General features: G+C 43.1%; 1 protein-coding gene across 6 annotated transcripts; it reads left to right on the top strand.

Annotated features, from left to right (window-relative positions):
- Positions 1-43,645: 43,645 nt before the first annotated feature.
- LRRC3B (leucine rich repeat containing 3B) lies at positions 43,646-109,913 on the top strand. 6 transcript variants are annotated; one of them, XM_083578275.1, is made up of 3 exons: positions 43,646-43,819; positions 104,020-104,191; positions 108,647-109,913. In XM_083578275.1, exon 3 carries the CDS (start codon positions 108,812-108,814, stop codon positions 109,586-109,588), a length of 777 nt encoding a protein of 258 aa, XP_083434401.1. In that variant the 5' UTR covers positions 43,646-43,819; positions 104,020-104,191; positions 108,647-108,811; the 3' UTR covers positions 109,589-109,913. The 6 variants fall into 6 exon arrangements, with proteins under 6 accessions (XP_083434401.1, XP_083434404.1, XP_083434405.1 ...); XM_083578279.1 differs by lacking the exon at positions 43,646-43,819 and adding an exon at positions 43,887-45,780; XM_083578276.1 differs by lacking the exon at positions 43,646-43,819 and adding an exon at positions 44,333-44,805.
- Positions 109,914-144,179: the final 34,266 nt, after the last annotated feature.

Genomic DNA, 144,179 nt, shown 5'->3' with positions numbered 1-144,179 from the left:
GCCATCTTTCCTTGATCATTTTGGTTGCCCTTTTTCTGAATCTTTTTCAACTCTACAATAAGATTTTTGAGGTGAGGTTTGGGGTTAGGATTACTATCTTAGCTGGCTGCACATCAGTTCTAATTTACCACATGAAAGTAACTCTTATAACCACAAAAATAGCAGACATAACATTTTAAAACTCCCTTATAAGATTCATAGTGACCTATAACAAAAACCTATACAGTGGTACCTCGGTTTACGAACTTAATCTGTTCCGGAAGTCCGTTCTTAAACCAAAACCATTCTTAAACTGAGGCACACTTTCCCTAATGAGAAAGCCCAGTGCCCTTCCACCGTTCGGATTCTATTCTTAGACCAAGGTAAAGTTTGCAAACCGGGACACTACTTCCAGTTTTGCGGAGTTCGTAAACCAAATCATTTGTAAACAGGACTGTTCTTAAACCGAGGTACCGCTGTATTCTCTAATGTCTCCGATGACCAGTCTTTCAAGAATATGGGCTTCGGTGCCAGAGTTATTGCATGCTAGCCCTATATTTCACAAACAGAGATGATGAAATCTTTAGCACAAAATGTTTTATTACCATTTTGGCTATGAGTTACAGATAAATCATGTATCGTAGGTGCAGGATGAACAGCAGGTAGAATTTATTAGTGGATACTTTGGAAGAAATACACAACCTCAGTGAGCTGAGCTATTCTGCTGCCCAGAGAATTCAGTCCCGCTAATTTTGCAAACTAAGCTAGTTGGTCTTCTGCTATTTTCATTTATATGGATACCATTGAAACAGATGGGGGATGACCATCCTTTGTTAAGCAGATGGCTTGTAGTAAAAAATAAAAAATAAAAAAGTAACAAAAGAGAGGCAAGGTTTCAGACTAGTGCCCAAAGCATGAAATTTTATTAAAATGCAAAATATGGCCAATGTATTTTGACATTGGTCTTCCTCAGAGCAAAACAACAAACAAGTAGAGGTGAAAAATACTCTCTGTTGGGCATAATTTTGTATCTGTTTTATGGGTTGTTGTATGGTTCTTATTGTAATGTGTTTTTTTATTTTGTAACTGTCGGAGACTCCTTATGCGGAAAACTACTCATAAATTTAATGAATGTGTGTTTGTGTGTATGCGTGCGTATACATACAGTGGTACCTTGGGTTAAGAACTTAATTCGTTCTGGAGGTCCGTTCTTAACCTGAAACTGTTCTTAACCTGAGGTACCACTTTAGTAATGGGGCCTCCTGCTGCCGCTGCTCGATTTCTGTCCTCATCCTGAGGTAAAGTTCTTAACCCGAGGTACTATTTCTGGGTTAGCAGCGTCTGTAACCTGAAGCGTCTGTAACCCAAGCTACCACTGTATAGACAAACACAACATTTTCCCATTTTGAGCACTGTTTTCAGGCCTGGCGGGGGCGGGGGCTGAAATTGCCACCTGTTGCAGGTATATCAGTTTATGCCTATTTTGTTCTTGCATTTTTGTGAATAAAGCAAATACCGTATTTTTTGCACCATAACACTCACTTTTTTCCTCCTAGAAAGTAAGGGGAAATGTCTGTGTGTGTTATGGAGGGAATGCCTACCGGTGGCATGCCTACGGATTTTCCTCCTCTAAAAACTACGTGCGTGTTATGGTCGGGTGTGTGTTATAGAGCGAAAAATACGGTATTACAAATGCACATACATTTCCAGTGTTTCCTTATCCAAAGGAAACTTAAATTATATTTTCATTCCCAGGAAGTGGCTTTGACTGGCCGACTAAACCAGATGAGGGAAGCTGATGGGTCTTAAACCCTCAGTGAGTTAGGACTCCCCCTTCAGGCGAAGACAGGCTCCAGGGGACTGAGCGGACGAGACCAATAGTTGGTCCAACAGTCAAGAAGGCGGTTTCTGCACATGTTGTAGAGAGGGAAATGAGGGGCAGATGGGGCTCATCAACCAAGGAAGATAGCCCATCTAGGAGAAGGAAGACTCTGATTCTAAAAAATGAGATATAAGAAAACAAATTACAAAATAAAAATAAATATATAATTTTGGGGCTTCTTGGCAAAAACAAAACACCGGCTTATCTTAACCACCACTGTTGTGATGCTTGTTTAAAAAGGGGTTGCTTCATTTAAAGAGTTTTGTAGTTAGGAAGACAGGTGACATTTCTTCTATTTGAGCAATAAGTCATAACTTTAATGGGAACTCAAGCCCAAAAAATGGCAAGAAAACACCACCCTCTGAAACCATCATAACCCCACTGGCATCTAAAACAGGAGCTAAGAAAGCTGTCTTAAAAGCTAACTACCCAGGCCATATGACCCCCTTGCAATTTAAGCAGTGGTAGAAGCTTTTAATCATCCATGTGAAATATGTTTGTATTTCCATAGATGATTTAGGAACACTGATTAGCATTTTCATGCAGGGATGATTATTATTATTTATTTGTACACCACCCATCTCCCTGGGTTGCCCCAGCTACTCTGGCTAGCTTCCAACATATATGAAAACATAATAAAACATTACACAATGAAGAGAGTTAACAGCAAAAAAAGAGAGCAGTCCTTGCTCTTAACCTTTACTGCTTGTTTCCTTACTTCTATCTTGCTCAGTGGTGCTTGGGCCATCTCAGAGCAGAAACCGCTGGAACACAGCTCTCCTGTAGTTCTCCATTTTGAAAAGTAAAATTGAGTCACAAATGATCAGGGCCTGTTTTATTATGAGAACACAGAGTTGCAGTAAAAGACATACTTCCAATATAGACTCTCTGCCTGTAGCGAGAAGCGGGGGAACAAATCAAATTCTAACAAGGCAGTCAGTAGATGAAATCTCAATTGACATTGTAGGTGATTTTCCTTGGGTTCCGCTTTGGTAAATAAAGTCATAAAATGTCACATCCTTTGCTGAGTTTCAGAAAATTGTGACAGAGACAAGTACAATGCATGACTCACGTACCGGTGTACATTTCAATTCTGAATGTTAAAACTTAACGTTAATTAAGCAGAGTAGCTTTGTTTAAGCATTTGGCACAAGCCCCCCCCCCCTTCTGAAACTAAATGGCAGTGCGTTGTGTGCATGTTCTTCCGGCATTACAGTGGTACCTCGGGTAACAGATGCTTCAGGTTGCAGACAGGGAATGCAACACCAGAACTGGAAAATGGCTGGCCACCCTGTTTTATGCAGAGTGCCTAGTACATTCATGGTTGGCCCTAAAGGCAGATTCAGGCATGAAGGAATGCAGTGTTACAGCCCGCGTGTGACTTCCCACCTATAGCCTGAAGTGATTGGGATATATGGCTTTGCTCAAATGTTTATACAGTGGTACCTTGGGTTACAGACGCTTCAGGTTACAGACGCTTCAGGTTACAGACTTCGCTAACCCTGAAATAGTACCTCGGGTTAAGAACTTTGCTTCAGGATGAGAACAGAAATCGTGTTCTGCGGTGCGGCGGCAGCAGGAGGCCCCATAAGCTAAAGTGGTGCTTCAGGTTAAGAACAGTTTCAGGTTAAGAACGGACCTCCGGAACGAATTAAGTTCTTAACCCGAGGTACCACTATATCTTGAAATGGGAGCCTTTGAGTTTGTGTGCAGCTGTGCCATGTAGTAAGTGACTTCAGGTCCATTAGCTGACCTTGATTGTAGCCTCTGCACAGGTCGTTTAGCATCCTATAAGGTCCTGAACACCCAGGCTGTTAAATATCATGGTTTAATTGACACTGAAATGAGAATGCCCAAATGTGTATTGGTGTGAAAAGGTTTAACATGGGGATTTCCCATGAGGCTGTATTGAAAGCAATAAGTGCTCTCTCTAAACTGTAACTAGTTGATAGTTTTCTACTCTGTGCTGAGAGTGAACCTTTGATCATGTGATAAAAGTATTGAGTTGCAAATTCGCCATCTTGAAAGGGTGGTGGCTGCTAGTCTATCTCTGAACGCCATAGGGAACAGGAGATGTAAATGAAGCTCTCAAGAAAAACAGTTCCAGGGAAATGGCTGCTGTTAAAGAGAGCGAGAGAGAGCTTTGCTTATAAATCTCTTTGGATTATTTAATATTTTCTAAGATGCTCAGCCTATTCTAGACAGCACAAGGCATTGTATGGATATTTTGGTTGTATCTTTGATGCTTATGTTTTGTTTTGAAGAGTAAAAGTTTGGATAATATTTTTATGGGCCTGACCAATGCTTCCTTTCCAAAAGGAGTCAGTTCTTATGCATCCAGTCGCTTCAAACTGTGCAATATTAATATCTGCAAAATAGGTTGGCTAAAGGACATGAAGGGGAATAATAGGGCTTTCTGTCCCACTTTCCCGCTGACGCCCTGCTTGAACAACAAAGCCATCCCGAGTTCTGGTGTGCTCTTGTATCAAGGAGCAAGCCAGAAGTCAGTACCGAAGGCCAACTATAGGTGATTGGTGGCTTCCGGTTTCCAGCTTGCACCTTTCTTCTGCCTCCTAGTTTGTGCTTTGGTCCTGGCATAATCTTCAGTCCAGACTACAGGCTGGTCCCACAGCTCTTCATTCCTGGCTAACCTCATGAAGGCTTCAGGGAATTCTATCCTTCCCACAGTGGGACGCCAAGAAACAGAAAAACAAAAAGAGTTCTTACCAAGTAGTTTATTCAATATTCACAGAAAGAGATGAAGGAATGCGGTCTCTCTTAGATAATGGCATTGCTCCAAGTAAAGTCCCACCCCCTCAGTCCCTCCTATTCTACGTCACCCCTGCGCTGGCTGATCTGTGCTTTCTGCCTCTGAGCTTTCTGTTCTACTACTCTCAAGGTACGTCTCTTAGCTGTCTCTCCCCTGGTGCTGCTTCTTCCTCCTGCCCCTCTCCCAATATTTCCTAGCTTCTCCCATCTGCAGCCTCTGAACTATGACCTTCTGCAAACCACTGTTCTAAATCTATACTGTCCTCTTCTTGGGAAGGTGCAGGAAGAGGGGTGGTGGTGGTTCCCACTATTCCTTCTCAGTCCAGCCCCTCACACCTCAACTGCTGCCTGGAGCCCAGTCTAACAGCTAGGGACTGAAACTTGGATCCTCTTTATGCAACGGATATATTGTGGGAGAACACTGCAAATATCATTTTGGCTCCCATTCAGGGAGAGCTCAACCCTAGGTTTTAAATGAGAGTGTGTTCAAACCAGGGAACTCAAAAACTTACGGAAAGTTCTAAGAGTTTCCCCAAACATGTGCAGAGTGCACTTTCCTAACCACTGAGGAAGCATAACCAGCCTCCCACATGCCAGGCTACTGAGGGCTTTTGTGCCAGAAGCCAGTCTTAGGGCAAGGATGGGGAACTTGTGGCCCTCCAGAGGTGGTTGTTGTTGTTGTTTAGTTGTTTAGTCGTGTCCGACTCTTCGTGACCCCATGGACCAGAGCACGCCAGGCACTTCGGTCTTCCACTGCCTCCCGCGGTTTGGTCAAACTCATGCTGGTAGCTTCGAGAACACTATCCAACCAACTCGTGCTCTGTCGTCCCCTTCTCCTTGTGCCCTCCATCTTTCCCAACATCAGGGTCTTTTCCAGGGAGTCTTCTCTTCTCATGAGGTGGCCAAAGTATTGGAGCCGCAACTTCACGATCTGTCCTTCCAGTGAGCACTCAGGGCTGATTTCCTTAAAGAATGGATAGGTTTGTTCTTCTTGCACTCCAGCCAACCTACCCAATGCTGAGTGTCAGATGCTGATGGTGGTTGCTCGTGAGTAACCAGGCAGGACTCCGACCTGTCTTTTACAGGTTTTATTGTGCAAACTATTTACACTGTAGATCTACAAAGTTCATGTCTGTCTTAGCCACTTGCAGAATCCGGGAGTGGCCCCTTCCGGCTTCTCCCTCAACATAAGAACTTCGGCACCCCAAGCCTCCTCCTCCCCTCCTTGCGTTTCACCCCTCTGCGCAAGCTGGGCGATGGAAGTGTCGTGCGTCCCTCCTGGCCAGCCTGGCGAGGTGAGGTGCTGGGGCTCTCAGCAGCATCCTCAAGCCCTTTCCTCACTTGGCTGGCCCCTTCCCTCCCTTCTCCACTGGAGGTGTGGCTTTTCCTACCTCTGGAAGAGGAACTGCTCCTCAGGAGTTTCGGAGGCTCTCTGTATCCCAGCAGCCCCACTGCCTCCCTCCCCTGTTCCGATGGCAGTCCCCTGACAGTGAGGTATGATGGGAGTTGTAGTCCTTCAATATCCAGAGGGCCACAGGTTCCTCCTCCCTGTTTTAGGGATACCTGAGTTCCATCAACTCTCTTTTTAGAAGCTTATTGCAGCTCACATGAATTTTTAAAAAATGGGACTTTGGACTTGTGCCAAAAAATAAAATGTGTCAAGAAGAGGCAGGTACTTAGGAAGTATTTATATTTCGTGTTTAAACTGATCTAGCAGCCGGTTCATTTCCCCAGGGAGCTCTGGCAACTGTAATTTAGCATCCTCATGAGACTCCAATTCCCATGACAGATAAAAATGACATAAAACCTATATAGTACAGATATTTCCTTTGTTTACTTCTGGAAGGCTACTAAAATTTTGCCTTTAGGCAGCTGCTAGAGATAGTGCTGTAAAGATGGGTGAATATATGGGGGCATTGTAGTCTGCAGTCAGGGCTGCTGTCCCTAGATAAATGACGCAAAACATAATATATATAAACACTTTGTCTCTTAAGCTGCATGGTAACAAGATTTACACTTAAGCAGTCGCAAGACACCAATCTAAAACATGTTCATGATCTGCATGGAGCCCACACTGGTTTTCTTGTAAATATTGCCCCCTATCTGGCTGCAGTTTGACCCAGGAGGTGTTTTAAACACATGACTAACTTGATGTGTAGCTTGGCTCTAAAACATGTCTGCCCTCACCCGATTTCTGACAAGTGGTTTGTGTTGGAAGTGTAACAGCACAGATCATTCCATGTGCAATTTAAGGGTTAATTCTCTTAGTATAAAGTCAGCTAGCCAAGACAGGGAGAGGAGGAGGTGTTGCTTAGCACTCAGAGTAGCATGATGTTTGCTGAGGTAACATTTGCCCTGATTGGTTCTGTAGTTCTGAGGGAGTTTTCCCTCTGTACATTTCATTGTATGTCACTCTGCTTTGATGAAGGCCTCCAAGAGAGAAAGGCAAAATCTCTTTGTTGCTTTCTCCTCATGTTATTGTTGAGTTTTCTCAGCAAAGGCTAATCAGGATTCTCTCTCTCTCTCTCTCTCTCTCTCTCTCTCTCTCTCTCTCTCTGTGGACTCTGTGTTATTTAAGTGACTCTGCTAATAATTTGTACCATTCAAACAGGATTGTAATGTGACTATCATATGCATGCTCACTTGGAAATAGGTCTCAGTGAGCTTAGTATGACTTATTTCTGAGTAAACCTGCATAGGATCACACACTGTCGAACAACTGTTCTTAAAATAGCAGCCTGGCTTTTGCATTTCAGACAACATGAGGATTCACTGCCTGTAAGAAAATAAATGGTTGCTGAACTGTAGAAGTGCTGGCTCTGGATGTAATCTATTCTTGTAACTTCTTATAAACAACAATGACAAACTACCCTAGATTAAAAAATACTAACACTATTCTGCATACAAAGTTTTACATTACTTAAATAAGCTAAGCTCACAAGCTCTTTAATCATATATACTGTCACTGTTTTCAGAAAGCACATTCTCCAACAAAGATTGAAGGGGAAATTTTCGGATTCCACCCCGCCCCCAAACACATTATAAATGCAGATTGTGGGTTAATTTTTCTCATAACTGGACTCTAGTTCTCTGTTGATTTTGACATGTGAAAAGGCTGGTGGTTCTAAAGTGGTCAGAAGCTGAGCACTTCAAAAACAAACAAACCACTACCTGATATTCTTGTGCTTTACGTAACCACCTGTCATTTTGACAAAGCCATTCATAGTTACAAGCCATTGCAGAAAAAGAAAAAACGAAAAAACAACAGTTCTCCAAACCACATAATGCTCTTTAGAACCCAGTACCCAACCACATCCTTCCATGTATAAGTTTCACTGGTATAATTATGGTTTTCTTATAATTATTATTTCTGTAATATTCACAGGAGATACACAAACACAACAGTGACTGTGATGTTCAAATGAATGGAGGCAAAATATTTGCATGCATCTCCTGAATTAATTTGGATAAGCAGGGATTTAGGGTAACTTAGCTTCAGGTATGTTGGCTGCAAATTACTGGCATGACATTATATGCTAAAATGCTTGTTTTTGCAGGATTCAGGGATGTTGTGCTGGTGAAAACAGTTGTTCTTTTAGAAAATGGGAATGCGCCCATACTTGAAATGTAAAAAAAAGTAGATTGTAAATCAAACAGGGTAATTGGGAAATGGAAGAGAAGCAATGGAACAAAAGGAATGTTCTTAGGTACTCTTCTTGTGTGATCAGTTTATACCTGAAGGTGGAATGGGATTGTGCAAACTGGCCACATACCCAATGGCTGTACATTTGCTGGCTGTGAGGAATCCAGCTCCAGTTCATAAGAAATGGTGCAGAACAACAAAGAACAAAAAAACTCAACTCCAAAAAATCTATTTCCCATCCTGCACAGCCATGACTTGACAATTTGACAAAAAAACTTTTGTAAGTAGGTGCTGTCATGAAGAAGCCATGGTCCCAAACTCCTTTATGTCCCTTAATACAGTGATACCTTGGGTTAAGAACTTAATACGTTTTGGAGGGGTGTTCTTAACCTGAAACTGTTCTTAACTTGAGGTAACACTTTAGCTAATGGGGCCTCCCGCTGCCGCGCGATTTCTGTTCTCATCCTGAAGCAAAGTTCTTAACCCGAGGTACTATTTCTGGGTTAGTGGAGTCTGTAACCTGAAGCGTCTGTAACCTGTGGTACCACTGTAATGGGTCACCTATCCCTTTGATCAAAGGATGAGAGGAGATACATAAAAGAAGTTATCCCTAATGTACTTGGATCATGTAGAGCATCAATGGGCTCCTCTATGGTCCTCTAGATCAGGATTTCCCAAACTTGGGTCTCCAGCTGTTTTGGGACTACAACTCCCATCATCCCTAGCTGGCAGGACCAGTGGTCAGGGATGATGGGAACTGTAGTCCAAAAAAATCTGGAGACCCAAGTTTGGGAAACTCTGCTCTAGATAGAGTCAATTTCCCATCAGCACCAGCCAGCATGGGCAATGATGAAGGATGATAGGAGTTTTGGTCCAAAAACAGCTGGAAAGCCAGAGGTTTCTCATCCCTAGTGTATGGCAGCACTTTGAAGCCTGAGCAATTGTGCCAGAATTGGAATGAACTACTTCATGCATCCTATCCTTATTAAAAGACGTGCAAGCACTTCACACCTGGTATGGTTGGCGAGAGTATAATGCCGAAGGATAAATCTTTGTAATTTCTTCCAAAGGAAGATATTTTGTAGATCTTAGTGGAGGGTTGTTCGCGTTATCAGCCATCTTAAAATAACCCTCGAATAAAAGCCCTTTCGCTCTTTTCAGTCTCTGATACAATCTGGTAGATGCTCTCCGAACTGAATGGCTCACAGTAGTTATTAATATAATCACTGGTGTGAGTGACCTGCAGGTTCCTGTTGCCCACTCTTTTTCCTGTCTTCCATATTTTGGTTTCTCTCCTGGCTTCACAAATCTCACATTGTAGTTAATTCCTTGGATGCCACATACAAACTCAGTTATTAGATGTCTGGTGAGGGCTGATGAGTATTCGTTTATTGTGGCTCCTCCAGATGACATATTTATGTGAGCATTCATTTTAATTTGTTTGCACAAAGCTTACAAGGAGGTTAGATTGTATTTGGACTTTATATTGTGCATTTGTTCCAATTTGTTTGTGGAGAGGTTAAACAACAATGAGCAACCGCAGGGTGTTTCTGTTAACCATTCATTCACCCCATACTTTTCAGTCCTTTCCCCATCAATTTCCTAACCACTACAAGTTTGGGCTTTTTTTTAAAAAAAGTGGATCTGTTGGGCACTTTAGCCCCCTTTAATTCTGCAAACCTACACTTCTAGTGCCTCTTGTATAATTCAAGTGAGCAATATATTTATCATAATATTTAAATCAGATTAAGGGACATTGAAAAACAAAACATTGAGTAATCTGTAAATAATATTTGCTCCCCTAAGTTTTATGGTTTAAATACAACAGATAACAGGGTCACTTATATTTCAAAATTAATAATTCCAGTCCAATGCAGTGCCTTTATGGTAGCCCGACTGAATGTTTCCTCCTCAGCTTTTGTCAAGGGCAGATATTTAAACATCCTCAGAAATGATAGACATTGTGGATGTTTTTTGAATGTGCTGGGCATAGTAGAACATATTCTTTTGTGCTGTCCATTGTACAACCAGCTATGCAAATGTGTGCTATCCCTTTTTCTTGGTAGTCCAACATTGCGGCACAATGAAAATATTAGATTCTATCTGTCTGACATTAACCCGGAAGTAACTGCAAGGATGGCTGAGTTTTAATCAACAGTATCTCTTTGGAGTGGTGAATGGCACTATTTAGCGGGAAGAAACTCCCATGAAAATCCTTGATATTACATATTTTTACATGGCTGTTTATTTGTATATATTTTAAAATGTTATATATGGATGTTTTATTTTTTATTTTTTATTGCATTTTTATTAAACATTACATCCAAATCTTAGAACCAGAAAAGAAAAGAAAAGAAAAAAGAAAAAAAACAAGCAAGAAATAAAAATAAACTAAAATAAAATTATAAAAAGAAAGTAAGAAGTAAAAAATTGGAAAAAGAGGAAAAGGAGAATTTTCAAAAATAAATAAATGATCAAGTACACTAAATTATTCAAAGGATGCAAACAGTGATTTGACTATTCTATACACCAAGTTACCAGAAAGAGATTACATTTGTACTCCTTATTTTATTTCTTTCTTTCCAGTCACTTCTGATTCGGAAAACTAGTTTGAATCCCTTCTGTGTTGGTTGACTTCCCTCTATCTCTTTGCGGTTTCAGTACTTTCCTTAAGCTGCGAGTATTCTGTATTCATTTGTTAACATCAATTTATCCTATATAACTGTGAAAATAATCTGAGCACAACCAAGTATTATTTTTGGAACCATATTTTATCAGGTAGTTTTTGAAGCAATCCCATTCCTTTTTTACCTTATCGCCTGAGTGGTTTCTCATTAGGTCTGTCATTTTGGCTAGTATGAGGTACTCGCACAACTTTAATTGCCACTCATCTTTTGTTGGTGTTAACTCACTTTTCCAGTATTTCACTATTAGCACGCTGGCCGCTGTTGTCACGTAGAGAAGCACTCTCTTATTTTCATTTGGAATGCTTATTGTTAGAATGCCTAATAGGAAAGCTTCAGGTTTCTTTAAAAATGTGTATTTAGTATTCTTTTTAGTTCCTCATAGATCATGTCCCAAAATTTTTTAATATATGGATGTTTTATGATGGCCTATATTTGTAACGCCTAATAAAGGATTGGCAAAGGAAGTACATTTCCGGTGCTTAAATCCCTCCCACAAAGACTGAAAGTTTGGAGGCAGCCTTGGAAGGCTTAAAACATGTCTGAGGCAGCCGCCCTGGGTGGCAGAATCCCAAAAGGAGTGGCCCCATGGGTGCACTGGCCACCCCACCATTGGCAGACAAGCAATGGCAACTTCCAGTGATATCTCACCGGAACCTTCCACCACCATTTTGTGGGCATCGCCACACAATCTAGGCAAGGGAGGGTCAGGTGGTGGGGCAGCATCTTCGCATTTTACCTCAGGTGGAGAAACAGGACGGGCCGCCCCACTGAAGATATCCCCACTCACTTGAAATCCACCCTTCAATTAGCCAAGCCTTGCTGACCCAGTATTTATGACAGATTTGAATTTTCTTTTTCTTTTTCCCGGAACACTAAGCTCTTTTCGATTTTAGTGGTAGTTTAATTAAAAATTAAAATAGCTCAAGGTGTATGGACAAGCTGCTTGTAAAGCAATTCTGACAGATCGAAGGGCTGCAAGATGAAAATCATTGGCCAGTTCACTTTCAGAAAGAAATAAAAAGTGGAATGCTGAAGTCAGGTTCTTAAATTTCAGTTTTAATATACCTCAACAAAATGATCTTATCCCAGAGTTTGCCATGTATATGAAGTTCCCAGTGAAATAATTACTCTTACCTGTAACATCACATTTTTTAAAGACTAGTGGCTGACGCTGCAGCTTGCATTGCTCACCAACCCCACCTATCCCCCCCACCCCACTTGCCAACCCCCCACCCTTTGCACACCACCCAACCCTCCCAGCCCTTTGGCTCCTTCGGCCACCAGACGTCCCCCAACAGGTCCTTCTACCCTCAGCCATCCCCATGGCTTCTTCAACCCCCAACCACCCCCCACTCTGTTGCCAACCCCCATCCCTCCACAGTTGACCCCAAACTCCCCCTTCCTCATCCCCTCACCAGTCGCTCCAGTCCCATGATCCTGCTCCCAGTGCTACTTGCAGAGCATGAGGTAATGGTGAGGTGAAAGTTTTTGTCCCTTCTCTCCACGCCGCTGGCAGAAGGAACAGGGCACCAACACTGGGTGATACACTTTCTCTTCTTGACTCCCCAGTACGTTTCCAAGCACAATTCAAAGTGTTGGTGCTGACCTTTAAAGCCCTAAATGGCCTCGGCCCAGTATACTTGAAGGAGCATCTCCACCCCCATCATTCAGGTGAGACACTGAGGTCCAGCTCCGAGGGCCTTCTGGGGGTTCCCTCACTGCGAGAAGTGAAGTTACAGGGACCAGGCAGAGCACCTTCTTGGTAGTGGCACCTGCCCTGTGGAACGTCCTCCCATCAGATGTCAAGGAAATAAACAACTATCTGACTTTTAGAAGACATCTGAAGGCAGCCCTGTTTAGGGAAGTTTTTAATGTTTGACCTTTTATTCTGTTTTTAATATCCTGTTGGAAGCCGCCCAGAGTGGCTGGGAAAAGCCAACCAGATGGGCGGGGTATAAATAATAAATTCTTATTCTTATTCTCTATAAGTGGCAGCATCAGCATCTTGGAACTGGGATGAGTTATGGGGTGATTGGGGCAAACTGTGGGTGGGGGTGGTGACAATGATGAGAGGCCCTCTCTTAGCTGAGCTGCCCATTCATAGACAAAGAGTTCCCCTAAAAATGTGGTCCATGGACCACCAATGGTTCGCAAGCTTCATTCAGATGGCCCATGGTGTGTTTGGGAAGAACACTCAATCTGAATTCTATGGAATTGAAATTTTCATATGATAAAACAAAACATACAAAATTTAAGCAATAAATATACAATTAAAAGTCATGCAGGATATATCACAATACATTAAAATTGCTATAACAGGCAGAAAAATCATGAAGTGGTCCACCAAAACCCTCATAAAGAACTAATGAAAATACGCAAGGATTCTCTTGACTTGAGATCCTGCAGTACAACCAACTACATGATGTTTTCAATTACATGCCACAGCAACTTAAAGACAGGTAACTTTATATGCACTTTGCTTTTCTATGTTGCGTGTTCATGTAGCCACCAATCTCATTTTTGAGCAATTGAGTAGTAAACGCCCAAACTGCAAATGGTACCTCAGAATCGACCATCCAAGGTGGACCAGCTATCCCTAAGAGCAAGGCCAGTTTGCAGCATCCTTTCTTTATGTCTGCAAGCCTTCTGAGAATGCATTCTTAAGACGGATGAACACAACTGACTTCAATGCATATAATGCCTTTCCATTTGCAAACAACCTCTAGGATTTAGAAACGCCATCAGTCACCAGCTTATACGGCGTATTCTTCTTGATTTGTGTGTGTGACAATCTGCCAAAGAGATTTCTCCGTGGAGAAAGAGTGAGGTGTTCCGTGAAGGCTGGCTTTCTGCTTTATCCAGTTACTGTGTGTATAAGTGCAGTTTTTATTTTTAAATGCCTGTCAAGAAAAGCTCCAGCCTGCCTTGTGCTACTACACGTGTCCTTTGATTTGCAGCTCGTTCTGCTGATATCTTTGCTCACTCCGCACTGAAGAAACAAACAGGCTGCTTTGTTAAACAGCATTAGAGAAAGGTCATTGTTTAATTGAAATAAAATATGGGCCCAGGGCGGTGGCCATCGGCACAGTCACACCGGGGGAGCAGGCAATTTCTTTCATGCTCGCTGTCACTATTTTAGTATTCTCCTCCTGAGCAGTTATCAATGAGTTCTTGCTGCTTGTTTCCAACTCGGCTAGTTTTTGGATGAACAAAATCCACTGTTAGGTCAGATAACCTCACGGTTCTATGACTCTGGTTGCAAAACATGCACTTTCCTTGTTGTTGTTGTTTAGTCGTTTAGTCGTGTCCAACTCTTCGTGACCCCATGGACCAGAGCACGCCAGGCACTTCGGTCTTCCACTGCCTCCCGCAGTTTGGTCAAACTCATGGTGGTAGCTTCGAGAACACTATCCAACCATCTCATCCTCTGTCGTCCCCTTCTCCTTGTGCCCTCCATATTTCCCAACATCAGGGTCTTTTCCAGGGAGTCTTCTCTTCTCATGAGGTGGCCAAAGTATTGGAGCCTCAGCTTCACGATCTGTCCTTGCCTTTGTTGGCAAGGTGATGTCTCTGCTTTTTAAGATGCTGCTGGTTTGTCATTGCTTTTCTCCCAAGAAGCAGGCGTCTTTTAATTTCATGGCTGCTGTCACCATTTGCAGTGATCATGGAGCCCAAGAAAGTAAAATCTCTCACTGCCTCCATTTCTTCCCCATCTATTTGCCAGGAGGTGATGGGACCAGTGGCCATGATCTTCGTTTTTTTGATGTTGAGCTTCAGACCATATTTTGCGCTCTCCTCTTTCACCCTCCATAAAAGGTTCTTTAATTCCTCCTCACTTTCTGCCATCAAGGTTGTGTCATCTGCATATCTGAGGTTGTTGATATTTCCTTAGTTCGCTAGAAACAAACGGCATACAAGTAAATATGTTGCTTGATGTCCTGCTGCATTAAGCTTCTTCTGAGCCTGAAAAAAATGGACTCTCTTGTGCTTTTCCCCTGCTGTTCGCTCTGGCAGCCATGAAGGAGCCTGGCCTGGGTTCAGGTTTCTGTTTATTAAATCATAATCATGATAATGATTCCCTTTTGAAAAACCTGTTACAAATTAAAATCAGAATAGATTTCCTTTGCTGCGCTGCTAAGCCTCAGCTATTGCAGTATTGACAGAGTGCAGTGAAAACAGCGCAGCAGTAAATTAGTCCCATTTGCTTTCAAGCTGCCTAACGTAGCTCGCTTCTGGGGTAAACAAAGCTTGGAAAGATACCTTCAGTGGAGTTTAGAATCCAGTGACTGCCAACATCACCAACCATGCAATGCAGAATAAGGTGCATTCTTGAGTATGCATAAAGAGACTACAGGCAAAAAGCTGTGTTCTCCTCTTCTGCTGGCCCCCTGCTACATACGTGGGGAGGGAATTGTGCAGACCTGCTTTCTCTTCCCAGAAAGGCCTTCCAGTGTACAGTGGTACCTCGGGTTAAGTACTTAATTCGTTCCGGAGGTCCCTACTTAACTTGAAACTGTTCTTAACCTGAAGCACCACTTTAGCTAATGGGGCCTCCTGCTGCTGCTGCGCCACCAGAGCACGATTTCTGTTCTCATCCTGAAGCAAAGTTCTTAACCTGAAGCACTATTTCTGGGTTAGCGGAGTCTGTAACCTGAAGCGTATGTAACCTGAAGCGTATGTAACCCGAGGTACCACTGTATATCTGGAGAAAGCAGACTGTGATCTATACACAGTCTGTAAGCCATCAAACTGGAGAACCAGGGTAATCACATTTTTAATGCTTCCTGCGGAAGAAGCATATGCAAATAGCAGGAAGGACAACAGAGAATAAACTGGGCTGGACCATCTCTCCCTAACACACATTTTTTTATTTGCAATGAACTTGTTTTCAGGTGGGTGTTGATTCAAAACTGCCTCCACCCCACCCTTGACACCTCCTGTAGGGTTAAATGGCACAATCCACTCTATGGCCTTAGGATTCTTGCAACCTCATTCTTTTCTTTTAAAAAAAACTTTTGTTTTCCATTTTATAATGAAGTGAGTCTATCCCATTTTCTCAGTTAAAATCACCCCAAGGTGTTATTTGTACAGCTGAGCAAAATCCCACGTACCTGTATGGATTCCTCCATGGGCAAACAACAGCTTCTGGGGAAATTTTAATCAGGAACATGGAATGTGGGGGAATGAATTAGCCCCCACAATTCAATATTGGAAGCCACTGCTACTTTGGAAGCCATTTATTTTAATAACCATGGGAAATCTGGCACCACACCTAGTTTGGCTTTTGGTAACATCCAAAATATCACCAAAAAGTCTCATCTAGACTGCCCGACTCATGTCTCCTCACTTCTTTCTGTTCAAACAAACTATACTTTTAAAGTAAATTCTCCACCTTCCAGTTCCATGATTTTTGATAGAACATCATGTCTTCTATACAATGTCTTTTTGAGACCTGGTATGCAAAATAGCTCCTTAGTCGTTCCAGAGATAAAGATCATAATTGTCTGCTCACCTTAGAGAAACAAAATTATATAGTATGACCAGTTGAGTGGAATGAGTAAGGTGAAGAATTTTGCTTGACTAAAATTAGAAAATCTATGGCCTCTGTTATCAACAGGATGAATATAAATAAAAGTATTCAAATTGTTCTAATCGGAGGTGTTTTTGAATTGGATTTCATACCTTTTCTCTTCTAACAGAAAATTTATGGACAGCAACATCTTCCATTATCGGCATTAGTTTTTACCAAGATGACAGCATAATAAAATGTTTCCCACCCATTTTTTCTTTCCCTTTTCTCTGCTGAGTTCATTCTTTAGTTCCTATTGCTATTGGATCAGTTTGTCTAGACCGCAGGAAGCAACAAAAACAAAATTACAATAAGAACAAAAGATAAAGACTTGCTTATCACAAAAAACCACTTTTCTTATTATTCTTTTCTCTCTGTTGGCTAAAAGAAATTCTGTCCCCAATTTGAGAAATAGTCAGGGTTCAGTGCAGAGACAGTACTGGATATATACAGCACTGAAGCAAGTAATACAGTAAATCTGCAACTATCTCTTACCACAAATACAGAATCGTCAACAATAAGTTTCTTTTTTCCTGCTAGGGTATCCAGAACAAATACATTCTCCAGTGATGTGGAGCCTGTGACCATTGAGATATTGTTGGATTCTAGCTTTCACCAGCCCCAGCCAGCATGGCCAATGGTCAGGGATGATGAGAGTTAACATAGGAAATTGCTTTATACCAAAGGCGCGTGCAGCAACAAGTGTTTTACACTTCCCGTGTAGATTTACTGGACCATGAGCTCCTCTTACTGCTACATAAATGTTCACCAATACTCCTGCGTTATTGACGCTGCCTCCTTTGGCTATCCCAAACCATGGTTTCCATCCCTGCCATCTTCCCACTATTCTTTCAAACAGCAGAAGTTAGTTTCGCAATGATGCTATGCCGCCACAATGGAGGCAGATTTAGGGCGGTGTGCCCTATATGGGGGGAGGCAGTCCTTGGGATATTGTGGTTCCTGAGCTTTTTGTTTTGGTCACAAAATTAAGCAGAACACTAGGGGGAGAAAAGCCGTTAGTGAGGCAGGGTCTCGTTTGTGGATTAAATTTCTCATTACTGCCAATTTCTCATTGCTGTTGGATAACTTCACTGAGCTAAGATTAACATTTGTCCAGAGAAAGACATATAGCCTTAGACATGTAGCATTAGGGAGATTAGCTTACGCATTTATATTTGATATATGCATATTTTTGTCGAAGGAGCTAAATACTGTAGTCATTCGATTAAAAATATAGGAGAGAATTTATAGAAGGACATAGTTTGAGCACTGTTCCCATGGCAACGACATCGCTGGAAACTAACTTGCGCATGGTAAGAAAAACAGTTTTCAAGTCAGATAGTCAAACACACCTAAACTGGGTTAGGTCAGGGAAGCCAGTGTGGTGATCTACCCCTGTATTAGATGATAGGTAAAGGGACCCCTGACCATTAGGTCCAGTCGTGACCGACTCTGGAGTTGTGGTGCTCATCTTGCTTTATTGGCTGAGGGAGCCGGCATACAGCTTCCGGGTCATGTGGCCAGCATGACAAAGCTGCTTCTGGCAAACCAGAGCAGCACACAGAAATGCCGTTTACCTTCCCGCTGGAGCGGTACCTATTTATCTACTTGCACTTTGACGTGTTTTCGAACTGTTAGGTTGGCAGGAGCAGGGACCAAGCAACGGGAGCTCACCCCGTCGCGGGGATTCAAACTGCCGACCTTCTGATCGGCAAGTCCTAGGCTCCGTGGTTTAACCCACAGCGCCACCCATGTCCCTCTTAGATTATAGGACAGGACAAATAATTTGTTAAAGGTATATCTCATCTTTCTTCCACCATGGAATCAAGGTAACATATGTTTCCTAATCAAGCACTAACTAGACCCAGACCTGTGTTCCTTCAGCGAGGGTGATAACGTCACATGTGCCCATCAGACTCTGTCATGTTAGCAGAATCATATAGCGATTACAATGACTTAACCCACCCCTCACCTGCTAAGGCCTGGAGTCTTCACTTCTAAGTTCTCCGGTGCCGTACTGAACACATTGCTCTGGGAAAGGTCACAGTACTCTCTTAGCTGTAAAGCCAGCGAGTGGAATGGCTTGGAACACAGCTGTAATTATTAGGAGGCAGATGATATATGGGAGACAGATGAAAAGTGGGAGGACGTGTGCTGCCTCATTCCTCTCGTAATTTTGGCAGCTTTGTAGTCGCTACAGATCCGTTCGGCTTCCTTGGGCTCACTTCTGCTGGTTGTTCATCTGCTTTGAAATGTCTTGAAACTGGTGGTACTGATGGTGGACCCCTCATGTCAGTTTCTATTGCATTAAAAAACAAAAACAAAACCCTTATGATTTCAAAATTATAGACCTTTCTTAGTTTGTATATGTTATTCAGAAGTCCCTTTCTGGGTATCTCTCTCTCTCTTGACAAGGTAATAATCATAAATAAATAAGAATAAAAATATGCACGCCACCGCCAAGACCATTCCATTGTAACTATCCAACCTCCCAAAATTTCAACACCTCTTGCGATGGTTTGGCCCCTTTCTGTTTTAACAGTACAAATTCTAAAAACACCCTCCATATTTCCTCAAAATCATTTCTCCTGCATATTCCCCATCTTACCTTAATGGCACATGTTAATTTATCATTAATAGCTATATCCCACACCTCTTTATGCCATTCTTCCAATTTATATTCTGCTTGCCCCTCCATTTCCTAGCTATAATAATTTGTGCAGCTGTCACTAAATTTGTGAGCAAGTCCTTCCTAGCCTGTGAACCTTCCACCCCATCATAAATTGATAATAGTGCTACCTCTGGACTTTAATCCATTAGTATCTCTTAGGTCAGGTGGATGGCAACAGAGAACAGAATTGTTTCGGTGATGGTACTCTGCCATTGGAATGTACTTTCCAGGAAGACTTATCAGTCCATCCTGAGAACACCAATGCTGAAGGGCAGGATTAAAAAATAAGCAAACTAAAACCAATGGATTAAGAAATAGTCAATGTAGACCCACTGAAACCAATGGACTTAAATGGCTCAGCACTGCAATACCTGAAGGACCGCCTCTCCCCATATAAACTGTCCCGGACATTCATCCTCTAAGGCCCTTCGTCATATTCCTCCTCCGCGTGAAGTCTGGAGGGAGGCAACATGAGAACGGGCCTTCTCTGTGGTGGCTCCCTGTTTGTAGAATGCTCTCCCCAGGGAGGTTCGCCTGGGGATAATAATACTGACCTACCATAACGGGGGGGGGGATGCGGGTGGTGCTGTGGGTTAAACCACAGAGCCTAGCACTTGCCAATCAGAAGGTTGGTGGTTCGAATCCCCGCGACGGGGGTGAGCTCCCATTGCTCAGTCCCTGACCTGCCAACCTAGCAGTTTGAAAGCACATCAAAGTGCAAGTAGATAAAAAGGTACCGCTCCAGTGGGAAGGTAAACGGCGTTTCCGTGTGCTGCTCTGGTTCGCCAGAAGCGGCTTAGTCTTGCTGGCCACATGATCCGGAAGCTGTACACTGGCTCCCTTGGCCAATAAAGCAAGATGAGCGCTGCAACCCCAGAGTCGGCCACGACTGGACCTAATGGTCAGGGGTCCCTTTACCTTTACCTTACCATACAGGGTGGTTGTAAAAACCACCCTGATGATGTATATTAAATGACCAGCTAATTCCTAGTAGTGAGAGACCTCAGTGGGACAAATTTGAGTGTGTATCTCCTTGCAGTCAGCCTTTGACAAGACCTCTAATAAAATAAGAATATTAAATACGTCAAGTATAATACAGTCATTATAGTGTAACAGATGCTGGTGGACTGCTTTTAGAGTTTCACATAATGCAGGGATTTATCCTGGGACACATACATTCAAAGAATGATCCTCAAGTATTTTATTTGCTTCTCTTGCAGAATAGAATAGCTGAGGAATACAACTTAATGATTCGACACATAGATTCTATTGACAGGGAGCTGCAGTAAATTCTCAGCCTTTGGGGAGACATGCATCATTGAGATAAACAATGATTCGTAATCTGTGTGGGTGAATGGAGGAGTGGAAAAAAAGAAAAGGGCCACCCGTCAGAGGGATGCACTATTAGTCTATAAAAACATACACATATAAATGTAACGTCTCTTTTATATTTCACTGTGTACATCATTTAGAATCATTTACACGAATAGCAAACCCAGGTGCCAAGTTATACCAGTTACATTGCCAACACTGAATTAGTAAAAAAAAACAACACACACACACACAAGAGGGAAGGGTTAGCATGCTCAGGGAAACCTCAAAATTTGCAGGGAAGAAGGAAAAAAAAAATATTCAGGAAAAAAACCCTTAATGGGGCAAAAAATCCCCTGTAAAACTACCCAAGTGAGGACTAAACCCAGAACACTGAGTATATTGGGGTGTGGCAAACAGAAAACAGGGGAGAAGGGGGAATGAATAGAATATCCTGAAAGAAAGCATGTCTGGCTGGAGCCCTGAGAAACCCATACTGCAATGTTTTGCTGCAGGCTCCAGAAATAATCTGAATGCAAAGGCCTTTCCCAGTGTGTCCATACCGTTTTAGTTTAGTTTTTGTTTTTATATGTGTGTGTATGTATTATTTCCTTCCATCATTTGTTTTTAACATTCCAGCTTAGAAGTTCACCAGTTGGATATCAGATACGGCAAGGGGCTATAAACTACGGCTATATGATTAGGCCATTTGAAAAGGCTTCTCTGTCCACCGTGAATGTCATGGAAGGCTGAGAGGATGCACCAGTCAGGAACCTAGACAAGAGCTTTATTGACTCCCTAAAATGAGAACAGAACAGTCACAAGAAACTCCTGACTCTTCTCAGATACAATGAAGTCCGGTGCCGGTTAATGAGAGGAAGAGCTTCAGCTAACTTTTCTGTAGATAGAGGTTATTTGACTCCAACTGTCCATTACTCCTGACCATTGGCTAAGGATAATGGTAGTCAACATCTGGAGAACCACCCTGGGAGTTAGAACCAGCACCTCTGCATTGGTCTTGCTTAGTGTGTCATGTTCTTTTGAAGCTATGGCTTATTGCTACCCATCTGTTTCCTTCTTTCCCCCATCCTGCAATGACGAGCCCATGAACTTTAACACCAGAATTGCTATATAAAGCTTAGGAAGAAATGTAGTTACTTTTACACAAGCGTTCTTTCAAATTGGGCATGTTTTTATTAAGTCTTTTGTGGCTCGGTATGTTAATATGAAGGTCAAGCGCAAGAGCAATGAAGCCTTGAATGAAAAATATTCAATACTGGTTAAGTTTTTTGAGGCCTCTTGGGCAAGATGCTCTCATTGGCTGCTTTCCATGTGCCCATCACCTCTTCTTCCCTGCTGCCCATTCACTTGCTTGTCCCTTTGCGCCTAATCCATGCCATCTTAAAGAGGAGAAGACAAGGCATGTGAAGGTTGCTGCTCCTTCTCCGTGCTCCTCCCAGTACTTCCTTGGCTGGAAAAAGAGCAAGTGAATAGGCAGTCAAAGCAGGGACCAGGAGACTCTTGGAATCAGCAATGTGGGGCATGGACTTAGCTAGCAAGCACCCAGTGATTCCCTTGAATCACTGAATCCCTTGATTTTTCTATTGCAGTGCCTTTAGTTTTCCAACTAGCAGAACAACAGTGTTTTGTTTTTGGTGCCAACAGGTTACTATAAGTTGGGTGCCAGTTATTCCTTCCTCTGAAGGTTGTTCTTTTAAAAACCAAACTCAAACAACTTGGGTGCAATTCTGAGTGCAGGAAGAGAAACCGCTTAAGCATTTTGCCTCCAGGTATTTTTCTGTTCAAGATTACCCTTCCCAATCTGTTTTGTTGTTGTTTTTTCATCTTGCAGGGGGAAACCCACAGAGAAGCTGCAGGGATCCTGTGTCTTTCCATCTGTGGATTAAAAAGTTTCTTGGAGCGGGTGGTTTTGAGCTGAAAAATTCCAATAGGCAAAGAATCAGAGCTCCTTCTCTCCATAGTCTTCCTACTTTCAGATTTGCAGCCTGCCTAGGCTTACTTTGAATCTTAAAAAAAATGCATAGAAAAGGCTATTGTAAATTGAGCCTATCAAACTAGTTCCTAAAGTGAACCACTTTATGGTTTTGATGATGGAAACAGAGAACTATGTTTAATCTATGGCCTACCTGAAAGGTAGCTTCTAATTAGATGGCGTGTATTGGTAGAAGCTTTTAAAAATTATTCTTAAAGCTGATTTTACTGCTTGCTTGCTTTTTTTTCACATAGAGGTTGTTTGTTATGGGTTATTCTGCAGTGCCTACTGGGAGACTTCCTCACATTCAGTTTTTGCTGAATTCCAAATAGACTCCCAGGGGAGATGCTGAAGAGGCCCTGTTGCTTGAAACAATCAAATCATTTGACAAGAAGCATTGCCAAGTACCCTGTAGGCAACAGCCCTGTGCTAGCCAGGGAGCAAGAGCTGATCTGTTGGGTTTTTTCCTCCCATTGCTTGTTTCTGAAATTTCGGAAGACAGATTTGCATGAATAACGCATAAGGGGAGAAATAGCAAGTAAGTGCCTTGCTGTTGTGATACATTTTCTTTCCAACAGAATTCAATGCCATGGGCTCACGTTCAAGAAAAACTGTCAGCACTATAAGACAAAGGAGAAGGCAAGCGGGATTAGCAACAAAATGTGTTCAGCAGTGGTGTGCAGTCCGTGAACTAGGGGGACTAAGCTAGTCCCCTAAGTGTTCCCCTGGTGCCTCTTTCTCACAGCCCAGGATGTTTCTGCTCAACTTAGGAAGGGGGGAGCAATACTAACATAGGTCCAAGAGCCCTCACAACATCACACATGCTTCTCCATCTCCCAAAGGTCCTCGCAAGCTGGTGCCTCTGGCCCCAACTGTTCCCCTACAAAAAATTTCACTGCGCACCACTAGTGTGGAGTGCTCCACTTCGGGACGCCATCCATCCAGGTAGGCAGGCCCTCTTTGAGGACACTCCATTCCATTCCATCCCCCTCTCTCCGCTTTTCCATTTCCCTCTTCCAGCTGTGGCTCCCCAGGTGGGGCTGAGGAGCTACTCTGCTAACTTCCCAGCAAGTGGGTCACTTTTTCTTATTGGGAGGAGCAGGGGGCGAGGCAGAGGGAAGTCCAGTATGGTTCAAATGTGCTTGCAGGAGCATCAAGTTGGCTCTGCTGTTGCTTTTGCGCTGCGCCTCACCCTTCTCTCTCCTGGTAAGAAACAGTCACCCACCTGTTGGGAAGCTAGTGTAGTGGTTTTACCTCAGCCAGCAAGTTGCTTATGTCCAGCATTCAGTGGCTACTGAGCATGCCCAGTTCCCACTGGGCTGATTTTGGGGCCCCTGCAACTATTTTACTGTAATTTTGCAAAGCCTTGCAGTTTCCCCAAGTCTGTTGATGCCTCTCTCTTGTGTGTGGGAGCTATTTTGGCTACATAATGATCTGCACTCTGAGAGCTGAGTTCACTCTTAGCATATATGATGTTCACAGAGAACGAGCCATTTTACACACTACAGAGAATGAGGTGATAAATGGAGGTGATGGTACGCTCTGAAATTTACCACTCCAGACTGCAAGTAGGTGGTCATATTTTTAAATGCCCCTCTACTTAAAAATCTCCCAGATGTCTCAAGTGGTAAGAATTTTTCCTGTGTGAGTGGGAAAATTTTTTCCTATGTGAGTCCGCATTATAGAGAAAGACCAGTCACTGATCTCCCAACACCTTTTTGTGAACTCAGAACGGATATGCGTGTGGCCTAATTTAAAGGAAAGCCAACACATGTTCTGAAGGAATTTAACCCCGTTTCCAGGTATAAATCAGCCCCCACTCAAGCTGCTATTTGCTTGAAGGTGGAAAACACAGGGACTTGAATTACCGCTGCCCCCACTTCCATGGAGCATTGTTGAGTATGCACCTGGTTTAGATTGAAACAGTGGGAAAGGGTTAAACCATGTTCCTTTTCTGATCAAATTAGCACCCCAGGACTGCATTTAGTATAAATAAAAACAATGAGAGATCACTCATTGATCTCCTCTCATAGCAAGTAGTTAGCCCTTGCACTAGTGGTACAGGAGTCTGTTTGCCAGTGGTACATTATTTTGTACCCACTCCACCAGACCACTGTGAGATGCTTCTGACTACATGGGAGGAGCCTATGTTTCAATTTCTCCTCAAGGCTAGTGTTGCCTATTCATTCAAATCAGTGGTGTGTAGTCAGTGGACCAGGGGGACTAGGTTCGTCCCATAAATGTTCCCCTAGCACCTCCTTCCCAAAACTCAGGAAGCTTCTGCCCTGCTTATGGAGAGAGGTGTGATGTTCACGCATGCAATAGTCCTCCATAATCACCATCACACGCTGGCGCCTCTGACTCTAACTGTTCGCCTATGAAAATCACTGCACACCACTGATTCAACTTGCCCTCTCTAGCTTTCTCCCTCTCTCTCTCTGCCAAACTTGACCATAAAGAGGGCAAGATGAGGCCATTTCCTCCCTCAGTGAAATATCAATGGCATAGTGTGTACCAAGAACCACTGAGCTTGTCCAAAGCTACTGAAATCATGGGATTTGGTGTAACAGAAATATTTCATTGAAGTTGGAAGTGGTGCCTTCAAGCCTGTGAGACTCCAACAGGTACACAATTCACACACTTTTAACTTCAGGATTTGAGAAAATTATTTTAGTACACCATTCCTAGAACGGAACTTGGGTTATGTTCACATTACGACTTACTGTGACTCCAGCATGCTTCCTACCATTGGGTTTTTTTTTAAGTCAGGTTCACACAACATTAGCCACAATCCTTTAGCTTTTAGAGAAATACTCTACTTTGATGTGCTTTTTCTCAAACCAGTTTCCATGTGATTTGAAAATGGAAGCCGTGGTTTTGTTGTGGTGTGGGCAGTTCACATAGAGCCAGTGTGGTGTAGTGGTTAAGAGCGGTAGACTCGTAATCTGGTGAACCGGGTTCGCTTCCCCGCTCCTCCACATGCAGCTGCTGGGTGACCTTGGGCCAGTCATACTTCTCTGAAGACTCTCAGCCCCACTCACCTCACAGAGTGTTTGTTGTGGGGGAGGAAGGGAAAGGAGAATGTTAGCTGCTTTGAGGCTCCTTCAGGTAGTGATAAAGAGGGATATCACATCCAAACTCTTCTTTTGTGCATGCACAGATGATGGTGCATGCACAGATGAATGTTTCACTGAATTGGAGGCATCGGGTGAAGCCTCTGGTGTGAACAGCAGTGGAAGAAAGCAACTTGGAAAGGCAGCAAAGGAAATCGACCTCACAGCTTTTCAAGCTGCCAATGTGAACATACACTTGGTTAGTTTTTTTTCTCAGCTGAATAGCAGCAGCGCAAGATTTGGCTGCTAGAACGATACACTTGGGGCTAGTTCAAAGATACAGAAATTGTTCGCTAACATTTTAGGGGGAAACAGTGCATTCTGAATAGCAGATTTTTGCTATACCGCTTCCATCCACTTTATTCTGCCGTTATTTATATAAAATCTAATTTATGTACTAGTACATAAGTACAAGTGCTCACGACCCCTTGTCAGACAATAAATTAAGGGGAAAGTAATTCCAAATTGAAAATTAGTTCATTCAAAAATAGGCATGCATGTGCATGTTTGTAGGCTGTTACGGTTTCTTCAGAAAGCTTGCAGTGCAGAAGGCGAAAGCATTTTTTCATTCAAGTGACTGTCGCTACTTCTCCTAAACATTGCTTAAGGCTTCTCTTTTATTTCACTAGATTCCACTAGGATAAAAATATAATAGTTCACACCCTGGTATGCACTCTGTAATGAAAAAGGAGTTCATATTCTATAAATATAATTCATGTGCCAGGACAAATCAGTTGTATTCTTACAAACAGCCCTCTAAAGGCATGCAATATATCCCCAGTTTATTGTGCTTTTCACAACAGTGGGATCATAACTCAGAAAATGCGTTCTGGCATTAATGTTAAATATGAATATTTTGACCCCGCACAGCAGCCGCCTGCTGCCTGTATATAGGAATGGATTAATAATGATCAATCCTGCTGCCCGTCTCTTAAGATCAAATCATTAAGTCCTCACCCAGAGAATATTCCTGTTGAACACTATTGTGCTTCCAGAGTGAATAATAAATCGGACAGTACATTCTTGTGATTTATTTATTTAATTGTTTGGGACAAGTTATATGTGGGAGGCCGGGATCAAGAATGAATACTCCCCCATCCCAGCTAAAAAAATGTCCCTGCACGTAGAATACGTGGATGCCGCAGAGAAGGGCTTCAGAGTAGCCTCTCGCCCGATATATTAGTTTCCTATTTGCAAGGGAGTCATTTGGTATGATGGAGCATTAACTCATGCAACCTATTACCTGTTGCTTGAAGTGATACAGTCCAGGAACAGGTTTAACCACCTCATCTACTGTGTGTGTGTGAGAGAGAGGGGGGGGGGCTTTGTTGCTTTCATGTGTTAGAACATGAACAAGAAGAAAACTTCACGTGTGTGGAGGAGAAAACCAAATCAAGTCTGCGATGGCACACCTAGCCAGCACTAACCTTCATTAGAAGGAAATTCCATGATAATGACCGGCAAATAACACACAGGGCATATACATAGTAGCAAGTCCACAACACAGTGGTGTAGCATGGGTTGCCTGTGCCCCGGGCCACGCGGGGGCAAGGGAAACGGACAGAGTACATATGCACATTCAGCTGCCTAATGGCATCTATGTCACCCAGGAGATCACAGCCACAGAAATAAGAAGAGTCGTTCCATTGTCTGAAAAGGCCACTCCCTGGTTCGCATGGAGAAGCCATTTTCAACGCAGCCCAGTGACCGAAGCACACAGCTGCATTGAGGCAGCACCGGGTGTTGGAATTTGGTGCCCCTAACAATTTTGTGGCAAGGGCAACCAACCCTGTGCTTCCACCACCACCACCACCATGCTAGGCCACCGCCACAGCAAACACAATCCAGCTTAAATCAATGTGTTTCTGCAGGGCTGGCACAAGACGCGTACGCACCCCACCCATTCCAGATGCAAAAACTGACTGCATTGGCAGTTGAATTTTACGCCGACAATAGGAACTGGGCAACAGCATCTAGCTGAAGGGAACTGCTAGTTTAGGAGGTACTGTGTAGGCAAAGGGAATGGCCGGTTTTTGTGTGTGTGTGTGTGTGTGTGTGTGTGTGTGTGTGTGTGTGTGTGTAAGAATGCACACATAGCAAAGAGGCAGCTGCCTTACTCTGTTGAATAGTATGGTCAACACTGTGTTAATGCATGCCTAACGCAGGCCACATTTACACTATACAGTGGTACCTCGAGTTAAGTACTTAATTCGTTCCGGAGGTCTGTTCTTAACCTGAAACTGTTCTTAACCTGAAGCACCACTTTAGCTAATGGGGCCTCCTGCTGCCGCCGCGCCGCCGGAGCACGATTTCTGTTCTCATCCTGAAGCAAAGTTCTTAACCTGAAGCACTGTTTCTGGGATAGCGGAGTCTGTAATCTGAAGCGTATGTAACCTGAAGCGTATGTAACCCAAGGTACCACTGTACATTTAAAGCTACTTTAAACAGTCATGGCTTCTCCCAAAGAATTCTGGGAGCTGTTGTTTGTTAAGTTTGTGCTGGGAGCTGTTAGGAGACCCCCTATTCCTTTCCCAAAGCTACAATTCCAAGTGTTCCCTGGGTTAGAGGGATTGACTGTTCAACTACTCTGGGAATTGTAGGTCTGGGAGGGGAATAGATGTCTCTTTAATGATTCTCAGCAACCTTAACAAACTACAGTTCCCACGATAGTTTGGGGGAATCATGACTGTCTAAATTGGTATTTGACACTTTAAATGTTTGATGTGAATGTGATCTCAGTGTTGGGAAAGTTCCTAATGGATCTCAACAATGAAATAAGTATTTAAACATTATGTTAAAGTTTCAGGAAAGCTTTCAGAACGTTGCTTCACTTTCATTGTTACTATTTACTTTATTTGCATGTTGTTGTATTTGTTCTCAGTTGGGGAAAAAAATCAGTAATATTATTGATAAAATGACCTAAATCAAAACAAGTGTTTCTTGCTTTGTTTTGATTCCATCACTTTTGAGGAACCGTAATGTTGCTTCATATTTAGCCCCAAGTAAAAATAATTTGAAATAGTTGGGAAATTAATGGTATTCCTAATTAGTACTGCAACTAATGGTGTGATAAGCATTCATTTGAAACTACATTAATGAAAGACATCTCCTTCCCCCTAGCCCTCTCCTCTAGATTTCTGTCTGAGCTGACATATAAAATGAAAGAATTAAAACCTCCTAGCAAGCAATCTTAATTAATCTCTTGTCTTTTTCCCCCTCCTATATGAGATGATCTGATTGGAGTTGCCACAATGAAAAACAATCTTTCTTTTCTCTTGTGAAACTGGAAAGGTTTATTCTCTTCATTTTCAGAGCTAGTAAAGATTTTTTTAGGAGCTTTATTTAAGAAGCCTGTTACCAGAATTACTCTGGAGAGTTTAGGCTGTGGATTAGATTAATGAGGTTTTAACTAAAGAGAGAGAAATGTGTGTAGCTTTTCTCTCTGTCACTGAAGTGACTTTTTCAGAGGTTTCTTCCCCACAGAACACCAGAGGCTGCTTATCTTAGAGAGGAATTATACATCTATTTTTTCTCTCACACATGCACACACACATGAACACCCCTGACCAGAGCATGTAAACCAACCTGCACTGAAGTTCTTTTGTGATGTTTACAAATAACCGTTGTTTCAGTGCAATGCAATGCCATAAAACATAATGTTGTGCCAGCATTGCAAGGGCTGTTAATGCTGCAAAGACCCTGCTGTTTGGTTGTTTAAGAGTTTTGTTGTTAGTAGGGATGGTGCAAGGTATTGATTCACTTAGCAGTTAAAGACAAACCTACCCTAATTTGTGCTTTCTGAAACAATACATAAACTGAAACTCAGCCGTCCTTTCAAATGGTCACTGCTCCATCTTTTGCAATGCAGTTCCCCAGCTAAGTAATATGTCTAAAAATGCATATATTGGCATAAATGTGCATCAAAAGCATATATCAGTGAAAATAGTATACAAAAGGCATTGTATTAGAGGAAACTGCCTTGCAAAAATACGTCTGTTGGGCAAAATTGCATACAAAAATATGTTTATAAGGAGAAATTTGCAATAAAATGGTGACAAGGGTCAGGTCTTGACATTCTGCTTCATTGGGGTTCTTATTGTTCTGCCTCGGAACATACCTGAATTCCATTGTGTGCATTGTCATCCAATGTACTGCAATTCAATGTAAGGGCACTTCCAACATTTCCATTATCTATGTTTTTATTTAGTTAATTTATCAGAATATTTAATAGATAGATATAGATAGATAGATAGATAGATAGATGATAGATAGATAGATAGATACATAGATACATAGATACATAGATACATAGATACATAGATAGATTATAGATAGATATAGATATATGCTAGCAATAATGATAGATGATGATGATAGATAGATGATAGATAGATATAGATATATGCTAGCAATAATGCTAGCAATAATGATAGATGATGATAGATAGATAGATAGATATATAGATAGATGATAGATAGATATAGATAGATATAGATAGGTGATAGATATAGATAGATAGATGATAGATAGATAGATAGATAGATAGATGATAGATGATAGATAGATAGATAGATAGATAGATAGATAGATGATAGATAGATAGATAGATAGATGATAGATATAGATAGATGATAGATGATAGATAGATAGATAGATAGATAGATATAGATAGATAGATGATAGATAGATATAGATAGATATAGATAGGTGATAGATAGATAGATAGATGATAGATAGATATATAGATAGATAGATGATAGATGATAGATAGATAGATAGATAGATGATAGATAGATAGATAGATAGATAGATAGATATAGATAGATAGATATAGATAGATGATAGATAGATAGATAGATAGATAGATAGACAGACAGACAGATAGATAGATAGATGATAGATGTAGGTGTTAGCATCTGTCTGTTGTTTTAGGAGACAATTGAAGAATGTGCTTTTGGGGGTGAAGTCAAACCATTGGAGAGTTACAGCGTCTGCTGTGGCTGTAGAGACTAACACAGGACAGACATGTTTTGTTGCAGCTGAGACAGAGGAAAGTAGAGGTTTACAACAATATAAAAACATAAAACCAGACAGTAAAATCATAAAAATCCTATGGATTGTCATAGATTAATCCTATGGATTGTCATAGCCAGTGGTGAGGTTGCAAATAAACTTTAGAGAAAATAGGCATCCCAACCAAGAACACTCTTAAAATAAGTGATGTGGCTCTTCAATTTCACTGAAATGGGTGAGAGGTGAAAAACTACAGATTGAAATGATTGGTTTATACTCGATTGCTTTTATGTGGTTTTATAGGAGGCTAGTACGGGTTCACACACAAGTACAAAAAACAGAGAACAATTCGTCGGAATCATCATCATCAACCTTTTATTCGACCGTCAGTCAGAAAAAAGTACATTTGTCAATACAATTCGTCGGAGTCAATTTCTCTGTGTTTCCAACAGAACTGCTGTATTTGACTGACAGCAGTAGTTCTCTTTTAATTCCTAAATAATTGTGAATGGCCTTGCAACCCAGCTGAATGGAGGATCTCCTTCTCATTCATTTCAGCGACAGCAACTGCCTACCCCTTTCTCTTTGATTTTATTTTAATCAAAGCCACTTGAGACAAAGAGTGATAGAAAAATTGGATTTGCTGGCAAACTGATGGGTTGTCAGGCTCAACCCATTAGAAGGCTTTTTAATCAAGATCCAAAATGCTTTTCAAAATGGAAAAATGATTACAAAAATCCCCGAGAAGAGACAATGAATTATTAAAATGTATATTAAAAAGCACTTGCCTTCGTAAGGACACCTCCCCTACTTGTTTTATAATTGTGAATTATTATATAATGTTTGCCCTATGCAGTTGGAGAGATAAAAACATAAAACAAATGTGAACAGAATGGTGAGCTGAACTACTAGCAGAATCACATTACGTCCTAGGCTGCTACAGCACTTTTATTCTAGAATGTTTCCAATTATATTTCATTCATGAAAAGCTTGAATCTTGATTTATTACACTGAATGAGTAGATCTTGCCAAATCCTATACATATAAATTCCCTATGATATTCCAGCAGTCAAGAGGGGGAAAGTGTACATTCTGATATTTATAACATTTCCGAGTCTGTCACAGTTTAGATGAAATAAGAAATTGCAATAACTATATAATGGAAATAGATGTTTCCCGTCTCCTCCTTTTAGCTGTGTCAGGGGAGAGAGGGAAGAATATGAGCCTAAAGCTCATTCATGTAATGCTAAACTATGGTTTGGTGTTCCAACCAGCTTTCCCAATGAGAGTCAACCAATCCATAACATATATAAAATATGGTGGACATCAATGAATGAATCAGGGTGCAAATCAGTCATTCCTCGTTCTTTATGGATATTAGTTGTACAGTTTCTGTATCACTGTACTTTTGCTCCTAGATTCCTGCTGAACTTCTCTTTTTCTTCACTATGCCACATATTCCATTTCCTGCAACTCCTCCACCAACTTCCCAGAGCAATGACCAGTGCCCAAATCCTTATTTTGGCAAGGTTTATTCCATCCATCTGCATCTTCATGGTCTGCTGCTGAATCTTTAGCCTTCTCCCCCATTTTCCCAGTGTCGTGTCAACCTGTCCTCGTCACACGTCATTTCAATTCCCCAAGCACTTTAGAAGCACAGGTGTGCCTTTCTTGGCTCCTGCTTTGGGTTAACCACAGTTTAACAGCCCCATATTTAGAGAGCCAAATTCATCAATCAGGGAGTCAGTGCTCTCTGGCTGGATGGCATGTTGCAGAAGGTGAAAGGCATCTGTTGCAAAACTAAGCAGAATGTTATGTACTGAGGTTCTCACCCTGGGCCAGCAGGGGGATACTGTAAATAGTTATGCAAATAAGGGATCGATAGTGACGTTCAGTGATTGGATAGTTTTAGAAAATTGTTACAGTTACATTGTACTGGAGCTCTATATAAGCAGGCTGACTGAACCCTTCAGTTCACTTCTGTCCTGGCCTGTGAATAAACAAGAGCTGTTTGAAGAATCGCTGTGTCGTCTGATATGTTCACCCACAACTTAACACAGAAGGCATTCCACGGGTCTTTTTTCAGTGGAAGTCAAGGAACCAAGCCAAAGAAGACAAGCAATTCATTGAGATCTTAAAGGTTTGATTAATTTCCAAAAGATAATGTATCCTCAACAAGAAAATTTCTATAGTTTCCAGACTGGCAATATTAGTCAATGTTTTAGGGTTGCTGATTCTCCATAATGAAATGAGCTGTTTCATTATTGACTTGTATGTTGTGATGTGCAGCTTGCAGCATGTTTACTTAGAAGTAAGTCCCATTAAAGAAATAAGTCCCCTTGAAGTAAATCGGCCTTCCTTCGAACTAAGGGGGCGTAGGATTGTCGCCTTAATTGATATATGCTCTTGGCATATATCTTAACAGTGTACACTAAGCTTTACACTTCATTATAAACAAATAAATAGTGAGGAGCGACATTGCTAATACCAACTGTTAGTGTTGTTTTGATTTCAAAATTGGTCTGCACATTTTCTTGGCTAATATAAACATCATGTCTCTCTTGTTTAGCCTTAAAAATCAAACCGGGAATGCAGAAAATCCAGCATCCCATTGTCTTAGATGATAAATTGTTTGTCAAGCCTTCAGAAACATGTAACTTTAATAACAGTGAATCAGTTTCCTTTCTATTTGTTTAAACACACATGTAATAATAAACTCCAGAAGACAAGGAATCCTGGGGCTTGGTTACGCAACGGAAATGCTGATCTGTGCTGTGTGTATTATGTCTTGCACTGTTTATGCTGCTGTTTTAAAATAGCCATAGCCATTCTATTATAGACAACCTCGATAGCACCCCCACCCCCCGAAAAAAAGACAAAGACATTTGCAGAGATAATGGGACTTCAATCAGCAGCTGTCCACAGTAGAGGCAGTATGCATTATCGTGGCACCTGTTCCAATCCAAAATGTGATCCATGCGATGGTCACCTCCAGGCTTGATTATTGTAACTCACTCTACGTGGGGCTGCCCTTGAGACTGACCCAGAAACTCCAGCGGGTGCAGAATGCTGTGGCGAGACTCCTTACAGGGCCCTCTCCACGGGATCACATTCACCCATTGCTATAACAGCTGCACTGGCTCCCGATGGAGTACAGGATCAGGTTTAAGGTGCTGGTTTTAACCTTTAAAGCCCTATACAGCCTAGGACCCTCATACCTACGGGACTGCGTCTCCTGGTATGTCCCATGGAGGACCTTACGGTCTTCAAATAAAAACATCTTGGAGATCCCGGGCCACAGAGAGGTTAGGCTGGCCTCAACCAGAGCCAGGGCTTTTTCGGCCGTGGCCCTGATCTGGTGGAACCCTCTGTCACAAGAGACTAGGACCCTGCGGGACTTGACATCTTTCCGCAGAGCCTGCAAGACAGAGCTGTTCCACCAGGCCTTTGGCCGAGGCACAGTCTGACCCCCTCCTTCTGTAATCCTCATAGAACTCTAGCCCAATGGTTGCCATTAATTCGATTCTGAACTGATTTTAGAATGTATTTTAATTAATTGACTGTGATTTTATGTAAACTGTGCTATTTTTACTGTTGTTAGCCGCTCTGAGCCCGGCTTTGGCTGGGGAGGGCAGGATATAAATAAAATATTATTATTATTATTATTATTATTATTATTAATAATAATACTAAATGTTTTCCTCCACCCTGCGTAAGTTGAACAAAATACACACACAATGTTGATACCTCCCAGGACATTTGCATCGGGAAGTTCTTACCACTGCACCATATTTATGTGCAAAAGAAGAAGAGTTTGGATTTGATATCCTGCTTTATCACTACCCAAAGGAGTTTCAAAGCGGCTGACATTCTCCTTTCCCTTCCTCCCCCACAACAAACACTCTGTGAGGTGAGTGGGGCTGAGAGACTTCAGAGAAGTGTGACTAGCCCAAGGTCACCCAGCAGCTGCATGTGGAGGAGCGGAGACGCGAACCTGGTTCACCAGATTACGAATCTACCGTTCTTAACCACTACACCACACTGGCTCTGCAACATAATGGGACCTGGCTATAGAGGCTAGGTTGAGTAATAAAAATGATTAATACTATGATTGATTGACTGAAACATTCTTCCATCTTATCTCTGGGGCTTAGCACAAATTGCAGTAGGGTTGGTGGGGGTTTTTTGTTTTATGTTTTAACAACCCAAAAGCCTGTAAAACTACTCCATATAAACCAAGAGATAGAAATGTCATAGGAGCCAACCATTTGTTACAAATCCCAAGTAGCAGCTTAACCCTGGAGTTGTAATCCAGCACAGGCATGACTGAATCTCACAATGCTGTTGCCTATAAAAGCTCACACTGCAATAAATTAGGTGGTCTTTAAAAGCGCCGTAACACTTTTTGCTATCTTATAAGACCTTGGAAGTCTCTAACAGAAGCAAAATGCCATTCTATATGTCCTTGTTATTTGGACACTTCAAAGATGTTCCTCCTAGACAAGTTCTATGGACAGCTGAGAACAAAGCCATAAGAGGGGAAGCCATTGTATAAAGCTTTTGAGAACTGGAGAGTGGTGAGTCCAGAGGAAAGACAAATGGGCTTGATTCCTAAGCTTTTGGTCCACGAATGATGGGAGTTTCTCTTCATAATAGGTGAGCTTCTGTTTGGGGAAGATGTGCTTCCATAAATGCATCTCTCCTCCTCTACTCAAATAGTCCCCTCCATTCACAGAGCCACAACAACATACGATCCTAACTCTGCTCCTTTACAAAAATATACAAGGAGGTAGAACCACATGGGAATCATAAAGCAGTGTCAGACCTTCAGAAGCAGCAATGTACCTTTGCAGCTCCCCAAGTTCTTTATAAAACTGTCCCCCCTCCTCCCCTTGTAACATTCAAAAATATGCTCCCCCTTGGACACCAAATGCACTTTTGCTGGACAATTACATTTGACAGATTAAGCATGTTGCTTTCCCTTCTGAGATACATGTTGTAAGCAGATAAAAATATTGACATGGACTGAGGGTACACAATAAATATCTCTCTAATTACCACTGCAACTCTGGGGAGTCTTTCAAACTGTTCTCTCTTTAAGAAATTTTTAATACGTTTTCTTATCAAACTGTTCTCTCTTTAAGTAATCTTAATGTTTTCTTATCAGCCCAAAGGGGCGATAAGCCTGGGTTGAAAGAGGACATCTTCACGTGTATCTGACCCCTGGAAAGCACTTGAATGTGTGTGAGAGACATGTTCTGTTACCAATACATGTGTTCCACCCATGGATTTAGTCTGACCAAGCATATCAGCCATATGAATACCACTGAAATCTTTCTCCATATAAGATTACAGTGTGGCCTAGGTTGATTTTATTAGATGGCCCCAACCTCTGCAGCTTTCTTCAGTGTGTGTGGGCTGGTCAATAGGAAGACTTAGTTCATTAATGCATCAGCCAGCATATGAATTTTATAGCACCATTAGAAGTGAGCAGATTATTCCTCTATTAAAAAGGAATATAAGTTTAACAGCAAAAGAGAAGGTCATTTGGCTGCTCTTCACATCCTAGAGTATGGGCAATGTTTGCTGACTTCTACACACAGCCAAGGTGACTAAAATGAATGGACTGCACTGCTTAGTTCCTTAATTAGCCCATTAAACAATTTTAATGAATATTTATAATTTTTAAGTCTCTGCTATCATCGACAGAGATACTTTTGCTTTGGTAGATAAAAAGTATTTATGGAGCCCTGATATTCCATTGAGCAAAAGTTTCATAATTGATTCTTAAATATTTATAAATTAACATTATCTTAATATTGAAAGTTGAAAACTGTGAGGTATATTGCATTCCTTCCTCATTTTTACGACTATGTGCATATTATTGCTTCTTACTACACTGAGAAGCCAGGTGACCTCTTCTTTTGACCTATTAAATACATATTCTTCTTTTTAAAAGGAGGATCAGCCTTTTCATTTTCTAACAATGGTGTAAAAATCACATGCTAGCTAGTGCGATACTGCACAGAAGCTCCCAGGTATGCTATCTACAGAACTGTCCTCAAAAATTAACTCACTCTTTCAGTTAAAACCCATTCCGTACTGAAAGAACAAAAGCACCAACAAACACTGTAAAAAAAGAAGCAGAATTCTCATTTTTAATCTGAGGCATACACTTGGTCAAGCAACATGTGCCTTATTGACACCTCATGACGGAATGGGGCCAGCTCACACAAACTGAAGTACAGAAGGTGGTTATGCAGAATCTGGAGGATAGAGTGGTCATGTGATTTCTTCACATTGTGATTTCTAAGACATCAATGGATGCAGAGCGTCTTGGACTGCATACAGACATGCATGGTAGTAAGCCCAGTGGATCATTCCTGATACAGTGGTACCTTGGGTTACATACGCTTCAGGTTACACACTCCGCTAACCCAGAAATAGTGCTTCAGGTTAAGAACTTTGTTTCAGGATAAGAACACAAATCGGGCCCTGGCGGCACTGCGGCTAAAGTGGTGCTTCAGGTTAAGAACAATTTCAGGTTAAGAACGGACCTCCGGAACGAATTAAGTACTTAACCCGAGGTACCACTGTACTTCTATTACCAGGGCTTTTCCCCCAGCTAGAATTCACCCAAACTCAGTTCCAGCACCTCTCAGGTGGGCGCCATTGTTATAGAGTTCCAGCACCTCTTTTTCTAGAAATATAGCACCGATTACTATCATTGCTTCTAGGCTGTCTTTAAGGGTAAAATCCCTCACAAGGTTTGCTTATAAATTGCAGCTGCAACCATTAAAACAATTAATGAAAGCTAATGTTAAAAACAGGCTTCCTCAACCTCGGCCCTCCAGATGTTTTGAGACTACAATTCCCATCATCCCTGACTCCTGGTCCTGCTAGCTAGGGATCATGGGAGTTGTAGGCCAAAACCATCTGGAGGGCCAAGGTTGAGGAAGCCTGGTTGAAAACAACAAATCTGGCACATAAAAAATACTGAAACACCATGCATAACCATGGCCAAACCCATTAGCAGATGAAAAAAACGACTTAGGAGAAAGCAGACAAAAAGAGGTAAGATTTTAGGGCTTTCCTAAAGCGATGTTGCTTGTTTAAGTGCAGCTGGTAATGAGAAGGCTCTTTTCCTCCCTTTCGCCAGCCTAACTGTTCTCAGAGGAGGACACACGAGGAGGACCTAGTATGGGTCCTGAAGGCAGTCCTTCAGATAACTTCAACCAGACTTGCAAGCTTTCTCTGAGAATCATGTTCAGGAACTGTACAGTTCTTCCTGTGTTCAGCAGTGGCCATTCGTGGAGCAAACTACCCCACCCCATCCTCTCACTATATATAAGGCTCTGGTGACTTCTGTTTCAGTGTATCTGAAGAAGTGTGCATGCACATGAAAGCTCATACCAAGAACTAACTTACTTGGTCTCTAAGGTGCAACTGGAAGGATTTCTTTTTTTATTTTGTAAAATTTGGGTATTTGTCACCTAAACCCTCATCTGGGCAGGTGAAACAATGGGAAGTCCTAAAGTGACATATGCTGTTTTGTGTATAAAGAATGTATGGACATTTGCTTAGGCGCAGACAAGCCCTCTGCTTGCTGCGGTGTCCGTCCCATGTCTGCAAAGGCTAGGAGAACTGGCAGGCTGCTTTGCTATAAGTCTACACTTTCTTAATAAAGTGCCAGACCTGGTCATTCTTATATTTTTTGCATCCCTTTTTGGTATCCCTGCACCCAACCACTCTCATGAGCCCTCATTTGGGCTGCAGTTCAGGACAAAGAACAAAACAATAATTTCACACAAAAGCCTTTATATCCACACATGTTGCCACAGGGAGTCTATGAATACAGGCAAATATGTAAGTAACATTTTGAAGGACCAAACACATTGTGTGCAGTATTATTATTATTTTTAAACTTGATTCATAGACAGAATATTTAAAATCCTTCCATTGTAGAAGAACAATTGTGTGGGAAGGTGAATTTCTTTTGATTCAGTAGCAAACACATTTGCCCTGGAGCCAGCTGAGAAGACACTTGATTTTTCACCCTTTATAATGGTACTTCGGCTTCTCAACCAAATGTGGAAAACAGCAGCTTCCCAGGCTCTGTGACAGAAAAACACAGAAGCGCAGGCTGGGCAGAGCTTCCATATCAAATGCATTTTGCAGTCTTTTTCTTTGTTTCACAATCTGGAAAACAAAACCAGATGCTCAAGCTAGATTTCAATGCTTGTACAGTATCCTATTGAACATGCAAGTGTGTTTTGTTTTTTAAGCAAATGTGTCCAGCACTCTAATACTGCATAGTCCCCGTTCCTCATGAAAATAAATAACTTTCCTTAACTTCTATGGGAGAAAGAGGGGCAAATCTCCACCCATAAGAAACTGATGACCAGATAGCTATATTTGGAGAGGTAATTCCTGCACCCCAACTATTTATCAAAGGAGGGATGCCCTGAGAATTAGAAGTAAGCCCCATGCTTGAATTGTTTGCAGGACTGAAGCAGGTTCTGCCTGCTGTAAGCAGTCCACCCTGCCTTGATTCTGCTTGCACACCCAATTCCCATTGCCCCCTGCTACCCCAACCCTGCTTTTGAATTATGGTGTTGGAGGAAACTCTTGAGAGTCCCATGGACAGCAAGAAGATCAAACCTTTCCATTCTTAAGGAAATCAGCCCTGAGTGCTCCCTGGAAGGACAGATCCTGAAGCTGAGGCTCCAATACTTTGGCCACCTCATGAGAAGAGAAGACTCCCTGGAAAAGACCCTGATGTTGGGAAAGATGGAGGGCACAAGGAGAAGGGGACAACAGAGGACGAGGTGGTTGGACAGTGTTCTCAAAGCTACCAGCATGAGTTTGACCAAACTGCGGGAGGCAGTGGAAGACAGGAGTGCCTGGTGTGCTCTGGTCCATGGGGTCATGAAGAGTCGGACACGACTAAACAACAACAACAACCCTAACCCTATATGCCAAAGGGAGAAAAATGTATTTTGGGAACAGGAACATAGTAGTAGGAAGTGGAAGGCTGCCACAAATATGGAAAAGGCTTACTGGGCCTCTTTCTCAACTCCTGGCAAGCAAGATGCTAGCAATCTTTTTCATGACCCATACCCACTGAGATTCCTAGTGGAAAATTACATTGGCCAGTGAGAGACTTGGCTCTCTCCCCCTTGGAGGTCTTCAAACATTTGGAAGGAATTCTCCCACTTTATTTCATCCAGTTGCTCATCCATCACTAGTCCATCTTCAACCTCTTAAACTTTTATTAAACTGTGAGAGAAAGCAAAGCAGCTGCAATTGAGAAGACCAGGGGGTTTACAAACCTGTCTCCCATCTGACAATAAGAGCTGTTTGACCGTGAAAAGAACTCCCTCTGAAGCTGGTGGACTCCCCTTCATTGGTGGCTTTTATGCAGAGGTTCAATGGTCATCTGTCATGGATTTAGTTGAGAATCCTGGGTGCAGGGGGTTGGACTAGATGACCCTCATGGTCCCTCCCAACTCTACAATTCTATGATCTCAAAAGCAGGTGATCCGCAGAAGGGACTTTGTTTGTTTGTTTTTGTTTACACCTCTGCCAAACCCTATAAACCTCTTCTGCGAAAGTCAATGGCATCCACTATGAGACTCACCCATAGTGCTTCTTCATTTATAGAAATGACGGGGGACTAACTGTGAGGGTTTTGGATAATATAACAAGTTGAAATACATTCCACAAACGCAAGTAATTTTAGTCCTGTGGTATATGATGTAGCTTCATATTGTAGCACAACACCCCAATCTCTGAGCGGTTTGAGATTCCAGGGTTTCCAGGATCTGTTTTTCCTTTTGGAAATGAGGCACAGCAGAAACTGCGGTGTCTTTATGATATATGGTTTATTTACACATATATACAACCTGAGCCTACGATGGAGGGGTTCATAGCATTAACACCTCAAAAGGGTCTTGTTTCTCCCATAACCACAGCTTTGGATTCAAGCAGAAATCAAACATTGTTCTGACTTGCTCTCCAGCTCGCTGCTTTTGCTTCTAGCTCACGTCACAGCAAAACCGTCTGCCCTCAACTTTGCCTCTGTCTTTCTAACTACCTGCGAGTTGAGAGTGGGGCTCCCACCCATTTGCTGTCTTCCACAGATATCCTTCCTTTGCTCTTCATAATGGCACATCATCCAGGCTATCACCTCACCAGGAGGCTAGCTTGGCTATTCCAAGAATCATAAACCTTGATTAAATTTTAACACTTGCTAAATCCAGGGATTAGAAGAGTCCTAACATATAGCCTAACATCCCAAACTGATTACTATCTTTTGTTAACGGTGTAGAAGAAGTTGTTATCTGTGCTTAGACAATGGGTGAAGAGGATAGAATAAATATTTGGACTAGGCAGGTCATGTATTCCAGAGATTGCCCACTTTGCACAATAGCTCTGATGTGCCTTAAATTTTAATGATTTTTTATACTGGATTTAGGAATTAATTAAAGGTAAACTGGGGGTGCATCTGGTTCCCCAACCCCCACAACTGTGGCAAAAACCTCATTTTGACTTTGACCACAGAAGCAGTAACAGAATGTTATTTTGCCTAGCACAGCAGGATAGGACGTTGATATATAAAATGTATTTACCAAAAATAAAAATTATCTTGAACGCTACAGATAACTGGTGAACTGGCTTAGCCTACATTATGTTTGATTTCTCCCTGCAATGATCAATATCATACTCTTGAACTGTACTCAAATACAGTAATTATGTTCCCAGCACGATAATTGGTTTCTGGGCAGTACAATATTTGTTGCTTGTAGTGCAGCGTGCCTTCAAAAAAGCTACCCTTTTGATTAGTAAAAAACCAACCATTTTGCTTTGAAACTGAATCCAGCAGTTTACCTTTGAGAATTCCCTTCAGTCTTAAAATTCCAAGGATGCTAGTGTCTAGAAGCTACAGCGATCTGAAGCAACAGCAAAAATCTAAAGGTTATGACATCTAAATATCTTAAGCGCTCAAGTTGCTGCTGTTTGTGCTTTGATTGAATTGATTTTTGCACCCACTTTTATTGTCCTTTTAACTTTTGTTGTTGTTTAGTTGTTTCCGACTCTTCGTGACCCCATGGACCAGAGCACGCCAGGCACTCCTGTCTTCCACTGCCTCCCGCAGTTTGGTCAGACTCATGCTTGTAGCTTCGAGAACACTGTCCAACTATCTCGTCCTCTGTCGTCCCCTTTTCCTTGTGCCCTCCATCTTTCCCAACATCAGGGTCTTTTCCAGGGAGTCTTCTCTTCTCATGAGGTGGCCAAAGTATTGGAGCCTCAGCTTCACGATCTGTCCTTCCAGTGAGCATTCAGGGCTGATTTCCTTAAGAATGGATCGGTTTGATCTTCTTGCAGTCCATGGGACTCTCAAGAGTCTCCTCCAGCACCATAATTCAAAAGCATCAATTCTTCGGCGATCAGCCTTCTTTATGGTCCAGCTCTCACTTCCATACATCACTACTGGGAAAACCATGTCCTTTTAACTAGTACTGTAATATTTTGTTCTTTTGTGAGGTCACATTCAGGGGTACCAACTTGTATAAAATATTTGGGGGCCCAAACAAGCCCTGCCCTGTATCCTGATTGATCATGTGACATGCTATACACACACCACTTGAATAGCAATGCCCATCAACTTTTTGGGGGATGAGAGTCCTCAAATATTTTATGGGGTGTGTGAGAAGGGATCTCAGCCCCTAGGAGTTGGCCCCTCTATTGGTCACATTTACACCATACCTTTAAAGCCACATGGCTTCCCCCAAAGAATCCTGAAAACTGTGGTTTGCCAAAGTTGCTGGGAACTGCAGCTGTTTGAGGGGAAAACTACACTTCCCACAATTCCTTTGGGGCGAAGCCATGTGATTTAAAGGTATGGTGTGAATGTGACCCATAGGAGTCAACTCCTAGGGGTTGAGATTCCTTCGCCCCAATAATATATTTGAGCCGCACCCCCCCCCAAAGTTGATGGGCATTTTCATTCAAATACGATTTAAATGTGTGGCGTGGTTGTGATTAGAGTCTTTTTGGGACGTTTTTGTTTGTGTGGCTTTTCCGTTTTTGTGTTCTTTGTTTTATGGGACTCACTTGTGACTTTGTTTTTATGACTTGTTTTTGTGACTGTGTGGAAGAAGAGGAGTTTGGATTTGATATCCTGCTTTATCACTTCCCGAAGGAGTCTCAAAGCAGCTAACATTCTTCTTTCCCTTCCTCCCCCACAACAAACACTCTGTGAGGTGAGTGGGGCTGAGAGACTTCAGAGAAGTGTGACTGGCCCAAGGTCGCCCAGCAGCTGCATGTGGAGGAGCGGAGACGTGAACCCAGTTCCCCAGATTACGAGTCTATCGCTCTTAACCACTACACCACACTGGCTCTCTGGAACCCAGTACAGCTACTGGAACCCAGTACAGCTACTGATTGACTGATTGTGTGACTGCAGAAAGAGATAAAAGCCCCCCCCCCCATCCAAACAATGACTACCATCAGTGCATGTAAGGGGCGGAAAAATAATTTTCATCATCTGCAATACTGTCTTATTTATTTTATAGTACAGTACATTGATCATTGCTTTCGTTTTATGGATCGATGGTCTCATTAGATAGTAGAATTCATGTCAAATTGCTGTTTTAGGGGTTGTTGTTTTTTAAAGCCTGGAACGGATTAATCCGTTTTGCATTACTTTCTATGGGAAAGCACACCTTGGTTTTGGAACGCTTTGGTTTTGGAACGGAATTCCAGAACGGATTAAGTTTGGGAACCAAGGTACCACTGTATCTGAAAAGTAGAAATAAAAAATTAATTAATTAATTAATTAATTACATACGCCCGAGGTAATAATGCTACGCAGAAGCGAAGAGGGAGACTTTAGACCCTATTTGTCCTAGAAATGGTGACCCCCAAGCCGGGCCTTATACCCCGCTTAAGCCCTTCCTCTAGCTCTCCCTCGTGGCGGGTTTTTGGTTTTCAGCCACTCGAAGGCAGAGCCTCTTTTGGCCCCACGAGAACCTCGGAGCTGCTCCTTTCGGCAGGCAGAAGCGAGCGGGATCCGTCCTCGAGTAGCCTTTCTTCCCTCTGGAAGGGGAAGAGAAAAAAAAGCGCCCACTCCTTCTCTTCTGCTTATATGGTCAGGCGGGCAGGCGCAAGATTTGGGCAAAGGAAGGTAAGCCGCCGCCGCCGCCGCCTGTTGCATTTCCTGCCCGGGATTGGCGCGCTCTCTCCGCCGCCCCATGGCGACCATTGATTCCCAGGGAAGGGCTGGCGGGGGGGGTCGGGGTTGGGGGGAGCCTGACGCCTCTGAATGCATTATATAGACAAGCGGATTGGAATCTGTGGCAGGCAAGGACTCAACGGCGTCGTTGCCTAGGCGTCGTCCCCTCCCCGCCTCCCCCAGCACCGTAACAACACGCCTTTTAAAGTTGATAAAAATGGAAAAACGCGAAGGGAAGCTTCGGGCGCAGTGCGCTTGGGCATGATGCGCGCGGGTTTAATCCGGTGCCCAAAGGATTGCGCACGAGGCGCCACCGCCACGGAACCGAATTCTCCCATCCGGCGGCAAATCCCCCCCCCATTTCCTCCCCTCCCCCCACCCACCCCAACAACTCCCGTTTTTAAACCGGCATGGATCTGAGCCTCGATAAAGCTGCATCATTGGGAAATGAGGCTGCTAAATCCACATTTTTTGGCTGGTACCGATTCCATAGTTCGGTGGGCAGCTCCTAGTATTTTCCCCGGGGACCTACAGCCAGAGGGGACCGTGGGGTGGGGTGGAGGGGTGTCCCTGAATGACAAGGCTGCAAGTGCAACAGGAGCAGGAGTTTTTTGGGGGGGCGCGGGAGGTTGGCCTTAGCAGGTGCAGGGGGAAGTGGGTCGGACGCCCAACCCCAGCAGCAAGTCTCTTTACTTCCGAGGAGATCCTTCCACCCACCCACCTCCCCCTCGCCTCCCCCGGGGTGCCTGGAATGAAAACGGAGCTGCACAGATTGAGTAAACCAGGAGTAACCGCGGAGTACATGGCAGAGGACGTGATCTCGGAGAAGAGAGCGCGGCCGATCGGCGGGCGGGTCATGGATTGACATGCCAGGGTGGAAGAGAAGAGATCGCTGCCCGAGATCGAGAACCCTTTCCCGGGCTGGAGGAGGAGGAGAGGTAGAGGGACCTGGAGAGATCAGGTGCCCATTCAGGAAGCGGCACAACGGCCTCGCCTCTTTCGCACCCAGGCTCCCAGGAGCAAGGCGAGGGCGGGGATCGCGCCAGACACCCGGAGTCCGTGACTCTCCGGCTGCACGTCCCAAGAAACACTCGCGGCCGTGGAGCTGGGGGAGGGGGGATCTGGCCCGCCCAAAGCAAGTCATCTCCCCGATCGCGTCTCCAAAGCGCCCTCCCTGCCAAGGGCAAAAAGCCCCCCATGGCTGGGGAGGGGGGCTGGCTGCCCAGTGTAGGAGCCCCCCCTCGATCTCCTAGGCGGCAGCACCTGTAGAGCACGAGGCGATCGAGTCCACTCGATCCCACCCCTTTCCCGCAACCTCCCCACGGCTCCGCAGAGCGAATCGAAGTCGTGCATGTGCTCCTGTCTCTTGCAAGGCGCTGCTCTGCTCGGTTTGCCACGCCCGGGTTTGCAGGACGCCGCCGAGCTGCTGGGGCCGCCGCCGCCGCTGATCAGCATTCGGGGGGCGCTCGGGGAAAGCGATCGGGCGATCGGGACGTGCCCTCCGGCTGGCCAGCGCCGCGCACCATGAGGCGAAGAGCGAGCGAGCAGCCGGCGGGGAGCGCCTCGCGTTGCCTTGGGATTTGGCCACACTGAAAAAAAAGGCTGGTGGTGGGGGAGACCCAAAAACCAGCGGGGAAAACCCTTCTAATCCGGATCGGTTGCTACGGAGCGGACTCTCCTCAGGGATCGTGGGGAGGAAAGGATCTCTCTCTCTCTGCCTCCCTCCAATGCCTCGCTTGCGTCGTCCCCGGGAAGGCGCGCAACAAATGGCAGCCAGGTCTGTGATCCGGGCTGCGGTAGCAGCAGCAGCAGCGACTCCCAGGTGAGGCGCAAAAAGGCTCGGCAAAGCTGCAGCTCTCCATGCCCGCCTGCGCCTCGCCTTCCACGCCGCCTGAGTCACCCCGCTGCACTCGGTAAGGCGCTCGAATCCCCTGTCCCTCGGGTCCCCCCACCCTCTCCCAACTTCACTTTCATACGCGGGGAGGGGGGTAAGGTGTGGTGTGTGTCCCCCCTTTTTCTTAAAATTTGTTCAGTTCCCCTACTATCCCCTTCTTCCCTTGGTTGGTGACGCCTGTAGTAGAGGAGGAAGGGTGGGGAGTTTGTATCAGATCAGAAATGGGTGATATAGTGGCAAGCCCTGGCTGGGACACTGTGGTCATGACCTTAAAATGTGGCACTTAGGAGAGAAATTCTGTGGCTGTGCATAGTAGAGGTTCTCAGCAAGTAGGAACTGGCTCTCTCTGTGCGTATGCATTGCTATGTATGTGGCTCAAACTCCCCACCCTTGGTATATTGATTATATTGGCACACAGCTAAGCTGTGCCAAATGAAATGTGTGCTTTGGTCCAGTGTTTGGTCCAGCAAACTACGTAAGAAATAGGGCAATGTAAAATAAAATTTGAAATACCACACAAGAGGTAGCAGGAACCTGTTTTAAAATACAAATGAAAGTATATGATCCCACAAAAGGAAAACATTAAACCGAAAACTTGATGCAGAACAAATTCTGGTGATATTGTAACATTTCCATACCTTGTGTAGTGTATGTTGTGGCCTGTTGAGAACTTGAATCTTGGAAATGTGTTGTGATGGGATACAGGACGGTTTGCATACTTAACTTTTGCTTTTGACTTCCATTACTGGACTGTAAATTACAGATGTGAATAAGTGTGTGGTTTGTTGACAAAGACCAGAATATGAAACCTGTTTTATAAACTGACTCTCCCCTACTTCAGCCATGACCAGTACAATATCAGTTTCTGATATTTCTATATTAGATCCAGTTTAGTACAGCCAGAATAATTGGAGGAATATTTGGACCAATTCTGCATTCCTTGTTGCTTCAAATAATTGATAGCAAAATATGTGTTCAAATAAGTTTGCTGGGTTTTGTTTTGCTTACAGAATCCAAGATCTTCTCTTAAAAGAGTAATGATATACTGTAAAGGGTGAAATCCAGGTTCCTAAATGTGAATGGGAGCTTTGCCACTGACCTCGAGAGGCTATGGGCTTACACTCAGAATTAAAGTTGGACTTGGTCCTTCTGACCTCTGAAAACAATGAGTAATATTCTGTTTGTCTTCCAGCAGAAAAAAAAAACACACCAGCTACAGCCTAAATTTCCATTGCCTTTAAGTTGCTAAGAACTTCTACCTCTCGGGAGACATTTAACATTTTGTGCTGTTTGGGCCTTGAGTGATCTATTTTCCGAGTGAGACTGCAGAAATCATAATTGTAGCTTTTTGATGTTGAGAAAGATGATTACTAGTAAGTCACATGTTGTGCCAGAAGGAGAAGGCAATGGAAATAAAGATTTAATTGCAATAAATGAAATAAGCATGTATTTATCTGATGAGCTTGGATTCAAATGAAGTATGGATATATTCAGACGAAGATGGGATGGGTCAGGAGTTTCTCTTCATAGTGCTTTAAAAAAGGCCTCAAATCTAACCTTAACTGCAAGAAATAAGTAAATATTCAGATGATGAACTGTGATTTAAGATGGAGTAAGATAAAGATGGGTTTGGAGTTTGTAGTGCTTTAAACAGGGAGTTGGCTCAAAAGCGTGAAGTGTCTTGGGCCAGTTTGTATCTTTTGTGCTTGTCATTGTATATTGAACCAAGCTAAAGCTGTAACTGCTTACCTGAGAGTAAAGCCTATTGAACTCAATAAGATGTGCTTCTGAGTAGATCTGTCAAGCAAACAGTTGGGGTATAAATAAATAAATAATATAATATAATCATTATAGATTGTACTGCAAGTCGCTCAAATGGGAAGCATCTGAAACAGCTTTGGAAAGCAAGGCCATCTGTAATGGAGGGCTTGTTTATGTGATCATTTATCCTGGGATCACAAGCCATTAATTCACTTTAGCTCTTGGTTTGTTTACGCACTCAAGGGATGAACTGGAAGATAAAGTGAGTTGTGAAATCACATAGTCAGGAACTGTTGACTTCCTGCTCTTTTAACCCAGGATAAGCAATTGTATGAACAACAACAGGATCGTTATTTGTTCTGTGCAAACTCTGGTGGAGTGTTTTCCTCCGTGCAAGCCTCATGTTGGTGCATTAATAACCTGAAATTATTAGTGAGGTGTATTGCTGATTAACTCAATCAGCAACTAAGGATCCCAGGTTAACAGTCCTAAGCCAATACCCTCAAGAATCTCAGAAGCTTTATTAGCATGCCAGCAGCGATTTGAAGGTGAACAGAAGCCAAGTGAAAATTTCAGTCCTTTCTCATCTGAAGACAAAATATTGGAAACTACTGAAAAATTAAAGATGATCACATTTCCATTTGACACTAAAAAAGGGTAGCATACTAATTCATATTTAATGTAGTTTGCCTACTTTTGCAATCACATAAGTCTGCTTTGCCTTATTTATGGGGAAATTTCCTTGGCCTTGATGAGTTTAGTTACTTGACCAAAAAATGAAGAATATAGCAACTTGCCATGCATATCAAAAAGATACTGGCTCAGTTTGCACATAATACTAAGTCAAACTTTGGCCTAGTGTGAACAAGCAAGCATGCTTGTGCACATTTGGAAAATCTCAACCACTTTGCTACTCCTATGTTGCTGCTGCACTGGAGGGAACTAAGCCATGGTTTGACTTAGCATGGCATGTAAACCCTGGGCTCGTAGTTTGTTTTCCCCAAACAAGAACAAACCTTGGCTATCATTTGTGGGTTGCTTGGAGATCATTCATGCTATAAACCATAGTTTATAGCTCAAGATTATTTGTGAACAAGGCTAGTGTTTGAAAAAATGAAGGCATGATCCAACCAAGTGAAGTATTTTTCAGTCCCATTGGTTTCAGTGGGAGAGTCAAACGTATACTTAAATCATATAGCTTTGTCAGGATTAGACCCTTTTGAGAAGCCGGTTTTGTTGTTGTTGTCAAACTGCAGTATGGGGAAAGGGGAAGAATAACACTATAGTGGTTAAATGCCACTTTTGAAATATTTGTGTATCCCTTTGTCTGATTTCCTTGATTCTAGAGACCAGAACAATAAGAATATTTCCACATATTTCACTGGGCTTGGAGTTTTATCCATAAAAAGAAAAGGGGGAATTGGTCGTGTGAATTTTTAAAATGGTAGAGGCCCTACAGAATATCAACTGAATTCAATGAAGTTTCTAGAATTTCCAGCAAGTGATTTAAAAACCGTACAAGACGTTTTCTAAAGCACTGGAATTTATTTAGCAAATGCATTTTGAAAGCTTTGGTAAGGCAAGAAGTCATTTGCTCTAATCTGATGAGGAAATACGTTTGTGTTCACCTAATTGGGTGTTCTGGGGACCAGTTTAAAGCATCCATCACATTGATCCTTCATGGTTCTAAATCTTGTGGCGAACCTACACAAGACCAGGCATTTGGTCTGCAGACATTTGCCTCTGAGTCAGGAAGGATGATGGTGAAGTTGGTTGAGGGATTGAGCTAGCAGTCTCCTCCCCACTCTGTGATGGATTTAGAATGTCTGGTTGGAGCTGTCTCAATGGAGGAATGAAAACAGCAAACAGTAGTTCAAGTCTGATCATATTTATTTCGGAGCAGACAGCTGTTGCTTCATGGGCATTATAATTTGGCTCTGTACAGTGTGTGTCAGCAAGAGGTAGGGCCTCATAGACATTTATTTCTGTGTAGATAAATGTGCTTCCTCTTAATGAAAACAGTGCTCTCCTTAGGCAACCACTTACCAATGAGGCCCTTGTTACAGAGTTCCATATCACTCAGTGATTTAAGCTTTGCATGTTCACAATGATGCAACATTAACGGAAACATTTTATGCTTGAAAAATACATAGGGTTGGATCCCTAAGTTAGTGGCACTTAGTTCCCATTGACACCAATGCTCAAATAATTATCACACATGGGAATTGCTTCCAGGTAAGTGGGAAAGGATTGCCCGGGTATAGAATTTTAGCCTTTCGTCTGGGCGTAACCTATTGCTCCTGGTGGTGCAATTTTGCTGAATCATTGGGAACCGTTTTGCGGATGCCTGTGGCTTTCAGTGGATCCAGACTTTTCAATTATGCCATTCTTCACATTTAGTTAAAATAGCAACAAGATATAAATCCTGGTTCACCCTCCCCAGCACTGTAGCCACCTGTTTTGGGAGGAAGCCACTGATTTTCAGTCATCCTCCCTCCCATTATCCCACCGGTGAAAAGTCCTGTCAGAGCTGACAGCACCATCTGTTTGGCAGGGAAGACCCCTGCACACAGCAAATCGTGGACAAACTTTGAATTGCCCCCCCCCTCGTATTAAGAGAAAATACACAGAGAGAATAAATTAAAAATACTTCTGAGGGTCAGTCATTTGTGACTACATATATGAGTGTGTGTGTGTGTGTGTGTTTACCTACAAATAAAAATTGATGTTAAAATACTGCCTCAAAGCTTGGACAAGTACAGCTCTCGACAAGCACAACTTGGGCCTGCTTTTGTTCAGGGAAATTCTTTGTTCATCCAGTCCTTACTGAAATATATTTTAAGCTGCATCCTGTTTGAATTTAAGCTTTCAGTTATTTGGGAACACTAGCCGATGTGAAAAGCATCTTTTTCCTGATCATATTTCCTGATACAGTATTTGATTCCAGGTCTTGATTTAGAGAGTTGTCAAGCCAAAAGCTTGTTATCATCAACGACTAAGGGGGGAAAATGCCAATGTTCAGAGCATACAATGGTTGTTTCTAATTCTGGCCAGTGCAGTTCTATGGGCTGAGCTGCACCACAGGCGTCTGTATTTGGTTGAACAGGGACAGCGTTGGAATGATAGGGTGGGACCTCATATTTTTGGCTTCTACCTCTCCAGAAGGATAATATTTCCATTCTTCACATTATGATGGCTCTGTGTCATGAGTACGATTGTGAAGGCATGTCTCATTCATAGAAAATATGAAAGTGCCTTATGCTTAGTCACTCATTGGTCCATTTTGCTCAGTAAATGGACACCAGGTATCTTCAACCTTTTCAGACCCGCCTTTAATCCAAGCATGCCTTTGGGGACCCATTTCTTAATATTTGCATGGTGGCAGTGCTTCCGTTGCAACTCGCTTAGTGGGTCCCAACCCACCAGTTGAAAACCAGTGGTCTACACTGTTTGGCAGTGGCTTTCTACAATTCTGGGATGCGGGTGGCACTGTCGGTTAAACCACAGAGCCTAGGACTTGCCGATCAGAAGGTTGGAGGTTCGAATCCCTGCAACGGGGAGAGCTCCCGTTGCTTGGTCTCTGCTCCTGCCAACCTAGCAGTTCGAAAGCACGTCAAAGTGCAAGTAGATAAATAGGTACTGCTCCGGCGGGAAGGTAAACGGCGTTTCCGTGCGCTGCTCTGGTTCACCAGAAGTGGCTTAGTCATCCTGGCCACATGACCCGGAGGCTGTACGCCGGCTCCCTCGGCCAGTAAAGTGAGATGAGCACCGCAACCCCAGAGTCAGTTACGACTGGACCTAATGGTCAGAGGTCCCTTTACCTTTACCTTTACCTTTACCTTCTACAATTACAGTGTGGAATCTTTCCCAGGCTCCCTGGAGATGCTGGGGATGAAAGTTGAGGCCTTCTGCATGCAAAGCAGATGCTCTGCTGGTGTGCTACATTCCTTCCCCTCCCCGCACAGAGTGATCACAACTCCAGAGGCCGATTTAGGGGAGTATGACCAGTTCCCTGACATCCTACCCGTAGCCTAGTAAGCAGGAAGGAGGCATGAGGGCTCTGGCAGGGTCCTAGAGTCCTCCCACCTCCATCCCAAAGCTTTCCCAGCTTTAGGAAGGAGGAAGGAGGGCTCTAGGATGCTGCCAGAGCCTCACGCCTCCTTCGCAAAGTGACTTTGGGGAGGCACCCCAAGGGCTATGGGGTGTGTGTATCAAATTTTGGCCTTGCACAGGACACTGTATTACCAAGGCCTGCCGCTGACAACTGCAAACCATTGAGTCTCCCTACCAAGGGAGTAGTGGGCAAAATGACATCTACCAATACTCGTTCTGCTTTCAGGATAGAGATTATTTGAAAAGGGTAAAGGGGGGATGTATGAAAGATGGGCAAAAGGAGGATTAAGTAAATGCTTGGCTAGGTAAGAAGAAAAGGGGGAAAATGTGGCATTTATGTATTGTGGCTAAGAAGTCACAGTAGCAATCGGAGGACTAGCCATCATAGTTAAGTACCTTTCCCTTGGGGTCCTGTGCTTGCAGTCAATTGTTTTGCTTAATTATCCTTCCTTAGATCGGGCCCCAGGTAGGCTTCTGCTAAAATCAAGTAAAAAAAGGAACAGCCATGAGCAATATTCTGGCAACAGGAGGGTAAATAAATAGGTAGATAAATTGATATTTGAGGATTTCAGAGTAGTGGCTGGAGTATTCGAAGCTGCAGAACTCGCAAATGAAAGACGGGAGAATCTGTGTCACATTGGTAGATATGCTAAGACAGAGCCAAGAGACCTGTTTCCCCCAATATTGGATTTATTAGAAATTGCACAATCTTATGAGATATTACTTTTTTTTTTACTGCTGTGTGGTGCACTGCTTTGGAGACCTTAGTATGCACATTCGTTCTTTTTATTGAAGGAGAAATTCCAGACAACAGGGTAACAAGAAAGCCTCAAAGTGTTTCTGACTTTCTGGAGTCCCTCGCCAAGGAAGAGGAGAATTCAGCCTGCTTTTGTGCCTTAGTTTCTGCCTTTAGTGCCCAGGCTCAGCTCTGGAGCTTGTAGAGCAATCACCTCTGTTTCCTATACAACTTATCAGTTTTTATGCACTTGCAATTAAAACGCAAAGCTTCTGGGTCAAAGGCAGTGGCTTCTAGGCAGACTTGCGCCCCAACACTTAAAAAGAAAGATCTTAAACACCAATGTGAATGTTACAAGATGTATTCCTGTTGCACCGCGCTTCTTAACAGATGGCTTACCCTTCAGTCACGCTGTGGCAGAATGACGGCATGTTCTGCTATTGTGGATCAAGTCATATTGCTGCTGGCTGGTGGTCACCCTGCCCAGCAAGCGGCATGTGTATTTTTAACAGTGACATAGAACACAGCCACGTTTTATTTAATTTATGTATGTTGATTGAGGACAGCCGCAAAGGGCAGAGACTTTTGCAGCAAGGGGGAAGCCCTGGGGTTTCAAACCAAGGTACGCAAAAATAGGTGGGTAGGGAGGAGGGACCATGTGGTTTAAATGTTGCTTCTCCCTGCTCTAGTCTCAAGCTTACTCCACGTGTGGAAAGCTTGTAAAATGTAAGGACCCACCAAACTGTTACTACCCTTGCCTTGACATGTGTCACTCTCTATATGGACTATGGCTCTGTGTTCAAGGATGAAGCCCTTATGGAAAACAAAACCAAAAAAACGGGGTGGAATTTAGTGTAAATGTTCTAGGGGAATTATTTTCCACTGCAACCCTGGCTCTGTTCTGCTGGAAGACAGGCTGCTTATATCAGGCATTGCTGGCCCAGATATTACGCATTTGCCAAATACGCAGGAGTGAAGTGCAAGTAACTTTTGATTGTTTAGTCAAGGTAGTGGAGTTCCCTTGTAAAGGACCGACTGAAATAACATCAGAGCTTTTCTAGAAATGAACTCTTGGAAAAGGACTGTGCTGTGAGTCCTAGAAGACCTGCTCCCTGCCTTACAGGCCTTTTCCCATCTGGCCTGGGAAGGCAGCCTTGACTGACTCCAGCTACAAAAGCAGAGACTGCTGAACAGAGTCTTGGGCTGGGGTTTTGGTGGGAGTAGGTTTGTTGCTGTTGCTGATTTTTTGTGTGTTTTATGTATTTTTGTTTTGGATCTTACGTTTTATGTGGAAATGGTTTGATTTGGTTGTGATATTTTGTTTATTGTTAATGACTACTTTTGCTACCTTTGTAATTATATAATTGTTTATATGTTTTAAGCTGCCTTGAGCAAGGTTTTAACTTTGGAAAAGCAGCATAATAATAATCAGGGCTTTTTTTCAGCTGGAGCTTACTGGAGCTCAGCTCTGGCATCTCTCAGGTACCATTCTAAGAGAACAAGAGATAAGTTCATGGTGAGCTCTGGCACCTATTTTTTCTATAAAAATAGCACTGATTATAATAATTTGCTATTGATATGGCATACAAATGACATGATTGATTGATTGATTGACTGACTGATTATTGGGAGAGAATAGCAAAATTCCAGTGTGATAGTTGACTCTGGATAGTTGACTGTGGAGGCTGTTTTGGGGATAAGAGGGAAAGAAAAGAAGGAAAAGTGATGCTGTATTTAGCCACAGAGGCTACAGGGGGAAACTGGATTTTTTTTGGGGGGTATTGCATAGAAACTGAAAATCCATCAAGAGAAAATGAGGGTTGTACCTTTATATGCTCTGTCCAGTGCAGGAACTATTCACATTAGGCTAAGCTCCAAAAGAGAAAGTAAAAAAGAGTAGACTGTCATTGGCTATGGCAAGGCTTTCCTGGACGGAGTCCGCTGGAATGGCAGTGCAGAAAAAGAGCACCAAAGCCAGGACTCCTGATTAAGCCAAGCTGAGTTTATTCCAGCAAGATCCTTTGTTGGGAACACCGGGACTTCAAGGTTTCGGAGATGAAAGACCAGGCACCCATCAAAGAAATATAAAACTGCTTCTGACATCAAATCACTTGTGCTGCCTTGTAGAGTTTCTCTGGGGATATCTAAGGGGAATCTTGGGGTCTGAGAGAGACCCAACTACAGTGGTACCTCGGGTTAAGTACTTAATTCTTTCCGGAGGTCCGTTCTTAACCTGAAACTGTTCTTAACCTGAAGCACCACTTTAGCTAATGGGGCCTCCTGCTGCCGCTGCGCTGCCGGAGCACGATTTCTGTTCTCATCCTGAAGTAAAGTTCTTAACCTGAAGCACTATTTCTGGGTTAGCGGAGTCTGTAACCTGAAGCGTATGTAACTTGAAGCGAATGTAACCTGAGGTACCACTGTATAGCTTTGATGACAAAGACTCACCAAAGAGTAGGGCGATCATGCCGTGTTGATTTCTAGATACAGAAAGGGGAGGTGATTTTCTTCCTCCTGCTTAACAGAGGGAGCGTCTAGGCTTTAGGTGGAGTTAAGTTAGGGGTGCTGTGGGTTAAACCACAGAGCCTAGGACTTGCTAATCAGAAGGTCGGCGGTTCAAATCCCCGCAGCGGGGTGAGCTCCCGTTGCTCGGTCCCAGCTCCTGCCAACCTGGCAGTTCGAAAACATGTCAAAGTGCAAGTAGATAAATAGGTACCGCTGGCCACATGACCCGGAAGCTGCACTCCGGCTCCCTCGGCCAATAAAGCGAGATGAGCACCGCAACCCCAGAGTCGGCCACGACTGGACCTAATGGTCAGGGGTCCCTTTACCTTTATAAAACATACTAGAGATTTCAGGGCTCTTCATAGCTAATCAATAGGTGATAAAGTGTGGCTTTTACTAGATTAGGAACTGGAGGAATGCTGGTCATTAAGCATTTCAGGATGTTTCCTGCTAATGTTTGCTTGTTTCTTAAGTATCTTCTTTAGCTTATGCTTCTCAAAGTGATCCTAGGATTGGTTGCAACATAATTGAAACAGCAGCAGCAAGAACAACAATAACAGCTTTTTCTTTCTACCCTGCCCATCTGGCTGGGTTTCCCTAGCCACTCTGGGTGGCTTTCAACAGAACATTAAAAACAGAATAAAACTCCAAACATCAAAAACTTCCCTAAACAATTTTAAGTTAAATGCAGGTTAAAAACACAGCATTTAAAGTTCATGCATACAAACACCCAGAATCGTGGCAGAAACCAGTGAAACAGATTGGGCATTTGGGCAACAGGAGAAAACCTAGGTGTTGACTCCACTCATGCTTCTAGGAATGGAATGGGGGAGAATTCCTTAGTCAGGATGCCACCACAGAGTAAACCCTACAATGTGTCACTGCCTGGTGTATATCCACTGTGGTAGGGCAAAGCAAAGGACCTGGGAAGGCTGATACAGGGAGATGCGTTCCTTCGTATATCTGGATCCTAACTTGTTTGTCAGTGTCTTAAATGAATAGGAAGCCACTGTATATCTTTCAGAATCAGTGTCATGATCCCTGCTAACTCCTCCAGTCAACGTTCTGGCAGCTGTGTTCTCCAATAACTGTAGCTTCCAGACCATTTCCAATGTGTAAGGTGCATCTTAGTAAGCCAAGCAGGAGGTTATCATAGCATGCGTCATTGTGGCTAGGTTATCTCAGTCTACAAATGGCCATAGCTGGTGAGTCAGTCACAGCTGGTGCAATGGCACTCTGTACTTTGGAAGCGACCTGAGCATCTAGTGACAAGCCTGGATCAAGGAGTACCCCTAGTCTATACACCTGCTCTTTCAATAGGAATGCAGCTCCATCTATCCCATTGGGATTCAGCCTCAGTTTATTAGCCCTCATCCAGCCCATTTCTTCCTCCAAGTACAGGCCCAGTACCTGCATTACTTCATCTGACTTGCATGGCAACGAAAATAATCATAATCATAATTTATTTATACCCCACCCATCTGGCTGGGCTTCCCCAGCCACTCTGGGCGGCTTCCAGCAAAATATTAAAATACAGTAATGCATCAAACATTAAAAGCTTCCGTAAACAGGGCTGCCTTCAGATGTCTTCTAAAAGTCTGGTAGTTGTTGTTCTCTTTGACATCTGGTGGGAGGGCATTCCACAGGGCGGGTGCCACTACCAAGAAGGCCCTCTGCCTCCTGTAACTTGGATTCTCGCAGTGAGGGAACTGCCAGAAGGCCCTTGGTGCTAGACCTAAGTGTCCAGGTAGAACAATGGAGGTGGAGACGCTCTTTCAGATATACTGGGCCAAGGCCATTTAGGGCTTTAAAGGTCAGCATCAACAGTTTGAATTGTGCTCGGAAACGTACTGGGAGCCATTGTAAAAACCAGACCCCCTGGCCTCTCCAATTTCAGTAGAGGGATTTGACAGGAAACTTTCAAATACACCTTCTCCTAGTTTGCTAGGTCCTCACAAGTATTTGTCTTCCTGGGCAAAATGCAGCTTTTTGAGTAAGGTGCTTGGGTGAGGACACACAAAATGACACTGCAATAGTGCTCTCCAGCAAGAAAACTGAATCCAACCCACCAGCCTTGCATGGTGGCCTGCCACCTTGACAGCTGTCTCATTTTTGTAGTTCTAGGTGTTCAGCAAAGCAGAAGGATTAAGGAGGCCCTCAGGTAGCTTGATGGACCACATGCTTGTTTAAGGGATGCATCTAAAAATGAGGAAATGCGTTGATAGGTGTTTTAAGCCCATACACAGTGCTGTTGTCCTAGAAAAAGAGGTGCCGGAACTCACAATGAAGGAATACAGAGAGTAGAACGTCATCCAGGTTGATGAGGAACTCACAACAAACATCTCCCTCATTCTCTTAGAATGGCAATGGCGCCCACCTGAGAGGTGCCAGAACTGAGTTCCAGCTAGTTCTGGTTGGGGGGGAAAAGTCCTGCTTATGCGCATGCTTGAACCAGGAGAGCTCTTATACAGGGGTGGAGAGCCTCAGGCCCAAGGCTTAGAAGTGGCCCTTCAAACTGCTTTATCTGTCCCTCAGGCCTCTCCCTAGGCCACATCACCTTTCCAGGTAGCACTCCTCAATTGTGCTCTGCACTCGACTTGAAGTTCTCTTGCCTGTCTGGAATGGAACATTGAGCTTAATAATGCCTCTTGCTTGCAGTGTGTGTATATATCTGTAGAAAGCATGGTGGGAATGTATCCTACTGTAGAAAGATTATTATTATTATTATTATTATTATTATTATTTTATTTGTACCCCGCCCTCCCCGGCCGGAGCCGGGCTCAGAGCGGCTAACATCATATAAATAATACAACATGCATAAAAACAATCAATCAATCAATCAATCAATTAAAATGGATCCCAAAATTAATTCAAGTAAATTAAAATTAAAGTTAAAACTGAACAAATGACAATCCTCAGGTTAAAATTGAAAGCTGTTAATACTCGCTAGGACCAGCTGTTTCCACTGAAACTATAAGGACCTGTGAGCAGGCTGGGAAACCTACTTCGTGCTTGTTCTTATACCAAGAGAAAATGAGTCAGACTGAACCCTGACCAAAGGCCTGGCAGAACATCTCCATCTTCCAGGCCCTGCAGAAGAATGTCAAATCTTGTAAGGCCCTGGTCTCTTGTGAGAGAGCGTTCCACCAGGCCGGGGCCACGGCAGAAAAGGTTGAGGCCAGTTTAATAGATAATAGATGCAGTGGTGTAGCATTGGCTGCCAGTGTCCGAGGCAGGCAAGCTGCCAACGCCGCCTGAGCACACACACCCTGCCACCAGAGCCAAGGGAGCCCAACCGGCCAATGCGGCCTTTGGCAAGTGAATCCACCCAGCGTCTGCAGAGAGGAGCAGCAGGCTGGGCCATGCTGGGGTTGCCCCTTGCTTACCCCCATCTGTGCCTGCTCACCGTGGGCCTGAGCTGCTCTGCTGCCTTTGCTTAGGTGGGGTGGGGATTGCTGTGGAAGTCAGTGCCTGCATGGGGGCACCTGGTTGTGCCACCTCAGAATTTTGCACCCGGGGCCATGGTCCCCCTGTCCCCCCTCCACTATATTGCTGAATAAATGTGCCCATTGTTCTGCCCCAATTTTGACACTGGCTCTTCCCATCAACAGCATGCGGTCCCTGCAAGGTTTGCCTCAAGGAAATGTGGCCCTCAATCTGAACAATCTGAACATGAATGAGTGAATGGATTTTTATTTGCATCAGCCATCGGCCATAGCAATAAAACAACAATACAGTATACAAATAATAGAAACAAAAAGTCAATTATATAAAATACATTTTAGGGTTTTGACTCAATAGTCAAATAGTGGATCTTGTTCTAATTGCCCCATCTAAAAACCTTGCAACCTTTGCTGTCACCTGCTCATCTTGATCTGCCAAGAGAAAGGACACCATGGCAGTGGTTGGGTGACCCAGAATGGACAATAAAAGAGGGGTGATAATCTCATTCCTCAAGTCTTTATAAAGAGTACAAGCCAGAAGGGCATGCGCCACCGATTCGGTACTTCCATCTCCACAGGGACGTAAGTGTTTTTCGTGTGGAATTTGTTGGAATTGTCCCTCAAGTACAGCCGAGGGCAATACATTCAATCTTGCGAGATTAAAAGCGCGTGTATATTTTGGAATTGCTAGGTTATGCAGATAGAGTGCCAGAGAGTCAAAATGGGAAGGTAGAAAATAGTCATACCGTGGGCAAAATTTCCTTATTGTGGTCAAGTTGTCCAGAGCTCCACAGATTTTAACTGAGATTTAATTGTTTTTCCTACTCGTGTGTTATACGTTCCGTTTTTGGAAACTAGTTTTGGGGAGGAGGGGATCCTGTCTGACTTGGACATATACTAGGACAAAAGTAATGCATTTGTATTATATATTTCTTGGCACTGAATATTAACAATGTATTGTCTCGTTTTTTAAATAAGCATTAGCTTGCTCTTACTGCTAAAGCAAAACAAAATCAAGTTCTTGGGTGTTATTGGTTCTCCAGCAGACATTATGTGGGAACACTGTTTTTTGCGTTTTTTGTTTGTTTGTTTATAAAGGGTATGGATTTTCAGTGCTCGATGTGCTTCACGTACATCATCTCTGTAATTGTGCTAACAAGGATTGGAAGGGCAAAATTTGCAGCTCCATTTGACAGATAGTAAAAGTAAGAGGAAGTGGAGGTGTTGAGTCCGCAGCTGAGTGGAGTTTTAAATGGCTATGGGAGGGGAGGGCATAGACTTAAAGCTCATGCTATAAAGCACCACAAAGTAGATTACTCACGATTAACGAATAATTGTCCATACTTAATTGCATGTAGATTGTACAGTATGGTGTACATTAGCTGAAATGTCAACCTGGAGTGGTTGTCTGGCCTTTGAATATGGTTGCTTTGTTTGGCAAAGATGAGCTGATGTTGTGAGGGAAAAGGTTGGCCTTCATTATCTTATAATTTATTCAACCATTCTTCCCAATAATTGTGTAGGCCCTTATTTGTGGCAATCTGTGATGTGGCCAGACAGGATGCCGGACTAGACCACTGGCCTGATCTGTTCTTATTTAGAATTGCACACTGGAACAGTTCAGCTTTTAGAACTGTAGAAACCTTTTGTTATAGTTCCCACTGAACTGTGAATCTGTCGTTTTAGACTTTTGAATGTGAGGCAATAATGAAAAACATGGAATTTGGCCAGTGTACAAATTCTCCCTTGCAAGAGTCTACTGCTTTGTTAATTTTCAATTTGAGTCCGTCTGCAAGTCTATCAAGAGTTTTCTGAATTCTTCTTTTACACCAGCTTAAGTTCCAGTTCCCCGTCAAACTCCTTTCTCCCCCTGGAGCTCGGTTTATCTCTTTCCATTTCCTCATTATATTCTCATCAGCTGTGCCTTAGCTGCTAATTGGTCTCCAGGCGCAAACATATCCAGCAGAAAAGTCCCACAGAGGGGTAGGATTGGGCTGTTGAAGGATCTTTTCTTAGTATATGCTCTCTTGGAAAAAAACCCACCCACCTCCAGTCAGAGGGGTTTTCAGTAAGATACAGGAGCACCAATATTTGACTGTTTACCCTGGGGCATTTAAATGAGGATAATGGGAAAGCTCTGATGGTTCTGTAGAGTAGTGAAAGCACGCGAGAAAGGTGAGGAAAGAGGAGAAAGAATAAAATAGCAGAGAAGAAAGCTTCTTAAAGATAATTGTAATGGGCACAATTCTACTAAAAACAAACACTTCTAAATCCCGGTGACTTCCAAAAATTACATTTTTAAATGTACTTAAACTTTCCCCTAAATCAGTGGGGCTGAAAAATGTTTAACTTTTACTTAATAACAATAACAACAATAAACTGCCTTTCATCTGAAGATCAATGGGTAGTTCACAACATACCGTATTTTTCGCTCTATAAGACGCACCAGACCACAAAACGCACCTGGTTTTTGGAGGAGGAAAACAAGAAAAAAAATATTCTGAATCTCAGAAGCCAGAACAGCAAGAGGGATCGCTGCGCGGTAAAAGCAGCAATCCCTCTTGCTGTTCTGGTTTCTGGGATAGCTGCACAGCCTGCATAAGATGCACACACATTTTCCCTTACTTTTTAGGAGGGAAAAAGTGAGTCTTATAGAGCAAAAAATACGGTAAAAATACAAAATGGGAACACAAAATATGTAATACATAAAATACATGATAAAGACATAAAAAAAAATTTAAAGCTACAGCTGCTATTTCTGATAGGTGACTGCAGTATGGATGCTGTGGGGCCACTGCTTTTGAATGTCCAGTGTCTAGTCTGTTTAAAGTTTTTAGGATGGGCAGCAGATTTCTGATTAGCATACTGCTTACAATATCCTGGAGATATTTTAAGAGGAGATTTATATATCTATAAGAATATTTATAAACTGTCAAGGTCGTGTACATTAAGATAATCAAAACTTATAAAATAAAATAAAAATACAGTACAAAATACAGCTGGATTTCCCGCATTGGCAAGTGGGGTGGAATAGACTATATTTGAGGTCTCTTCCAACTTTCTTACTCTAGTGGTAGGCAAACTAAGGCCCAGGGGCCGGATCCGGCCCAATCACCATCTAAATCCGGCCCGCGGACGGTCCGGGAATCAGCGTGTTTTTACATGAGTAGAATGTGTCCTTTTATTTAAAATAAAAGGGTTATTTGTGGGGCACAGGAATTCGTTCTGTTTTCCTTTCAAAATATAGTCCGGCCCCCCACAAGGTCTGAGGGACAGTGGAGCAGCCCCTTGCTGAAAAGGTTTGCTGACCTCTGCGTAGCGTTTCAGATTTTGGTCTAGGACAGAGAAAGTCATAGAAATCCCTACTTGCCCTTAAAGCTCGTCAGTTGACTTTGCACTAGTCAACTCTAGTGACTATGCTCTACGCGGGGCTGCCCTTGAAGCTGTCCCAGAAACTCCAGCAGGTGCAGAATGCAGCAGCGAGGCTCCTCATGGGGTCTCTGCCATGGGAGCATATTCACCCAATGCTTTTCCAGCTGCACTGGCTCCCGGTGGAGTACAGGGTCAGATTTAAGGTGCTGCTTTTGACCTTTAAAGCCCTTCACGGCCTAGGACCCTCGTACCTGGGGACCGCCTCTCCCGGTATGCCCCACGTAGAGCCTCAAGGTCCATAAATAGCAACACCCTAGTGGTCCCGGGCCCTAAGGAAGTTAGATTGGCTTCAACCAGAGCCAGGGCCTTTTCAACACTGGCTCCGGCCTGGTGGAACGCTCTGCCTCATGAGACCAGGGCCCTGCAGGATCTGATTTCTTTCCGCAGGGCCTGTAAGACAGAGTTGTTCCGCCTGGCCTTTGGCTTGGAGCCAATTTGATCCCCTCCCCCTCTTTCTTTTTTCTTTTTCCTTTCTCCTCCTGTGATGAGGCTGCATTTTAATATTTTAATGTTTCAATATTTTAATGTTGTATTTTAATCTTGTTTTTAAGTTGTATTCATTCAACTTGTTTTTATTATTGCTTGTTAGCTGCCCTGAGCCCAGCCTTGGCTGGGGAGGGTGGGGTATAAATAAAAATTATTATTATTAGTCACTTTCTCCCAGCCTGACTTTTTGTGGTTTTTTTGTTTTTTACACAGGGTTGCCATATTAATAACCTGAGTGGGAGGAGAACTATCTATGCTTGTCTGAACCCCATAGAGAGAGGACAGGATTATAAGTGACTAATACCAAAGCCTTGTAGCTAATTCCCACTCAGGTTGCGGGCCTGCGGTCACTTCTACTCTCTGCCTCACTTTCCCTCTGTGCTGCCCCTTCATCTTGCCTTTCCTGGACCCACAAGTCCAATTCTCCCGACCAGAAATAGCATAGGGACTAATTCCATTCCAGTTTCCATGTCGCCACCATGTTAGGCTCTCTGATTTTCTTCTCTTTTCTTACTTGGAAAAAAGCTAGAGAGAGCATCTTAATCGTGGGCTAAGTTTCCATTGGTTGCTCTCGTCACTATCTTGCATCCTGGTTTTGCCATCACAATACTGACATTGCTGTTCACCGCAGGTGAATGAATGAGAAATTAGAAGCCGCCCTGTTGGATTGCCATCCAAAATGTGTGTGTGTTTTTGAGAGTTCATTGCTTTTTAGAAAGATCACTAATTTTAGCTTCTTGAAGGTTCTGTTCTGTTGATGAGCCAGCCTTTTCCTCCTCCCCCACGTTCCTTTTCGCTCGTCGCTAAACGAAAATCCAGAATCTCCAAAGTAATTGCAGATAAGTGTGGGATAAATTGCCTTTTTTGTGTGTGTTCAAGAATGAGGACGGCTTCACACATTACATTTGTGTGTGCCATCTGGGTGAAACCAGTAAAAACATTTAATTAGCAGAATGTACAAGTCTTGGAAGCTGCTGCCAGTTGTAGATTCCTGTTGCGTGTATACCCAGTGGAATTAATCTACAGTGGTACCTTGGTCCTTGAACTTAATCTGTTCCGGGAGTCCATTCAGCTCCCGAAACCATTCGAAAACCAAGGCACAGCTTCCAGTTGGCTGCAGAAGTTTCCTGCACTCAAATGGAAGCTGCGCCGGACGTTTGACTTCCGAAAAATGTTCACAAACTGGAACACTTCTGGGTTTGTTTGGGAGCCGATTTGTTCAACACCTAAGCCATTCGAGAACCAAGGTACCACTGTATGTATGTGTCAGGGAACTGCCATCGGAGCCAGAGGCGGAGGGAGGGCTCCAGAGGGATGCCGGAGAGGGTCCCAGTAGGGAGAGAGGCAGCCCATCTGCTAGGGAAGGAAATCAGCGTAGCACCAGTGGAGAAGGGGGGCAGATGGGGGAATCGGCGAGGGGGCTCCAGGACTCCTCGCCGGAGACCAGCGGGGAGAGCACGGGTCCTCCGCTGCCCACACCCTCCCTGCGCAGAAGACTTCCGCGCAGGGAGAGTAGGAGGAGACTAGGCGTCAAAGAACTTCTTTGCTGGAAGAAGTTCAAGAAACGCCCACTGACGGATACTGCCAGCGATTGAGACAGCCACGGATGGGTGGCTGTCCGGACAGAAAGGGTTCACCCAGGTAACCCAGCCAGGAGTGGCGACAACTTACGCACGAGCAACCCCTAGAACCATTACAGCATGTTTCCTTAAAGACTGTTTACAATACACCTTTAACATGTGGTTGTTTCTTGGCCCATCCAAAGGGAAGTGATAACTGTGTAAGAAGAATCCTTCGTTAAGTGCCCTTGACAGAATTTGCCGACCGAGTCTGCTATGCTGGTATCTGGTATTGAAACTATGAAGGCCAAGCAAATGAAAGGAATATGGCAGTTTATGAATTGACCTGTACTGGGGTTTATGGCCTGTGGCAGTTGCTAATCAGTTCATAAAGATTTTTAAACTGCAGTAGTATTTGACTATTGGATCTGAGCGAGTCTAATCATGCCATAGCTGAAGTGGGGAAAAGAGTTGATTAAAACACACAGGCAGGAAAACCGTAGATGTTCAAAGTACTACATTTGTGTTAATGTTGCGAGTTATTGGAGTCTGATTGAGCCTGTCCTCCCACAGCTTAATTGCATTAATGCAAGCATAGGCAAACTCGGCCCTCCAGATGTTTTGGGACTACAACTCCCATCATCCCTAGCTAACAGGGCCAGTGATCAGGGATGATGGGAATTGTAGTCTCAAAACATCTGGAGGGCCGAGTTTGCCTATGCCTGGATTAATGCAACTGTAATGTTGACTTCCTGCAAATTGTGGTTAGCCTGCCTCATAGCCTATTGATTTAGCTGTTCATTGGCACCAGTGTTAATTGAGGGCAAAGTTAGCTAGGGTTTAAGTCAGGGATCTGAACCTGCAGATTGATATCAGTCAAGCTTCTGTTGAGAATACCTGAAATATTTTCTCTTTCTGTATGTAACGTTGTGATAGCTGTTTGTAATTTTCATTCTGTTTGTTTACCAATAATGTGAGTTTTGTATGTTTGGCAGTTAATGTTTGGTACCATTTGGGTTACCATAAAAGCAAACTACAGTGGTACCTCGGGTTACATACACTTCAGGTTACATACGCTTCAGGTTACAGACTCCGCTAACCCAGAAATAGTGCTTCAGGTTAAGAACTTTGCTTCAGGATAAGAACAGAAATTGGGTTCCGGCGGCGCGGCAGCAGCAGGAGGCCACATTAGCTAAAGTGGTGCTTCAGGTTAAGAACAGTTTCAGGTTAAGTACGGACCTCTGAAATGAATTAAGTACTTAACCCAAGGTACCACTGCACAACAGTTGCGTAGTTCTGCTTTGTGAATAAGCCCACAAAAGTTTTTAGCCTGCTGGGGGCTGACAGAGGAGAGGCTGAGATCTCACTTGCATTCATCCACAGCCTTTCTGTAATGGACACAAGGGAAGGGGCTTTCCTCTTCTGGCTTCCTCCTTAGTTTTTGTGCTGGCCACTGAGAGAAAATAGAACACTCAATTTCTGCCCCGGTTGTTTGCTCACTCGCCTGCATGGAATTCCTTGTCGCCTATGGCTACCAGGCCAGGGCTTAAATCCAAGGTTGGCATTGGTACTGCAGCTCATATGACCTTAATGCATTTTTTAAAGTGCAATTATGGGCTTGGCAAAGTCATAGCAGATGAGATGACAAACTGCTGCAGAAACGCCATGATCTTCCTGGTATGAAAATACATAAAGTATGAGCTTCCAAAGGTTTCTCTATTCCGAATTCTATGCAGATAAACCACCAGCTTCTTCAGAAGGTTCGGAACTTGTCTGATTGAAATATAACTTTACCCTTGAAAAGAGCATCCTTTTCCCCCCTGTTATCGAGAGTACTATTTTTTTAATAAAAAAAACATAGTTGGTTTGCATTGATCATGATATATTATTGCATATTTAAGCGGGGGTCAAATTCTCCCTGTCCTTGTCCTGTTTCACCGTGGATCTTGCCAGCAAAGCTGTTTTTAATTAACCACAAGTTCAGCAAGGTTACTCCAATGCAGAGAGGTTCTCTTGAGGCAGCCAGCCATTTGGATACAAAGAACTCTATCTGGGATTTATGGTAACCAATTCCCATCTAGCCCAGGATCTATTTGTGCTTCAGCTTGATTTGGGGAGTTGATGTAGAACGAAGGTTAAAATTGGGTTCATATTGTAGCTGGAGGGTATGCATGCTATTTTTACTTTTACTTTTTTTTGTTTACTTTTCTTAAAAAGAATACCTAGCCCACCTTATCTCAGCAGGACAGATTTCAGCAAATCTTTTACAGCAAGCAGGGATGGAGTTGGGGTAGAAAGCCATGTATAAGCAACCTTTCCTGACTTGAGGCTGGTGTAAAGTCAGAAATAAATTGCATATAATAGCTGAAAAACCCAGTTTCTGCGAGAATGATATCTCTTTCCAAATCCATCTACTGTGCATCATTCCTTCCCCCTACCAATAAGCCCAATAAGTAAGTTCCTTGGATTCAATAGGGACTTATTCCCTAGGAGCGAATGAATGTGCTTAGGATTCCAGACTTAACTTCTGAGCAGCTATTCAAAGAATTGTGCTGACTGGCCTTTTCAAATGCCATTTAGAACTGTGAAGCATAGAGTTGTCTTGTCCCGTCAGGAACTGTGGGCGCTTCGTTCTCGCCTAAATTACCCGTAGCTTATTTCAAACGTCTCATATCGTTGCGCCAGTTTTGCTTTCGTATGAGGAGATCAGCCGTGCATTAAAAGTCTCCTGCTCTCTTGAGTCAAAATGGTATTCTTCAGTTTCCATGGATGGTGATCCTGTTCAAACAAACAAGAGTTTTGTGAAGGAAGGTGACGAAGTGAAACAAAGTGTAATAAGATGCAACATCTCAAAACTGCTGGTACCAGCATGAATACTTTTTTTATCTCCTGTATTTTTTGAAAGGCATCCAAAAATTTGTTACTTTGTGTATTCTTCCTCCCCACCCCCACACACTCCAGCTGAATCCATTTATATAGTGAGCTATTTTTTTTACCAGCCCTTAATTAAACCTGCGGAACAGGGAATTGAAATTGAGATCTGTATTATTTTTATTCTCAGTTTTTAGTTGTCAGTGGGTAAGAGCAAAGGAAGACAGTACAGTGGTACCTCAGGTTACATACGCTTCAGGTTGCAGACTCTACTAACCCAGAAATATTACCTCAGATTAAGAACTTTGCTTCTGGATAAGAACAGAAATCGTGCTCCGGCAGCGCGGTGGCAGCGGCAGGCCCCATTAGCTAAAGTGGTGCTTCAGGTTAAGAACAGACCTCCAGAACAAATTAAGTACCGTATTTTTTGCTCTATAAGACTCACTTTTTCCCTCCTAAAAAGTAAGGGGAAATGTGTGTGCGTCTTATGGGGTGAATGCAGGCTGCGCAGCTATCCCAGAAGCCAGAACAGCAAGAGGGATTGCTGCTTTCACTGTGAAACGATCCCTCTTGCTGTTCTGGCTTCTGAGATTCAGAATATTTTTTTTCTTGTTTTCCTCCTCCAAAAACTAGGTGCGTCTTGTGGTCCGGTGTGTCTTATAGAGCGGAAAATACGGTACTTAACCCGAGGTACCACTGTATTTAAAAACTGCCATATTCACAGAGTTGTCGCAAGGATTTACAGCTAGATAACACGTGTGAGCTGCTCTGAACGCTTCAGAGTTCTGTACAAATTTTGTGGCATTTGGAAGCATGATCAGTGGATTTGTACCTGCGCAAAGGTTTTTTGTGGAGTTGGGAATGGGGAAAGCATGCTTTACTGTTTGGGAAAAAAATATGTTTTAGTAGATGGATCTGGTTCCTGATTCAGATCAGGACCGCTTGCCGGTTCTGAACATTCTGTTTAAAGTTTTGTCATCACTTCCACTTCCTCTCTGTAGACAGTTGCACTACAAGGATACTGGCAGCCTTATGAAAACAAGAGATATGAAATGAAAAGGGGCAGATTCCACAGTGAGCAGAGGAGAGCAGGCAGTTCATCCCTGGCAGGAAAGCAAGCCTCATGGCAGCAAGAGGAGGCCCACTGCTATTTCCACTAGGCGGAACAACCAAGAGGGCCATTTTGTTTCACACAGCCAGTGTTGGAGTGATTGGACTGAAACACAATAGCAGATCTTTAGCTTCAGCCCTGTATGGGAGGAAAACCTAAGATCGTGTCTTGACAGTGGTCTGGTGAAAGGTTAAACCGCAGAATGCAGTGAGCATGCAGACCCAGACCCAAACATCGCCATCTGTGTCTGCGGCTCTTTTAGAGGTTCTGAAAGAGCATACAATTGAGCTGGCCCTGGCTTAGGGTCAGAAGAAGCACCTTAGGTTCAATTTGGGGCTTTTTATGCATAACGAATGGGACGTGGGTGGCGCTGTGGGTTAAACCACAGAGCCTAGGACTTGCCGATCAGAAGGTCGGCGGTTCGAATCCCCGCGACGGGGTGAGCTCCCGTTGCTCGGTCCCTGCTCCTGCCAACCTAGCAGTTCGAAAGCACCTCAAAGTGCAAGTAGATAAATAGGTACCGTTCCGGCGGGAAGGTAAACGGCGTTTCTTTGCGCTGCTCTGGTTCGCCAGTGCATGTTGGCGACATGACCCGGAAGCTGTACACCGGCTCCCTCGGCCAATAAAGCAAGATGAGCGCTGCAACCCCAGAGTCGGCCATGACTGGACCTAATGGTCAGGGGTCCCTTCACCTTTACTATTCATAACAAAGCACAAAGCTGGCATAGGCACTCTCCTGGGCTTCCGCACCAACAGTACCTAGCTCTAGGGCAGTGTTCCCCAAATTTCGGTCTCCGGCTGTTTTTGGACTACAACTCCCATCATCCCTAGCTAGCAAGGCCAGCAGTCAGGGTTGATGGGAATTGTAGTCCAAAAGCAGCTGGAGACCCCAGTTTAGGAAACACTCCTGCAGGGGGTTTCACCAGAGTGAGACATTATTGGGTATGAGGTCCTGTAGAGCCTTTGCACACCAATACTGATTGAGGGATGGATTATATTTCTATGCTGCATTTCATTCAAATGAATCCCAAAGCAGCTTACAAACAATAAATAACACCAGCAAGATAGAACATAACAGAACATCACAAATATAGAATCATTAACAAATCCTCTGTGAAACATTTACAGTATAAAACACTGTTAACAAAGCCACAACTAAGGAATGAGCTAAACATCACAGTTGTGTTTTTTTTTAATATATTTTTATTAAAGATTTCTTGGTTTACAAAAGTATGTGCGATATCTCATTTTTCAAGTTACAGAAATAATACCTCGGGTTAAGAACTTTACCTCAGGATGAGAACAGAAATCGTGTGGTGGCGGCATGGCAGCAGTGGGAGGCCCCATTAGCTAAAGTGGTACCTCAGGTTAAGAACGGTTTCAGGTTAAGAACGGACCTCCAGAACGAATTAAGTACGTAACCAGAGGTACCACTGTATTTGTTTGTGATTGGCTGTAGTTAACTTTGTTTTCATGTGTGAGTGGTGTGTGTGTGTGTGTGTGTGTGTGTGTGTGTGTGTGTTTGGGTCAGCTTAGCCAGATTGATTCAAATGCTGTTCTTGTTGGGTTCTTCTTGTTGTCTTGTTGGGCTGTGTATGTGATAAAGGGTAACCATATCGGGGTGAAGCATCCTCTTCCATTTGTCCCTGTGTCAGTTTCAATTTATTGGTTAGTTTTTCTAATAAGGCTGTTTCCCATTCTATTTGGTACCATTGGTCCATGCTTACTCCTGACAGGTCTCTCCAGTGTCTGGCTGAGACCAAACATCACAATAAAAGCAAAATTCTTATGATACGATTAACAAATCAATAGGGCATTTATAATCTAGGAAACAATAGTAAACAAAATAGCTGCCAAAGAATAAACTAAGCACCGTCAAGTTCATACACACTCTCTCCCCAGCCCTGTGACTCATAATCTTTCATTCTATTCAGCTCATTAAAACACACATCCACATAATGCTTGTGGCAGCAACTCCATTCTGAAGGTTCCTCGGGTTGGAGTAGTAGTGCAGCGACTGATGTAGCCGCAGCAACAGGGGGTGGTCTGTGTATGGGGTGGTGGTGTCTAGGGCAGCAGGTCTTCCTTGGGCAGTAGAGAATTTCTTATTCTGGCAATGTGTTTCTTCAGCAAATGCAATATACAGCAGGCTTGGAGAACCTGTGGCGCTCCAGATGTTGTGGGACTACAGCTCCCATCATGCCTGACCATTGGTCATCCTGGCTGTGGCTGATGGGAGTTGGAGTTCAACAACAACAACTTTATTATTTATACCCCGCCCATCTGGCTGGGTTTCCCCAGCCACTCTGGGCGGCTCCCAACAAAATATTAAAAATCAGACATTAAAAGCTTCCTAAACAGGGCTGCCTTCAGATGTCTTCTAAAAGTCAGATAGTTGTTTATTTCCTTGACATCTGATGGGAGGGCGTTTCACAGGGCAGGCGCCACTATTGAGAAGCCCTCTGCCTGGTTCCCTGTAACCTCACTTCTTGCAGGGAGGGAACCACCAGAAGGCCCTTGGAGCTGGACCTCAGTGTCTGGGCTGAACGATAGGGGTGGAGATGCTCCTTCAGGTGTACTGGGCCAAGATCTGGAGGGCCATAAGTTTCCCATTCCTGGTGTAGGGAAACATGAAGCATGGGCATAAATGACATGGATGCCTAGTGTAATACATTAAAAGTTATCAGAGCTTTGATGCTATTCGCTTCTGTTTGTTTTAAATGAAAAATGTGGGGATGTTTTCAGTTGTTGCCACCTCTGCAGATTAAAGTTGAAGTTACAAATAATACGTCTCTTTTTTAAAATATAATTTTATTGAGACATTTCGACATACAACAAAAAACAGAAACAAAACAAAAATAGGGAAGACAGAGGATCTCCAAATTACAGTGTTGTGATATTGCAGAAGCAGCTGTGATTTGAGACCAAAGGCAACTTGATTTATTTAGATGAGGTCTAGAATTTTGCCCAACTTGGTTTATGTCTGCTGAAAGATGTCATCAAGACTTTTTTTTGGTTATGACCTCTGCCATATCTATAAGAATTAAATAAAAGCTTTGATGCCTTGTGTACAAATGCTTCTAAATAACCATTCATTTTTAATATATTCAAGGCGTCTTAGTAAGAATGGAAGCATCCGAACAGCAGATTTTATTTAAGTCGGTATCTTGCAATCAGCATGTAGTCGGAAATAATTATTGTAAATGCGCTTGCAGCTTCAAACACTCAAAACGTGCATCCGTTTAAAGTTGTCTTGCCTGCAATCCTGAAAAGATAAACCCTTTATCGCTTAGCATGCCTTTTTTTCAAGTTTTCATTTCTAAGCTTTGTTATGATTGATGTTGTAATAAATGATTTTTTTTTTTAACAAGAGAATATGGGAATAAATTCAAATACAGTCAACCTAAAATCCTCTGGATTCTGCTTTGTTCCATAAGCTTTCCCATTTCTATTCTTTGGTGTTCAGCACCTTACAATAGTAAAGATGCCCGCAGCTGATATTTTTCTGGTAATTTGGCATACTCATTTTATTTGAAGCGGCAAGCAAAGATTTTGCTAGAAAATTTAAGTAATTAGGTTCTAGGATTAGCTCTTCCCTTGAAAAGGGAAGCAGCAACTGGGGGACAAAACGTGAATGAGCTTGATGGAAGCAACAGTAGTAGCTGGTAATGGGAAAGCATAAACCAGGGTTCAGACAGGATATCTGTTAAGCCCTAAAGCTCCATCCTTAAACCATGTTTTGCACTCCATATTTAGGATGTGCATCTAAAAAGTAAAATGTGAATACGATAAATGCTTGCATTGTACAGGCACCTCATCTAAAATCATGATTGGCTGCAAACAGTGCTAGTTTTCTAGAAATTAATCAGAGCTCACCCTTGTTCTCTTAGAATGGCAATGGTGCCCACCTGAGAACGGCCAGGACTGAGCTCCTACTGAAAAAAAAGCTCTGGCTGCAACTATCTGTTAGAATTCCTGCTCCATGGTTGCAGTCATGGGATTTTTGTCTATCACATGGCGGTGTATGTTTTGACTCCACAGAGTGGGAAGTGACGGAAACAGGACGTTTGTGTTACTGTGTTCCGTGAAGTGGGACTATTGTCCTTTGTTCTCTCTCTTTGCTGTCTGATGCTAGAGAGAGAGGGAGCCGTGTTGCAGTGCTCCGTGTGTGTTTATATGTAAATAAAGTAGATTAGCCAAAATGCTGAGTTGCTGAGGTCTGTCACGCAAGCTGCGAAGACTCTGTGGATCCCTAAGTGTGCCGATGTCTGTTGGCATCGGTCGCTGTGATGTTCGGGCAGAAGAAAGCTTATGAAGCTCCCGAACGATTGACAGTTGGGCACGTGTCTCTACCAAGGTCCTACTCGAGTGTAGAACGAGCTCCTGACAGGATATACATGGGTAGGAAACTTTTTTTTGCCTCCTGTGTAATTACTCCTTACTCAAAAGAGAACAGGTCTTCTTTACCTTTATTATTATTATTATTATTTATTAAATTTGTAAACTGCCCTATATCCGTCTCAGGGCGGTTCGCAACACAAAATTACACAATATAAAAGCACAAAATACGTTTCAATATAACAATTGACCATAGGTATACAAACTAATAAAAATATACTCCCCGACAAAAGCCCTAGCCCATAAATACAAACACCCAAATAAACATAAAACATTTAAGAACCCTCTCAAATAAAACAACACCAACCCAAGTTAAAACCCCATGCCCCATTAAATAATTTTAGCACAAGAGGGCTGGCCCATACCCATGTTCTGCCCCTGAAGTGCCACCTCCCAAGGGAGAACTCCCTTTGGTGTCTACCCTTCAGGAGTGGCCTGGCTGGGGGGTGCCCCGGCCCCCAGGACAGGCAGACTTTATAGAGCTGCCCAGCAACTGGTCATGCCTAGCTAGGGCAGCAGGTGTTTCCAGTGCTGCTTTAATATCTTGAATGCACGACAAGCTGTACCCTTCTACACAATTATTAGAGTTGCAGGAGCCCTGTCATCTTTTGTTGTTGTTGTTGTTGTTTTTGATAACATTTTATTAATTTTCCAGAAATAACAGAAATAAAAACATTACAAAAATCAAAACCAAATAGATTGACTTCCCGCTAGTCCCTTCCTTGGTTCAATTATATATCAACATACCACATGTCCATTGTTAAATTTGAAACCCATTTAAATTACCAGCTATTATCCATTCATAAGAAAATTACAAGTAGTTTTAAAACCCTGCTAATGTATTAACCTGTGTACAATGCTTCTGTATATAGGCAATGAACATCTTCCATTCTTCTTTAAATTCGTTGTCATCTCTTCCTCTTAGTTTTATTGTCAATTCGGCCATTTCAGCATATTCCATTCGTTTAACTTGCCAATCTTCTTTAGAAACATAGGAAGCTTCCTTATGTTGAGCCATTGGTTCATCTAACTCAGCATGGTCCACTGACTGGCAGCGGTTGACCAGAGTTTCAGACCAGGGCCTCCCCCAGCCCTATCTGAAGATGTCTGAACCAGGCACGTTCTACATGCAAAGCAGATGCTCTGCTCCTTCCCCAGGTAAACATGAGTCTCTTTCGAACTCACGAGTTAAGCATTGACGGTCTGGGCTATTGGTTTTAATTAATTGCTTGAGAATAATGCAATAGCTGTGTTAATGGCAAACTTTCAAAAGGTAAAGGACCCCTGACAGTTAAGTCCAGTCGCGAACGACTCTGGGGTTGTGGTGCTCATCTCGCTTTACTGGCCGAGGGAGCCGACGTTTATCCACAGACAGTTTTTCTGGGTCATGTGGCCAGCATGACTAAACCGCTTCTGGCGAAACCAGAGCAGTGCATGGAAACGCTGTTTACCTTCCCACCAGAGCGGTACCTATTTATCTACTTGCACTTTGACGTGCTTTCGAACTGCTAGGTTGGCAGGAGCAGGGACCGAACAACGGGAGCTCACCCTGTTGTGGGGATTCGAACCGTCGACCTTCCGATTGGCAAGCCCTAGGCTCAGTGGTTTAGACCACAGCACCACCCGCGTCCCATGGCAAACTTAACTCTTGGTAAAATGTTGTGCGCTAGCCTTGTGCATCGACGTATTCATCAGATGAATTAAAAGCAGAGTGAGTCTTGTAACTTGGTTTCTGTTGATGTGGACTGTGTTTGCTGTGCTGGTTTGTAATTGTTCTGGTTCCCAGGTGGAATTGAAAATGAGGCTTTGGGTGAGCTGCAAATGTGGGTATCTCCCAACTGAGTTTTGCACGTCACCTCGTAACAGTTTCACTGCAGGCTTTGACTCCCAGTGTTTCAGGGCTGTGCAGTGCTACTTCAGATTATACGTGGGGGTTTGTGATGGATTGATCCTTCATATGAAAAGAGAAAACACACCCAGAAAAGCACATAGAACTTTTCTCACTAGCTGGATTTACATTTCCTGTCAGAGGCTTGGCACAGTGTACACAAGAGACACCTTTTGAAGATGATGGGTGACAGAGGCTTGAAGAAAGAAGTGAAATCCTGAGAGAAAAATCTTGTGCTTCTTGATAGAATCACAGAGTTCGAAACACACGCCTTCCTGCGTGGGCCTGTACATATTGGGCTAGAAGCCTCCTTCAAGTATTTGGGTCCCAAGCCATTAAAATACAGTTGTACCTTGCTTTTAGAATTTAATCCGTTCCGGGAGTGCATTTGAATCCCGGACGAGTTTGAAAACCAAGGCGCGGCTTCTTATTGGTTGCAGGAATGTCCTGCAACCAATTGGAAGCCACACTGGACTTTTGGCTTCTGAAAATCGTTCAAAAACCGGAACAACCGTTTCCGGTTTTCAATTGCTCAGGAGCTGAAATGTTCAAGTTCAAAGGTGTTCAGCTTCCGAGGTTCCACTTACAAGTTTCAGAACCTTAAATTCGGCCCAGTTCCCAAAGACATGGTGTCACATGATTGCATCTCAGGACACTGTACCCCTAAAAAATACTTTGGTAAAAGCATCATGAGCATTTGACCAGGGCTGAACACCCCTAATTCAAATGTGTGCATCCAGGGTGAGCACAGCCTGCTCATCTCATTCTGCTAGCTCCCCTTTCCTTGGCCAGTAGGGAAATGGTACATATTCCCCTATCCTTAGAGGAGCCTCTTTCATCATCAGAGATGGGACTTAGAAAGCCTTCTCCCTAGTAGAAGTAATATGTAAGTAGCAGTGTTTACTCTCTGGGATTATCTTCTGGGGGTAGGTTGATCGTTGCTTTTCCCCTTTGCTGCATTTGGTGGTAAGTCCTTGGCCTTTGAGGGTGGGGAAGGAGAAGGAGGTGGAGCTTAATCTGAGTGCCTTTAATTTAATTTAATTTAATTTATTCTTAAAGTGTATCCCACTTTCCCTCCAGGGAGCCCAACATGGTTCCCACCCTCTTCATTGCATCCTCACAACTCCTTTGTGGCCAATTAAAGCATCTGAGCTGGGTCTCGAAGGTCCTAGTCCAGCACTCTAACCACTATACCACACTGTCTCTCTGCATGAGCCTTTTTACGAGCTTTTTGTCAGCACTTCGTGTGAGCGCTCACGAAACTCAAACTTTTGTGTTTTTTTAAAATATATTTTTATGAAACAATTTCAATCGAACAGATTAGTCAAATAATCACTTACATTATACCCCCCTTTTTATTCCCCCCATCCCTCCCTCTCCCCCCCGCCCAGGACTTCCATCAGCTCCCTCTCTGATTTATTTGCACATATTGCTTTTTTTCATGTAAAAAACTGTACATATCATTACATCATCTGTCCTATATTCTATTAATAAATTTGTGGATGTTTATTCAAAACCTGCCACGGAGTCCAAAAGTTTCCAATCTTCTTTGAAGTCCCGATTGTCCTTCTCCCATAGCTTATTTGTCAGTTTTGCCAACTCTGCATAACTCATCAATTTTTCTTGCCATTGTTCTTTCGTTGGGATTTCCTCCTTCTTCCATCCGTGTGCTAATAAGACTCTTGCCGCTGTTGTAGCATACATAAATAGATTCTTTAATTTTGTGGGCAGGTTTCGTCCTATAAGCCCTAACAAAAGTGCTTCCGGCTTCTTTATAAATGACATTTTAAACATTTTTTCCCCCAATTCATTATATATCATTTCCCAATTTTTAAAAATTTCTCTACATTCCCACACAAAAGTCAAACTTTCAGGGGTCAAATATTTTGAAAGCGCACTGTGCAGATACATCACTGCAGCTGAGCGGGTCTGGATCTGTCCAATGCCTTAATACAGAGACCATCAGGCAGTGCCAACGTCAGAATGTGTCATCCTTAGGTAGTTTCCAGAGCTCAAACGCTGATGCTTGCTCAGTGCCCCTATTTAAAACAAAACAGAAACAGTCCAACACTGATGAGCCAGTGTGGTGTAGTGGTTAAGAGCGGTAGTCTCGTAATCTGGTGAACCGGGTTCGCTTCCCCGCTCCTCCACATGCAGCTGCTGGGTGACCTTGGGCCAGTCACACTTCTTTGAAGTCTCTCAGCCCCACTCACCTCACAGAGTGTTTGTTGTGGGGGAGGAAGGGAAAGGAGATTGTTAGCCGCTTTGACATTCCTTAAAGGGAGTGAAAGGCGGGATATCAAATCCAAACTCTTCTTCTTCAATGGTTTGGGCGCTCCAGACAGACTTGAGTTCTCCCTGCCACTTAAATTTAACAAAATGCTATCAAAGCATGATATTGGGAGCCAGGATTCCGGGAAATTTAAATACCAGCAAGACTGGGTTGCTTGGAGTGCTGCTGCTTGCCTCCCACAATTGCCAGGTAAGTCTGCCAGGGCCCATTGATGGAAGAACAAGCCCAGCAGAGGGCACTTTGCTTAAAGCAAGAGATGCTATGCATGTCCCTCCCAGTGATTTGGAAGACAAACACATAATACTGTTGCAAGGACTTTGGTGCAGTAAGTTTGATAGCACACAGTTCTGCCTGGCCTATTGTAAATAAACATACAGTGGTACCTTGGGTTAAGAACTTAATTCGTTCTGGAGGTCCGTTCTTAACCTGAAACTGTTCTTAACCTGAGGTACCACTTTAGCTAATGGGGCCTCCCGCTGCCGCCGCCCGATTTCTGTTCTCATCCTGAAGCAAAGTTCTTAACCTGAGGTACTATTTCTGGGTTAGCAGAGTCTGTAACCTGAAGCGTCTGTAACCTGAGGTACCACTGTACTTGAAAGGAAGTTGGGAGAAAATTGGCTTTCTGGTTCTCTCCCGCGGTACCTGGAAGCACAGGCTATATCCTTTTACATGATACTAAAGCTCCAATAATAGCCGCATAAACCTGTACCATTGTGTCACGATGTTCTTGGCTGCGCCTCAGTTTTTAATTCACAAGAGTATCCTGAAGGGCTTACTGGGTTTCTTATTGGTAGCCATTCACATCTGCTGTAGACTTGTACTTTGGGGTCATGTTTCTGCTGTTCAGTGACAAAAAACAACAGCAACCCTTGAATGAACATCGACTGCTTATTGTGACCTTTGTTGTGTATTGCTTGCAAGATCCGCGGTTTGGCTTCTTTACTTTTTAATGGGCTGGACTGCTCTTCGTGAAACAGTATTGAATCTCCGAATTAAGACATTTGATACGTGAAAGGAGAGTTTGCCTCATCTTGTTTTATCATTAGCAGTAGGATGCTGGAATCATATTTTTGGAGCAAGATGAAATTAGTTGCCTTTAGGCTCCATTTCAGTCAATGGAATCAATTAGATTTATTCTGTCTCGTTTTCGCTGATGGGTAAGATGCCTAAAGCATGGAATTCTGGAGGAAAAACAGCTGCAAAGCCTGATCTGAATCTCTGTGCTCATTTTCTGCTGTATGTCTCTCCCTACTTGGTTGACCCTCAAGAGGCTGTTCATACCAAATGTCACTTTCAGAGGCAAAAAGCATCCCAGAGGGAGCAATTTTCAGCAGAAAAACTGGTGCAGGGCCCCTGATCTAGATCAGGAAGATGTTCCAGATTGGGGGTCTACAGTTTTCCCCAAAAATAAAAGCAGTTAGGTTAAGCACACACTTAGATGTGTGACGAGCAATGTGTGTAGTTCAATGTCAATTTCAGGCGCCAATACCAGTGCCGCCTCTTCCGTCTTGTGGGCTTCTGCTACCTGAGGCAGCCGCCTCAAATTGCCTAACGGCAGAGCCGGCTCCACCTCAACAGGGAGAGAATGGGAAAGACTTATGCAAGCAGGTTTCTCTTGAGCTCTTCAGAATTTTATGGGAAATCGTATGGAAATACAAATCATATGGGAAATTTCTAAAACGTTCACGGCAGATTTTATTTTGCGTGGTTTAATCCTGGGCAGTGCGCGTGTTGTTTATGTGTTTGCTCTCTCTAGATTGCTTCCCCAGAGGTGTAGTTTTTATGAACTGGTTTTTTCATTCAATGCAGTGCTTCATTTGGTCTGAAAATACAGTGTGGGCTGCTATTCAGCAAGCAGACTGATGACTCACCCCTTTGCCTTGCTGACTTTTTGTAGCTGATTCTATCGCTTAACGTACCTAAGGTCTAATAGGTTTCTAATGAGATGTTAACAGCGTCCAAGGGAAGATCTTGTACTGCCACAGAATGATTTCTTTTCCCTGGAACACCACCAACTCTGTTGCTCTTAGATCTTCTGCAGCATGTCTGCTGTGGTTGTTTACACTTTAGACTTCGGGTCAAAATGTGTGTGTGGCAAGCCCCCAGCAGCCCTACTATTTTTGTCTGGGGAAAATCGGGCTCGCTACGTGGGCAGCATGAAGTGGAGAAGCAACCTTATGGTGCGTGTTATGTACTGAAGTTCTCACCCTGGGCCAGCAGGGGGGAATGCTGTAGATAGTTTTCACTCAGGTCCACATATGCAAATAAGGGATTGAAAGTGACATTCAGTGATTGGATAGTTACAGAAAGATGTTACAGTTGCGTTGTACTGGAGCTCTATGTAAGCAGGCTGGCTGAACCCTTCAGTTCAGTTCTGTTCTGGCCTGTGAATAAACAAGAGCTGTTTGAAGAATTGTTGTGTCGTCTGATATGTTCACCTACAACTTAACAGTGCGCTTGTTTGCTTAAAACATTTCCCTGCTCACTGCAGTTCTCGTCCACATCTCTCCTCTCCCACGCAGAACTGCTTTTATGAGGACCACTGCTCAGTGGTAAGATAGGGCTGGGTGATCTATCAGAATATTGTCCCAAACCAATTTGAAGTCCATATGTGTGATATTGGTTTCATAATGTTTGAACAATATATCGCAAATCATGATGTGTGTAACTGTTTGCTTTTGCAAAAATCACAATGTGGAGGAAACTGTGAAGCCAGCCGGCGCCTGGACTTAACTCCATCATTTCAGACATTGTGATATATCAATATATTGTGGCGTTGAGCTGGTGATATATCAGTGTGAAAAACCAGACGTCAGTCAGCCGTAGTGGTAGACCAGATACCTTGCATGGAAAAGGTCCCAGGCCCAACCCTGGGTGTCTCTATACAGGCCTCTGAAAAGCTCCATGGAGAACCTTTGCCAGTCCAAGTAGACAACACTGAGCTTGGTAAACCAAAGGACTGACTATATATGTGTGTGTATACACACACAAACACACACACACACACACACACACAGTGGTACCTCGGGTTACATACGTTTCAGGTTACAGACTCTGCTAACCTCAGGTTAAGAACTTTGCTTCAGGATGAGAACAGAAATCGTGCAGCGGCGGTGCAGCGGCAGCAGGAGGCCGGATTAGCTAAAGTGGTGCTTCAGGTTAAGAACAGTTTCAGGTTAAGAACAGACCTTCAGAATGAATTAAGTTCTTAACCCGAGGTACCACTGTATAGTAAATAAAGAAATGAATAAAATACCATATATGTGTGTGGTATTTTATTCATTTTTTTATTTACTTACTTTCATTTACAGCAGTGTTTCCCAAGCTTTGGTCGCCAGCTGCTTTTGGACTACAACACCCATCATCCCCAGCTAGCAAGACCCAGTGGGCAAGGATGATGGGAACTGTAGTCCAAAAGCAATGGAGACCCAAGTTTTAGTAACACTGATTTACAATATCCCCCTATGTTGCTAGTTCCATACCACAAAAGACAACACAGTGCCAGCATGCCTGCTGATCTGTTCCAGTTGGTGGTGTAATGTATGCCGGGGCCCCACAGCCTTCTCTGGTGCCCACAGGGTTCTTCCCCCCCCCCATTGCCCCACCAAAATTAGACATGAAAGCAGCACTCTGTTGTAGCCAGTAGAATAGTTTGCAAGGTAAGAGGAGTGCTCATGAACATTTTTCCAGTTTGCAAATGTAGGCGCCCCTGAGCCCCCACTGCTTACTTCATGAAAGCAACCACACATTTACCAAAATGGGTTCTGATCATAGCTGTCAACTGTCCCTTATTTGGCAGGAAAGTCCCTTATCCCAGCGCTGTGTCCCGCTGCTGTCCCTTATTGATGATGGCCCTTAAATTTCCCAGGTTTCAAAGGAAGCAGCTCCTCTCCCTCCCTGCCTGTCAGCCAGGGAGGAGGTAGGCTCCAAGTGTGTTGCTTGGCTGTGTTGCTCACCCAATAAGGAGTCTAAGAATGACTGGGGGTGGAGCTTGCATGCCTTGTGCCGATCAAGTCGGCCGCGTTGCCTGGGGACTCACCTTTGCTCAGCGCTTCCCAGCAGAGAGGTGACGGTGGTTTTCCTTGCTGCATCCCCTTTGCTGTGTTGCTGAGCTGTGGGAACCACCGCTTGAGGCTTCGTTTGGCTGCTGGCTGGGCTTTCTGCCTTTGGCTTGGAGGGGCTGAGAAGTTGAACATACCTGTGCTGGGAAAATCCCTTATTTTGGCTACTGATCCCTTATTTTCGAGGCTGCTGGTCTCTTATTTTCAAATCTGTAAGTTGACAGCTATGGTTCTGATGTCATCTTAGTTTTACCCTGTGTGCACAGGATTGCAAATGCATAGACAAATCATATGTGCTAAGGCCTATTTTATTCAACTGGTCTTCCTCCAAACTCAATGTGCCATAGGATTGCAGTCTTAAATCTGCTTTACTTGGGCATAAGGCCCATTGAGCTCTGGAGTAAGCAATGGAATAAGCTCTGTTGAATTTTGAGCATGCACATGTAGGCTTATATTGTTAGTCATCTTCAGGTTTCTTAATCACAAAGAATTACAAATTGTACAGTATTTAAAACACGCACCACCATGTGGGCCTGTATTCTGTAGACAAAGAAGCGCTTACTCAAACAGTCCCTTCAGGTGCTATTTTCATGAAAAGCGACTATACGCTTCATTGCTTAAACTAACAAAAATATGAACTTTGTTTATTTTGTAAAGCCATGTGCGGATGAAAGCATATAAAGGAATTTTTGTTAATATTAAGTTTCTGTATTTGTATGTGTGGGCTTGCAGACCAAAGGTTTTATTTTTACTTTATTTTTTTGCAGTAACATTTTGGAAGATCTTTAATTGAAAGATCAAAATAATTCATATTACTTGCTTCAGTAAATTTTAATTTCATTTCCTTGCCTGGCGCTCCTCCTTAGTTATTGATGTTTGACATTGCAAATGGTCCTTTTTCTTTCTGCGGTCATTTGCTAGCTTCCTTCTAGTAGTATCAGATGATGACTGAGAGAGCCAGTGTGGTGTAGTGGTTAAGAGCGGTAGTCTCGTAATCTGGTGAACCGGGTTCGCATCTCCGCTCCTCCACATGCAGCTGCTGGGTGACCTTGGGCCAGTCACACTTCTCTGAAGTCTCTCAGCCCCACTCACCTCACAGAGTGTTTGTTGTGGGGGAGGAAGGGAAAGGAGAATGTTAGCCGCTTTGAGACTCCTTAAAGGGAGTGAAAGGCGGGATATCAAATCCAAACTCTTCTTCTTCTTTCATGACGGACGCCTGTATCCTCTGAAGAAAAGGCATCTGTGACCATGTGAACTGGTTATCTGTAATTACTGACCATCCATCCAAAGTGGACTTGATGTACCAGTCACTAATGTTGTTGTAGACATAGTTGTGGGGTGGGGGAGTTGGATAGGGGTGAGAGAGCAGGAATCTCCCCTGCTCTTAATAAGGGTTTGCTATCACATAAAAGTGACGCGGGTGGCACTGTGGTCTAAACCACTGAGCCTCTTGGGCTTGCTGATCAGAAGGTCGGTGGTTCGAATCCCCGCAATGGGGTGAGCTCCCGTTGCTCTGTCCCATCTCCTGCCAACCTACAAGTTCAAAAGCACACCAAAAAGTGCAAGTAGATAAATAGGTGCTGCTCTGGTGGGAAGGCAAATGGTGTTTCCGTGCTCTGCTCTGGTTTCGCCAGAAGCGGCTTAGTCACGCTGGCCACACAACCTGGAAAAACTGTCTGCGGACAAACGCCGGCTCCTGTAAAGCGAGATGAGTGCTGCAACCCCAGAGTTGTCTGCGACTGGACTTGTCAGGGGTCCTTTACTTTTACTTTTTTATCACATAAAAACAGTGGTGAGAGTCTGGAGTCTCCAGTGAAGGACTTTGTGGGTGTCCAATTGGCAACATCTGCTGTACAGTGGTACCTCGGGTTAAGAACTTAATTCGTTCTGGAGGTCCGTTCTTAACCTGAAACTCTTCTTAACCTGAGGTACCGCTTTAGCTAATGGGGCCTCCTGCTGCCGCCACCCGATTTCTGTTCTCATTCTGAAGCAGAGTTCTTAACCCAAGGTACTATTTCTGGGTTAGCGGAGTCTGTAACCTGAAGCATCTGTAACCTGAAGTGTCTGTAACCCGAGCTACCATTGTATGGTGTACAGTCGTAACTTGGAAGTCAAATGGAATCCGTTCCAGAAGTCCATTCAACTTCCAAAACATTTGAAAACTGAAATGCGGCTTCTGATCTGCTGCAGGAAGCTACGGAGGCCCCATCGGATGTTTGGCTTCCAAAAATAGTTTGCAAACCGGAACAGTCACTTCCGGGTTTGCAACGTTCGGAAGCCAAAATGTTCAGGAACTAAGCTGTTCGAAAAACAAGATTTCGGTCTACAGAGTATGAGAATTAAACGTCCGATGATGGACGTTTTAAAATGACCCAACTGCATATTTAACTGACCTAATATTCAGGAAAGAAAGAGAGAAGTTTTTCAGGTCTATCAGCTTCAAATAAAAGTTTTTTTTTCCCAGTTAGAAGGAATGGGGAATTGGAATGTATGCCAAAGAAAGGAAGAGAGGATCTCTGTGGAATTGACCTAGTTCTTATGGCGAGAAAATTTTCCCTTGCAACCATTGCTAATTAATGCATTTTAGGTTGAGATTCAGCTTACCTTCACCATGAGGTAGGTAAAAGTGAGGTAGTAATTAGTAGCAGGCTCTCCAATGAACTTTGTCAAGGCAGATCTTGGAATATGAATCTCCCAGTTCTTCCTCAAATGGCCTCACAGATACCAGATCCCGTTTAATTTTTGCCCTTCCCTTGAATGGCTCTGGGGAATGATTGTAATTGCAGTGTAGAAGTCTTTAGATATACAAAAACATGTTAATCTCTTTTATTCTCCCCCTCCTTCCACCCCCACAACATCCAGGCCAGACAAATTAAATCATATTGTTTGCACTTGCAAGCCTTTGCCATATTTGTTTTCCTAGGAAATTTGTTCGGGTTTTTAGCACATGTCCAAAGTTGCTTTTGTACATTTGAAGAAATGCTATGCTTGAGTGGAAACAAAATCCTTAATAAATGTCTGGAAATTATGCTGTGAATAAGTGTGTCTCATCAGCTTGCAAGCACTTGGCATAGCCTCTTGTAACATTTATGTTGAATAGATGATTGACTTAATTTTTTAATGTAGAAGATCAGTGAATGACAGCTCATCACTTCAGATGTTTGGAAAACCCACTTATTTTTGCCTGCTTTTTCTTCATTTTGTTCTGCTGATACTTATGTTTTCTGGTATTTCGGGGCTTGATGTTTGTGGTTTATTTTTGCTGACTTTTAATTGGTCTGTTGTACCATATTTTATTTTAATTACACGCCACCTTGGGAGGGGGGTTCCCTCCCCTTTCAAGCAGCTTAAAATAGTTCAAATGAAATAAACTGCTTTTATCATGATGAACATTCATTCTGAGATTAAATTTCACATTAAAAAGAATTTCTGAGCCTTTTGAGCTTTTTCACATGAAATATATTCCTGTTTAGGTGAAGAATTCATTGTTCCTTTGCTTTTTCATTGGTGGGTCACAGTTTCTGCTACTCGTTATTTCTCTTGCAGTGCTGGATGAAATCTTTCATTGTCATCTAATTTCATAGCAATACAGTACCATAGTTCATTTTGCACCCCACTCCTTATGGAGGCTGCTGCTCCTTACTTCAGCTTAAATGTTTTGAGCACAACATTATGGAAAGCATGAACTTCGCATCTCACAAAGTGTTGAAAGCTCATGCCAGGGGGGACAAATCAACTCTCTGAGCAGATAAAGTTCTGTTGTTTTGGACACTTCATATGGATGGTAGTTTGTGGACATTTTGGCACCCCCTAGCATTAAACCAGGGACATGGGTGGCACTGTGGGTTAAACCACAGAGCCAGGACTTGCTGATCACAAGGTCGGTGGTTCGAATCCGCGTAATGGGGTGAGCTCTCGTTGCTCGGTCCCTGCTCCTGCCAGCCTAGCAGTTCAAAAGCACGTCAAAGTGCAAGTAGATAAATAAGTACCGCTCTGGCGGGAAGGTAAACGGTGTTTCCGTGTGCTGCTCTGGTTCGCCAGAAGCGGCTTAGTCATGCTGGCCACATGACCCGGAAGCTGTACACCGTCTGCCTCGGCCAATAAAGTAAGATGAGCGCCGCAACCCCAGAGTTGGTCACAACTGGACCTAATGGTCAGGGGTCCCTTTACCTCGCATTAAACCAATTGATGCCTTTGGATTTGCGAACCAGATGTATCTACACAATACCTGTTACTGCAGGACATCGGAAGCTACATTATACCAAGTCAGATCTATGGTTAGTACAGTGGTACCTTGGGTTAAGAACTTCATTCGTTCTGGAGATCTGTTCTTAACCTGAAACTGTTCTTAACCTGAGGTACCACTTCAGCTAATGGGGCCTCTTGCTGCCACTGTGTGATTTCTGTTCTCATCCTTAGGTAAAGTTCTTAACCTGAGGTACTATTTCTGGGTTAGCAGAGTCTGTAACCTGAAGCGTCTGTAACCTGAGGTACCACTGTATGGTGTACAGTCGTAATTTGGAAGTCGAACGGAATCCGTTCCGGAAGTCCGTTTGACTTCCAAAACATTCGAAAACCAAAACGCAGCTTCTGATTGGCTGCAGGAAGCTCCTGCAGCAAATCGGAAGCTGCGGAATCCCCGTCAGACGTTCGGCTTCCAAAAATAGTTCGCAAACCGGAACAGTCACTTCCGGGTTTGTGACATTCGGAAGCCAAAACGTTCAGGAACTAAGCTATTTGAAAACCAAGGTACAACTGTACAAGATTTCTGTCTACAGAGTATGAGAAATAAACGTCCGATGATGGACGTTTTAAAATGACCCAACTGCATGTTTAACTGACCTAATATTCAGGAAAGAAAGAGAGAACTTTTTCAGGTCTATCAACTTCAAATAAAAGGTTTTTTTCCCCCCAGTTAAAAGGAATGGGGAATTGGAATGTATGCCAAAGAAGGTCTGTAACCTAAAGCATCTGTAACCCGAGGTACCACTGTACTTCCGTCAGTGACTGGCAGGGTGTCAGACAGGGATTACTCCCGGGCTTACCTAGAGATCCCAGGGGCTGAATCTTTGGGTTTCTGTATGAGAAGCAAATGTTCTGCCTTTGCGTTTCTCTATGCAAGCACCCAGTGGGTTGTTGTTGTTGTTAATTATATTTTTGGCATCAATAGATATGTTTGTACTTCTTAGGAAGACAAAAATAGCCCTTTCAGCATAGAGTCAAGGATGGATAGGTACTGATGATGAACCCCATGTGCATATATTTCCATGAACATCAACAAGGCTAGTTATGAGGGCTTTTTGTTTAATTTAGTTAGAGACTTCACTGTAGAGCAGTGCACAAAAGTGTAATTAAGCTTCTGTGCGTAGAGGAGAAATAAATCCCACTATATTCAGTGTGACTTATTTATAGCTATAATCCTTACCTGAGCATAAACTAGATTAAACATGGCATAGCTTCTTATAATATAAAATAGTACATATTAAAGTAGAACACACACATGTATACATAAATGCTGCTTTTCTGAGCAAATGCAAACATCTTTTAAAAGATTTATTTTTAAGTACAAATTTTAAAGCTTTAGAAATTTAACCCTGCCATTCAATCAAGTAAACATGCATCGGATTGGAGTGCTCAGTCTTTCTCAGCAATAGTTTCTTTCGATCACTGATTTATGCATTGCAGAATATAAACACCTTTCCTCAAGGCTGCATGCCTGCTGCAAGAATGTAATGTTTTCTCAGAAAACTCTTTTCTTCATCTAGTTAGTTGTAAGGTAGGCATGGTTCTTCCAACTAGGTCTGAGAGATGTCTGGTTTTCAACATTGTGATATATCACTAGCAATATACCAATATATCATGACGTCTGAAATAAGGTTGTAACTATGTAGAGGCAAATGGGATAATGTCCTGGCAACTGCTGCTACTTGGCGGGTCTAAAACTGATACATTTTTACTTAATGTTTAACATATCGTTACAACTGTCATTTTATACTGTAGTACAGAGCAAGAGGGGCTCCAGGAATCATAGACAAGTGACGAATGGCTTCACTGTTTTCCCCACATCACGATTTTTTACATAGCACACACACATCGCAATTTGCGATATATAGCCATGTCGAACATTATGAATCCATTACCACGACATGGACTTCAAACCGATTTTGGGTGATGTATTGATACATCGCCCAGCCCTACTTCCAACTGGTGGCGCTGAAGAAACAGACCATTTCCCCCCCCCTGTAAATGTTGACATATAAACCAAGCAGTTGCACGGAGTGTCAAACAAACCACAAATGCACTGTAAACTACTGCAGGCTCCTGGGTTTACAAAATGGCTAGGGATAGCACCCGATCTTCACATTTGAGGAATATCTTTATTAGGGCCGACAACAGTGCAAGAAGCTATCAATATTGTGACTGGTTTGCCACATTTCTGTGACTTCATTTGATCCTCCCAAATAAAGGTAATACCCAAAGTTGGAGTTGGTTTTTTTCTTCTTGTGAACCAACTCGGCTCCCTCTTCCTTTTTATGAACCCTGATTGTTTGTGCATTTACTTAGAAGGACGCGGGTGGTGCTGTGGGTTAAACCACAGAGCCTAGGGCTTGCCGATCAGAAGGCCGGCAGTTCGAATCCCTGCCATGGGGTGAGTTCCCATTGCTCAGTCCCAGCTCCTGCCAACCTAGCAGTTCGAAAGCACACCAGTGCAAGTAGATAAATAGGTACCGCTCCAGCGGGAAGGTAAACGGTGTTTCCGTGCGCTTCTCTGGTTCGCCAGAAGCGGCTTAGTCATGCTGGTCACATGACCCGGAAGCTATACGCCGGCTCCCTCGGCCAGTAAAGCGAGATGAGCGCCGCAACCCCAGAGTCGTCCGTGACTGGACCTAACAGTCAGGGGTCCCTTTACCTTTAAATCCTACTCAACCCTGTTAGCTTCCAAGGAAGCATACCTAGGGTAGGGTTGCAGAGTTCCTTGGGACACACACCACCTAAGCTACCTGCAAGCAAGCCCTGCAAAGTAATAAGGCCCCCCAAGTTGCGATAATTTGGATGCAGCGATGCCAATGCCATTCCGTTTTAGCCATTCTTTTCAACAGTGGCCTCTGATTCATTTTTTCCCTCTTACGTTCGCCTGAATTCCCTCTTGGCAGGAGATCCTCAGGTGGCTGGTGGAAGCATCTTTCTTAAACGATTTGTGCTGCTGCGGTGAATTAACATTTTGTAGGTACTATGTACTAATGTGTTCCTTGCTGAATATATCCCTTCGTTGTTTACGTCTTTTCCACCTTGCTGACCTTATTATCAACAGATATTCCTCGGGCTAATTACCCTGATGCTTTCTTTGGTGTTTCCTGTTTTGAGTTCCTGGTATGTGCAGCTCGTTCATTATTCTTTCCAAACAGTCTCACTGTATAAAACATGTGTTAATTAGGGCAGGCTAGCAGGTGCTGAAATGTTGCGCTCTGCCTTATTACTTCCCGAGGCTTCCTTGTTTATGCCTGTTTCCCTATGTAAAAGGGGTGCGGGTGGCTCAGTGGTTTAGACTTGCTGATCAGAAGGTTGGCGGTTCGAATCCCCGCGACGGGGTGAGCTCCCATTGCTCGGTCCCTGCTCCTGCCAACCTAGCAGTTCAAAAGCACGTCAAAGTGCAAGTAGATAAATAGGTACCGCTCCGGCAGGAAGGTACCGTATTTTTTGCTCTATAAGATGCACCAAACCACAAGATGCACCTAGTTTTTGAAGGAGGAAAACAAGAAAAAAAATATTCTGAATCTCAGAAGCCAGAACAGCAAGAGGGATCACTGTGCAGTGAAAGCAGCAATCCCTCTTGCTGTTCTGGCTCCTGGGATAGCTGCGCAGCCTGCATTCGCTCCATAAGACGCACACACATTTCCCCTTACTTTTTAGGAGGGAAAAAGTGAGTCTTGTAGAGCAAAAAATACGGTAAATGGCATTTCCGTGCACTCTGGTTTCCATCACAGTGTTTCACTGTGCCAGAAGCAGTTTAGTCATGCTGGCCACATGAGCTGGAAAGCTGTCTGTGGACAAACACCGGCTCCCTCGGCCTGAAAGCAAGATGAGCACTGCACACCATAGTTGCCTTTGATGGGACTTAACCGTCCAGGGGTCCTTTACCTTTACCTTTTACCTATGTCACACAACTATGGGCTGTTTGTGTGACTTGCTGCATCCGTTGTTAGGCTTTGCTTTGTAGTTCAATACAGGTGGAATTCCCTTTCTTCACCCCAAGCAGTCCATTTCCAAAGACCTCTGACATTTTCCTCTGTGTGCTGTATTCATAGATCTATAAATTGTGCAGTACAGTGGTACCTTGGAAATTGAACGGAATCCGTTCTGGAAGTCCGTTTGACTTCCAGAACGTTCCGAAACCAAGGTATGGCTTCCGATTGGTTGCAGGAAGTTCCTGCAGCCAATTGGAACCCGTGGAAGCCGCTTTGGACGTTCAGGTTCTAAAGAAGGTTCGCAAACTGGAACAATCACTTCTGGGTTTGTGGCTTTTGGGAGCCAAAATGTTTGACTCTCAAGGCGTTCGGGATCCAAGGTACGACTGTATTTAAAGCAGCCTTTTACCAACCTGATATTTGGTGTTACAACTCCCATCAACTGGTTTTAGAGAAAGCATGAGGTAGCTTTAAAGAAACCCAGAGAAGAAAGGAAACAACTACCACAAAAAGAAAAGGGGAAAATTATTTTTTGGTATGGCTCTTTAAACTCTCTTGTTTTCATCAATGCAGGCTATTAAAACTAGACTTCAAACTTCATTTTTAAAAGATTTGATTGCTGGTGATATGTGAATATACAGTGAATTTGCTGATATGATGTAACAACAGAGAATTGGTACTCTCTGCCCCCTCCCCAATATAGACTGAGCTTCATCTCTTAGCAGTGGCCCATCCTTTGCGTAGAGCTGTGAAAATGTACACATTACGTCACGTCTCCTGTCTTGCTGAAAGCATTAATCTTATGCCCAGACACTCATTAAAGCATAGCCAGGGAATCTGTTTGCCACTAAAAGCCTGGTTGGAATCTTCATGCACATAAGAAAGCAGTATCAGCAAAAAAAAAAAAAAAAAAAAAAACACCCCTACCTTACAACACAATCCTATGCATGTTTACTAAGGATGCAAGCTGAATTCAGTGGAGTTTATTCCCAGATAAATGTGCATAGATTTTTACCAGTGCTTTTTTCCTAGAAAAATAGGTGCCAGTACTCACCATGAAGTTGTTACAGTAAGTGTCACACCTTTTAACAACAACAAAAGAGGTGCCGGTACTGCATGCCCCTGAGTACCCCCTGGAAAACCCACAATAGTACTGATTTTTACCTTTATTGTCGTTGTCTTCTATGTTAGCTGCCAAATAACAGCCTGTAGATGATTCTGATAGTGATCAAAACTTCTCTCTCTCTCTGACCTGTGGCAAATGGACTAACTAGTTTTTGTGTTTTTCCTTTTTATTTGCAAAACGTTTTCTTTATTTTCACATGCAATTTCCCCCCCAAAAAACCAGGCAAATGTGGACAGTACTAACATAAAAGAATTAAAGCCTCTGTATCTAATAAGCTGGAAACAAAATTTGCAATTGAGACAAATAAAATAGGTGCTATAACGTTGTTACATGCCATCCTCAATCTGCAGAGCGGTAGCGAGATTCCAGGGTTTGCGTTCCTTTGGAAAACTAGGCACCACAGAGGCTACAGTGTCTTTGTTTTTATTTAGTGTTCTTTTATTATGTATTTTGTTTTTATTGTATTTTTATGTTGTGAACCACCCTGAGATCTGTGGGTGAAGGGTGGTATGCAAATTAATAATAATAATAATAATAATAATGTGGTTTATTTACATATATACAACCTGAGCTTACTTATGGAGGGGCTTGCAGCAGCAGCACCCCAAAATATACCAGCTTATTCCATAGTATAATCATCCTTCCTCTTCTGCCTCTCTGCTTCCTGGTTAAAGGTAAAGGTAAAGGGACCCCTGACCGTTAGGTCCAGTCGTGGCTGACTCTGGGGTTGCGGCGCTCATCTCGCTTTATTGGCCAAGGGAGCCGGCGTACAGCTTCTGGGTCATGTGGCCAGCATGACTAAGCCGCTTCTGGCAAACCAGAGCAGCACACGGAAACGTTGTTTACCTTCCCGCCGGAGCGGTACCTATTTATCTACTTGCACTTTGACGTGGTTTCGAACTGCTAGGTTGGCAGGAGCAGGGACCAAAAAATGGGAGCTCACCCCATCGCGGGAATTCGAACCTTCTGATCGTCAAGTCCTAGGCTCTGTGGTTTAACCCACAGCGCCACCCGCGTCCCTTCCTGGTTACTTCACTCTTAACACCAACCCCATTGCTCCTAAGCTTTTCTTTTCTACCTGGAGAGAGGCCTCACATTTGCATTCTCACGCCTATTTCCTTTGATCCTGTGTTGTGTTAATGCATAATCCTTTGATGCTCTGGACTCCTTAATTATTTATCCCCCTAGGCTGTCACCTTACAAAGAAGTCTCTCAGACTTCCTTAACACTTGTTGATTTGGCTAAGATTACAGTGTGCAACAAACAACCCAAGAAGTGTGCTAAAGTTAATTTACTCTTCACATATGCTAATTCCAGGGTGTCAACAGCAGCTAACCCGCATTATAAATGCACATGAGACTGGCTATTACTGGTCCTAACATTCTAATTAAATCCTAACATTTCTTTAACCAAATCATTTAGCATTTACAGATTGCTAACAATAAAGCAAGTTATGGACTGATGCAAAACATATAGAGTGGTACCTCGGGTTACATACACTTCAGGTTACATACGCTTCAGGTTACAGACTCCGCTAACCCAGAAATAGTACCTTGGGTTAAGAACTTTGCTTCAGGATGAGAACAGAAATCGTGCTCTGGCAGTGCGGCAGCAGCGGGAGGCTCCATTAGCTAAAGTGGTGCCTCAGGTTAAGAACAGTTTCAGGTTAAGAATGGACCTACGGAACAAATTAAGTACTTAACCCGAGGTACCACTGTATATTATTGGTTTTTGCATGTTTTCCAAACATAACATCCCATCTTATACAATATAACAAACCTTTGGCAATCACAGCCTAGGACTTCTGTCAACCTCAACTAATGGTTTTCTAGCTTTCTTTCTGATTTTGCATTTTATTTTAATAGTTATTGCTATTGCTATCTTAAATAAACACCTTCTTAGTCCTTTTTTGCAATAATTCATATAATTCTCCTTACAAAACGTCTTGCAACCCTACAAGCAACGTCAGTTGATTACAATTGTCTTTCAAATAGAGTCATACCTCGGGTTGTGAACGCTGCAGGTTGCGAACGTACCTCCTGCACGGATCACGTTCGCAACCCAAAGTATGACTGTATATCATAAATTTCTTCCAATCTTTCAGGAAAGTCTGGTCTTGCTGCTTCCAAATTTTCCCAGTTAATTTCGCCAACTCGGCATAGTCCATCAGTTTCATTGCCACTCTGCTTTCATTGATAGTTCTTCTTGATAGTTCATCTTGATAGTTCTTTCATTGATAGTTCATCGATGGGCTAATAGTATTCATGCTGCAGTTGGCGCATATAAAAACAATTTTTTATCATGCTTGTAAATCTCTGTACCTACTATATACCAAGTAAAAGAACTTCTGCGGGTTTTTTTTGCAAATGTATATTTCAGCATTTTAAAAATCTCATTATAAATCATTTCCCAGAACACTCCTGATCATGAAAGTGAACTGCAGAGTCGAGTCAGGGGTAGAAATTACATGGTTTAGCTATGAGTAAAGCTGTGTTTTTAAATATATATCCTCTGTCTTCCTTGATATGAGGTGAGCAGTGGTGTGCAAAATTGAAACTTCTGCTTGTGGCAAACATCATCTGGAATTGTTAATTGCAAGAAATGAGCTGGCACTGTACTAGATGATGAAAAGCATAGAAAATTGGCTGCCCTTGCTTATCTGCCTTTCTCTCTAAAAAATGCAGGCTAGGAACGAGAAAGCAAAAGCCTGAAATTCTCTGTTTTCTGACAAAGTGATGGGGCTGCACTAGGGAATGGTAAATCAGTCCATGTCAGGTTTGCATACATTCACTCACTGAACTTGTTGTGTTTCACCATTAATCTGATTTTTTAAAAATGCACATTTTAAATAACCCTTATTTTTAAATGCATTTTCTCTCAAAATACACATCTTTAAACACATTTTGATGTGTTTCTTTAGCATAGAAATACATCACAATGTTTAGAAACTGTGAAAGCTCGTGAAGAGCCAAGCACTAATTGTTCATTAGTCCAGAAGGCTAGAATCAGATTTGTTTCTGCTGGAATTGTCAAAGATCAAATTCTTCAAGCATTCCTAGTCTATATGCTGCCCACTGAAGGAGGTATAGAAAAGAGATTTCCTGAACCCTTTAGTCCCTAGCACATGTCAGCTAGCCTTATTCATTTACGTTATGCAGGAGAAAGCTATTGTCTAAACAGGAAGAAACTGTACAATGCAGTGGGCAGTTTAGCAAAATATTAGGTTTCTTCTGCTTATGTGCTGGTATGTAAACAGTGGAATAAGCTCCTTAAATAAAAATATTTTTTCATCCACAGTCGATAGCATTTCAGGACATTTTCAAACATTAGAATGGTAGTGGCAAGAGCATAATTCAGGCACATGTGCCACAATAAACTGGTCGCAATAAACTTCTCTTTTATGTGACTTAAACCCAACTTTGTCAGGTACTTTCTCAAGCAGAATTTGGTGGCCAGCACCATAGAAGGCATTCAACTTCCTGGAATAGTGCCTTCTGCCTTAACTGAAAACGATTGGTACCCCGTCCAGTTGCTTCCCCTTCTCAAGTGCTGGCTGATGGTCAAAGAACTCCTGACTGATGCCAGAAGTGTCCCTGCGCAACTTCAGATTGGTGTGGGCCTGTGCACTTCAGTATTTTCCTCCCCGATGGTCTCTCAGACCACTGGGAAATGGAGACAGTGGCCAAGGCTCTTGTGTTTTCATGGACACCAAGAGGAATGTTCCAGAAACTTGAAGAAGCACCAAAATTTCCTCAAAATCATCAGCCACATGTTGTAGACCAGTGGCATAGACCCAGGGCCGTCTTTACCCGGGGGTGCAAGGGGTGTGGTGCACCCAGGCACCGAATTCTGGGGGGTGCCAGATGTATACCTACTGTGTACCAGTCCTTCTCAATCGATGGCAGTGAAAAGCAATGGAGTGAAAATCCCCACCCTCTCCTCCGTCACTCTGTTACTCCGTAGCGTTAAATATTCCCGACGAGTCAGAAAACAAAAGGAGTTATTTCCGCTGCATCATCGTTACAGGTGAGCGATCTTCCTCCTCCCAAAACGGTCAACAACTTTGGCTTCCCCCCTCCCCAAAAAACCTCAACAACTAAAAAAATCTGGAGGCGGCTAAACTAAATTTGGGGGCACTGGGCGGATCTTTGCAACCCAGCGGTGCATATGCTAAAGACGGCCCTGGATAGACCCACTCCTTCTGAGGTTTTGTGGGGGCTCCTCCTAGACCTAGATCTTCCTCAGCTTAATTTGAGGTGGCGCATGTGGGGCATGTGGGACAAGCAGAAACTGTGTTTCCTCTGAGTATGTTTGGAGTGTTATTTTTATAAATAAAGTAGGTGGCAGCAACCCATAGAGCTCAAAATCTTCTTTGGCCATCACTTGTAGCCGAATAAGATTGTCTTCCATGAACACGGTCTTAACAGTGAGTCCGTAAGTGACTGTGGAGGCCAATTCTGGATCCACACGTCCTTCCACAGTAGGGACATAGGTTTCTGGGCAAGAGTTGATCACAGTGAGGGTTTGCCAAACGTGCCTTCCTCTTAGCACGGTTCTCCCTTTCATCCTGAGTTCGAGCGTCTTCAAAGTCCATGACACCTTTGGGCTCAAAATACCCTTACACTGGCAGTAGGGCCAAGGACATACAAAAGGAGAGGCCAATGGACACGATTCCTGGTCTTCTTAATGCATGTTAGGAATATGCCATGAAAATAAAGTCTGAACAGAGAGTCTAGAGATCATTATATTCAACATTCAGAACCCACATTTCTTGAATTCAGGGTGAGGTCACGACCATGGTATATTTATCTTTAATTCTGTTTCTAAGTGTGTAAGGGAAGGACAGGATAGAAGAAGAAGAAGAAAAGGGAGGCAAAGCAATTGAATGGCAGAAATTCTGAACTTTTAGAAACTGAATAGCAATTAATTTTCAAAAAGTCCTTTTGTGATCTGGAATGCTTTCCTTTATGGCTGTTCATTATTTTTAATGGCTGTTTCTTATATGAAAATCAGGCTTTCACTTAAATCTACTTATTTTTGTTTAATTGGCACTTTGAAGGATAAAACATGTTGAAGGAAAGAGGCTACTTCCTGCCTCGCTCCAATTCTTTAGAATGCGAGGGTTGGGGGCACTTGCACAGTCAAACAATGAAGTAATATTTACTCAAAGATTTTGACTCAAGAGGAGGGAAAGCAGAGTTAAATTCATTTTTAGCATGTCGTGCACCCATCAATTGGAGAGTGCTGATTCACTTACACACAGAGTATAATTAAGTAAGTCTTTAATCTGGAATAAGGAGCAATGCATTCAATGACTGTGAAATCATAGCATAATTATGGCTATAAATGTTCATGTGGCTCTCCTTAGCATTTTATAATTCCATAATTGTTAAGAGTCAACGGTTCATAGTGTGAGGTCCTTAACTCTATCCGGCCATTAGCCCTTTCAGACGCTAGGAAAAACCGTCGTAAGTAAAGAAGAATTTACAGAAGACAACCCGGCAGATTCCCCAGAGTCCACAAGTCTCCTTTCTAAATGTGACTCCTGATACCAGGGGTACCAGGGGCTATTTCATTAGATAACAATGGTATTACATAATTTGAAGGTGAGGCTTACTGTTCAATGATGACATCTCTATTATTCATTGAATCAGTGATCTTTTGAACTTCTTTCTTTCTGCCTAATCTGCTGTTCACTTCTAAAAATTATTTTCTCCTATTCCATTAGTGTTCCGTCCTTCAAGGTGTTTTGGTCATTCATTAGGAATTGATGGCACTCTGTGTGTTGCCAAGTGCCGCTCAGAACTGAGGCACTAGCAAGCTAGCAAGACACTAACATCCCTTTGCACAGCATATGAAGAAGGAGGGAAGCGTGAACCCTTCTTGTTAAAGTTCTAGTTTTCTATGCATTGCACTATCTTCGTTGTCCTTTTGCGTTACAGAAGCCAGACTGGCCTCAACCAGGAGTCAAACATTTAGTGTTGCCAGTAGGGCTGAGTGATGTCTGGTTTTCAACATCATGATGTCGAACCAGCTGAACATCGTAATATACAGTGGTACCTTGGTTGTCAAACTTAATCCATTCCAGGAGTCCCTTTGGAACTGTTTGAAAACCAAGGTGCGGTTTCCGATTGGCTGCAGGAGCTGCCTGCCCTCAATTGGAAGCCGTGTCAGACATTCGGCTTCCAAAGAACATTTGCAAACCAGAACACTCACTTCCGGGTTTGCGGCGCTTTGGAGTCGATTTGTTGGGGAGCCAAGCCGTTCGACAACCAAGGTACCGCTGTACCGATATATCACAAAGTCTGAAATAAGGATGTAACTGCATAGAGGCGAACAGGGCAATGTTTTGGCAACTGTTACTATTTAAGTAACAGTTAAATTGAGTCTGACCAAACTGCGGGAGGCAGTGGAAGACAGGAGTGCCTGGCGTGCTCTGGTCCATGGGGTCACGAAGAGTCGGTCACAACTAAACGACTAAACAACAACAACAACACACTATTTAAAACTGATGAGTTTCTACTTACCTTTAGTAGATTAAGACAACTGTCATTTTATAGTACAGAGCAACAGGGGCAGGTGTCATGACAGAAGTAGTGATTGGCTTCACAGTTGCCCCACATCACAATTTTTTGCATAGCACACACACACATCGTGATTCACGATCTATCGCCATGTCGAAAATTATTCAAACTGCTTTTTGATGATGTATCAATACATCGCCCAGCACTAGTTGCCACAGCATGGAACACTCCTCCTTTGGAGATTTGGTTTTGTTTTTTTTAAGATATTTATTGTGATTTTACAAAAACATAAGTTTACAAAATAGAAAAAAGTCACATAGAAAGAAAAAGATACAAAAAAGAAAACATAGAAAAATACATAAAAGAGAAAAAAGAGGAATAAAAATACAAAATACACAAAACAAATAGATAAAAAAGAATTAAAAAACAAATCCGTTTTTAGTAACTTTAAACTCATTAGCTTGTTTCCTTGACCTCCTCACACTTCCCCTTTTTGTATTCCCATTTAAATAATCAAATCAGCAAATCCTTACCTTCTTTCGTTTATCTTAACTCTATATCTTAACATATTATAACACTATATTTTCATCCATTTATCAATTCATTTTTGCATATTCTTATGGAGATTTGAACACTACAGTCTTCATCGGAGGCCCTTCTTTGGGTTCCCCCTCCACAAGAGGGTGGCAACACAAGAACGGGGACTTTTCCATGGTGGCTTCCCATTTATGGAATGCTTTCCCCCAGGGAGGCTCACCTGGTGCCATCGTTATATATCTTTAGGTGCTAAGCAAAAACCCTCCTCTATAACCAGGTGTGATGTTCGTACAGAGCCCCCGGTCGTTTCACAGACTATTGACCTGTACACCACTGCTTTATCCTTCCACTGCTACCAACCAGGTGAAATACTGCGTCTCAGTCAGGCTGTAAAGTCAACAACGAAGATTAAAGTTCATTGAAGAACAAACAAGTTTTAAATATGTTCAGAATGGGTTCTCAAATGCGCGCCCTGAACTTGATGTGGCGCTATCTCACACTGTCACACTCTTCTCTCTCAGTTCTATCCCTGTCTCTCACTCTGTCACAACCACTATGTTCGACTTTTCCTGCCTCTGTCTGATTCTCACTCCTCTATCTCTCCATGGTTAACCCCCTGGGCTGAGCCTCAAAACCAGATAGGCTCCGCCTCTGAGCTTTCTCATTGGTCAGTCTCCATTAACCATTTCCATCCCCCTGTACAAACATAATCACAAGGAATGGGCAAACGTCACACCAGGCCTTTAACTATCTGTGGCCTTTTAGAAGTAGGTGGGATGTTTTTAATGTATTTCTTTTTCCTCCTGGTTTTGATGTATCTGTGGGGGAAGTGCGTTGTCTCGTTGGTTGTTGATTGTAAGTTGCTTTGGGTTGCCCTGGGCGAGATAAAGCGACTAAGAAATACAAAATAATAATAATTCAGCAGGAATCTTCGCTCTCCACCTTCAGGCATCTCTTGAAGACTTTTTTTATACCTTTAGAGGTTGTGTGTGTGTGTGTGTGTGTGTTTGATTAGCCATTTGCCTTAATGATTATTTCCTTTTTTATTTTTAAAGTTGTGTCTTTGGTGTAATGTTATCAGAAACAAAATTTACAAGGTTAGGTACTGGAACTGGCACCTTGATAGCAATTAAAAAGCTGGGTATCTGGCAGTGAAGTTGGAAATTCAGCTTTTGATGAACCTGATTACATGGATTCAGCTTTCCCAAATTATGCCAACCATTAAATAGCCTCTAGTGCTCTTGTTGTACATGAAATAGAGCCCTTTTATTACACTTATGTGTGTGCTCACAGACCATTACAATTCTAATTATTTCTCCCTGGTAAATGGTAGCCGAATAACAACTAAGTAAACATAGTTGGTTTTTTCCATTGGTAACAATAAAATACTTAATAGTTCATATTGTTCGTGTTTTTCATAAATGCACTTGATACAGTGGTTCATCTTGCTTTGTACAGAGGTTCCATCTTAGATTTTTGTTTCTTTAAATATAGAACGTTAAATATATTATATGCATACATATCAGTAGCGTTTAAAAAGAAGCTTAGGCTGAACTGTGGACCATAGTAGGAGAACAGCATGGATTCCTTTCATGATACAAAATTAACCATGCAAATGTCCCAAGAGCCAGTCTGATGAGCATTGCAATTTGTGAACTCCCACACTGTGTCTTAAAGGACCATGCATGGGGACAAAGGACCTCTCAGTCACCAGGCAGAGGGCCTTCTTGGTAGTGGCGCCCGCCCTGTGGAATGCCCTCCAATCAGATGTCAAAGAAATAAACAACTATCTGACATTTAGAAGATATCTGAAGGCAGCCCTGTTTAGGGAAGTTTTTAATGACTGATGTTTTAATGTACAGTGGTACCTCAGGTTACATACGCTTCAGGTTACATACGCTTCAGGTTACAAACTCCACTAACCAAGAAACAGTGCTTCAGGTTAAGAACTTTGCTTCAGGATGAGAACAGAAATTGTGCTCCGGCGGCGCAGCAGCAGCAGGAGGCCCCATTAGCTAAAGTGGTACCTCAGGTTAAGAACAGTTTCAGGTTAAGTACGGACCTCCAGAACGAATTAAGTACTTAACCCGAGGTACCACTGTATTTTTAATCTTTTGTTGGAAGCCACCCAGAATAGTTGGGGAAACTCAGCCAGAAGGGCGGGGTAGAAATAATAAATTACTACTACTACTACTACTACCGCTGCTGCTGCTGCTACTTATATGTGGGTCAGCTGTATTCCACAATTTGGAGTGAGCAAAGCCTAAGTATTAAGACTTTGTGAGGCCAAGTATTCCATAGTCTTATGCCTCTTTCCCCATTGAACAATCGTAGTTCCAGGCAAATAGCATCCACAAGTATAGCTCTGTATAGCTTTGTTTCTGCACCACTGTTTATTGTGCCAGAGCACCAGTGGCCCCGAGCCACCAGCAAGGCCACCACCTCTTGATATTCTTAAAGGACCATGATGAAATATGAGCTACAAGCAGTTCATGCGGTAGCAGTTTGGTAAAACTTATCACCAAAGAATGGCAAAAGTGAAAGGGATAACTCCCATTCTATAACAGAAGGAATTAAATCTTGCCTGCTTTCCTCATCTTCTGCTGGTTGGCTCTTCAGCAAGATACAAAAATGCTACAGTCAAACCTTGGTTCCCTCACGTCTCCGTTTCGGAACGTTTTGGCTCCCGAACGCCGAAAACCAGGAAGTAACTGCTCCGGTTTTCAAACGATTTTTGGGAGCCAAACAGCTTCCGATTCTCGTTTTTCATTTCCCTTTCCCCCATTGACTTTGCAGCCAACCCATTGATCTTTGGTTTTTGAACTTTTCGGAAGCCGAACGGTCTACTGGAATGGATTAAGTTAAAAAACTGAGGTTCTACTATACCATGGGTAGGTAAATTAAGGCCTGGGGGCCGGATCCAGCCCAATCGCCTTCTAAATCCGGTCCGCGGACGGTCCAGGAATTAGTGTGTTTTTACATGAGTAGAATGTGTGGTTTTATTTTAAGTGCACCTCTGGGTTATTTGTGGGGCATAGGAATTCATTCATATATATTTTTCAAAATATAGTCTGGCCCCCACAAGGTCTGAAGGACAGTGGACCGGCCCCCTGCTGAAAAAGTTTGCTGACCCCTGCGCTTTACCATTAAGCCTCAGGATAGACCTTCCTTGGCTTTGCTTCACTGCATAGCAGCCAAGTATAGGCACCCCCAATATTTACGGTGAAAGGGCCCCCAAAGTTTTGCGGTGGCCACACATGCCTACCACGAGGCGTGCTGATGTCATAGGTGCATGCCAATTCCACTGGACCCCAGGCCCCCTCAGTCTCAGGGGCAAGGCAGCAGCCCTGCTTCAGCGCATGTCTGCTTCACTGCTTTTCTTATGTGTGTATGTATTTGCATTTTTATTATGCACAAACAAACTAGGTAAAGGTAAAGGGACCCCTGACCATTAGGTCCAGTCGTGGCCGACTCTGGGGTTGCGGCGCTCATCTCGCTTTACTGGCGGAGGGAGCCGGCGTACAGCTTCCGGGTCATGTGGCCAGCATGACTAAGCCGCTTCTGGCGAACCAGAGCAGCACACGGAAATGCCATTTACCTTCCCGCCGGAGCGGTACCTATTTATCTACTTGCACTTGACGTGCTTTCGAACTGCTAGGTTGGCAGGAGCAGGGACCGAACAACAGGAGCTCACCCCGTCGCAGGGATTCGAACCACTGACCTTCTGATCGGCAAGTCCTAGGCTCTGTGGTTTAACCCACAGTGCCACCCGCGCCCCTAACAAACAAACTAAACAAACATAAAAATGTACCAGCATCTCAGGAAGGAGGAACTTCCCTGCTTTCCCTGCTAAGAGCACACAGTACAGCGCAATACACTTCCAGAATTTTTCCTCTTTTGATCATTAACTGAGGTGTGTGCCTGGGTAGGTGGGTATGAATGAGAATGAATTTAGTAGAATGCATCAGTTTAGGTTCTGAATTGTTGGTTTTGAATTTCTTCCAAATATCTATGTGTTCCAATCACATCAAGCACAAATCCTTTGTTAACTGATTCAAGATTTATTTATTTATTTTGTATAAATGAAAAACTTGCTTTGCAGTTTTTCAAAATACCGCAAAGCACTCCCCAAAGTAGAATGGATTATCTATTTAAAAATTAAATAAATGAATTGGGGGCATGCATTCTCCCCAAGCCTCCATTTTGATGTTCTTAACTGGTCTCTATACAGTTTGTATGTGTGTTACCTCTCCTATTAGCTGCTTTCTAACTGGTAATTGGGGACCGCATACCATTCTTTTATTATTCCCTTTTCTGAAATTATATCTTCTGTGGTTGTTTGTTTTGCAATTTGCTTCCTAAGAGGGTATTGGATTTAATTGCATGGCTGTGATTGTTACTAGCTGTTCAGTTCCAGATACTTCCTGTGGAGATTTGTATGCCAAGGCAGCAATGGTCTCTCTTGTCATCTCCTGCCTTAGACAATGGCTAAAAATCTTATAATTGCATCCTTCTAAGTTACATTTTGCCAGGGACTATTACGATGGTTTGAAATATTGCATTCCTAATTGTACTTGTTGGTGGTTTAGCCTTTCTGCTTTTCTTTCAAATTTCAGAAGTGTTCAACATTGTGTTTAGATGGTGACTATGTTCCTATTGCCACACTTCTTAAAGATGCAATATTCAGTGCTTTTTTTCTTTAAAAATGTTTAGGGGTACTCTCATTTTCCTAGTCATATTGAAATACTGCCCCTCAAGGAGGTCAGACTTAGATTCACAAAATGTTTAGGGGTATGCGTACCCGCAGGAAAAAAGCACTGAATATCTGTCTCGAAGATATTATCTGGTCATGTTTTGTTTTAGAGCATTCGTCTCGTTTGGTTCTATTGTTCCCTTTAACAACATGATCTGCTCTCACGCCTGCATAGATTATCTTCATTCAATTGACTTCTGATGATGTTCTTTAATAGAACAAAACTTTCCGATTTAGTTGTCTTAATCACTCTAGCAGTGATACCTTTAACTAGGGATGTAATAAGTAAAAACATTCTTAATGATTTTTCCCAATCCCTTAATGTTCTTTCTCTGTTTGCATTTTTCAGTCATGGAGTTACTACATAACAATGTTTTCTCCTTTAATACACAAACACAAATTTTATTTGTATGTTACATTATATGTTTCCACAAAATGCAATTGGTTTCCTTAGCAGGATAGAGCTATAGGTAGCAGCTTTGTTCAGTTTTAACGCGGAGTTGTTATTTTAGGCTGCATTTCTGTACTTCCTTACCTGCGAGTAAGCCTCCTCGAATTCTGAAGATACATGTAAGAGCTATATAGCAACTGGATGAGTGTTTCTGGTTGTATTCATGCATGTATTTACACACAAATACATGTATCTGTGTGCGCTTGTTTGCAGAAGAGTGTGTTTCCATCATGTAATGTTCTTCAAGCCCCATGTTGGGCAAAAGATTGCTGCGTTGCAGGGCATGGGGAAGATAACCCTCTTGGTCCCTTGTAGCTTTACAATTCTGTGAACACAAATGTCCATTGCCATCTGCAGACGTGGCAACCATTTTGTGAGACAATGCTGCCTGGAAAAAATACGGCCTAGGACTTTTATAGTGACTCACAGAATTTGTAATATTTTTTGCAGTTTACCACCTGTGTTTTCAAGTACAAATTACCCTTTTACCCATTCGCCTCTATGTAAACCTGGCCAATATTTTGCCCACCTCTGCAACTTCCTTGCTGGCCACAGTTGCCAACGTTGGCTCTTTTCTAGTACATTCTTCATATATCATTTTATGATTGGCTGGCTTTATCCAACCCTGCCTGTGGATGGAGCCCAATTAAGCTGGGAGCGCTTTTCATTTTCTTTAGGGATTTTTGAATTTTCTTTAGGGTTTTTGAAATGCATGGTTAAGAAAACAGCAGGAGCCCTTTAACTTTCTCTACAGTGGGGGCTTTTTAAAAATAAAACAACAACGACAACATAAAAGCACTGTTTTTATCCTGTCATGATAGCTCCTCACTTTGTATTAAGACAGACCATTCAGGGAGACACAGGTACAAGTGTAGAAATGTTCAGAGAAGTATATGGCTCCTTGGTCGTGAATTTATGGGTTTATATAGTATTGTGGATTGTTGCTAAATGTAGCAGATGGTGATTAATGGGTTCCCTGTGCATGTTCCTCAGCCAGCTTCTGCTGTTTATAATGAAACTGATTTGGAAAGACTATAGGGGTAATTCGGAATCCCTGATGCTTGGTTACTAAAGGCATAAAGGTTTGATGCCTTTGAAATGTTGTTTTTCAGTGAGGAGAACTATGACTTTGGTAAACTTTTTAAAGACTTTATAGAAAGCTTTCTTAAAAAGGTTATTGTCATGATTTTAGCTTAGGACATATTCTTGAGATATTCCTGGATTATGGAAACAGAAAATCATCAAATGAGATGAATTCGTAAGATTCTGGGTCTTACGAATCTTTTGCAAGGAAGTCTTGCAATGAAGTTCAATCTCAATATACTTTCCCTTTTTTATCCCCCCCCCAAAAAAATGTACACCTAAGAGATGAAACTGGGGTACAAGAGTGGATACATTATTGTTCTCAGTACAAGAGTTTTACCCCTGTTTCGTTATGTAATGCTTAATGTATGAATGCGAGAATCAAATCATAAGAACTCTGTTTAAAAGTGAATTTACTCCTCACAGAGCTAAAGAAATATTTTACTTTATTGTTGAAAATTTGCAAACGCACTTTGTAAATGCACCCTTAGTTTCTTCAGCATTCAACTTGCTATTTTCAGTATCCTTTCCAAGGCTGTTTTCTCTTACTATCAAGTTCTGGAAAGTCATTGCCAAAATTTGCATTTCACTTAAGATCCCCACTTGAAACCTCTCATTGCTTAGAGATATCTTATGGACTAGCACTATACATTTTGTTAATCAAAATCAGTTTTCATTGCTTGCGATTTGCCTGCAGGAGTATTCATCCTTCCATATCTCCTCACTCTAAAAATATTTATAACTGTTCCACCCCATCACCTCCTTTACCATCGTAATTATTAGCAACAGGGATAAGGCACCGTAGATTTTTGTTTGGCTTGATTACTATGATAAGTTCCATATTATGAAATTAGAAGGAAGAGAAGAGTAGTTTTTTAACATTAAATAAACATTTTTGCGCAACCTTTTCTACAATCATTTTCTTTCTTTTTGTCCCCAAGACCTCTCGCCCATAAGATATGAGATGGCACCATGTGATTCATTCAGCAAGATCTCTTTCTACCTCTTTGTCAGAAAAAAGCAGCACCCTATGAGGATATCATCAGATAGGAGGCTACCTGGCAACCTTCCAAGGCTTCTCACCAAAACATCAAAGCTACGATAAGTTGGCAGGTTCTTCAGATTTCTTTTATTACACACTGTGTCTCTGAATTTCCTCAACCCCAACTCTAATTTTTGAAAAGATTATTTAGATGGCATAGCAGCTACTTCCCAAAACTCAGAACTCAGGGGGTTTTTTTAACATGAGAACCAATAGTTTGAATTCAGCCCCACATGCACACATCACTGTTAATTTTATTTATGTTGTTATTTGTCATATTTGTAGAAATATTTTAGAGCTCAGCTGCGCCAGAACTTTGACGGAGATGAATTTTCAGCTCAAAATGGTCGAGAGGGAGTCATATGGGGAAGTCATAAAAGTGTTTTCACACAATTGCTCCCCCTCACTTTTTCCACTGCCATCGCTACCTGGTGGAAAAACAATTGTGCTCCTAATTGGTGCATGCCATTGTCATGAAGGCAGATCTGAGTTGAGGGTAAAAGCAGTGCTTCCTGCTCTCTCTGGTGGCTTCTGAATAGAACTGTAGTGAGAAGTGTGAATGGCACCAATGGTAATGTATGCTTGTACTTGATCTCAGCTCCCATACCCCAACTGCTGAAAAGAGTCCCCAACTTTTTAGTCTTAGTCATAGTGGTGACATTTCCCCTATGAGGAAAGGTTGCAACATTTGGGCCTTTCTAGTTCTTTCAACACTGGCTCCGGCTTGGTGGAACGCTCTGCCTCATGAGACCAGGGCCCTGCAGGATCTGATTTCTTTCCGCAGGGCCTGTAAGACAGAGTTGTTCCGCCTGGCCTTTGGCTTGGAGCCAATTTGATTCCCTCCCTCTCTTTCTTTTTTCTTTTCCTTCTCCTGCAATGAGGCTACATTTTAATATTTTAATGTTTCAATATTTTAATGTTGTATTTTAATTTTGTTTTTAAGTTGTAATCATTCAACTTGTTTTTATTATTGCTTGTAAGCCGCCCGAGCCCGGCCTTGTCTGGGGAGGGCGGGGTATAAATAAAAATTATTATTATTATTATTATTATTATTATTAGTTTACCAATAATGCAATTAAGGAGGGGCAGGACACAGGACACAAGGAGAAGGGGACGACAGAGGATGAGATGGTTGGACAGTGTTCTCGAAGCTACCAACATGAGTTTGACCAAACTGTGGGAGGCAGTGGAAGACAGGAGTGCCTGGCATGCTCTGGTCCATGGAGTCACGAAGAGTCGGACACAACTATATGACTAAACAACAACAACATGACACAGGTGTATACAATTTTGCACAATGTGGAGGAAGTGGATAGAAACACACACCCCCCACATACCCCATAATACTAGAACTCAGAGCCATCCAACGAATCTGAATGTTGCAGAATTCAGGTTCGGCAAAAGTAAGTACGGCTTCACACAGTGCATAGTTTAACTATGCCATGTTCTCCCACAAAATGTAGTAATGGCCACCAACTTTAAAACAGAATTAGACAAATTTGCAGAGAATAAGGATATTGTTGGCTGTGTTCCACCTCTGAATATCAGATGCTGGGAATCACAAGTGGGGAGACCACTGTTGTGGCCAGGTCTTGCTTAAAGGCGTCTGGTTGGCTACTATAAGAATAGGATTCTGGATCCTGATCCATCAGGCTTTTTCCTATCTTCTTATGTTGGGTGATCTGTTTTGGCTGAGCCCTAGCAAGTATCTCAACATCCCTCCAAGGAGCTCAGGGCTGCTTCCTTGTGATTTTCCTATCTTAGAAAAACCATGTGACATAGGTTGGGATAAACCAAGATCTATCACATTTATATCCAGCACTATCTGATACAGTGGTACCTCGGTTTAAGAACAGCCCTGTTTATGAACTATTCGGTTTATGAACTCCACAAAACCAGAAGTAGTGTCCCAGTTTGTGAACTTTACCTCGATCTAAAGAATGGAAGCCGAATGCTGGAAGGGCACCAGCTGCGGGAGGCCTCATTAGGGAAAGCACGCCTCGGTTTAAGAACGGACTTCCAGAACAGATTAAGTTCGTAAACCAAGGTACCACTGTATTCCATAAAAGCTCTCATGCAGTTGTTCCAAACTAGTACTAGGATTCAGTATGCAGAAAGCAGAACAAAACCCATTCAGTACCGAGATTTGTTTAAGCCCTATTGACGAGATTCTGAAATTTCTGCACCCAAATTCAGATGGACAATCACTAATGTGACCCCATCTGTGTCTGTGTGATAACCTACATCTATGGATTTATAGCCACAACATTTACTTTGTGGAATTTTGAGACGGTGATTACACCACTGAAACGCCCACATGGAACCTTCAGTATTGGAATGAGTTGAGTCCCTCAAGGCAATGGCTTCCTGGAGTATAGAGTCATTCTTTTGTGACATCTAGTTGACTTTAGCACATCAATGGACTTATGGTTGGAAACAATGGAAGCTCAAGGATTACATTCTTGGGGCCAAACTGCATGTGATTTGGAGCTCCATGTTCAGACGTCTTGGGAAGATTTGTCTTTTTGCCCAAGCTTTCTCCAACTCATAAGACTGGACAATTTTTTTACATGTTTTCTCTGAATTTTTGTTTTATTTGCTTTTATATTGTTGGTTTACTGGTTTTAGGTTATAGGGGCTTGGTTTTTTTAGTGTTTTAATGATATTCTGTTTGTTTGTTTGTTTGACTGTACACCATTTAGAGATTTTTGAAATATTAAGCACTAATTAAACGCCTAAATAAATAAATAAATAAATAAATGTTACCTTTCCTTGATTTTTTTTTAATTAAAAAGAAAAGCAGTCAGGCGCCAAAACACACACACACAAAACTCATGGTCTTTCTGTTGAGGTGCTTCCACAAAACTAAGTTGTGCATGGTGGTATTTATTTAAAAATGGCCTTCGACTAACTTATATTGTAGCAGGGATTTCAGAACAGAAATGCTTTACCTTGCAACCCCTTCATTGGCGGGGGGGGGGGAATCAAATTGCTAATACCTCCATATTATATAGCATTTTAGGTGTGCAAGTTGGGTTTGTTCCATTTCTCTTCTTCTATAATTGCTCTTTAAGTTGGGTCATTATTGTTCCCATTTTGCAGATGGGAAGCAAAGACTAAAATGTTGGGAGTTTCCAAAATTCACAATATCTATAGCTAAATTAGGGTTCTTAGAAATTTCTCATATGCTTGTCCCCTACTTTATATCCAGTATACTGCACCTAGTCCTTAATTAAGAGAACAGATGATATGTAAATTATCCCCAAATTTAGGAATCAAAATTGAAGATGATTCACACAGCTTACATTCTAGGAATTCAATTAGCAGTAACTTCCCTTTGTGTATAAAATAAGAATAATTTATATGTAAATATAGCTTGGAAGGTGGGCAAATCTCTCAGCTTCTGCATAAAAGAAAATGTCTGTATATAAAGAACCTGCTTTGATTTTTAAACCTAAGTTCATACTTAAAGGACAATAAAGCAATTGTGTTGCAAACTCTTGTATGTTAACATTTCACTGTCTGCTCTCCTGTTCTGTTCAAATTTAATTAAGGGGAAACTATTTGAATATTTTCATTTTTCTTCAGAGAGTTCAAAGACAAAAATACATTCACTTGTTTTCATTGTTACACTTAGATACTGCAAAATTGTAGAGAGCTTTTTAATTATTACAGGGGAGTGTATTCCATCATTTCTGTTATAGTGCTAGTGATAATTTAAAATAAAATGTATTATTGTTTAAGATACTTTATTTCCAGTGTCCCTGCCACAAACATGTAGCAAAATTCCTTTTCATGCAGGTAGATTGAAATATTCTGAAGGAAAAGGAAACCGGGCAAGAAAGCTTGTGTTTGTGCCATGAAATCCAGCAATATTTTGGTTTGCCTTGAAAAGGAGTGCATTCTTCTTGTAAGAATGTGCCCTCCTTTAAATAGTTTTATTTGAATTGAAAGCTATACGGAATACTTTGTTGCAAGGCCATTAACCACAAAAATGCTTGCCTAATTTGTTACTGCTGCTGGAGACCCACTGTAAATCTTATTAATGTGTCTGCTACTGTAAAAGGAAGAAAGTAATTAAGTTTTATTACTATTGTTCTAGAAAACCTCTGTTTTTTTAAAAAAGAAAGGGGGAAAAACAATGTCCCTCAAGAATGGTAATATTAGATGGGATGACGTCTGTACTCGGAAGGAAATACATATGAAACTCACGTTGGCACTGTGCGTTAATGAAATAATAGACTATCCCATTGAATTTTTCAGTTAAGACTGTACTCCTATTCATCAAGGATGCGGAACTTAGAACTCTTTAGGTGTGTTGGACTCCCATCATGCCTGAACACTGAAGATGATGGGAGATGGAGTACAGCAGCTTACATGGGAATAAGTCCTACTGAACCTCATTGGGGCTTACTCCTGAGTAGACATGCCAAGGATTGCACCGTAAATTGCATTTGTGCCTTGTTGAAATGAGTGTCTTTTCTAGTCTGATTGGTGGCTGTTGTTCTTTTGTTTTGATTTTCCAGGAATGTTCTTTCGAAAAGAAAACCGACCATGAGGAAGCCCGCGCATTAACGCATTTTTGAACAACGTCGCCGAAGAGGATGAGATTGGCGTTTTGTGCCTGAGACCCTTTGCCACCACTGTTGGGTAAATGAGAAGTGGCTGTGTGATTATGCTGACATCCCAGCATGCATCTGGTAGACCTGTGGTTAACTCGCTCCCTCTCCATGTGTCTGCTCTTACAAAGCTTTGTCCTCATGATACTGTGTTTTCATTCTGCCAGTATGTGCCCCAAAGGTTGCCTTTGCTCCCATTCTGGAGGTTTGAATGTCAGTTGCAGCAATGCAAACCTCAAGGAAATACCCCGAGACTTGCCTCCTGAAACTGTCCTCCTTTACCTGGACTCCAATCAGATCACCTCCATCCCCAACGAAATCTTCAAGGACTTGCACCAGTTGAAAGTCCTCAACTTGTCCAAAAACATTATCGAATTCATAGACGAACACTCCTTCAAAGGGGTGGCCGAAACCTTGCAGATGTTGGACTTGTCGGACAACCGGATTAAAAGCGTGCACAAAAACGCGTTCAACAACTTAAAGGCCAGGGCTAGGATTGCAAACAACCCCTGGCACTGTGATTGTACTCTGCAGCAGGTCTTGAGGAGCATGGCTTCCAACCACGAAACGGCCAACAGCATCATCTGTAAGACTTCGGAAATCGACGAACACGCCGGGAGGCCGTTCCTCAACGCTGCCGACGCCGACCTCTGCAACCTCCCTAAAAAGACTACTGATTATGCTATGCTGGTCACCATGTTTGGCTGGTTCACCATGGTGATATCCTACGTCGTTTACTACGTGCGGCAAAATCAAGAAGATGCTCGAAGGCACCTCGAATACTTGAAATCCCTGCCAAGCAGGCAAAAGAAACCAGAGGAAGCCGATGACATAAGCACTGTCGTATAGTGCCCCGGGTTCAGTGATTGACTACGAGGTGGAAATTAGATGTGCATAGCACGGACGCCAGGTGTTTACTTCTAACATTCGTTGTAAACCTGTAAGACTTTCCCCCCCACCCCAATTAAGCTGAATTATACCACTGTCAAAACTTTCTAACAAAACGATTTCTGTTTGGGGTGATAACAGTACACCTTTATTGTTTCTCTGGTGGTATTCTCAACCAAGTAAAACTAATATGTAAACATTAGTTTAGACCCATTCCACTCTTTAATAATGAAATTTATTTTTTTAATTTAAAACCAAATAAAAGCTTAACTTTGAACCATGTAAATACAGGCTAATTTATTGAACCAAGGTCTGCCTGATGTGTATGCGTGTGTGTGTTAATATGAGAGAGGGTGGAGGAGTCTAGAATGGCTGTGGTATAGAATTTATTTTATTTATAAGAGTATTTATAAACCACTAACTCATACAAAATATCAAGGCAGTGTACAATTAATAGGGTGATTTTCATCCTGAAAAATTATGCCACTGTTCAGCTTTATCTTATAAAAAAAATATTTGTACAATTTCACAGAATTGGGCAAAATCTGTAATGATAAGAACACATTGTGACTGCTTAGTGCTATGAGTGTGTGTGTGAGTGCCAGTCTTTCTGTAATCTTTCGCCTCTCTCCCAACCCACTCCAATTGGCATTAAGCTTTAACTTAAAGTATCAAGGGAAACCGATCATGTTGCTGAGAAGAGGGAAGCTGTTCTTTCAAACCTCCCCAGAGAATCCTGCAGCATCAGAGGGTTTAAAACACACACACAGAGAGAGAGAGAGCGCAAGAAGGCTTCCTTCTGTGTAGAGATTAGAAATGGATGAATTTGTCAATTTCACTTTGTCTCCGATTCTCATTTTTCCATCCTTTAGTTTAGTTCTGCACATTCCCACAACAGTTTGCAGTTTATTTGTGTTGTTTTCAAAGGCCTCATGAAAATCCATCAGTTATTTTAGTGCAAATTTATCCAAATATACACATTATTATATGCATTTTTCATAATATGCACAATTTGCATTTCGTTTTTTCCAAAGTGCATTTTTGTATGTTATTTGCACTAATATATTCATATCTTTCTGCACACTACCCTAGTACAGTGGTACCTCGGGTTACATACACTTCAGGTTACAGACTCCACAAACCCAGAAATAGTACCTCAGGTTAAGAACTTTGCTTCAGGATGAGAACAGAAATTGTTCTTTGGCGGCATCAGCAGTGGGAGGCCCCATTAGCTAAAGTGATGCTTCAGGTTAAGAACAGTTTCAGGTTAAGAACGGACCTCCGGAACGAATTAAGTACTTAACCCAAAGTACCACTGTATCTCCGTTTTTGTACATATTACTTGGCTGAAGAACTGCATTGCAAAATTGGGAGAAGTGAGGATTTCAAAGGATGACTGTGTTTTCATAATATTTTGGAAAGGGCAAATTTGACAAGTTTGCCTTTAAATGAGTACTGAATTGAATAAGAGGGGCATTTTCTTAATCTACAGGAAGATTGGCACACACATACCCCCCACTCGGCACTATGCAGCCCCAAATATTTTGTATTATTACAGGTCTTGCACAAGTCTGCTCATGTAAGGAGAAAATGGAAATAGGATGTTGCCTTTAGACGCTGTCCAATCACACATCACCATGCATGTGATAAACCATTCATTTAAAGAGGAAAAAACAGCAACCAACACTAAAGATCTTCTACACCAGCCGTGGATGCAAATGTGTAATGGGTTATTTTTATTTATCACGGTTCTCCATTGTAAGAAATCAAACAAAGGAAAAAGTACCAACTAGCAATTTGATTGTGACATTGGGTGGACCCTGCAGAAACAGTGCAGCATGGAACCCACCATAAACTCTCCTGGTTTTTTCAGACCAGTATTCCAAAACATGGTTATTGTGGCGGCACAGCAGCGCACAGTTAAAATGCCTGCAAATCCATAGAGTTTCTGATTTGCTGAGCAGAGATGGCATGACTTACTGGCTGTTAGCTGTCATCCTGCCATTGCAAGGTGTGGAGCTCATAGCCAAGCAGCTGTACCAGACAGATTTCCTTTACTATACTAGCTGTGTTTCTTGGTTCCAAATAGAACCAGAGGGCAACATCAGCACCAGCTTTCATTTTCTCTATGCAGACGCATGCCCTCACAGAACAGAGGGGCAGTGTGTGATCTGTGGCATTTGTATAGAGTGGGTGTGCTGGTCCCGGCAGGTTACCATGCAGCGTGGTCCGAGTCCAGTCCAAGGTCGAGGGTGTGGTATGGAGGCTGTCCGTCAAGGCTGAAGCGGGGTCCAAGGCAAGGAGTTGGGTGTGGTCAGGAACTCTGGCAGAAGAGCAGGACAGGGTGCCAGCAGGAACAGGTTACCAACAACGTTGCTCCCGCAACCTGGGACTGGGCTGGCTGGCTTTTATCTGCCCGAAGGCATAGGGCGGCCCCGGCCCACAGGTGACTTGCCTCTCCTGGCCTGCAGGCGAGCACTCCTCCTGCAATAAATTATTTCCCTCCGCCTCTCTGCCCTGAGCCTCTGCAGCTCAGGAGAGGCTGGAGGGTTACCGGACCCAGAGGCAACCTCAGCTTCCCCTGACGGGGCTGAGAATGGAGCACCTGCCGGCAATGGGTCCTCTATCACCTCCGGAGCCAGAGCAGACTCAGCTGATGCTTGCACCTGAGGATCTGGCACAGGTGAAGGCCCTTCAGGTTCAAGCCCCAGCCCTGGCTCAGCTGGTCCCATCACAGTGGGGATTAGCAGGAATGTGCCCTAACGTGTTGCATGCAGTTGGGATGTTTTCAAACAACCAGGAAATCAGAACATGGGATGCTTCTAAATATTTCTGGACTTGTCTCCACACCACTGCATCCTTTCCCAGACACTGTCTGCTGCATCAAGATCTGCAAAGAGAATAGCCTCTTCTTGCGTTGCTCAGAAAGGCTGCTCCTAAATGTCCTGCCTATGCCAGCCGCAGGAGAGGCGGAGATCTGAGGCGGGGAAGCCAATATGTACAGGGTTCCTTGGATCCCATGGAATCATGGTCCTAGGACCCAGGGAAACGGGCACATATAGGCTTGCTTATCTTCCTCAGGCTCTCTAAGTTAATGTGCAGATATTGCGGCCCAGTGAGGGGAGCTTTCCAGAGGTGGGACTTTAAGCCCCTTTCTATAGACAGAGCTATTCCGCCTGGCCTTTAATATGAATTCAGCCTGATCTTTTATTTCCCTTCTCTTCCCTCCCCCTCCCCTTTTATGAAGATTACCCGCTCTGGGATCCCACAGCTAATTCTCCCCTGGCCTCCTCGCTGGCCCAAGGAGGACCAATTCAGCCAGCTAGCCCTGGGGATTATCTAATGCTTATTTCCCCTAAATTGAATTTTGAATTTTATTGTTATTCATGTTTTTATACTGTGTTTAATGCTGCTTTTGCAATTAAGTGTTTTAAATTTGTTGTTAGCCGCCCCTGAGCCCGGTTTTTGAACTGGGAAGGGCAGGGTATAAATAAAAATATTATTATTATTATTATTATTATTATTATTATTATTATTATTATTATATGCTTTTGCCCCTTCATGTAACATACAAAGGGGCTAATGTGTATGGCACAGGTTACAAAGAGCAATTTTGAGAAAGGTCAGTGCTATTTTTCTATAGAAAGAGGTGCTGGACCTCACCATGAACACCTCCCTTGTTCTCATATAATGGTAATGGCGTCCACCTGAGAGGTGCAGGAACTGAGTTCCGGCAAGTTCCGGCTGGGGAAAAAAGCCCTGGATATAGTCAAAAGAAAAGTGGCTTTTCCACTTGCACCGTAGAGAGGTAATACATAGCAAATGGATAATTTGCAGTTAAGAAATGGAATGAAATCCAACATTGCCTCCCCCTTCTCTTTTGTTACCGTATCATATATTTGAAACCTAATGCTATATTCAGTGGCTGGTGTCAGTTAGACATATCTCTCTTTGCCAGCCTCGGGATTTAATTAAACTATTCTAAAATAGAAACAGATGAGCTTTTCGTATTGTGCGAACAAAATTGAAAGGTGCTTTTTTCCTTGAGAATAGTGAAAAATGTAAGTTGGGGGGGATGTCCCCATTTTTTTAGCTATATTGAGTATAAACTACTTGAAGAATTAGAACGATGCAATAATTATTAAGTATTACAATGTGTCCTGTTTGATTAAAATGATCCTGTTTCAATTGATTTGTCAATGGATTTTTAAATGATTTTTAAAAAGAAGTGATTTGATTCTGACTAAACAGCAGGAAGAACTTTTTTACGGTAAGAGCTGCTTGACAGTAGAAAGGACTCCTTCAGAAGGTGGTGGGCTCTCCTTCCTTGAAGGTTTTTAAGCAGAGGTTGGATGGTCATAGAATCAAAGAATCATAGAGCTGGAAGAGACGACAAGGGCCATCGAGTCCAACCCCCTGCCAAGCAGGAAACACCATCAGAGCACTCCTGACATATGGTTGTCAAGCCTCTGCTTAAAGACCTCCAAAGAAGGAGACTCCACCACACTCCTTGGCAGCAAATTCCACTGTCGAACAGCTCTTACTGTCAGGAAGTTCTTCCTAATGTTTAGGTGGAATCTTCTTTCTTGTAGTTTGGAACCATTGCTCCGTGTCCGCTTCTCTGGAGGTCATCTGTCATGGATGCTTTAGTTGAGATTCCAGCATTGCAGGGGGTTTGGACCAGATGTTCTTCAGGGTCCAGCTCTACAATTATATGATTCTGTGATACAATATTGAGTGTCTTTAATTTTTCCATTCCATTTTCATGCAAATTCAAAGTACACACAAACAATTTGTCATATATGCAAAAGATCTCATTTTTCCAATACTAAATTCATTTATTGATACTTCCATGTCAGTTTGCAAACTTCATGAAAATTCATCAGCAAGCATTTTAATGCAATATACATGTTTGCATGCAGTTTTGCCTTATATGTACATATAAGCAAATACATTTCGCCTAACATAATGAATTTTTGTATGTTAATTTTGCTAACAGCTTTATTGACACTTTACCTCAGTATTCAGTTTTGTAATTATTGTTATAAAAAGCAAACAGTATACTAAAAGGAGTATACCTGAAGGAGGGTCTCCACCCCCATCGTTCAGCCCGGACACTGAGGTCCACCTCTGAGGGCCTTCGGGCGGTTCCCACCCTGCAAGAAGTGAGGTTACAGGGAACTAGGCAGAGGGCCTTCTCGGTAGTGGTGCCCGCCCTGTGGAACACCGTCTCATCAGATGTCAAGAAAATAAACAACTACCTGACTTTTAGGGAAGTTCTTAATGTTTGATCTTTTTTTTTTTTTTAAGAAATATTTATTAAGATTTTACAAAGACAAATATACAAAAACACATAATAAAAAAAATTAAAAAATAAGTAAACATACAGAAAAAATAAGAAAAATTAAAAACAATTATTTTTCATAACTTAAAACTCATTTGCTTCTTTCTTTGACTTCCTCACACCTCCCCTTCCTGTATTCCCATTTAAATAATCAAATCAGCAAATCCTTACCCTCTTTCATTTCTTATCTCTATAACTTAACATTTTATAACTCAGTATTTTCATCCATTATCAATTCATTTTTGCATATTCTTATTAACTTTGTTGCTAATACCACTTATTTCCAATCCAACACCATTTTAGTTATTTTTTTACCTATTTATACCCTTCTTCCATATTCTTAAAGCATTACAGCTGGAAACCACTTAATTTCTATCCAACATCATTCTAACATTCATTAATTTTACAATATTTCTGTAGATAGTCTTTAAATTTCTTCCAATCTTCTTCCACTGTCTCTTCTCCCTGGTCTCGGATTCTGCCAGTCTTTTCTGCCAGTCCCATATAGTCCATCACCTTCATCTGCCATTCTTCCAAAGTGGGTAAATCTTGTGTCTTCCAATACTTTGCAATCAGTATTCTTGCTGCTGTTGTAGCATACATAAAAAAAAGTTCTGTCCTTCTTTGGCACCAATTGGCCGACCATGCCCAGGAGAAAGGCCTCTGGTTTCTTCAGGAAGGTATATTTAAATACCTTTTTCATTTCATTATAGATCATCTCCCAGAAAGCCTTAATCTTTGGGCACGTCCACCAAAGGTGAAAGAATGTACCTTCATTTTCTTTACATTTCCAACATTTATTATCAGGCAAATGATAAATTTTTGCAAGCTTGACTGGTGTCATGTACCTTAATGTTTGATCTTTTGTCGTGTTTTTATATTCTGTTGGGAGCTGCCCAGAGTGGCTGGGGAAACCCAGCCAGATAGGCAGGGTATAAATTATTGTTGTTGTTGTTGTTGTTGTTGTTGTTGTTATTACATCCTACCCCACCCAACTAAAGGATGAAGAACAATAACAAAATGCCTGAGTGAATGGGAGCATCTCTGTCTGGTGCCTAAAGGTTGATAGCGATGGTGCTAGGAATATTTCTCTGTGGGGAGCATTCCACAGTTGGTGAGCCACCATTCAGAAGATCCTGTTCTTAGTAAATCTTCCTTCATCTTTTTCTGATGGCTCTCCTAGTCAGTAGCTTATTGCTTGCTCTTTGTCTAATGAAGGTATCCTGTCCTCCTGTCCTCATTTCCATCTGTTCCTCATAGAGAAAAGGAGGAAGACAGACAAATGTGGTGAAGTACTTTAAAGTTCCAGGTTGGGATCAAAGGTCTGGTCAGGTTTAAGAACTCACTCCGTAGGCCATGCCTTTTTCTTCATGGGATCCTGATGGAAATTTAAGTGAGGCCAAAGGATTTATATGATCTGAAGAGAAACCAGAGTAAAATTAGCGAAAATATATAAAGTTAATAATAAATGTTGGAAATGTAAAGAAAAAGAGGGAACATTTTATCACATGTGGTGGGAATGACCGCTCCCCGCTTAAAAAGGGGGGGCGCCCTTTGCGTGGACGCGTGCAGCCCCTAGATCTGGAGCGGCTCCAACAGCATAGGTTTGGCTTTGCCTTCCCTCAGGTGGGATACCTGGAGGTCTCCGCCTACCTCAGTCAGTTGTCCAATCCCACCTGGGGGAAGCGTTGCCAAGGAGACCCGGCCAGGTAGGGGAGGGATTACCTGCCCACACAATAGAGAGGATCTTACCTGGGAATCCTCACTTGGCCCAATGCCTGAGCCAAGGTCTACCCACATTTGAAATTTAATAAAGTTGTGGCCAATTTAATCCCATAGCACGTCTTGAGTCGTTATTCCACATGACGGGGGGACCGCGCGGGACCTGGGGACTCCGCCTGTCCACGCAATGTAAAAAGGTGAAAAGCTTCTGGGAGATGATATATAATGAGATGAAAAAAATGTTGAAATATAAATTTATAAAGAAACCAGAAGCATTTTTACTTGGCATTGTTGGGAGGGATATAAATAGAAAGGAATGGATGCTTTTTTTATATGCAATAACAGCAGCAAGAATATTACTGGCCCAAAAATGGAAGCAAGAACAATTACCGACGATTGAGGAATGGAGGATGAAGCTAATGGACTATGCGGAACTAGACAAACCAACAGGAAGGATTCGAAACCGGCGGGACCAGAAATTCACGGAAGACTGGAGTAAATTTACAGATTATCTGAAAAGTATTTGTGAAGAGCAGACGACGTTTGTAGGTTTGCAAGACGTTTTGTGAGGAGTATTAATGGAATTATTGCAAAAATGGATAAGGGGAAGGATGATTTGTCAAGAGATGTAAAGGCAATATAAAGTTTAGAAATGCATAAGAAGTGGTTAAAACGGTAGATCATCAGAGGTGCTGATGGAAGTCTAAAAAGATTGTATAAGTGATAAGTTTTGTGATACACCTTATAATTTATATGTTAAAATTAATATATATATATGAAATTTAAGTGAGGCTGCCTCTTGGCTGAGGAAGGCCAAAGGCCTCTGCCGTTCCTTTGCTGCTTTTCTCCTCCCCCTGACTTGTGTCTGCTGTGATAACAACCAAAATGATGACTCTGGCAGCCTTTGTCTTTCAAGGCTAGCAGGAGAACGAATGCCTCAAGGGGCCGAACTCTTCCGTCTTCAGGCAGGCGAGCAACTTCTAGCTGAGGACTGGGAATAAGCCAGGAGGCTCCTTAGCTAATCAACTGCTTCATCTCGCTACCTTGGCAGCAGCTTTCCGTGCTGTGTAGCATTTCCCTCCCTGATCCTCATCAGTCCCTTGGTGAAGTGTGATTTTTCTCCATTACCTTCTTAGCCTCAGGTTTTAAAAATTGTAATGTTCATGCTCCAGTATTCCCATCAGAGGTGTTAAATTGGCTGTGTGCTTTTTTAAAAGAGTTGGCTTCTGGGGATGGGGGTGAGGGAAAGTCTACAGGTAGATATATCTACTCTCTTTTAGCTTCAACTTTCCCTTGTCCTTCTCTTCAAATTGCAAGGCCTCTGCAAACTGCCTCTGCAGTATTCTTGGTTATTTTTGCCTGGAAACCATCTCCTAAGGGATGCAAAAACAACAGAGTCTGACCCGTAACTGTCAACCATCCCTTATTTGGTGGGAAACTCCCTTATCCCAGCGCCGTGTCCCGCTGCTGTCCCTTATTGAAGATGTCCCTTAAATTTCCCGGGTTTCAAAGGAAGCAGCTCCTCTCCCTCCCTCCCTGCCGGCCAGGGAGGAGGGAAGCTCCAACTGTTGCTTGGCTGCGTTGCTCACCCAGTAAGGAGTCTAAGAATGACTGGGGGGTGGAGCTTGCATGCCTTGTGCCAATCAAATCGGCCGCGTTGCCTGGGGACTCACCTTTGCTCAGTGCTTCCCAGCGGAGAGGTGATGGTGGTTTCCCTTGCTGCATCCCCTTTACTGGGTTGCTGCGCTGTGGGAACCACCGCTTGAGGCTTCGTTTGGCTGCTAGCTGGGCTTTCTGCCTTTGGCTTGGAGGGGCTCAGAAACTGAACATACCTGTGCTGGGAAAATCCCTTATTTTGGCTGCTGATCCCTTATTTTCGAGGCTGTTGGTCCCTTATTTTCAAATCTGTAAGTTGGCAGCTATGGTTCGACCAGATCTGGGGGACCCAAGGCACAGGGCTGAATTGCCTCTGCTCAGGATGCAGCCTGCAATCCTGAAATGTCTATTTTTTTGTGCATTCAGCAATTTCTATTCAAGGCCTGTGGACACATTTGGATTTTTCAGTGAGCGTTGTGGGCACCAACCTTTTGGGAACCTCTCCCCTCCCCCAGATTATTTTCCCCTACCAAGCACACAGAAAGACAAAAAAAATGCATCACACAGACTTCATTTTTCTAAGGATCTGACTTCTACTCAGATCCAGTAATACTAATTTGAGCCTTAAAAAAGCTTTGACAGATGCCAACAACAACAACAACAACAAAAGGCACACAGAGCTGAAAGAGGAAGCGGGAAAGAACATCACTCATTGTTCACTGAGTGCCTCAGGTCTATAAGAGGAGAAAATCAGTGCTTTTGTATAAACATAATATTAACGTTTCATTTTGTATCAATACAAAAGACTAAGTCCGTTCTTGAGAAGAAATGTATTGTGAGTCACTTTTAAAGGAAAGCACAATGGATTGTGAAAGTCTTTGCATGGGACGCGTATTTGCTTAATTTCCTCCGGATTCATTCATGATGCAAATCTCTCACTTGGAAAAAAAATGCAATCAACTAAAGTGGTGCTTTGCTTTGTTTTGAAAAAAAAAATCAGGGCTACTGGAGGGATTTACAGCTGGATTAGTCAGATCAACATAAAATGTCTGGTGGTGAAAGAAAGAGGGCCAGAGAACATCTAATTTCAGGAAAGTTGCTAGTTAGGTAATTAGAAAATAGGTTTCCGGTTCCGCTCAGCCTTGATGGAGGCAGCCTCCACGATAGCAGATCGTTGGCGAAGGAAAAACAAGGATGATCGAGGGTAATTATCCTTGCAAATTTCCCCCAGGGACAGGGGCCCTGAACGGGCTTCAATTGCAGTTCGTCTTGGTACCTGGCTCTCACTCTGGCATTGAATGTGGGGGGGGCAGGGAGGTGCTGAGTACAAAAGCACTTTGCCTGGCAAAAACCCTCCCAACGCCGCCAGAGGTTCTCCTGTCAATTAGAGTGTAATTGGACTAAAGTACAGGCACGTGCTAGAAGAGATGAGATCAGAAACTGTGGAACAAGCCAAATGCAAGGACTTTAACGTTTGAATTTGAGATAAGACTTCATTTGGTGCAAAAGACAGTGGGGGGAGGGGAGCCTACAGTTTCTTTATTTAAAGTTTTCTTCTCTACATTTGTGATTCGGCAACCCTCCTCTGAATGTTAGTTCAAATTATATTTGTACAAGCGAAGGTGGAAGAAATTGGATTATAAATATGGAATATAACATCAAATGAAACTGTGTGTGAAAAAAAGAAAAAGGGAGGGAAGCTCAATTTTGCAAAAGGTTTATGATGGAAACCTAGAGCTGACCCTTCCCCATCCCTTATTGTTTATGAAGTGAACTGAATAACGCTAAGAGGACTTGGAATTTAATTTAATTGGAAGTATAATTACTTATATATCTTCAGTTGGAAGGAAGGATGAAAGGAGTCTGTGAACTGCCAAAGAACTGATAAGGTTCTTTATTGAGTCATATGCAGTTTGACAGACCACTCTTCTTCCCAGGTTGAGAGGTAAAATGGTGACAACAGGTAATATTTACTGGGACGGATTGACTTTTGCAGCTGTTGTTAAAGTTGCAAAGGAACAATGCATGGAACAGAGCAATGGAGAAATTTCTGGAGCAACAATGGTATATCAGCTCCACCCAAGACATGATAGATAACAGCAACAACCGGGGGAAAGAAAGACATAACATCTTACAAGGAAAGGAAGAAACACCACAGACATAATAATTGCCACACAAAGGAAGAAAAAGGATATAGTTTGAGTTCCTCACTTGTAATTTTATAAATCATTTAAAGTGTCAACACGAATAGAAGTTATTAATATTGCAGTTGTTGTAGGAGGGATTATTATTATGACCGGAATGTAATTTTGGAACGCAGAAATAAAGAAAATAACCAAACCATCAAATCTAGCACGCAGGGGTGGCACTTTATCTAAATTATATAATTTGGTATTTGAACAATTCGTATTAATAATTGTATTATAAATTGGTATTGTTATAATGAGGCTATTATTGGACTGTAATTGAAAACTAATAAAAATTATTATTGAAAAAAGTTAGGTAAGTAGAAGTAAATCCATAGAACAGCAAAGGGATGGAAGGCCAAAAGGAATGGATGTTTTCCTAAAGTAAGGATGAAAACATATTGGCAAAGATCTGCGATGGAAATTTTTCTGGTACCTTATTTTTCCATGGTTTCCCCCCCCCTGTTTCATAAATTCATTAGTAACAATGAACAGATGCCAATTGAAAATATGATATCAGGCAAGCTGGACAGTTTCAAAAGATTTTTAGCTTTGTTTACTAAATGCAAGTAAAATAAACAAGCTAAATGAGATCAGTCTCTTGAGACACCTGAAAAATTTCTGATGCAGGCTGTAAACTTTCTGATGCAGATTATCCTAATTTTTTCCATTCATTTTTTCAAGTGCATTTCCTCACGACTTTCCCTATCACAAAAAGTCTGTTCTTTGAGGGACGCAGTTTGTTGTGGAAGACCTCCTAATCAATGTAACCTATTTTTTTTTCTGGGATGTGATTGGATCCCACCCAAAATAGCAACAGTCTGGAAGCACCCTTTGTGCTGTCTAGTGCAGCATAGTCTACTTTGACAGACCATGTCTCTGCAGGGTCTCAGGTAGGGAGATTTCCCCACCCCCACCCCAGCACCCCCTACCTGATTTTTTTTCCCAGCTGGAGAGAGGATTGAACCTGGAAACTTTAGCATTAGAACAGCAGGTATATGGTGCAACTGAGGCTAAGGGCACTTCCATATGGGCTGCTTGATATTTCTAAATTGCTGTCCTACACTCTTCATCCCGTCACTTGCCTGAGTGAAAAGTGATGGGGAAATTGCAGTGAAACCTGGCCTTGTCATATCGCCTCTGCATGAATGTATCGGGGCGGGTGCTCAGGAAACAGGCAGTGTTGTATAACTTCTCCGGAGGTTTTGTGCAAGCCTCTCCGCAGGAACGCTCAATAAACAGCTACTCCAGAAGACCCTAAAATTAGCTCAAATTATTGTTTGTTTATTACAGTGTAGAGATTCTGTGTTCTATAGCAGCCACAAGTTATGTCAGTTCAAAACAATTTCAGACTAATCTGCGGTTCTTCTTCGAGGGTGTTTTGTTTTGTGTTTGGGGGTATCCAGGTCTTGTAAGAGCTTTTGAGATTTGCTGGAGCCAATGAGAAGCAGTGTAAGAACAGAAACAGAAACATTCTGAGCAGCAAACTGCTGTTCCTTACTTAGCTGGTGTGCCACCACCAAAAAGACCCTATACCATTCACCATTTGCCTTGCTTCACGGGGACACAGAACAGCCTCAGAAGCAAAGCTTAGCTTCTAGGTGTGGGTGAGAGAAAGAAGCCTGCAGCAAATTGCATCAGCTCCCACTGCCCCTTATATCTCACTGTCCTTTATTATGATGGCTCTTACCTTTGTCTCTTGCTGCCAAGTGACTGCCACAACCTGTTGGGACCTTCTGCCCTGCAGTTCTTGAGAAATGAGGGAGCTTCAAACATCCCTCTTCTCCTGTGTGTGTACTGAACTTCTGGAGAGGGAAGTAGAACAATCCTTGGTGGCCCATTCCCTAACTTCCAAAAACTTAGGAATGGCGTTTGTGCATAGTTCTCGGGCACCTAGAATAGGGGGAGAAACCTCTGGCCCTCCAAATTTTATTGGACTGCAACTCTCATCAGTGGCTATGCTGGTTTGAGCCAATGGGATTTCAGCAACACCTGGAGGGTCCATTTCTGGTTCAAAGCAAAGTGGGGGAAGACTTTGAAGAATCAAGAGGCCGATGGGATGTTAGGAGAATTGAGGTGGCTGGGTTGGAGAGAGAATGACTAACTTCCAAAGTCAGGTTGGCTTGGGAAACAAGCTGACTTTTGCAGAAATAGCTTGCGTTTATTTCTGTGCTGATCCTGTTTGAGCTACTGCTGGTGGCAGGCCATCACGAGTTTTATATGTTTTCCTGCTGTTTTACCACTTGTTGTATTGTGGTTTTTCATCTGCTCCGAGAGCCTACAGGCTGAGCGCAAGCAATGATTTGCAAGCAATCACACAAGAGAGGAAATGAGTTAAGCCTCTGGTCTCGGGAGTGTATGGAAGATACCACAAGGGACAGAGAACAGTGTCTAAACAGCATTTTTTTAAAAACCAACACTTGTGCATAATGAATGTAATACAATCTGTGCTGCCGTGGCTAGTTAAATATACAATTTGGGGCATTCAGAAATGTAAGGAGCTTAAGTGGAATTAAAAGATAAAGGTCACCAATCAATCCTCTAATTTTTCAAAACAAACGAGGAGGTGTGTTTTCTAAGTTTGTACCTGGCCAGAGTAATGAGGCTTCCACATTGCTTATCAGTGAACCTGCATAGCCTTTGGCTTAGCCGAAGCAATATGAAATGTCCACAGCTTTCTAATTGCTGAGAAGGGGTCAGCCGAACGATGCTGACAAACAGAACAGCTGCTCATCCCCTGGGGCAGGGAAACTTCATTGCAGAGGCCGTGATGGGCTGGATGTGAGCCAATAAATTGTTGCTGAATCCCGAAAAGGCAAAGGCGTTATGTATTCCGAGTTCTTGAGTTCAGGAGGTGGGGGGCAGCCAGTTTTCGATGGAGCTGAGCACTCTCTAAAAAAGGAACAGGTCCTGTCATTGGAGATCACCTCCAGTGGTTTGCCACCTGTAGCTCCCCTTAGACAGAGGTCACTTGGTCACTGTGGTGTATTGGTTAGAGTTTTGGACTAGGACTTGGGAAACCAGGGCTCAAATCCCCACTTGGCCACGAAGCCTGCTGGGTGACCTTGGGTCAGTCCCTGCCTCTCAGCGTGACCTACCTCACAGGGTTGTTGTGGAGATTAAATGGGGGGAAAGATCACCATGTACACCACCTGGAGCTCTTTGGAGAAAAAGGAGGGATATAATGAAACATTTTTTAAAAAAAATGCTATAGTAGCCTCCGGGACGCAGGTGGCGCTGTGGGTTAAACCACAGAGCCTAGGACTTGCCAATCAGAAGGTCGGCAGTTCGAATCCCTGCGACAGGGTGAGCTCCTGTTGCTTGGTCCCTGCTCCTGCCAACCTAGCAGTTCGAAAGCACGTCAAAGTGCAAGTAGATCAATAGGTACCGCTCCAGCGGGAAGGTAAATGGCGTTTCCGTGTGCTGCTCTGGTTCGCCAGAAGCGGCTTAGTCATGCTGGCCACATGACCCGGAAGCTGTCTGCGGACAAATGCCGGCTCCCTCGGCCAGTAAAGCGAGATGAGCGCCGCAACCCCAGAGTCGGTCATGACTGGACCTAATGGTCAGGGGTCCCCTTTACCCCTTTATAGTAGCCTCCAGATTGGACAATTGCAATGTGCTTTACAAGGGGTTGCCCTCGAAGATGATTCGGAAACTTGTTTCAAAATTATGGGTTCCATTCAGAGCTCATATAAACCCTGCTTCAATTCAAGGTACCGGTATTCATATTAGTGTTTTAAACCCTTGAACACCATCCTCTTGGGTATTAAGATCTACAGAGTGGGCTCTCTTGGTAGTTCTGCCATTCTCAGAAGTGTGGGAAACAGGCGAGGCCTTTCCCTGTGGCAGTCCCAAAATTGTGGCGCTCTCTCCCTACAGAGTTGTTTCTGCCAGTTTCACTGTACAGTATTGCTTTCCCCATTTGCAGAAGGCACCCCTCTTTACCCTGGTCTTCAGCAGTTAAGATGTTTTATTTTGTTGTACTCACTTCTTTTGCTGAATTTATTCTGGGCTTTTTTCCTCATTGGTACAGTTTTACTTGGTTTTTTTTATAATTACACCTGGTTTTATAAGTCTATATTTTATGGTTGTTGACTTGCACTGGGACATTACGGTGAAGGGCAGGTAAGAAATATTGCATATAAAATAAACCAGGGATGCCTAGCATTTGACAGAAAGGGACAAGGGACACACAGATATGTGGTTAACTCTTCGGGGGCTGCAGGGGCATGTCAAAGGGGGGGTGTCAAAAGTGAAAAGTAGGTCTTTTTTAAGGGTATTTTGGAAGGGCAACAACAAATCACAGCAGGAAACACATATAATTTTATTTTATTTTTAAAAATGGACAATGGGGGGCACAAAAAACCTTTTGGCATTACATAAAGTGTATCTCTGGGAGCAACTAATGAAACTTTTTTTTTAAGTTTAATTTTGTAAAAGCATATTAACTAGGCAAATTTGTTGTTTTGAAGAACCATAGAAAAATTTGGATATGACAGTACAATAGCTTTGGAACCTTTGGGAAGAGTCAGTAATTTTTTTACGGGGAGCTAATGGAGGTGTTTCCACAAATAATAATAATAATTGTGGGCTGGATGTGACGTTCAGCCCATGGTCTGTTCACACCTCTGTTCTAAAGTGAGTGTCAAGCAGCAGGGCCGATGATGATGTTACAAAGGCTAAGATCCTAGAATGTTTTGCATATTCACTGATGTGCAGTGTACTCTTTTTTTGGATCGCCATCAGGTGTTACAGTTATGCGCATGGTAAGTATGTGTATCAAGTTAGTGGGTTATACAATAAAAGCCCGCAAGAGATTGCTTGGAAAACGACAAATGTACAACCAGAGAAGGCACAGTGTAGGTTGACTCCTAGTTTATTATAGCACAGAGCCTGAGGGCAGGCTTCAGGGAAAATATTTCTGCCTCCAGGTGCCTGGCAGTTATGGATTTCGCAGCTTAAAGAGCTCGCTTGTTTCCTTGCATTAGACACAAAGGTTTGAAGGTTCAGTGCCTGAGCAGCAACTTTCTTCAAGACAACTCGAGCTTTGCAAGAAACTTAAAGCATTGCCTTGTTACGCCCTTTCTGTTCAGTCTGTGCAACTACTCTGTGCCTGTTTGAAAGCTTTGAATTTAAATCGGATGAGAGGGAGGACTCTAGACACATAAAGAAGGGTAATGGCAGCCCAGAGCAAAATCAGCCACTGACTGAAGTGGCCTTTTCTCTCTAACAAAGTGGGTACTTTTGCTCTCTTCCCTATCACTTGGAGCACTGAGAGCAACAGCAAAAAAGGGGGAGAGGAAAATATTTAAGAAGTGTAGGCAGAGGAAATATACAGTGGCAAATAACCTACAGAAATAGAGGTCTGGTCTTTGCAGGGGTGGGGAACGATGTTAGAATTCCTGCTCCATGATTGCAGTCATGGGATTGTTGTCTTTCACATGACGTTACATGTTTTGACTCCACAAAGTGGGAAGTGATGGAGACAGAATGTTTGTGTTACTGTGTTCCGTGAAGTGGGACTATTGTCCTTTGTTTTGTTTTTTTCCTCTTTGCTGTCTGATGCTAGAGAGAGAGAGAGTGAGCCATGTTGCAGCGCTCCGTGTGTGTTTATATGTAAATAAAGTAGATTAGCCAAAACGCTGAGTTGCTGAGGTCTGTCACGCAAGGTGTGCAAACTCTGCGGATCCCTAAGTGTGCCGGTGTCGGTTGGCATTGGTCGCTGTGATGTTCGGGCAGAAGAAAGCTTTTGAAGCTCCTGAATGAAAGACCAGGAGCAAGGGAACATGTGTCTCTGCCAGGGTCCTACTCGAGTGTAGGCTGAACTCCTGACAAACATGTGGCCCTCCAGATGTTGTTGGATTCAAAGTCTCATCTGCCCCAACCACTATGGTCAATCAGGGAGGATGGGAGCTGTAGTCTGGCAAAGCTGGGATAGCTCAAATGGTAGAGTATCAGACTCTTAATCTCAAGGTTGTGGGTTCCAGCCCCACCTTGTGCAAAATAATTCCTGCATTTCAGGGGGCTGGACTAGATGACCTGCATGGCCCCTTCCAGCTGTATGATTCTGTGACTCTAACATCTGCAGGGCAACTCATTCCTCAGTCCTGTTTACCACCTGCCTAGACGTGACTAATGGCGACCACGTGGCACATTACGGTCCAGAATAGAAATCAATCCAACGACTCCAAACCGTATTTGCTTCTGCTGTTGTTTTCAGCCTGCTAACAATACACAACTGATTGCATTCCTCCACCCTACCCTGCTATATAAATTGTTTCCTTTGCATTGGAATTTATGGTGTGGAAATGATCACACCACAGATTACGTTGATTATTTGTATCTTGCATAACTCATTACGGAAATTTCGTTAAATAGTGGATGGCAAGATGAATGTGGCATAAACTGCAGAAAAACTGAAGCAGCTGGTGATGCCAGAGGCAGAAATCGCAACCAGTCTATAACTCTGATGGCCCTTCGGCACCCACTAGCTAATAATCCTAACATGCGTTTCTCATTTTGAGGAAGGGGGCATTTTGGGGGGCACCTTGCCTTGAATTCACTGTGATCAAAGGTTGGCTTTTGAAAATTCAGCCATTGGTGGGTGGGAATTAAAAACTAAAACCTGTAGGAAGATTGGCAGATGAAGATGATGGACTTTTCGGAGCTAGCCGACCTGATTGGAAGAGTCTGCGACCAGAAGGAGGAGGATCACCAAGAAGAATGGAAGAAATTTAAAGACTATTTAGTTATATATGTTAAACTAACTTAACTGGAAAAAGCTTGTAAAAACCAGATAGGCTTAGGATTAGGGTGACAAAATAACATGCTCAAAGTTGAACTGCAAAACAAGAAAGATGTTAAGTGAATAAGTTAAATTTTTAAGAATTTAACTTATTCACTTTTAAATTTTTAAGAATTTAGGTTTTGGAAAACCGTTAAAATGATTTACACTGAAATTCAACCGGGGGATACGAGAAAGTCACTTAATAATGTTAATTGGATTAGTTTTAATAAGGTTATGATTTATGTTTGTTTGTGTATCTGTTTTGTTTGTCTACAAAAAATTTTTTTGTGGAAAATTAAAAAAAAAATGGAAAATAAAATAAAAACTAAAACCTGTAGTTTGAGGAGAAATAAACCCATATTTTTAAAAAAGCAATGCATAGGAGAGTAAGAAACAAGCATGAGATTTTGGAGGACTGGGTTACCTTAGTTCCCACTTTCTTGAATCTGCAGTGGTTTTATATGATTAGGAATAGTACAAGACTTCAATAAGAGAGAAAGCTGGATTCAAACCTCATAACCCTATGTATTCTCTGCCCAGTGCAGAGAATAACATCAAATAGAAGGCTGTGGTAAAGTAGGCCACCCAGGAGAAGCAATGCCTTATGAACTGCACTCTGAGTCTTTAGCAAAGGAGCCATTGATAAATGCACATGGTGGTTTTTATAATATGAATATTGCAAGGAAGTGGGTTGTCTTATAAAAAAAAAGCTCAGATAACTGAGCTTCCTCATCCAGCGGGCACCCAATATTTAAATAGAATATGTGAGCAGTGCATAACAGCTTTCTGTGATAAGTTCTCAAATGGAAGCAGAGCTTTTGCTCTTGACTGAGGCATGAAATGTCAGCTCTTGGAGATTAGGATTCTGCAGTAGGATTGGCTTAGGAATTGCCAGAGTGGAAAGCAGCGCTTTCATTCTAATATGGGCTTGTTCCCTAATGCGTAAAAGCAAAGCTTCCTTCTTCCCTTGCTTGCAAAAATGCTAACTTGACTCCACATTTTCTGTTTGTATACTTAGATGCAGCTATGGGGTGAAAATCACCTGCGTGGATTAATAATAATAAGTCACAGAGAGGTGCTTTGGACAAAGGCAAATAGAAGCACATTATCTCAGTGAACCCGGTACACTAATCCTGAAAATTCACCACACTTGGAAAAGCTACTAAAATACACCCACACAATCAGCCAAAAAGATCAGTAGAACCAACAAGTAGCAATCCAAATAAAAGGCAGCAAGAGCACTTCTTGCCTGTTGCTATTTTGGGTTGGGGTTCAACCACAAATTTAATAAATTCAGGTTGCACTATTATAGTTAATATTGAGGTTCAGGACTTTTTGCAGTAAGGAAAGTGATGTTCTGGAAAGTGTAGGCTATCAATTGCTCTAACACAGCATCATCTAACCTCTTGCAATTAAATCAGAATGAATGCTCTTTAAATAGTCTAATCTCCCTGCAAACAAATCAGGATGAATGTTCAATAAACAGCTCATATGGAAGCGCTCCATGTGAAAGGTAATTTAGAAGGATCATAAAAACCATCAAAAGCTGTCACAAGCACAAAACTGCAAGATAGACTTTGCCTGCTGCCTGGAAGATAAGAAAGTTGGCACCAGCTGAACATGTCAGAGCAGAGTTCCAGGAGCCCAACAGTGCTGTGGAAAAGGCCCTTTCTCTGATAGTCATAAATCCAAACTTCAAAGGCTAAAGAAGAGGTCTAAAGTGGCAGGCAGGTTCATGGGAGAGAAGGTGGTCTCCTAGATCTCTCGGTGAGACAACTACTTTGAATGATGATGCCACAAGGACAGAACTGGTGATGAAGGCAGGACTTAGCATAGTAGCACTGAAACATCTGATTGCGCTGCTGGGATATTTTTCAGTGCCCCTGAAATGGAAAATGCACCCCATAAGAAAGGCATGCCCCTAATGGGAAGGGTAATTGCAGTGAGAAAACGTGGAGGTTTTTTTGAAGTGCATGGGGATATATTAATTGACGTGTAACATTATTCTATAAGAATGTCCCTGGGAGACATGCTATGTCATGACTTAACATTGTTCCCAGGAGTATTCTGACCTAGATTCCTAGGTCAGTGGATGTTAAAGTTTAAATTTAAGTTTGAAAAGCAACCTTATGGAGTTGGTCACCTTATAGAGTTAAGTAAACCCAGTACATTTCCGAGCACAATTCAAAGTGTTGGTGCTGACCTTTAAAGCCCTAAACGGCCTCGGTCCTGTATACCAGAAGGAGCGTCTCCACTCCCATCATCCAGCCACTGAGGTCCAGCTTTGAGGGCCTTCTGGTGGTTCCCTTGTTGCAAGAAGTGAGGTTACAGGGAACCTGGCACCTGCCCTGTGGAATGCCCTCCCAGCAGATGTCAAGGCAATAAACAACTATTTTACTTTTAAAAGACAACTGAAGGTGGCCCTGTTTAGGGAAATTTTTAATGTCTGATGCTGTATTGTTTTTGATATTTGGTTGGAAGCCGCCCAGAGTGGCTGGGGAAACCCAGGAAGATGGGCGGGGTATAAATAAATTATTATTATTATTATTATTATTATTATTATTATTATTATTATTATTAGTGTAGACAACCACTACCACCAAAATGTTAGCAAAATTCCAGGGGCGCCCCCCCCCACGAATGGCACAACACCCCCATTTTGCAGGTGAGAAAAAGTCAAAGAAGCTGCAAGTGTGTTTGTGTTTTTGGCCCACCATTATTTACCATAATTGGCAAAATGTGATTACTGTGGTAGAGGATCGTATCCTCATTTTTCTGGGGCCATATTTGATGCTGAGAAAAAGGTGAGCCTTTCCTGAAATGCGCTTTGTCCTCCTGTTTGGCACAGTTTAGCACGTGGGCCAGTTCTTGCACTGTCGCCTTCTCCATGAGTCACACAGATTCCAAGGGATGCTAGTCTTGTGTTAGATTCATTATACGATTGGCTGGCTGCTTTCAAAGCTTCCTGTTTAGTATGCGGTGTGGTGGTCCCCATATCACATGGCCATCTTTGATAAGGACAGGCACAGCTCTGCAGTGTTTGACATATCGGATCAGGCATTCCTCTGGTCCAGCCATCTGTTCCCAAGAGTAGCCAGCCAGACACTTTTTAGGATACTTGCAAACAGAGTGTGATGGAAATAGCCCTCCCTTGCTGTTTGTCCCCAGCATTTGCTATTCAGAGGAGGGATTGACAGATCAGTCTATTTCTGGTCTGTGTTGATCTCCTTTTATATAAGTCTCCTTTTATATGGATTTTCTTTAAAATCCATATAAATACCTGTTTTCAAATATGTGTTCTGTCACAAAAATCCATACATAAATACATGTTTTAGCTCATCATATGCATTTCCAAATGTATTTGATCCTAGAATACTTGCATTCTGGTACTTTTTAAAATTGAAACTTGTATTATAAAATTCAGAAAATTGTGGAATCCAAAAGACAATTAAACCCTAAGACATATGTTAGCAGGGGAGGTCCAAATTAGGTATGTTCAATGGGAAAATATAGATCAGATGAAGTTATTCTCCACCCTTAATTTCAGATTTATAATTTAAAATGCATTGTTAGGAAGTCTTCCTGTGAATTTAGTCCATGGGTAGGCAAACTAAGGCCCGGGGCCAGATCCGGCCCAATCACTTTCTGAATCCAGCCCACGGACAGTCCGGGAATCAGCATGTTTTTACATGAGTAGAATGTGTCCTTTTATTTAAAATGCATTTCTGGGTTATTTGTGGGGCCTGCCTGGTGTTTTTACATGAGTTGAATGTGCACTTTTATTTAAAATGCATCTCTGGGTTATTTGTGGGGCATAGGAATTTGTTCATTCCCCCACAAATATAGTCCGGCCCCCACAAGGTCTCAGGGACAGTGGACCAGCCCCCTGCTGAAAAAGTTTGCTGACCCCTGATTTAGTCTATTCCTCTCTGATTGTATGGAACCATTTAGGGGAGGGGTGTATTTGAAGCTCTGTGGACTATTAATAAACTTCAGCTGAACCAAACTATGAAATTAGCAGCCGCATCATCTGTACCCTGCAGACACCCACTACAATGAGACTGCAAAACTTCATTGTTGTTGCTTGGTGCATTTATTCTGAATGAATCATTGCTTTCTTTGGCATGTGCACATGGTGAACATGTGGTGAAGGGGAGGGGGAGATGGGCAGTGCTTCCATATGTCTAGCGTACATCACAGATACAACATACTGTATATAGACTTGTAGCTGGTGGTTTTGTAATATGCATAAAGGCCCTTGACTTTTAGAAAAAGAGTCACAGGTTGTACGCAGTGTGAGCAATTCCAAAATCTAGAAGGTTCCTCAACCTAGATACAGTTCCTCCCAATCTACTGTTATGAGTTGGGGAGGTTGTATGCGAAGACCCTTTAAATTCCTGGAATAGCCAGGCTAGCTTCCTTGTGAGATAATGAGTGGGCACCCTTCGCACAACTGGCTGGTAGTTAGAAGGACAAAGGCCAGAGTTGAGAGTGGAGTTATGTGAGCAAGATGTTAGAAGAAAAGCTGAGCAGGGCAGCTGAGCAACAAAGCCATGCCTAATTTCTGCTGGAATCCAAGGCTGTGGCAAGACCCTCTTGGAGCGTTAATGCTGTGAACCCCTCCATCATAGGCGCAGGTTGTATAGATGTGTGAATAAACCATATATCATAAAGACGTCACAGTCTCTCCTGTACCTCATTCCAAAGGAAACACAAACCCTGCAACCCCAGGAATCTCACGTGAATCGGAGATTGCAGTTAAGGTTAGGGTTTGATTCAGTTCATATTTAAAGGCAAACCTACCTGACTGACACTTTCTGAAACCATATGCGAGCTGATACAGTTAGCCATCCTTCAACACTTTCAACACTTTCATTTACCTGAATTTTGCAACACAGTTCTCTAGCCAAGTAATGTATGCAAAAATGCTTGGCAGGGGGTTGGACTCAATGGCCCTTGTGGTCTCTTCCAACTCTATGATTCTATGATTCTAAAATACTGTTGTAAAGTGTGCCTATAAATGCATATATTAGTGAAGCCATAATACAAAAATGCATTCTGTTAGGGAAAATAGCTTTGGGGAAATGTGTGATCAGGCAATATTGCTTTGCAAAAATGTGTGCATTAGGAGAAATTAGCACTAAAATGCTGGTGCATTTCCAGGAGGACTTGGGGAAATGAGTAACGGAGAGGAATTGACAGATTTGTGCATCCCTGGTAGCCAGTATCTCCTCCAGAACAAGCAGGACGCATCCCATTGGCTATCCACTTGCATCATCTAGAGTGGGAATTCTGTCTGTTGGAACACCCTCTGTCCTATTCAGAGGGTAATTTCAGGCCCACCACAGATAGGCTTAACCCGCAGGGATGCCCTGTGTGTGGTCATGCAGTTTTTAACAATCATCGCCGCAGACAGATCCACCACTCATCAGCTTGGGGGTTACCCTACTTGCTATGTCTTGTTTCAACAGCTGCTGTTTCAGAAGCACTGCCTTCAAGCAAAACATCAACAAATTCACTTTACTCCTTGTAACAATGCTGCCACATTTCTTCACAAGATCGTGTATTTGAAATGTTCGGTCTATGTGCCGTTGGGATGGACTTGCAGCCTGTTTAGAAGACTGCCAATTATATCGCTAAGGGGTCTCCCATTTGCCTTGGCTAATGTTGCCACCACAAAGGCTCTTTTTGTCTCTTCTTCACATGGACACATTGGCTCAGAGGCTTAGCGGCCACAAACACTTTGGTAATAAAGACTTTGATGGGGTTACGTTGTTGAAAACTCCCTGGAAACAGAGCAGCTAGCCTAGCTTGTGTAGAGGCTGAATGTTTTCCTTTTGTTCTCTTCTATTCTTAGCATCGGTACTCAGTTTCCATCCAGTTGCACCAGTAAAGTCAACACCTGTCTTTCTAAATATAGACAAGTGTCTTTTCAATCCCTTCCCCCTTCCACTGTTTCCTTTCCCTGGAACAGATTCCAGTTTGTCTCTGTAACTGGCCCTCACTGTCACGTTTCCCGAATTGACCTTATCATCACACTCCTTTTTAGGATCTTCTCTTCCTGTGAAAGGAAGGGCTTAGCAGGAATGGGGGATCTAGGCCGACATCAGGGACAGGTGAGAAATCAGATTTTGTCTGCATTTTAACGAGAAGCTTCCTAATCCACACAGTCCAAGCCAATACGCTAACCGAAACATAGCTATTCTCTTAATTTTGCACATTTCCAAATTTTGCACTAGTTTGATTCTTATTGTAGTTTATCTTGAAAATTCTCAATAATTTTTTTTAATGAAATTTGCACATTTCCCATTTTTGCAATGCACTTCACCAGCAACCAAGATGTACAAAAGTGCATACCTTAGGAGAAAGCATGCATATTAAAGAATACATTAGTGAAAGCAATGTCAGTGTGCTTTAGATAGATTGGCCCTAAAATGTGAACTGAATCAAATTTCTTCTCCACCCCCAGTCTTGAGATACATTTTTTAAAAAACTTGGAAATACCATGGAGCAAAACCAGGACCTTCTGTGTGCACAGAATGTACTCTGTCATTGAGCTATGGAACCTCATATGGAACCCCTCATTCTTGGAGAGGATGGCGGAGAAGGAACTGCAAGTGTTCTTGGATGACACAGCTCATCTGGATCCACTTCAGTCTTGGTTTAGGCCTGGTTTTGAAAGTGAATGTCAGGCGTCAGAGGATCCAACCCCCCCACAGGGTAGGTTGCCAGGAAACAATAAGACAAGGAAAGTTCTTACCAGTGTTGTTTATTCAATATTTACAGAGAGAGGCTTTGAAATGCATCCTCCTGGAGCAATGGCGTTGCTCCGAGTAAAACCTCACCCCCTCCATCTCTCCCATTATTTGTCATCTCTACGGTAGCTGAGCTGTGCCTTCTGCCTCAGAGCTCTCTGCTCTCCTACTTTCAATGCCCGCCAGGTTCTGGGAGGGGGGGTCTGATAGATAGATGATAGATAGATAGATGATAGATAGATAATTTATTACTGTCGGAGACCAGCTTATAAAACACACTTGGGGGTACAGTCATGGAAGGAAAACAAACAATTAAAACAATGTACAACAATAAATTCAAAAACAATGTACAACAATAAACTACCGCAGGGAGCTGACCCAGAGTCACCCATAGAACTGAGTTTCGGGATTTTCTTAGCAAACTAGTTTGAGTTGGGAGATGGTCTGCGCCTACAGATCTGTACACAGAATCTAGCGACCATCCGGGTCATCTTCTGATCTTTGCCTAACAGGAAAAGGTTGAAGTTTTGCTTTTCCGGGAGGTCAGCGACCCTCACCAGTAGGGGATCAATGGTCTTACTACGTGCCTCTTCATAAAAGGGACATCTAAAGAACAAGTGCTCTGGGCTTCCTATCTCCCCCAATGAACAGCACAAAGTCTCTGAGCATATGCGGGGGGTCTGGAATGCTTTCTAAAGACACTGAGTCTGTCAGTTCTCTCTCCCCTGGTGCTTCCTCCTCCTCCTCCTCCTCCTCCTCCTCTCCCATTATTTTCCAGCTTTCCCCCTCATCTGACTCTGAGTTGTGACCTCCCTCAACCCCCTGTTGTAATTCTGAACTGTCTCCTTTTTCTCTGGAAGGGTCAGGCTGGGGAAGCGGTCTCCACTATTCCTCCTCTGCCCTGTCCCTGACAGTGAATCAGCCTTGGTTGCCCTGACTGATGACCTGTCTCGGGAGAAGGTCAGGGGGAATGTGAGCTTGCTAGTATTACTCAGTTTCTCAGGGGCTTTTGATATCATTGACCATGGTATCAGAGGCACTGTATTACAGTGGTTCCCTTCCTAATGGCATGGCCAAGTCCAGAGAGTTGCATTCAGGGTCCATGGGACACTATTTTGTCTCCAGTGCTATTCAACTCTATATGAAGCCACTGGGAACAGTCACTAGGTGTTTCAGAGCATGATCACACACAACTCTACTTCTCCATAACATCTGACTCAGGAGAGGCTGTGCAAGCCGTGATCAGTGTCTTAATGCAGTGGTGGACCAGCTGAGGACCAATAAACAGAGTTTGAATCCTGGGAAGATGGAGGCTTTGTTGATAGATTCTTCCCATGTCTGAAAGTTGGGTCAGTTGCCTGTCCTTGATGGAGTTGCACTCCCTCTAAAGGACCAGGTACACAACTTGGATATGTCCTGAATACATCTTTGTCAATAGAGGACCAAGTGATCTCAGTGGCTCAGAGTGCCTTTTACCAGCTTTGTCTGGTATGCCAACTACAGCCATACCTGGATTGGGATAATTTGCTCACTGTAGAGCATGCACTGATAACCTCAAGGCTGGGCTACTGCAATGGGATTTGTACAGAGCTGCCCTTGCACCTGGTTCAGAACTCCCACTGGTGAAGAACACAGAGCCTAGACTGGTGATGGGGACAGACAACTGACAACATGTAGCATCTCTGCTAAAACATCTGCACTGGTTTCCCACCTCATACTGGGTCATGGTCAAGATTCTTGTGCTGGATATACAAAGCCCAGAACAATTTGGGTCTGGGCTACCTTAATTCAGCTCGATCACTGGGAACATCTGGAGGAGGATTGCTAGTTGTCCACCTGTGTTACAAAGGCCCAGTTGTCCTCAACTAGAAGCCAGGTACTTAGCGTTACCAGTCCCATGTTGTGCAACATTCCTCCAGCAGAGATTCAGGAAGCATCCTCACTTTTCGCTTTCAAGCATCTCTTGAAGAGCTTTTTATGCTGGCATACCTTTGCAGTTGTTCAAAGGGTCCCTTGCATAGCCAGTCATTTTGACAATTGCTTCATATTGCTTTTAATTATTTTTTACGTCATTGTCAGGGACGCGGCTGGCGCTGTGAGTTAAACCACAGAGCCTAGGGCTTGCCGACCAGACGTTCGGCAGTTTGAATCCCCGCGACGGGGTGAGCTCCCGTTGCTCGGTCCCTGCTCCTGCCAACCTAGCAGTTCGAAAGCACGTCAAAGTGCAAGTAGATAAATAGGTACCGCTCCGGCGGGAAGGTAAACGGCGTTTCCATGTGCTGCTCTGGTTCACCAGAAGCGGCTTTGTCATGCTGGCCACATGACCCGGAAGCTGTATGCCGGCTCCCTTGGCCAATAAAGCAAGATGAGCGCCACAACCCCAGAGTCGGCCACGACTGGACCTAATGGTCAGGGGTCCCTTTACCTTTACCTTTACACCGCCCTGATGTTTTTCAGGAGGTTGGTATAAAAATACTTTTATAAATAAATAATTTCTTCTTCTTCTTCTCCTCCTCCTCCTCCTCCTCCTCCTCCTCCTCCTCCTCTTCCTCTTCTTTTTCCCAACTGCTTCTTGGTCTCCCCAGCTAAGTCACAGACTAGTTTTCTATAAGCTGCATTAAAAAAACAAACCAAAAACCAAAGTATATTCCCTCCCTGTCCTCCCATTGCATCACCTCCTGGTTGACAAATCCGAATAATTAATTTTTTATCATTGTGCTCCTAGGCTGACATTTCCATCTTAAAAGAAAGAAAGGAGCATGTTTAATTAAAGAAGAAAGTGCTTGGGTTTAACAACACTTCAATCACACATACACAGTTTAATAACATGCTGTCCTTTCAGAGCAACACAGCCGCTTTTCAAGCAATATTTACTCTCCCCCTCCGCCATTTCTAAAGTCTGTTTTCTCAGAATCGTTGCAGCAGCAATCTGCCAAAAGCTGAACACAATTAGCAGAGACCAGAAGCATGAAATTTGTACACTCAAATGCTTTGGGAGTGACTGCATCCATTCATTTTGGGCTGTATCACTCAGTACCACACAGCGGCTTCTTGTTCCACCAATATTATTTCTGAATGACTTTGAATAAGACCCTTAACTGGGTTTAATTCTGTTTGCATTTGTGTCTGTGTGTTGGATTGGTTGGATGCAGAGGAATGCTGGGAGGAACCAGCTGGGGAACCACCAAGGGAAGAAGACTCAGAGCCCAGGCAATGGTGGTGGGAGACAATGAGTGGTCAGAGGGGAAAGCTGCAGAGGTAACAGGGCTTAGTGAGCTGGGGGAGTCTGTGGCAGAGAGAAGCCCAGAATCAGAGGCAGAAGCTGAAACAGGAGAGGAGGAAGCCAAGAGGCATCGATGAGTCAGGCTGGTGAAGAGTCCTGCTGCGACAAGCTCCCATTCCCCCCTGACTCCCAGAACCAGAAGAGGCATGAAAAGGGAGGAGCCAAGGCAGGCAAGATAGGCTCAGTCTCTGATTGCTTGGAAAAAGCCCTGGGGAGGAGTAGACAGCTGTGGGGAAGCAGGGGCTTTCAGTCTCAGCAACTGATTTCAAGGAGTAAGACCTATGGGGAATGAGCTGTTGTGCTCATTAGTCCAAGTCAGTGCTCACTCAGCCAAGTCTGTGAAGATCATGGTTTTGCTCCAACTCTGGACTGTGCGATTTACTGTGCTTCACTCTGTGACAGTGTGAGAGAGAGTGAGAGAGATATAGATATATAGGCATTTGTGTGCTGATATATAACACAAAAATTTCTGGGCAGGTTGCAATAAATCAGTAGACACAAAACCCCCAATCTAAATATAAAATTAAACATAAAACCATAAAATCAAAATCTGTCTTAAGTACAACACAAACAAAAACTCACCACACAAATTGAGGCTAAAAAACTGCAAACTGTTTTGTGTATTGCTACATTGCAAAATTTGTTTCATAACATTTGGAGGTTGACTTTTTTCAGTAATGATGTGAAACGATCCTAAGTCAGAGAAAGAATAAATGGAAAATGTAGGTACTGGGGTTCCTTGTAGCTTCTTAAGTCAAGCAGTTTCTGGAAATGACAGGGGGTAAGCAAAGGAATTAAGATTTCTAAAGGAACTAAATGCAAGTTATCACCCTGGTACATAATATTCACCCCAAGGTTCTGAAAGAACAGGCAGAGACAATTACAGGGCAGTTATCAATCATTTTTGACAACTCATTAAAAACAGATGAGTTACCAGTTGACTGAAGGACAGCAGGGGAAGTCACAGCATTTAAGCAGATGATAAACAGGAAATTAGATGCCATTGTAACCAACCTTAATACCTTATTTAAAGCATAAAGGCTAAGAATAATTACTGCAATGCAAACTTTTCACTCCAAGGTGATTTAGATTAAGGTATCAGAGCACTGAGAGAGTGGTAAAAGGCAGAGGTCAGTCCTGATCACCTTTTTCGTAGCTAGGACTTTTGTGTGGGAAGAGGGCGGGGAAGATGCTAGGCAAGGAAATTGATGGGATGGAGGAAATGGAGAACAACTTATCTATTACGCTGTCCTCATCAATCATTGCTTAATGAACTATAAGTAGCATGGATCAGAATCCTAGTATCTCTAATGGTCACAGGGAAGGAGAAGCTTTTTTTTGCAAAAGAAATCCCTTTTATTGGACCAATAAGTTGCTCATATCAACACCGTATATCTCAAGCACTCTTATGCTGTGCCCCAAGGAATATTGGAAATTGTAGTTTGTTAATGGTACTGATCTCACAAAGTTACAATTCCAAGCACAGTTCCCAGGATTCTCCATGACAGTGAACATGGCATAAAGGTAAAGGTAAAGGGACCCCTGCCTATTAGGTCCAGTCGTGGCCGACTCTGGGGTGGCGGCGCTCATCTCGCTTTACTGGCCAAGGGAGCCGGCGTACAGCTTCTGGGTCATGTGGCCAGCATGACTAAGCCGCTTCTGGCGAACCAGAGCAGCACACGGAAATGCCGTTCACCTTCCCGCCGGAGCGGTACCTATTTACCTACTTGCACCTTGTGCTTTCGAACTGCTAGGTTGGCAGGAGCTGGGACGGAGCAACGGGAGCTCACCCTGTCGCAGGGATTCGAACCGCCGACCTTCTGATCGGCAAGTCCTAGGCTCTGTGGTTTAAACCACAGCGCCACTCGTGTCCCTTTTTATGTGGCTAGGAGCTTTAAAATCTTGGAGTTCAACTTTTACAGCACTTGTTGTTCTTTTGGGCAGACTTTCAGTGTTCAAGGTAAGAGCAGAAATTAGTTATTGCCTGAAGCCAGGAGAATGTTTACTTTTCAGGGTCTTTCCTGTGTGCCAGGCCAAAATTCAACAAATAAAGCCTTTCCCGCTTCTTGTCTTGTTCTCAGATGGTGAGAGAAGGGCGGAAGAGAGCAAAAATTTAGGAGATGTCCCCCAGATCAATGGGATTAACCCTTTCCCTGTGGATCCCTGATTCCCCAGCTGCTTTTTGCCCCATTATGGATAACTTACGGGAGTGCAGGCCGTGTTATCCGAATGTTGCATTCAATAGAAGCCGATATGTAGCACCCAGATACTCTGGCTGCAAAGAAGGAGCGGTGAAGGCTTGACTTAAACCCTTTCCAGGTGTTCAGTCACCTCACATGTAAGTAAAGTCACAATAAGAAGTGGAGTGCGTGGGCCAAGCCCCACCCCCTCTGGTGTGACATCTATCCATTCATTTGAGGGGCGAGGTCTGACATGGGATGAAAGGTCCGTGTAGAGATTTAGGTAAAGGGTAAAGGGACCCCTGACTATTAGGTCCAGTCGTGGCCGACTCTGGGGTTGCAGTGCTCATCTCGCTTTATTGGCCAAGGGAGCGGGCGTACAGCTTCCGGGTCATGTGGCCAGCATGACTAAGCCGCTTCTGGCGAACCAGAGCAGTGCACGGAAACGCCGTTTACCTTCCCGCCGGAGCGGTACCTATTTATCTACTTGCACTCTGAGGTGCTTTCAAACTGCTAGGTTGGCAGGAGCAGGGACCGAGCAACGGGAGCTCACCCCATCGTGGGGATTTGAACCGCCGACCTTCTGATCGGCAAGTCCTAGGCTCTGTGGTTTAACCCACAGCGCCACTCGCGTCCCAATTTAGAGATTTAGAGTCTGGCAAAACCTGGATTTTAAATAGAGGATGGAGGCTTGAAGAGGCTCCAGACTTCACTTTCAATAAACAACTAATTTACTTTTAAAAGACAACTGAAGGAGGGAAGTTTTTAATGTCTGATGCTGTATTGTTTTTAATATTAAGTTGGAAGCTGCCCCAGAGTGGCTGGGGAAACCCAGCCAGATGGGCAGGGTATAAATAAATTATTATTATTATTATTATTATTATTATTATTATTTCGACCTCGTGGATGGCTCTCAACAGCATACAGATGACAGCAGATGGGGCAGGGCTTTGGCAATGCATCCCTGCTTTTCCTAACATGCTTGCTTACACGTGAGGAGGCTGAACGGCCAAATAGGGCCCTTGCCCTGAGCTACGTATAAAAAACAGTCTAGTGTCAAATGCACAAATTATCACTTTCCAGGGTACAATTCCCTTCCCAGGATCTCTGCAGAAGTCGGTCGCCCAGTGGGGTTGCAATAGCCACAGCAATAGCCTCTTGTCAGTGGAGTGCCAGCTGCCATCATCACCCACTGAAATTAGTGGGTGGTGACGGATGCATCTTAGCTCTAGAGCAGTGGCACCCACATGCATGCACTGGGAGGGTCACATAGCCTGTTTTTTCAAACACTGCAGCTGCTGATAAATCTTTTTAAACTGTTGAACAGAGCCAGCTCTACCATTAGGCGGCTGCCTCAGGCAGCCAGCTTGCAATGTCAGGGAAGTTATTTAATTTCCTATTTCTGTATTTTTACTGCTAGGGAGTGGGAGAGGTGTTTGTAAGGTTTTCTCCCTCAGGTGCCAGAATAACTTGGCTGGTCTTGAATCCTGTATATCCTGACTTGACATAAGTAGAGGCCACCATTAGGCTCTGACTTAAGCGGCCAAATGCCTTGGGCTGGTTCTGGCGATGACTTATGATTTTGTACCTTTATTTATTTATTTTTAAAACCCTACTCGTCGTTAATAAATCATTCTATTTGTTTTGAAAGGTTTCTAAACTGTGTTCTGGGAGTAATAGCCCTCACAAGGTGATGTGCAGTTGTAAAATAAAATGTAACACTGTATACAGTACATCACCCATATAAACCAATACACCTGTTAAAGTCATGATACACATCTCATGTATGATCTAGTTGAGATTCCTGCAATTCAGGGGGTTGGACTAGATGACCCTTGGGATCCCTTCCAACTCTTCAATTCTACAATTTTATATTTCAATGAATGATACAAATTGATGTAAAGCACAAGGCTTAATGAAATGTAGACTGATAAGTGGGTATAGGTTTTCAGCCTAAATTGATACGATATTTTCAGGTGAGAGTGGAGTCTATAGGTATGGAGTCACCACCAAGAAAGCCCTGCTCCTGGTATCTACCAGTCTAGCATCTTTCAGTGATGAGCCAGAGGGCAAGGCCTTAGATATGGATCTTAATGCACAAGCAGCCTTGTGCCGCTGCAGGTTGTGTTTCAAATAACAACGTCCCATCAGTTTTGTCATATTAACAAATATAACCCTCAGTGATAACAAAGTTATCAATGACATCTTTATTTGTGTCAACAACACGGTTTTCCCCAGTACATCTCTAACCACATGAATTCGCATCCTTTTTGCTTATAAATCAGTGGGAGGCAAACCATTGCAGACTAAATGAATCTGGTAAGCCAAGTTGCCTTCAGCGATATTCTGATTTTGAGATTCCCCGCGAGCATTTTTCTGGACTGCAGAAATCAATTCTTAAACAAGCAAGCAAATAAGCAATGAAATCAGAGATGCCAACTGCGTCCGTGGTTTCACTCCAGAAGAAAACAGTTACATCATAGAGGTAACCTGTACTTAGACCCTGCTCTCTGAGATTCTTAAGGTGGTCTCCCTGCCCAGCAGCATAGAGGGAACAATTGGTGGATGGGTGGTGTCAGAGACTGGGCAGAGGAGGGATGGTAGAGACTGCCTCCCCATCCTGACCCTTCCAGGGAGGAGGAAGAAGAAGACAGTACAGTGGTACCTCAGGTTACATACTGTCAGGGCTGCCCAAGGTCCCAGCTCACAAAGGACCAACGCTGCTTCTTTGTTAAGTACAAAAGTCTTTATTGAAGTTCAGTTTCACTTCCAGAGCCGCAGCGCGCAGCTCTACGTCTCAACTGTTAGACCGCTGATGCTCCGTCTGAGTCTCCTCCCCCCTGACACCAATTTAAGATTCTAGCCTTACTCCACCTCTTCCTTAGTTCCTTCCACCTCTGGTTCCGCCTGGCCGTTGGGGTCTCGCCCTTTCTAGCCTCTTCTGACGCTGATTCCCCTGAGCCTTCCCCCTCCCTCCGGCGGGCTTTAGGAGCTGGTTCCCCATCCGGGTCTCCTGCTGTTCCCCACGCCTGTACATTTGAACTTGGCGCGCGCGCCCAGCCGGTAACTTTCCTCCTGACCGTTTCACTGCTGCTGCTGTCACTGCTTCCCCCTCTGGGGGGGCTAGCTGCAACTGACCTCCCCTCCGTTGGAGGCGTGGTCAGCCCTGACTCACTCTCTCTCCCCGCTGGAGGAGACGCTGGCCCTGACACATGTGACTCTTCCCCCCCACTACGCTCTGGTGGGGAAACTGGTCCCAATCCCCCACTGCTCCTTTGGGGTTCCCCTCTGTCTCCTTGTTTCTGGTGCGTCCCCCCTGGGACCCCCCTTGCCCTGACCATAGGCGCCCCCTTCTGGGAATCTTCTGATTCGCTGGAGAAGCTCATGGAATCTCTCGGGCCACTGTCATACTCCCCTACGCTGCCCTCGGATTCTTCCCCTTCGCTCTCCATTTCCTCTCTCCCCAGTGCTCCTGCTCCTGAGTCCCTGACACATACGCTTCAGGTTACATACAGTTCAGGTTACAGACTCCGCTAACCCAGAAATAGTACCTTGGGTTAAGAACTTTGCTTCAGGATGAGAACAGAAATCGTGCTCCAGTGGCACGGTAGCAGCGGACCTCCGGAACAAATTAAGTACTTAACCCGAGGTACCACTGTATAGATTTTATAGATTTACAATAGGGGTTTGAGGGAGATGAGGGGAAAAGTTGAGAAATCATGGGAGAGCTAGAATAGCTGGCTGAGATGTCATTAGAGAGCATTACAGACCCACCATCTCGCAGAATGCGGCGGGCCTTAAAAGTAGGAGAGCAAAGAGCTCAAAGACAGAGGACACTTAGCAGCACCCGTAGAGGAGGTGATGAAGATGACAAATGAGGAAGTGGGAGAGACGGGGGATGGAGATTCACTCGGGACAAGGCCATTATCCAAGAGACTGGGTTCTATAGCCTCTCTCTGTAAAGTTTGAAATAAAAAAGGACTGTAAGAAACTTTTCTTGTCTTTATACTTTCCTGGGCATCCAGCCAGGAGCCGCTGACAGCACCCTGACAGGTGGGTTGCCTTGCCTTCCCGACATTCATGTCCCAGCCACTTATCAGGATGATGCAGGGGTGGGGAGGCAGTGAGTTCAGAGCTTCAAGTGCCAATCTGGAGCTCTAGCTGGTCATCCATGAAACTCTGTCCTGCCCCTCCTCCCCATGGTCCCAGTACTTGGCAGTGGTGCCAGCAGGGTGGCTGTAAGCAGGATATAGCTCTCCCTGCTGGCCACTCCCTAGTGATGCACTTCAAAGGTGCTCAGCACAACAGCCCGTGGTCCTATTTAGCTGTACTCTAAGGGAATTTACCGGTAAATTCCACCAACTTCTGCCAAAAGGAAAGTGTTGCAGCAATTTCCCCTTCTCCATAATAGTGAATGGGGAGTGGGAGGAACAAAGCTTTTTTCTGAAACAGATCTGGATCATGAGCTGAACCAGGCAACCTCTTTGGACCACAGTGGGCTGCATCCCAAAACACCGTATCAGGATCTGAAGCAAAACTCATGGTCTGCACACACCCTTACCTCAGCCTGCTTAGCTTCAGCAGTGAAACGGGATTATGTGCCTTAAGACAAGTTTTGGATAAGGCATCTCTGTGTATTGTATTCACTAGCCACATGCATGTTCTCCATAGCCCTGAAGCCATTAATGCTAGGTGGCAT

This window comes from Podarcis filfolensis (assembly GCF_964270895.1).
Source record: "Podarcis filfolensis genome assembly, chromosome: 12".
Classification (NCBI taxonomy): Eukaryota; Metazoa; Chordata; class Lepidosauria; order Squamata; family Lacertidae; genus Podarcis; species Podarcis filfolensis.
The sequence above is the reverse complement of the archived record's forward strand: the minus strand, read 5'-3'. Positions and strand labels throughout refer to the sequence as shown.

Bases quoted from the DNA above. Each gene is read 5' to 3' on its own strand.
- LRRC3B (XM_083578278.1), top strand. From the start codon at position 108,812: ATGCATCTGGTAGACCTGTGGTTAACTCGCTCCCTCTCCATGTGTCTG.